We start from the raw sequence: 121896 nt of genomic DNA, 5'->3' as shown, positions 1-121896 counted from the left end.
GGCCGGGATATCTGAAGCTGCAGCAGTGCACCAGTCCTCTTCTTAGTTGGACAGACTTTACCGAGATTAACTCAATGTCCTCTCAAAAAACAAATGAACTACACAAACTAGATGCGTTAGTGACTAGAGTCACTGCTGAATGTTCTTAGATCCATGCTGGTTAAGTTTTGATTTCTGAATAAACTGCTACTAGGGTCACCAGTTGAGCATAACTGTTGACCTCAGTGAGAGTGATGACCTCTGGTAAGGCTTACCTGTTAATTGAAAACCATTCCAAGTGATGACTTCATGAAGCTGGTTAAATATTGCTGATAGTGTGTAAAGCTGTCAGTGGCTACTTCAAGGAACTGTAATAAGGCACCAGCTTGGGGGTTGAATGCTAAAAACTATTTCCTCCAGTGGTTACAGGTTGGCTCTAAAAGCGAGTCTATCCTCATAGACCCCCGTGGGCACATTATAAAGTAGGAGCTAAGAAATGTTAAACAACCGTTACTTTTACGGAAATCACTACAACAGAGAAAACCAAGAATTGTAGGAGGTTGAACAAGGGAGAATTTTTCTGTTACTGTCCGTCTGAGAGACGCGCATGAGGAAATGCATTTTGAACCAATCAGCTGTTGCGATTTTGGTCACTGCACTGCGTTACATTTCTGGGAAGGTGCAAGTGGGTACTCTGCACATACAACTTAGATGTGATGCAAAAACACAAATATCCAGACTGGAGGAGAGGTGTAGGATTTACAACAATTTTGATACAACATTGTAACATACTGTACCAAATTACAGGGCCAGAACTAAATATAGGTGTGAAAGCAACCTTAGTGACTGACTCACCCAGGGCAGAATAGTCCACTTATTTGTCTTTGAAAAGTCATGAGTTTCTTACACATTACATTTTGGGTCACTGTCAGTCATCTTTGCTTCATTTGGCTGAATCTGTATCCCTATAGATATCCCTATACACTTCAGAATTCATCTGGCTGCTTCTGCTTTCTAACATATCATTGTGCCAATGGAAGCCATGCCTGTTCATGCCGTTACACTGCCTCTACAATTTTATTTTTCTTTCTCAGATGTCTGCTTCAAATCATGAGCTGTTCCAAGGCTTGTCAATATGTGTGGTCAGTGGTCAGACTCTCCCATCATCAATACAAGATCTTGGTGAAAAAAGAATGGATGGAAATAAATCTGGTGGCATTGTAGAAGCTTATTGACACAATGCAACAGCAAATGTATGCTGTAATCAAAGCTAAAGGTGGTCCAACGAAGCATTAGAGTGTGTAATCTTTTATTTTGGTGGCGACTTTTTTTGGCCAGGCAGTGTGTTTTGCCATGGATGCTGAGATCATTCAATGTTGGCCCACTGTGGACTGCAAGTCTTTTTAAGTTGCTCAGCTCACCAGTGTGTTTGTCTTTACTCAGAATGTACCACACTGTGGAATTGGCCTCTCCTCCTAATGTTGCTGACATCTTTCTAATCGATTTGTTTTTGCAGCCTATGGCTCACTGGAATTGAGCACTCCACTGAAAGTGTGTTGTAGGTTCACAGCAACAATTTGTGACAATACAAATGTCACACTTGAAAACAACTCCATCTGGTTAACTGAATAAGGAATGTCCCATTCATGTCCCTCAGCTTTTGAGTCAACTCTCAAATGACCTTTTGTCCCTTAAAAGGAGGGAGCTACAAATGCAAGAGTGGCAATTCCTAAACCTTTCCTCAAATTTGGATTTGAATATGCTTTGGTAAACGGATAAAATACACTATCTCACAAAAGTGAGTACACCCCTCACATTTTTGTAAATATTTTATTATATCTCTTCATGGGACAACACTGAAGATATGACACTTATACCTCAGGCAGCAGAAACACGTGGAGGAGAAAGAACAGGAACCATCATGGAAGAACACACCCCTGCATGGGTAACTGGTAGCAGATAACAGAAGTGACTGATATAAAAAAAAAGAAAAGAAAAACTACTTGTGGCTGGAAAAGGCTGGACTGAAAGAAAACACAGAGGCACTAATCATGTCAGCACAAGAACAGACTCGAAGTACCAGATCAGTAGAAGCCAATGTGCAGACATATGCAGCATATAACAGTAGGGTGTAAGACGCATAGTTCCAGTTTAACATCATTAACTGTAGACATAACGCTGAACGGGTTCCCTCTGAAGTATTCCAAGCTGGATTTTGTCAAAGAAATGCAACATATCACGTGACTGAATGGAATTGAGCTCCTTAACCCTAACTGACAACAACTGAGACTGAAAACACACATCATAGTGTTTACCTTGTGAAATAAATAAATGATTCAAACAATTTTCTTGTCTAAGTTGGTTTTGCTCATCAACTAGACATTGGTTAAGACCTTTACAGTTTGTACGTTCATAGTCTACTTAGTATTAAAGTCTAATATGAATGTGTGGTCACTGAAGATTTCCATTTAAATATGAGTTTGCCCAATTTGAAGTGTGTGCCGTTGTAGTCCATATTCTGCAGGCCAAGTGCAGAGACTTCTGGATAGCACGTTTGCAATAACAAATTCCTCATATTTGTGTAACTCTTCCTACATCCTGCATGCCCACACCTGTCAAATTCCCCGTTTGCACCACTCTGTTGTAAATCTGTACATTTGTAGTCTGGGATGAGCTCAGCCTGATTGTGACATCTTCAGGTCATTTTAGTCAACCTTATTCAAATGCAGTTGTCTCACAGTATGTCTGGTGCAACAAGTAAGATTGGGTAAAATAAATAAAGTTGCTTTGCCTTGCTTTGTTTTTTCTATCGCCCTCCTATGCACTGCACCGTACTGTCCAGTAGAGGTCAGTGTGAGCCAGTGTGTTTTAGAAGTCTCCCCTGCTCACTTACGCTTAACCACAAAAGAGAGTGGTCAATCAAACTACTACTTCTGGCGATGACTGCGTTTCCTGCTTGGCAAGACCTCCAGATGAACAGAACTTGATCCAACACGCCAGCACCTGAACACGTCTCTCTGGCAGCTTATATTGGACGTTTCCCCCTTGAAGGCTGGCAACCCGGACCAAAGGCTACGGTCTTTCGGCTGTTTAGCCAGAGGATGCTAGTAAACGGCTCCTGACAGGCTACTGTAGGTGTTTGGCACTGCCATGCCAAAACCTGGATGAACCGAGGCACTCGCTGAAAGCAGGTAAAACACTCTTACAAGTCGTCGCTTTTGCTGGCTTCTTTACATGCTCGGGTTACGGTGCCATGCTAACATGTTAATAAGCTACAGCTAACATTGTATATCCCAATACGTTGTAGCCGGCGGAGCTAATGCTAGCTATTAGGCTACTATTTCCAACAGCTTAAGCGTTGTTGTTTTTAGACAGCTGGCTAATTTAAAAACTTCCGGGTCCCCATTTGCGACGGGCTGAGTCACGTTAGGAGCCCTAACATCTGAACTTACAAATGTGACCTTACGCTAGCTAGCAATTTAACAGTCGCCGGAAGTCTCCCCTAGCACCTGTCATGCTCGCATTAAGTCTCTCCTTGTGAGCTGTAAACATCAGCATCCAGAGGTAAAGCCAAAGGATGTCAAATTGAATGTTTTAAAAGAAATTTGCATTATCTGGCGAACACGTTTAAATACTATATTATCAGTCGTTTCAAATTGCCAGGCACTGACATGCATTTCAATAGTTGGTCAACACAGAATTGCTTCTTTTCCTCTTGCGTTTTGTTAGCTACGTGCTGAATGACCGAGATATAAAATGTTTTATTTGTTTATTACTAAATGTCATTCTGATTTCGTGTATTTCAAGATTCCCTGACAGATGCTGTTATTGTCAGCCACCTGTTTGATCTAAATCTGGGTTATTTTTCACATACATATTATAGTAGTGTAGCAGCTAGACCGTATAACATTTGATGTTAGAATTATATGTGTTGCCTTGTCTTCAGTTCACCACTGAGTGTTGTTGAAAATGTGCCCATAAGGCTCATTGCCTTTTTATTGACATTTCCTGGTTTTGTGTTAAAGTCCGCTTCAGTTTTCTGACTGGGACTCTGCTCTGTGCTTGTTTCAGTTACATTCACACCAGGCTATGTGACTGGAGATCCTACTCTGATCAGATGAAGTTATTTACAGGTCAGAGGTGACTGGATAGCTTCTTATTTGCCCCTCGTATTCAGGTTCATGCTACTGGATAATGTAGAAGAATGGTATTCTTGTTCATGCTGCATCACGTGTATAACCCTGAGAAGTGTGTGAAGTGATGATCCCATTCCCACTGTGAGTCCTCCTGAAAGCTATCTATTGATCCTTCCTCTCTTATCTGACCTCCCCTGTCAACTGAGCAGTATGCTGGGTTTTGTCACCTTCCTACTTCCTTTACCCAGTCAATCTTCAGTCTGTGGCTTTAACAGCTGACTGAAACTGAATGTGTCAAACTGGAAACTATATCCAAAAGGGATTTCTAGGATTTCAGCGTTTGTTTCAGCAATAAGTAAACCATCGGAATCATTTTTGTCCAACCTAATGCACATTTTCCTGTGCCATGTAAACTGTCCATTTATGAAAGTGGAGCAAAAAAAAAAAATAGATTCCACCTTGACCTTTGTGAGTGAACATAATAGGCATCATAAAAAGTCATTTTGTAGCAAAACCAATATACTGGATAGCAGGTGTACTGAGCTGATAGTGGAGTGTAACCTACTTGTGGTAGATTTGTACAATGTTCACATTATTTGTGGTTCTTACTCTAACAGGCCAGACCATCACATTTTAAAATATGTCTTAACCGTGCGAGTTAGAACATTGGTTTGGTATCAGATAAACTGATTAGATGCTCATTTAAAAGACAGTTCATTGATTAAGGATATCTCCCTGTGCTGTGGGAAATTCTAATAGGGATTTTCACAATCTACTGACAATGTATCAACCAAATGATTTATGGAATAATCAAGCAAATATGTCTAAATGTTTAATTAGTTTTTGATCTGTCACTGTAGTAATAGAGTGCTTTGGTTTCAGCCCTGCTGTGATCTGGATATAATATCAGGGTAGCTGAACTTTAATCTCCTTATTCGTAGATGTTTGTTCTGCGGCTGCTGCTGGAGTAATTTCCTTTCAGCCTCAGGAAAAGATATCAGCTGAATGACTGTTAGCTCAAGTGTGTGATGTAGCTGTGTGTGTCAGGGCCTGAGGGGATGGACATTCCTCTGCGTCCCTGAATACACTGTTTGCTTCAAGCCTGTGAGGTCACGAGGACCACGAGGATCACGTGACTAATTCCTCAGTTTCATCCCCGCTGAGCCTCCTGACATGGGGCTGCGCGGTGGGGATACTAGTGCCTCTGCTCTGTTGGTTCCCAGCTTTTGCGTTCTAAATCTGAGGGAGGATGAAGTTTATATCTGAACGGGGCAATGAGGTGAGTAGACGAGCTGTCACATAAAGAGATTAAACTTTTGGATGGTCATTTTGGTTTGGAGTAGGAGTCAGATTCTGTTTAGGCTTCCAGAGCACTGAGATCGTAACAACAGACAAGATCTCAAATCTTTTTACTGATACAAACATAAAACCTAAGTACATTCAGAAAGACATAGTTTCCACAGTATGTCATTATTCTTGGTTTTATTTGTAGTATGGTTTGATGAGTTGTTAGGAGACCCATTTGCTTAATATCTTCTTGATAGTTGAATAAAGGGTTGTAGTTTTTAAATGTATGTATGTGGTGTTTCTTGAACAAGGTTTGTTGGCTGATAACATTAGAAGTAATGGTTAATGTGTTAAAGTCGGTCATTATTTCATATTCGAAATAAAACATAACATTATTATTAATATTTATTATTATTAAAAAATATGATGTGTATTTTAGTGGTTTAGTCCCATCCACCAACATGGAGGGGTGGAGCTCTACATGCTTTGGCTTCACTTTTGAGAAGCTGTTCCACTGCCATCCATCTTTATTGACAGTCTCTGTTTGGGACATGACCCATAATGAAGAGTCAGGCTACGCCAGACTAACCATGAGGTTCCCATTTGTGATTTTGATTCAGAGTCTCAGCAGCTATTGGATTATCATGAAATTTGGTTCAGATTTTCCTGTTCTGCTCAGAATAACATTTGTCATCCTTCTTCATCTAGAGTTCATTTGGACACTTCAACATTGATTTTAACCTGCACACATAGCTAACAATGAAAGTGCCAACCAATAAAATCATCTCCTCATTCTGTCCACCCTTTGTCAAATCAGTCAAATCCATTTATATATTTTCCAGAGCAGCAAGGCGGGCACTGCTAGACTCTAAGCAGATAATTCTACTGGAATTTCTTTTTGCCTTAAATGATCACCGCTGAGTATTGTATTCACTGATAGAAAGTCTAAAAGAGGAACACTTAGTTACTTATAAGAAAGGTTTATCTCTGTAAGTGTGAACAAAAATCAAGTAGTCATAGCATGACTAGTTATTAAACACTGGGGTCCTACCTTCAAATGAAGGGAAGTTAATAAACTAAAGGAAGATAGACATATTTAACGGTTTAGAAACATGAACAGCAAAAGGTGTTGACCCGGCCTCACTAGCTCCCCCAACCCATAGGACCCAAAGGCTCCCACTAACAACATTCTGTTGCCAGACACCACAGGACACCCTCAGAAGGACCATGTCCATTCTCTGATGAGTCACAACTGTTTTGGAGGCACAAGGGAGACCTACACAATATTAGGAAGGTGGTCATAATGTTATGCCTGATCAGTGTTTATAGCTTCTATGAAGCTTCAGTACACTGAAGCACAGACAAATGAGACAGACACTGTCTCATTTGTCTGTGATCAACATCAAAGTTGAATCAAGACGCTGTTAAGGCGGTGTCCTGCCCTGTTGTCATTTTTAATATCATGTCAAAGCATCTGCCTCTCCTGGGTTTGAGAAGACTGTTCTTCTTGTGGGCTATTAATCCTGATCATAACCGGATGTTTGAATCGTCTGAGCACCACTTGGAAGCGCCTTGGTGTATCATCTGTATCTGAACACCTGTGTTCCTTGCAAGTTTTAAGTCTCTAAAAAGAGCTTTTTGATTTATCTAGTAACATGACTTTTCCTTGCTATTTCAGATTAGAAGAGAACTTTATTATCTACCTGACTGGACATTTGTTTTAACTTAGAATCACCATTAAATATCAAATAAAGTAAGAAAACAAAAAACAAAGCACACTGTCAGTGTATAACTGTAATTTACATTACTTTTTTATGATTGCATTTGCTCAAAGATCATTGGGCTACCTGTAGCACACCTCTTCCAGGAAGCCCACAACAAGAACATGCTCAGGCTGGCCAGATATATTTCCACTGACATCTCACATGTTCTACACAGAGAATATCAGCTACTGCCCTCAAACAGGCGCTTTAGAGTTCCCTCTTTCAACCGCAACAGACTTAGATACTCCTTCATACATCAATCAATCCTTTTGTTAAACCAGCAACATTAAGACTTAGTGCAATACCTATCCATGGATGTAATGCCTTCAAGTGTTGAAATGGAATGCTTGTTACTGTCATTTGGGGCTATGTCTCGTGTTTGTCTGCTGATACTGTTATGTGTGGCTAAGTCTCATGTTTTGTCCGCTGATGCTTTATGTCCTACATGTATGTCCACGTGTCGGTCCAGTGAAACTATATGTCTTACATGTATGTATTGTTTATTAGCCTTAAATGAGCTGCCCAGGGATGCAAAAAGAATTTCAGCACAAACTGACAAATAAAGTTGTATCGTATCGTATCGTATGTATGAATATACAACCACATTTTTCTGTTTTCTAGCCATCTAGCTGCTTTTTTTGTACCACAGATGTGCTGAGGTTTTAGAGTTCGTGCTTTAGGCCACTGACAGATCTATATTTCCATTCTCAAGCAGAGAAACCACACTTTTTCCAACTTTTCCAAATTTCAGAAGCATTGCCGGATCAGGAAGTAGAAGACAAAAACGCCTGTGTTCATTATAAGAGGCAAAAGGGCAAAGTTTTACTTCGCTGATCGACACAACATATGTTTTCCCGGTCAAGCATTGAAGCACCAACAAATTGCTAGAAAGAATGAAAGGATGTGCAAAAGCTATTTCCATTAAAAAAAATCACAGAGGTTCATTTTATGAGACAAAAAAAGCATTCAGTCCTGAAGGATAGGCATTAACATATTTGGTGAGTGGCATAAACCGGCTCATAGCTGGAGAAAAAAAAATACACACAGTATCAGTATTATTAGTGTCAGTGGTGAATGGAGATGTGGATCCAAGTAGAGAGAAAGACAGACTGGTCAGAGCTGGCCTACGTGATTTCTTTGTGGAAGCCAAAGCAGGTGCCCTCATAAGTCTAACAGCCCTCCCTGGCTGCACACTCCTGTAGGAGAAAAACCAATTCATGGCCAGTTCATACACTATATTACCAAAAGTATTCGCTCACCTGCCTTTACTCATTCTATGAACTGAAGTGCCATCCCATTCCTAACTCATAGAATTCAATATGATGTCGGTCCACCTTTTGCAGCTATTACAGCTTCAACTCTTCTGGGAAGACTGTCCACAAGGTTGAGGAGAGTGTTTATAGGAATTTTTGACCATTCTTCCAAAAGCGCATTGGTGAGGTCACACACTGATGTTGGTCGAGAAGGCCTGGCTCTCAGTCTCCGCTCTAATTCATCCCAAAGGTGTTCTATCGGGTTCAGGTCAGGACTCTGTGCAGGCCAGTCAAGTTCATCCACACCAGACTCTGTCATCCACGTCTTTATGGACCTTGCTTTGTGCACTGGTGCACAGTCATGTTGGAAGAGGAAGGGGCCCGCTCCAAACTGTTCCCACAAGGTTGGGAGCATGGAATTGTCCAAAATGTTTTGGTATCCTGAAGCATTCAATGTTCCTTTCACTGGAACTAAGGGGCCAAGCCCAGCTCCTGAAAAACAACCCCATACCATAATTCCTCCTCCACCAAATTTCACAGTTGGCACAATGCAATCTGAAATGTACCGTTCTCCTGGCAACCTCCAAACCCAGACTCGTCCATCAGATTGGCAGATGGAAAAGCGTGATTCATCACTCCAGAGAACGCGTCTCCACTGCTCTAGAGGCCAGTGGCGGCGTGCTTTACACCATTGCATCCGACGCCTTGCATTGCACTTGGTGATGTGTGGCTTGGCTGCAGCTGCTCGGCCATGGAAACCCATTCCATGAAGCTCTCTGCGTACTGTACTTGGGCTAATCTGAAGGTCACATGAAGTTTGTAGCTCTGTAGCAATTGACTGTGCAGAAAGTCGGCGACCTCTTTGCACTATGCGCTTCAGCATCCGCTGACCCCTCTCCGTCACTTTACGTGGCCTACCACTTCGTGGCTGAGTTGCTGTTTTTCCCAAACGCTTCCATTTTGTTATAATAGAGCTGACAGTTGACTGTGGAATATTTAGGAGCGAGGAAATTTCACGACTGGATTTGTTGCACAAGTGGCATCCTATGACAGTTCCACGCTGGAATTCACTGAGCTCCTGAGAGCGGCCCATTCTTTCACAAATGTCTTGTTTCACAGTCTGCATGCCTGAGTGCTTGAATTTATACACCTGGGGCCAGGCCAAGTGATTAGAACACCTGATTCTGATCATTTGAATGGGTGAGCGAATACTTTTGGTAATATAGTGTACTTTCTGTGCATGTACGTCTGCAAGGGTCTGTGTGACGTTAATTTCCACTCCTGTCTTATTCCCCGAAGGTCTGTGTGTCCGCAGAGGTCCACCTCCAAGCGCCTTACTGCTGTGCAGTAGTTCTCACTCTTCAGTTTGCAAAATCTATTTATTGTCCCATGCACTTGCCTAAAGAAGATGAATTTAAGGCTGTGGCTCCAGAACTGTCGAATGGTCTATCTTTAACCCTTGGTTTGTCAATTCTGTGTCAAAAACACTTATTGACACTGCTACAGGCCCAACTGTACCTTGGTGCTGTACTTTATTTTGGAAACAATCACAAAGCAGAACATCTGTGTCCATTGTGAGGAGGAATGACCTGTTTACATGGCATACAGACGCATATCCTACTTGTAGTAGGAATGGAATCACGCAGTCGATGCCCTGTTGTAGTTTTATTCTGCCATGCTATTCATTATACATCATGTTTTTTCCTCTGCAGAATCCAGACTTCCAGCTCCTTATGGCTGTATATGATGAGAACATCCTGAAGAATCCTTTTTACTTGGCACTTGAGAAGCAGAGGCCGGACCTCTGCAAACACGTGGCAGAGCTCCACGGAATTGTAAGTCACTCAAGTTATGTAGTAAATGAATAGCTTATCTCTTGAAGCTGGCTGAGAGAATGCCAAGAGTGTGGATACTTTGAAGAATCTGAAATATAAAACATATTCTCTTTTGTTTAACACTTGTCACTGCCACACTACGTAATTCCATATGTGACCCTTCAGAGTTTTGATGTCTTCAGCATCAGAAGAATTTTCTACAAATGAAACAGAAATGTTATACTTTAGTATTTGTTTATTCAGGAAAATGGCTTTGGTGGGGACAACAGTCCAAAGTAGAATTGTTTGGTTTAAATGAGAGGCATCATGTTTGGAGATGATGAACACTGCATTCCAGGATCAGAACCTCATCCTGTCTGTGAAACATGGAGGTGGTAATGTCCTTGTTTGGGCCCATTTTCCTGCATCTGGGCCAAGACGACTTGCCTTCATTGATGTACCAATGAATTCTGAACTGAATTATACCAGTGAATTCTAAAAGAACATGTCAGGACATCTGTCTGTGAGTTGAGTCTAAAGAGAAACTTGGTCATGCAGTAAGACAAGACTCCAAGTTGTTCTACAAAAGAATGGTTAAAGAATAACAAAATAATTTTTTGGGAAATGGGAATTTGAAATAGCCAAGTCAACGTCCTGACCTTTATCCAACAGAAATGTTGGAAGGACCTGAAGCAAACAGTTCATGTGAGGAAACCCATCAACATCTCAGAACTGAAGTGGTTCTGTACTGAGGAATGAGCTAAAATTCCTCCAAGCAGCTGTAGACGGCTGATCAGCAGTTACTGAAATGTTTAGTTGCTGTTCTTGCTGCACAAGGGGGTCACACCAGATACTGAAAACAAGGCTTCACTTACTTTGGTGCCTCATAGATATGATATTTTTGAATAAATAAATGCACAGGTATAAGATTTCTATTAAGGTTGTTTGTGTTCTTTTTGTCTACTTCCAGGACTTGTGTGAAAATCTGTGGATGTTTTGAATCATTTTTGCGCAGAAAATTCTGAAAGGTGCAAAAACCTTTGGAAGTTCACACTACACTGTGAACGAACCAAAGCAAAACTGATCTCTGTATCAACCATAACACTTTAGTGTTATTTTAAGAACTCATTGAAACTTTTTTCACACCATTTGCCTGCCATCAGTTTTAAGTGTTGCTAAGAGTGTCATGCGGTGGCAGAGGTGAGCTGCTACATTATTTCTTCATTAAGTGCTCTTAGCGCTGTTGTGGTAACATCATAGCTGTGGCATAAACACAGTTTCAAACCTGGACTTATGGCAGCTTCAGTGGTGTTCTCCCTAAACATTTGATGTTTGTGTTTGTTTTTTTGTGGCCAAGCCTGTAAGTTATGTGCACCATGCCACTGCATAACCAAAATGTTCAGCTTAATGTATGAAGTTTCATTACATTCACCTTCCATGAACAAAGAACACAGTAAACTGCTCCTGTAAGTCCCATTTTAAAAATGACTGCTAACTTCAAAAGCCAAAATTGCACGATATGCACTGAATGGTATCGTAGAAATGTAGTGAAATAAATGAGAAAACACTGCAAAGACCAAATACAGCAGCACAATCAAAACCTGGAACATTGCAGGTGTGAACAGACTATCTAACAGTTTCCCTTCCACCCATCGCTTCCTCTTGTCTGATTGAAGGCATGTTGATTATTAAACCTGCCGCTTTCATTGCTAAAAAAAAAAAAGACAACAAAACAGGATATTAGGCTCTGAATGTCTTTACACGCTGTAGACTCCTCAGGGAATTTAGCAGAAGTCCTTCCCACTGTGTGCTGGATCAGATGACCACTGTTAAAATATTTTAAATCAGGAGACAAGGGAAAAAGCTAAGCTGCATTTTCAGATAAAGCTACGTGTTTAACTCTTCCTGTCTTAACGGTCGTTTTTGGGTTTAGCCGTCTCTTAGCTCCTTCCTTTGTATCACCCCACACTCTCACTGCTGCTTGGAAACAGATTTAATGCCGGAGATTTGCCAGGGTTTTAGAGGGAGTGACGAATTAATGTTGCTCTCTGCTTAGTCCAGTGAAACGGCCTAACAGAAAGTGCAAACACAATGAAGTCGACTAATATCAAACGACTGCATAATGACTCAAGAAGCCTGTAACGGCAGATGAGGACCAGATATCTGAGCGCAGGCCAACAGCTCTGACTCACCAGGACTCTTCTGGAAACTCATATGACCTATGTGGCATCAAAACAGCAGCAGAGCACAACAGCTCTAATGCAATTAGATGTGTTTTCCTTTTAGATGCGGACTCTTTCAAATAAATCATTCGATATAATTGCCTTCATATGAACAGAAACTAAACTAGTCAAATTTCATAACAAGAAATTTTTTTTTAACAAATACATACAAACAAACAATCAGTCCTTAAACCAAAAGCTGTAAAGTAGCTGTAAAGCTGTATAGAAGTTCTTGTATTTAACTGAATCCCCGCCTCTTGCCCGATGACAGCAGACTACAGTAGAGCTGAGGAGTGGATTACAGTGGATTGAGCTACTTTCACTTCTTCCTAACTCCACAGATTTGAAAACTTTCCGAACTTACAGTATTCTAGCTCCAGTGGCACTGTCCCAAGTGACAACACTTGCGAATCAGACTTCCCTGTCTGCAAATCCTAACTTCTTTTATTTCACATAATGGTAGTACTTTCCGAAACTGATATAGATGACGAAGCTCCTTTTAGAGGGCATGCTGACTTAAATGTTGAGTTTTAAAGGTTATTTTTGACATTGCCCAATTGCTGGAATTGTTATAAACTCTATACACTCAGTGATTGTCAAAGAATGATAAATTACCATCCTCCTACCACTGTTCTGTTTTTACGACTCATTTGCTCCACTACTCATTTTTCAGTTTCAGTATTTCTACCTAACCACAGTAGTTTAGTGGCAGAATAAAACTTCCTTACACCAGGCTCAGTCACTATTTGATGTTTCTGTTAATCCGCTGACATCAGTTTCAGTTCATGCTGGTCAGTTTAAGTCTGTGTTTTGTGATTATAAAAATCATCATCTTCCCTTAAATGTACTATCTCACGTTACGTAAACCCTGCAGGTTCTGGTGCCTTGCTGTGGAAGTTTGACCGCCAGCAGCTACTCAGACTCTCATTTTGACAGCTATGTCCTACAACCTGTGGAGGAGGGATACAAGACTGTTGATGGAAAGGTTAGTCTTCTGTCCCCTAACTGTTTCACCTACTAAATATCGTCTCCATCAGAGGCACATTCAATATATTCTTCAAATATATACATTTTACTGATATAGCGTCAATAACAGTACAAATTGTCTCAAGACGCTTTACATTATTAGTAAATCAAAACCCTTTAAAACGCATGAAATGTTCCTTCATTGACTCCTTCCTTCAATATTTATTCATATTTGACTAACTTTACTTAAACACAGAGGTGTGTTTTTGTTGTTGAAAATTAGAGTTTATACGTCTTTGTCCTGCTAACCTTTAAAGTGGCCTTTGTCTTTGTGTGTGTTGCAGGAGGTCAGGATCCAGGACAGGCAGGTCCTGCTGGGATCCGGCTCGCCGACTCCAACGTCGGTCCCCATCCTGTTTGAGGAAACCTTCTACAATGACCAGGAGCAAAGCTACAGCATCCTGTGCATCTCCAGGCCTGTGGAGGTGGATCCAAGGCTGGCAGAGGTCAGCCCGCCACCCCCTTACTGTCTGAAGAGTCTGGAGGATGTCAGGGAGTTCCTGGGTCGCCATGCCCAGAAACTGGACAAGTTCATCCATAGCTTTTGTCAGGCATTCAAGGAACAGGAGAGGAAGGGACTTCGTCACCACATAGTAGGATCAACTCATACTCTTAAGTTTATATTGCCATAATTTAATTCCAGTGTTCTTGTTCTTAATCTATAGACTTGGACTGTCATAATTGTGGGATAACAGTGCAGGAATGACTTGGAATTTATTTTAAGTTTATTTAAAAAAAGACTGAGTTATTGTAATGAGTTATTACAGAAGTCCTTCCCTGCAGTACTGAAAGCTCTCCTGTTTTCTCCTCCCTCAGGACTTAGTGAGCGGTCTTTACACTAAATGTCTTCAGTGTCTGCTAAGAGAGTCTCGTCTGGTGAGTAGAAACCAACCAGCAGGACGCCCTTTTAGTCTGGCTGAGTTTAGACTAATGAGATTAGATGAAATAACCCTTTATTTACAACACAGGGTGTAAGGTATGAGATTGAAAGTTGGCCACTTGACCCGCATCCCACAGCTCATTCAGTAGTTGTTGTGAATACATTGATAATACTATAAAAGATTTGAGATCTGTTTTGATGGCACATGTAGGACCAACAGCATATTAGGTAGGGGGGCTGGAATGCTTTGCCTCGTATATATTGATTAAAAAGTTTCTGAGGTTAAGCCAGAGAAGATCTCAAAGCAGTTGTCCCTTAATGAAGAGTTTAGGTGATACTGGTCAACTGGTGTATAGTCTCTAAATGTTAGACGACATATTTACCAGGCATTTGAGTTGAGGTGGTTCCACATCATTCATACATCACATCAAATGTTGAATCTTTGTGAAAACAACTGAAATAAATCCATCTGTGGTGACATCTTTTTGACGCACCAGTAAGACTTCTGTCTTCAGAAGAGAAACGAAGGAGCACCAGAATAACCAGTCCTACTAAATGCCAAGCTAGCTACAAGCTTAGCAGCCTGGCTATGAGACATTCCTGTCTCTGTAGCCTCTTAAGTTTGGTGGAATTCACATGATGTCATGTCGTCAAGCCAATATTAAATCAATTCAATTCAATTCAAGATGGACTAAAGATGAAAGTCAAAATCCATTTCCTGAACTTCCTAATAAGTTCAAATGTACAAAGGAGATAGAGATAAAACAAGAACATATTTCATATTGGTAACTGTGTTTCCCTTTTGATTTTCTAAACACAGAGCATCTAATCTAATTTGAGTTATCTCAGTTTTTATGTTTAATACAGACTCAGTGACTGTGATTGCGATTACATGCTAAGGATTTTAGACTTGCGATCAATCGTGTAGGTTGTTCTTTTTGATCATTGTTTTGCTGCAGGGTTCAACCATGGCTATTTTTAAGCTTTCTCAAGGTTTTTATTCAATATTTGCTGTTATTTGATGGATTAATGGCTATGAAGTGCTTTTCTATCTCTCGTCTGAACATATTTCCTGACCGCATTGAATGTCCCAATATTGTTTGGCGCACTGAAGGCGCTTTAGTTGGTTGACTTGGTTGGTTTAGGGTCCCTCCCTAACAAGATGTGTACCTGCTGTACTTGATGTACAGTAGAAGTCTTATGTTAGTTCTGGAGGCTTTCTGTCTTCAAGACTTGACTAACTTCCGCAATATTCATTCAATAGCTATGATCCTTGCAGATTCTTTTGTCAGTCAAACCATCCTCCTCTCAGTGTGTGAGGTCAATGTACGCATGTTGGGTGAGAAATGACCATTGGTTGTGACCTTTATGAGTGCACCATACAGAGAGGTTTTCTTCAAATTCCATTTTTATTTTTTTTCCTGGTGACATAATTTATCCGAATGGCAAGCTTAAATAAGGAAGGACACACACAAAATGCATTTTTATGCATCACATAGTGGTGGATGATTAAAAAAAATAATAAATCACCAATTTTATGCCAATGAAAATATAAGATTTTTAGGGAGTGAAATATTTATCTTGAGTGGTTGTTGTGATTGTTGTTGCTAATTTGACTTGCCTGGGTAATTAAACAACACAAACATCTTGTGTGGTCAAAATCTGGACAAATAAATGGAAGTCATATGGATTTGTTCCTCATCATGTGCAGCTGTTTAAATGATAATTTGGTTTTATTTTATTCTGGCATGCAGCGTTTCCTATCATTGTGGCTCAATGATTCATGCATGATTTTGCACTCTGCTGTAGGGAGGACTTGCTGAAAACAGTCTGTAAATAGCCACTTTTGCCGTCATAGCATTCAACTGTTTTCCATAAGGTCAGACTCTCACATCTAAGTGTTGTAGTGACCTCCATCTGAATAACGTCACTGCCCTCCAATCAAAAGTTCACTTGTGTTTTTAGCTCTTCAGTTATCCCATCAGAAGATTCCAAATAACACTCACAGTTGGTATCCAGGCTGTGTGAAAAAATATTAGCTGTAAGCTTGAGAGCAAGGAGGAGAATGACTTTCTTCCTTTGCTTTGTGTCAGAGATCACTCTGTTGTCGTACTAGTCTGGAGGTGAAACAAGATGAACACACTATCACCGTCTTGGTGCGGACTTATAGATTAGCTTTTCTGTTTGTTCATAAACTGGTCTGGACTGATCTGTTTTGGAAAAATTTAAACAGATCCTTGTGAAATTGAACTGAACTAAATTGTACTTGTTCATAAGCTCAGCTATCTTGATCAAATTCATATATAACCAAAGTCAGTTGTGGTCAATGTGTCGTTTATTGTGCTGGATTCAATAAGCAGTTGTTTTGTTGCTCTATTTAAGAATATTTTATTTTTTGCATTGTTTGGTAAAGCTATGATGAGTAATCAACCCTGTCACTTCTGCTATACAATATGTGAGATCCCAGTTATTAAAAATGGTAATTAAAAGTGGCTTAGTGTTATGTAAAAATCACGTTGTTACTTTGGGGTGTAAACTCAAGTTGCTCACACTGGTGGCCATCCTTTATGCTGTTTGCAAATCTCTACAAAGCAGGTGAAAGTCCATAGTCAGCATTACTTATACAGACACAATGGCCATTAGTCATATTGATGGGAAATACATGTGGTTGACATAAACCAGAATTACCTTTTAACATCACAAGTAGTACAGTAAGCTGCTGATATTTGAGTCCACATGGATCACTCAGAAAACTGAGACTTTATGTCCAGACAGACAAACAGACATACAAACTTGTATGGCTATAAAAGAGATTTTTGGTTTTTATGGATGTATAGTAAGAGTAAAATCTCAAACAGCTTGTTTGAATAAAATCTGTTCCAGCATGACAAATAACTCTCAAAACGCATGGCCTTCAAATGCTGTGTCCTTGTGTGAGCTGGGACACAAAGAATGTACCTAGTCGTGAGACCACTAGACACCAGACTGTTTTATTAGGCCCTCTGGAGCCTAATGAGATTAGTATGATATATGATGTCTGTCAGAGATTTTTTTTTTCAGCCAGGGCCGCCGTTATCTCCGATCAATTTTCTACTTATTCACAGTAAAAGAAGAAGATGCACCACATGCTGTACCGTGACTAATGCGTTTCTGTGCATTTACTGGTCTTATTATAGTTGTGCTTATACTGATGTCATTTTTCTACAGAAGCATCTGGCAAAGCAGGAGCTTCAGATGACTCTTCTCAAACAGGCAGTGGAGGTAACTTACTTAGTGTTTCTTTTGATCTAGTTTCTGTAAAGAAGCATGCGTTTTTATGGATTAACGTTTTTTTCTAAAAGCTCATTCCATAAAACCTGACCTACAAACAAAAGTACATACACCTTTTTGGTAAACACACTTGATTACATGATCTGTAGATAGAATAGAATACAATGATCATTAGTTCCATCTCCATCTCTGTAAAAGAAAGTTTGCAGCATTTTTAGATGAATAATTCATTTGTGGCCAGTGTGACCTACTGATTGAAAGCCACCAAATAGAATCCTTTGTGTCGTCACATTTAAATAACCTTTAACATCAGTATTGCCTGTTCATTTTTGGAACTTGTTTTCTTTTGTTTTTCTTTTTCTCTTCCCAGATGTACGTTCATCATGGTATCCATGATTTAATCTTTAACTTGGTGGGGACACTTGAAGCCAGCCAGGTAGGTCTGAGCTGTCACTGCTCATCAACGCATCAAATACTCCAAAAATGGAGAAACTGATCTCTGCAGATGACACTATGCCAGAAGCTCCAGTGGATACTGAGAACATTTTGTAGAACATTCAGTAATCATTGTTTTAATGATCAAAGTTTTCTTCAGTCCAGGGATGACTGATTGTGTTCCTTCTCAAAAAAACAATGGCCAAGGTGTAGGTGTAGCTACAAGTCAGCAAGTCGGTTAGAAGCAGACCGATATGACAGTGCAGAATATCAAAGAATGCAAACATAAAGTACCTCCTGGGATGGATTAAAGGAGATCGGAAGAGTTTTCTTGACATTCATTCATTTTTCTAATTCATTGCTGTTGCAGTGATGAAAATATCACTGACATGATTCAACAACAGCTGTGTCACAGAGCTTCTCTCATATCTCTCGTGCTGCTTGTCAATAGGATGCTGCCTTCAACAAAACCACCCGGAGCCTGCAGGAGCTGCAGCAGAAAGATCTGGGAGTCAAACCTGAGTTCAGGTCTGTTCAAATTTTTTTCATTTATCATACAGAAACATACTGTAGTCACAAAAGGAAACGTACTTCCTACATCTGTCAATATGGGATCCTGATCTGAGTCTATTACTATACAACTGCTATTCTTTCTCAATGTGTCTCCTGACTTCTGACATACTGACACTTGTTCTCTGTGCTGCTGCTGTTATGTTTCCGTAGCATAAACTTGTCTCGGGCAAAGAGGGAGCTGAGTCAGCTCAACCAGCAAACGTCCCCCCTCCTCAAACTCCTCTGCCTGCGCCGAGTTGCCCTGACCGCCACCCAGACCCCCAGACGCACTGGTACATACTGTGTGTGTGTGTGTGTGTGTGTGTGTGTGTGTGTGGGTGTGTGTGTGTGTGTGTGTGTGTGTGTGTGTGTGTGTGTGTGTGTGTGTGTTTGAATTTGAATTTGAATTTGAATTTGAATTTGAATTCAGTCACCAGTCAGTTAAATCTCACCGTTTTCCAACTCTGAGTTTCATCCCAGGATCAGAACAATGATACTCAAGATGCTGAAATTATGAAGCCTCACTTTTTACCAGTATTTAGCACTCGTATTAGTCAGCCAGTACTTAAAAATGATTGATGACTGCTAATATTGCTCATTTGTGGGCAACAAAAGAGGAAAGAAAACTGTGCTTTGAAAACCTTTAAGTTTAGTCCCTCAAACTTGGACTCATACTCTTTCTTCTGTTATTGTTATCAGGAACACTGCCTTGTTGAATGTGTAATCGGGAGAAAATAAGAATTCACAAGCAGTGTCCGTTATGTTTTGTACAGTCAGAGTGAGTCCGTCAGTCACATCTCCGCACAGGCACACTGAACTCTGCGCGATCTCGAGCGTCCTCTCCCTGTGTGTAATTAGATCAGCGCACAGGACAGTACCTGCTCTGTTAGCCTCTAATGTGTTTGTCAAGTTTGCTTTGGAAATCCAAGCTTATTGGCTCACAACAGCCCTGCAGAGTGGTACGATGCACACCTAATTTATGTTTGTCAAGAGGCCAATTTGCTCATTCGGGTTAGACAGAGGGAGAGTGTCCAGTAGCATCAGGACAACTTGGCAGGATGAGATCGGGATAGCGCAGTGAAAAATGACGATGTGCTATTTTTGTGAGTTTCTCCAGTTGTGTTGTCAGTGACTGAATATCTGTCTTCCTTCGCAGTCAGTATAGATGCTGTGAGTGCAGATGATCTCCTCTCTGTCATCCTCTATCTGCTGGTGAAGACCGAAATCCCCAACTGGTGAGAAAGACCTTTGAAATAAAATAGTGATTGGAATGAAATAGTTTATTTAAAATGAAAGTGAGACTGATTTAAACAAGACACAATTAAAAACTAAATTCATTCTCTTATCACTTAGTCCTGATCTGCTATGGAGGCTGTAGTGGAAATGTCTGTGGAAAATAACAAATCGGGACACTCTGGTCTTTCTGTGTGTTTAATGCAGCATCTAAACCAAGCATACTATACTATACTATAATATAGTTTAAAGCAGCATCTAAACAATGTGTAAACAAACAAATGTATTGTGGTGACCTCACAAAGCCAGTTAATATAGGTACAATACAGATAATCTGCCGGTGGTGGAGGTAATTTTAGTTCAGTCATTATTATTTTGTAATCTTAAGCTGCTGAGGGCATACCATGATCTGGATTTACTGAATGCATGTGAGTAACAGTGCTGGAGGAAATGTTTTCTAGTTACATAAGAGCTTGATTCTTGTTGTTTGTGGTCAGGATGGCCAACCTGAGCTACATCAGGAACTTCTGCTTCAGCCACTCCAGTAAAGACGAGCTCAGCTACTGTCTGAGCACGTTCGAGGCGGCAGTGGAGTACATCAACCTGGGGAAGCTGCAGGACACGCACTCTGTGAGACATGATCACACACCAATGGGAAAGTCACTGTTTCCCTGTGCCCAACATCATCTGCATCTTATGTTTTTTTTTTGTTTTTTTTCTGACCCCTCAGGGTTCAGGGGAGCTGAATGACAAGGCACTGTTCAAGGAGAGGATGAGTCTGCTGGTTCAGAGCTCTGCCATGCCCATCCACTGTCTGTTTGAGGTGAGCTGCAGCACTCGAACAGAATCTATCTTTCCCCACTATGGGATAAATTAAAGGATTATATCTTTTCACAATTGCTCTGTTTGTTACTGTTTTTTTAGTAATCTGCGAAGCGCTTTGTACCACACTAACCTTTATCAAAGGTGTTGTGTAAATTAAGGCAATTGACTGATTGTAGGGTTCCTAAATTCTCTACCCTTTTTGTGTTTGTATTAGCACATAGCAAATGGAAACGAAGCCGAGGTGGAACGTCTGCTGAGTGAGGGAGAGGGCGACGAGGATGTCAGGATGTGTCACCCCCTTTGCTCCTGTGACCTCTGTGATCTCCAGCTGTCCGGGTCAGTGTCCAGACACTCAGGCACACAGAGAGGAAATCCAAGTTTTAATAAAGCAGCTTTAAGAGTCACCCTTACATGGTGTGTACACAGCAAACATCCACATTGATTCTACTTCACGTACAGTATGTGTGACCAGAAGGTTAACTTCTTCTCCCCAATACACCCTCCTCTAGGAGGGTGCGCAAGATGCACCACACTTTGGGAATCCCTGGAGTAGAGGACATGTGCTCATCCCCATATTCCCCTAGCAGCCTAGGTCTATTGCAGCATAACTAAGGGATGGTTTAGTCCAGCCCTAATTAGAAACTTGATCAAAAAGGAAAGTCTTAAGCCTGACCTTAAAAGTAGAGAGGTTTGCCTCCTGAACCCAAACTGGGAGCTGGTTACTCAGGAGAGGAGCCTGATAGCTGAAGGCTCTACCTCCCATTCTACTTTTTGAAATTCTAGGAACCACAAGTAGGCCTGCACACACATTTATTGCATAAATATAAAATAGAAATCTTTATTTATCTTTAATTTATTCCTAAGCCTTGTTGTAGCAGCCAGTGCAGATGGGAAGACACCGTTGTTGGGAAGGTAGTGTCTCAAAACTTTTTTTTGTGTCCGGGAGATCTTTGGAACTCAACTCTGTGGAGATAGTGGAGATGGTTGAAGACCTGAAGCAAGCCGCCTCCCTGGTTAACTGCTGTGATGTCCTTGCAACAAGTTTAGAGAGCTTTAAATATGTCTGCATGCAAGAATCAGATAGACCATGACATGGCAAGGGTGGCCCAGTGCAGCATGAGGGATGGCATGAAACACTCCTCTAATTGTACTATTACAGTGATCTAACATATTCTCCTCTCTGGTCAGGATGTATTTGGAGTTTATAGATGGGATTAGCTTTGTTAAATACAAAGAGGACAAGTTGAGGTCAGTCTTACCAGACAGAAAGGCCCCAGTCAGCTAAAGTCTTTGTTTTCCCATCAGTAGTTGAAGTCTAGTGTGTTGCTTTTTGAACGCATGTTGCAGAGAAATGTGCACCACAAAGGTGCAGAAAATCTGCTTCTGCAGAGACGTGCAAGCATTCTAGCATGTTTCTTTTGTCTTCTACTATATGTACTGTTATTAGAAAAATGTGGTGATGGAAGTGGCAAGTATCTATTCTGCTGTTCACATGTCTTCTTTAGTGAGTTCCTGTTACTGTAGCGAAACAATGTATTTATACATCAAACAAGACATATCACTGCTCCCAAACATACTGAGCCAGCCGTCTTGGAGCTTTTAACATTATGTAGTCAGTATGCCGTAAATCTAACAAAACATAACTCTTGAAAATAAATAAATAACTCTGGACCATGTTAGAAATTTGACTGCTGAAGAGCAAAAGTAGAGTTATCCTGCGGACAGAATGTTTAAAAGTTTATTTGAAAAAGAAACAAAGCTGCCATGTTTTTGTTTTTTGTTCTTAGAAACCCTCTGACTACTAGTACTTTTCTTACTCAACATAATTTCCCCTATTCTTCGGCGTCTCTTGCTGCAAAGCTGTAAATCAGGAACAAAAAGCAGTTTGGGCTTTCACTTCCCACTTGGATACCCCCTTCTACATCCCCAGCCACCACCTGTAGCACACCACACAGACACACACACATGCACACACACAAAGGGTGTTTATGTGCATAGTGTAACGATCATTAATACCACTGTCCATTGGACATAAACTAAAGGAAGTTTGTGCAGTGGGACACAGGTGACTAGAGTCACATTTACATGTAAATACTTGACTTCACTCTGAGATTCCTGTGAACATGGTGTGAGTTCACAGAATTTTTGGACCTTGAGCAACGTTTGAAGACAGCATGGACAGAGTTTGGTGTCAACTTTTACAAAGACAACCAAGAACTAATGTCCATGAATTTTAAGGGTAAAATTTTATGGATGAACAGGCGATCCATCATCCTTTGTAAAAATTGGGCAACAAATTCCGCTCTTTGTCGCTGACCACAAATTACAAACAAAATATAGTTTTTATAAGGTAGTAAAATAAGGTATTGTACGTAGGAAATGGTGCAGAAAATGCTAACATACCTGACCAGTTCTTCCAGAAACCACCGCCCCACAGTTTTGGACCTAATTTATTACTGTACTTAAGATCAGTGTTTAGTGATCTGATTTTACTCCGCTTTGTTTACAGCCATTAATTAAAACTCTGGTCTGGTTGTTGGCTTCATGTTTCAGGCGGTTGAATGATCCATCCATCGTCACGCCGTTCTCCAGAGATGACAGGGGTTACACTCCACTGCATGCTGCTGCTCTCTGTGGTGAGCAGTCCCCTGTCACACAGGGGATTAAAATGTCATTTCGTTTTATGTTGCGAGCCATAATTTATATTTCAGAGGAGTGATAATCCGACCTATGTTTTTTTTGTTTTTATTTATTTATTTTTGTGTCAGGCCAAGCCCAGCTGATCGATGTTCTAGTTCATAAAGGGGCTCCGGTAAATGCCACCGACTACCACGCCCTCACACCACTGCACCTGGCGTGCCAACGTGGATACCAGGGGGTCGCGGTGAGCATGCGCGTCTCACAGCAGCTCGGTTTTGTTTGTGTATATACTTTAAATGCAGGTCTTTTTGTCTCATTTCCACATCTTTGCATTTCCTCCGTGTTTAAAGCCATCTTGATAAATTTAATGTATTGTCCCCTAACACAGCACCACATCCTTCACTTCAGTGAGTCACATCCAGAGATCAGCTTTGCCTTTTTCAATGATAGCAGTGATAATTACCATAAATGAAACTCAGTACTTCCTCCAGTACTTTCACATTAGAAGTCTTGTTCCATACATGCATACAGTATGGAGCTTTTATTGTGAAAGATTTGCAGTTTTGTTAACAGCTGCTTAATAACAATGAAATTGAAACCAAATAAGAAACTACAAGAAATGGAACCAGCAGACTGATGAGACTGGCGTGACTCACTGACGTAATTGTGTAGATGAACATTTTACAAAATTTATAATGTGAGCAATTGTAGCAGAGTACATGTAATGCCACCTGTTGGCTCCTGGCTTTGAATATTGAATTTTCTGTTAGACATTATAATACATATGACTGAAAAATAATGTATCAAATAAAACTGAAATTAAGAAAGGTTAATAGAGCACATTAATGTAGCATCTATCGTCTATAACCACTTACACTGTAGAAAGTGGCAGGGGGCTGGAGCCTATCCCAGCTGGCACTGGGCGAGCAATGAGCCAATCACTCACATTCACCCCTACAGCCAATTCATTTAACCTGTGACTGTGGGAGGAAGCCCAAACATGACATAAAACAAACAGTATGTATGTACTGTATGATCATTAAAGAAGTATTATGTGTACGATCTGTGTAGGATTAAAACAGTCTTAAAAAGTCTTAATGTTAGCTGAGTGGTCTGCGCATACATGAACTTGAATTTAAGATGAAGGGTAAATAAAGGTCATAATACTGTATAGCAATATTATGCAATTTCAGTGTGCTCCCTTCTCTCTGTTTTTAGCTGCTGCTGCTACACTACAAGGCCAACACAGATGCTCAAGACAACAACGGCAACACACCACTGCACCTTGCCTGCATGTACGGACATGAGGATGTACGTCAGTCATTGACCTCTGTCTTTATTACAGCCCCTTTTTCAGCTTAGATCACAAAGTGCATGCATTTTCAGATACCTTGATTACCTTCCTCTAGTGTTAACGCTGTGTGACGTGTGTGTGTCAGTGTGTCAAGGCCTTGGTGTACTACGATCTCCAGACGTGCCGCCTGGACCTGCAGAACGACAAAGGCGACACAGCGCTGCACATGGCGGCCCGCTGGGGTTACGAGGCGATCCTGCAGGTGCTGCTGGAGAACGGAGCGAGCACTTACATCCTCAACAAGAACAAAGAATCAGCACTGCAGTGTGCGCTCAACTCCAAGGTTAGCAACACACACACAGCTGAGAGATGGAGAGGAACTGCAACAAGATGTTCAGTAGGTCCCGTAATGAACTGTCAGTTCAGTGTTGTGCCTAAAAAAAGTTTTCACTTTGTTGGACAGTGCCTTCCTCAATTTTCAACACTATGCTCTATACTTAGACAGACTCTGGTTTCTTAAAGACTTAAGAAAGGCCTGTTTACATCTGTCTGGACTGTATTAGCACTTTGTGGTAAAGAGACAGGATGCAAAAAGAGTGGAAGCAGCGTAATTTGAGGAAGCTTTCTAACACTAAATGTTTGACTGATTAATCACCAGTATTGCTACATTAACACAATAGGGCAGTTTGAAAATGTATACTTCTGTACTGCACTTTTCTGACCATGTTGAGGTTGACATGGAACTGGTTTCATATCTTTCAACTTGTTCTGTTAACATTTCATTCTATCTTCTGCTTTATTCATTGTCAAAACAAAATGCTCTTTGTAAAATGCACTAGGCAGTCTTAATCCCTCTCAAACAGCGCCCTGAATAATGTAAAAAGATAAAGAATGCACCACTTGTGAATACAGTAGAGGTTTCCCTAATTTCCTCATGAAATGAATATGAAAACTGTATTCAGTTTCTGACAAAAGATTGTCTTAAATCTTACACACCGAACCTTTTGATACAAGCTTCTTATCACAAATCTTCATCTTCATCTTCTGTAACCGCTTGTCCTGTGAAGGGTCGCGGGGGGACTGGAGCCTATCCCAGCTGTCATTGGCCGAGAGACGGGGTACACCCTGGATGATAATAATAATAATAATAATCAATTTTATTTGTATTGCACTTTACATTTAAAGCAATCTCAAAGTGCTACAGGGCAAACAGTTTAAAAATAATGTAAATTAAATAATCCAGGGTCAAAAATTTAAAATTAAGGTTAAAAAATAAAAATAGAAGAAAGAAAAAAATACAATTTAGTTGTAGGCTTTTTTAAAAAGATATGCAGGGCCTGATCACAAATCATTACATGGAAAAAACTGATGTTATTTTCATGTGCCATAGCTCTGGAGTGTAGCTAATCTGCTCAGCAGCCATAGTTTCCAGGAACTGACGGTTCCTGGATGTGTTTGATTGGCCTGGTCGTGGGAACTGGGCTGACTGATCCTCTTAGGCAGACTTCATCCTGCAGAGAACTGACCTCAAGCTGCATGGTCTGGTTCTGACCTCAGATCCACATTATTCCAGCTTTTGCCTCTTTATGCTGGCTCCCATTACCTCTAAAGAAGATTTTACTGATTTAAGGTCCTTCATTGCCTCTCTCATAGCTGAATTTCTGTCCTTGTTGTTACCATCCCCACTTTACATAATTTGGAATGCTTGTCCAGATGCAAAGCAGGAAACTGGAGGTAAAGCATGTGCATTGATGTCCTGAGGCTCTGACATCATCTGACTAAGGAAATGAGCTTGGCTGACTCAGTCATTTTAAATCTTCACTAAAAGCTACTTTTGGCTCCAAACAGATGTTTCAGTGACCTCCTTAAAAACACTCCCTTTGTTATTTACCTGAGCAAAAGCAGAAAACAACAAATCATCTCAGGTATATGTTCAAACACGTATATTTTTTTTATTTGGCTGCAGATCCTCATGTTGTTGCAGTCCAATCAGAATGGCCGTCAGCGCAGCGGCAGCGGAGTTGATGTGAGTCTTGTCTACAACCGTGTGTTTATCAGAAAGTACTCCAACATTACAACAAGTGTGTCCCTTAAGATGAGATAATTACCTTTTAGGAAATTAGGGACTAGTTGAAAGTAGTTCTAGTGAAAACTAGATTGTTTCATTACATTGTGTTTTACAGTAGCCTGAAAGCCAGACCAACTTCCAAAGTTCAAATAGTTTTGACAGGCTGTATGTGATAGTGGACAGAAGAGTAAAAGCCATGTAGCGTAACACACCTTATAATAGAAATGAAGTGTTACCAGACTCATATTCCAGAAAAAAAATATGTTAGATACACTGCAGTCAGGAATCTGTCCTCTAATTATTACAATATGCAAGATCATTTCCCTTCTTAAAAATTTCCAGCTTTGTTTTTTGGATATAATTCAGATATTTCTTCTTTAGTATAGGAGGTACCACCATTTCTTTATATAGATTCCACTAAACCAAAGTGTTTATTTGTAAAAGAAAGCGGTTTTTATATTTGTGGTTAATTTAGAATCAGGGGGATTTGTATATATATATATGCATTACAGCCTTCATTTGTCTTTGCTCTCTCTCTCTCTCTCCTCTTCCTCTCAGTCTCCCAGTCACTCTCCTCTAGCCTCAGACAGCAGCAGCCGCCGCTCCTCCTTCTCCAGCACGTCCTCTCTGGGGTCAGAGGCCAAACCAGAGGGAGAACGAGTCAGACACAGAGAGGTGAACTATAGCAAGACACACCGGGGAGCTGACCACAGTGTGAAAAAACTTCTCACTGATTGCTTCCCACATTAGAATCAGTTCTAAATCGCAACTCAAAAAGCACAGCATCAACACTGCATTAGTAGTAGGTCTTTGTCGTTCAGTAATTAACGAAAGCAGAAGTGGTTACTTGTACTACAGAAGAAGCTGCTGTTGTTCCATGTCCTTTGATGCTGTCTGTTTGTTTGATTGACAGGTGGAGAAGCTGCTGCGAGCCGTGGCAGACGGTGATGTAGAGATGGTAAGTTCAATAAGCAGCGCCTGAACACCTTGTTTTTTTAGAAGCTGAAATGTTTGTCTGCACAGCAGTCACTTGTGTTTGTGTCTTAGGTGCGCTACCTGTTAGAGTGGATGGATGAGGAAGAGGAGGAAGAAGCAGAAATTCGGCCTGATGTTGTGCTATGCCATCCACTGTGTCAATGTCCAAACTGCGCTCCCACTCAGAAGGTGTGACAGCCACTCAGACAACAACTAAATTTAAAGTGTTCACACTCCAGAAATAGGAGACCACGTTTAATAATCTATCTGATGTGTGTCCTGCAGCTGTCGGGGCTGCAGCCCGGAACTCTTGGTGTTAACAGCTGTAACGCTGACGGTTTCACACCACTTCATGTCGCCGCCCTGCATGGCCACTCAGCGCTGGTCGCCCTACTGATCCGCCACGGGGCCAACGTCAATGCCCGCACCAACCAAAACGCCACACCACTTCACCTGGCCAGCCAGAACTGCCACGTCCAGGTAGGAGCAAAGTGGTCCAGGAAACTTAAGATCAATATACATGTCCTGTTCAGGAACTAGTTCCAGACATACAATGCAGAGTGGCATCCTTAATCAACAATCAAAAAAATAAATAAAACATAACAATGAATTAAAAAAATTGTAAATAAAGGTGTAACATGCAACACATTTAAAATGAATAAAGTAACTGTAAAAAGTGTATCAAAAACACAAACTCCAAGAAAAAAACATAGCTGTCATACACATCATAAATATGCATCATAGCACCGTAGGACTTATTATGTCTAGTTTTGACACTTGCATAAAAACAGAGGAAGGTAAATATTGTATGCTGGGGAGTACAGAGATTTATGGATGCAGAACCTTATTAAATATTTTGTTAGCTTTGTTTTCATTGACCAGTAAAGCTGTTCTGTTAACAGTTGTTACAGAAGTTGAGATTGACATCACCATACTGTATACCTGAGTTTATATCGCAGTACAATACTGCGAAATACATTACATTAAAAGACTCTTTCTAGAATGCCTGTTTTTAGTAGTCAACTAACTACAGACTACATTAAAATGATATTTGAAATGACAGCACACAAAACAGGTTTATCCTGTTTATTGTTGGACTCCTCCTCCCTCCCAGATAGCTAATTCATTGTTTAAACTGACAGTGCTGTGTTACTCTGCAGTGTCACACTAGTGCCAAAGACAAAATGCCCACAGTGACACGTTATGCAGAAGTGGGTCAGCAACAATCCTGGTGCCTCTGCAGAAAGGAAGTCTGCATGTTGCTTTTGCCTGGTTTACTTGCACCACCCTGTGGTCAAAAATCAGATCTGCAGTTCAGAGACGAAAAGGATGATTCCCTATATATCCTCACTACATTTATTTTTGTTATTTTTTCTTCATATCAAAACCAACACTATCTAATTAAGAAGCACTGTGTGTTTCAAGGCTGATGTGTTTTATTCTCTTTTTTACCACTAAGCTACATCCTGAAAATAGTTTTTGTTGGTGGTTTGATCACCAGGACATGGAGTACTGGTGTTTTAATGTTGTGTGAATGGTTGTGTCGCTGTTACACAAGTGGAGAGTACCAAGAGGTAATAAAGTGCCATATTAATACAAGACCATTTACCATTGCATGATGAGGTGACTCTGTCTGTGTGTGTACACGATTGCATGTATAGGTGGTGAGATTTCTTCTGGAATGCAACGCCAAACTGAATAAGAAGGATCACTATGGAAACACACCGCTGATCAATGCCTGTCTCTGTGGAAACCTGGAAACAGCAAACATCCTATTACAGGTACGTACACACTCTGCCAGTGAGGAAGCAGCCTGTGTGCGATATCAGGTCGCTAACATTACTAATGGAAACATGAATGTGTGTGCAGAGTGATGCGTTGGTGAACGCAGCGAACCTTCAGGGAAACACAGCTCTCCATGAGGCAGTGCGGAGTGGACACCAGGGACTGGTGGAGCTGCTGCTGAAGGGCGGAGCCTCGGTCGGCCTCAGGAACAAGAGGCAGAGGACGCCGTTGGACTGCGCCTATGAACTGGGTGGCAAGGTGATACTACACACACACTACAGAGACAGAAGACTGGCACATGCTGGGCTTGACGTTTTGGATTGAGGCAGTTATTTAAATTGTGAATATCTTATTTGTGTCTATTTTAGAGCATGTTGCAAAAGATTTAGCCACCAAACGTTAAGTGAATAATTATATCGGTTAACTTACAAACTGCTTTAAAGCAAAAGATATTCCATCAAAATCACCTTTAAAACTACACCTGCTCCACAGTCCACTTGCAAGTAGGTTGAGCAGATATGTTGGTGGACTTGCTACGGCTTGTCTGTAGATCAGTTGGTCTCTGTGTCTTTTGTCTCCATGTAAATCCATGATGATGAGATCGGTGCTTTATGAAGGTCAGACCAAAAGAGTATGATTAAGACTATGGCTGCATGCTTGGTCTCGTTGTGTTGTTGCAGATTTGATTTGGGACTCCGATGTTTCGTCGATGATATAGAATGATGAAGATGGATAATAATCTAAAAAAAGCTTTTAAAAAGATGCTTAAAACTTTTTCACATTGCTGTATGTTGAGTGTAGACTCTAGAGTAAAGTTAGTCCTGATCTTTTTGAATGCTGGTGACCCTCCTATACTGTACATCAGCATGAAATGTCAGGATCTAAAATCTTATATTAAATGAGCTATCGGGCAATACAGAACAAAGCAGGGATAAAATCTGAAAAAGAATTTGAGCAGTAACAGATATTTTCATGTTTTCTTCTGCAGAACACTGAAATCCTGAGAGCCCTGCAGAAAGCATCTGGGCTTTCTCCTGATGCTGAACCAATCAAACTCCTCTCTGTTCCCAAAGGAGCTCTGGGTATATAATATAATATAATTATTATTAGCTCATGTCCACACCGCAAATCGTCTTTTAATGTTTTCAACCTTTAAGAGAAAGTGTCATTTATTTTGAGCTTCGGAACTGTTTTCACATTTAAAATTGCAGCTTCGTTTGAATCGTTCCAAGCTATTATCAGATGTTTTGTCAGAGCACCATGACAGTCCCTTGAATTTATAGCAAATCTAGTCAAATTAGGATCATGTATGACATCCAGTAATCTTTTGCCGGCCTGTAACTGGGATTGTATGTGTCTTGTGGCTGCTACAGCTCATTCGTTTGTGCAGCGTTTGAGACTACAGGATCACTCTAACAGCAGGAGACAGAAGGTGGCCCAGTCCATCAGCAGGTAGACTGTGAACAATATCTGCCCCTTAGATAAACAATTCACAAAATAAAGTAATAATTCAAAAATGACAGAGGTGATTTAATCTGGACGTGCTTTGATTCAGGATGCAGCAGAGGAAGAAAGGTTCCTCTGGTCTTACCCCCAGGAGTTCACCAACCCTCAACCAGGTACACACATCCTTACTTCTGTTTGGTGTTGTAGACTGATAGTCCCTATAAGCCTACATTTGACTCCGATTTAACATCTAATTGACTATTATTGTCATTTCTGTATATCATATAAATTGTTTTCAATTACAGACTTAAATGCACTTGTATTTTATTTGTTTAATGTTTATTTTTTATAGGGGAAGTAGCCGATACATTAGTCTTCACAACAGTAATAATAATAGTAGCCAACAATGAACTGTTAATGAACATAAAAGACATCATATTCTTTCATTGTGAATTAATATATTGGAAATCTTTCTCCGCGAATAAATACAGAAAACGAATTGAGACCTGACGGAATACTGAAATGTGCAATGTTTTGTTGTTTCTTAACTGAAAATGTTACTTTCAATGTTTAGATAACTAAAGAAAATGTTATATTGAAAGAGAAATACAGTTTCATTGTCAGTTTCAATAATGCCCCCCCCCCCCCAAAAAAAAATGCAATGTCCTTCAGAATGTTACTTGATAGCAGAGCTACTTTATACTTACAGAAACAATGTTTCATAACACATATGCTTATATACAATTCCCAAGGCGAGGTTACTTGAGTCCTGAATATAAAGAATCTTTATTGCCCATATGTTTGCACACAGGAGATTTAACCCCTGCATTTACTAACCCATCTCTTCCGAACTGTATATAAATATGGACAATGCATACCCACTTCCTTGCATTGGCCGAGCTGGTGCTGGTTTCCCGGGAATACGGGCAGCGCCATCTTGCAAGTTTGGAGCCAGGGTCTGCGCAGTACAGTCCGAGAGTGGAGCCACGCAGAGCCGCATTATCGTTTACCCGTCCACACTGTGATTATTTTAGTGGTAGTGATTTTTTTAATTTAAATTTGAAACTGTTTGGGGCTGGCTTAGGCTCCAGCCCTCCCGTGGCCCTTCACAGGACAAGCAGTTATAGAAGATAAGTGAGAGTTTGGTTTGAATCAGGGTTCATTACTTGTATTGCAACCAGCCACCAGGGGGCGATCAAGATATGTTTATGTCTTCCATCTCAATATACAACATGATATTTTCTCTGGCAGCACGCTCCTCCTAACTTTTTTTTACCTGACTAGATGAAGCTAGCTCATTGAGTAACGTAATAACCTCACCCCCCAAACTTAATTTTAGTCCTCTGACTTTATGCTGACTTTTCTCTGCAGGTGAATCCAGAAAGGCGGAGGTTGAGGCGAGGGGAGACGCTGGAGGTCAGCAGCCCCTCAGGAAGCCTTGATGCCGTACCCAGGCTACAAGAGCGGCCCCTGCTCCGCTCTCACACCCTAGACTGTGGAGTCCACACGACAGAGTCTTCACACACTCCCAACATGTCTAAATACATTTCAAAAGAGTGTGATCCGGGAGATGACACACACACTCCCAAAACAACTGTCGACACTTTGCCTGCAGGTCTTCAGACGTGCAGCGATGCTGATGATACTCAACCTGACACCAGTGAACCACATTCCACTGATGTTTCTTACTGCAGCACAGGTAGTGAGACCTCACCATCTCCACCCTCTAATGTATTGTCACAAGATGACACCTCAGCTGACTCCCCTCCCACACACATCCCGGACAATAACTCTCCTCTGGATCATGCCAACGAACTGTCCGACATCCATAGTCAGAGTGTCCGGCCTGTAAACCTAAATTTAGATGAGTCATCTGAAAGCTGGACTCTGCCTCAAACTGAAGCTGAATCCATGCAGTCAGAGGGCAGGGACGAAGACTCCTGCACCACCTGCCCCTCTCCCACCTCCCTGTCTGACCTACATCCACTGATCCAGACTGATGGAGGCAGTCCAGGAAAAACCGAGCAAATAGCAGAACCGAGCAAAGGGTTTAATCAGTGAGGCTGCGACTGAAATGGAGATGTGGTCAGTCCTAGAGCAATTAGGAATTATTAGGCAAAAGGATAACAGAAACTAGATGTTTGCCCAAAGGAAAAAAAGGAAGGACATGATTTTTGATCATATGTTATTGATTCTAACCACCTGAACTAATTCATGTGATTAAAAAAAAATAAAAAATTAATCTAATTTGTGGGGTTGATTCACCCAACTTACAAAATTATATGTTTTATCACTTGTTGCTGTTCTGGTTTTATTTGACCAGGTTTTGAGATTACTGTCTCTTAGTTTTCTGCCTCCATTCCATTGCAGTAGAGGTGAAGGGAATTTAGTTTGTGGTTCCAATGAGAGAGTGAAATACAATTTAAAATATTCAGTTTTAGTGATGGATCGACAAGTTTGAAGATCTGTCAGGCACCAAAACACTACAGAGAGGGTCACAGGATTATTGCAACTCAGTTATTTTATCCACCCCACCATCTCAACCACAGCGATGTAAATAGTAGAATTACATTATTTGTTTTACAGAACAGGAAGGTCTGCTTGCACATGTTCAGTTTGTTTGATGACTTACTTTGCAGTCCTGCTTTACCAGCTCAGTGTTGACACACATAAGAAGCTGCATTTTTTTTTCTTGGACTGCTCCTGTACAGTCCACCAACCTCACCAACAACACTTTTTCACAGAAACTATTTCTTAATTTTTTTTCTAGTTTAAAAAAACACTGATCACAGTGGGAACTGGCATCAAGCAACCAAGACCCTGTTTCTCAAAAGATATGTCACTTCAGTGGAGGCAGGAATCTGAAATATCTCAAAACCTGAGTGAATGAAATCAAAACTTTTGTGTGAGAACAGACTCTTGAAACAGACATAGTACTTTCCTGTCTATCTTATATGACCAATACAATCAAACAAATGAATACAGATGAGCCACTAGGTCATGATTACATCCAGTCTCAGCTCCAGAGGTTTGTCTAGCAAATATGTGGGAAAAAATAGATTCTGACCTCTGAAGATGTCTTTGGTCTGCTCGGTTATCACCTCCTCTTCTCACCCGACTTTGAAGCACTTTCTCCTTCTAGCCTTCACGTAAAGAAAAAGGGATGCAAATGGACTTTGTTACTGCATGGATGTCATTGCTTTAGTCTCGCATTAGGCCTCTAGACTGTTAGTCTGACTAGAGCACCAAACTTTATTTGAAAACACATTGTTTGTTACTTGAATACTAAATGTTAGTTTGGCTTATTTCTTAAACTTTGATTCACGCTTTGGTTGGTTTTCTCTTATCTCCTGTTTAACACCATGCCGCTCCCCCTTATTGTTTTATTAGAAAGATGTGATTTTATTTATGATAGCAGTGTGCTGTGAGTTCAGAGAGGTTCAGCTTCTCCTGAATGTTAGAATGTATGTTCTGCACACATGTAGAGCAGGATAAAGGATTACACAGATGGCTCTGCATGCTAAGGCCAATCAATTAGTTTTGTATTTTACAGTTTTTCAAATCATACCAAAGGATATCTGATGGATTTCCTTCCATTTAGCCACGGATTGTAGAGACTTGCAGCAATTCACGTCACCTTTATTTACTACTGTATACGGCAGCACACAGGTTAGAGAATATAAAATGAAAATACAGATATATTGTCCTCAAAGAAGTCATTTGTGGTGCATTCAAGAACACAGAAAAATAACATACCAGAAAAAACTGTTGTGTTAAAAAAATAAAACCATACTGTATATCAGAAATCAAACCAGTAATATCTTGGACTGAAACTGTCCGGCTCAGTTTTTGTCTTATATGATGTTATTAACACAGCCATATCAAGTTTTTATAAAATTCTACCATCCATATAAATGATTCCACCAAACAGAGCTTAAATTATTGGTTCATGATGTGAATTAGCCCAAATGCAACCACTGACCACCAGCTAATGAAGTTTTTGAATTAGGAATGCAGTATTTTTATTACACCCTATTATGCATATCGGCTTTCAGGCTTTTAGTCATCAGAAAATGTCACATTTGGCAAAGTGTGAATGGGCTTTGCTGTTTTATTTATTTATTTTTATTTTTTGGGACATTTTATAAACCGAATAATTAATTGATAAAGCAAGAATGCAAATGACAGATTAAACCATTCATGTTCGTTTTGTTGCAGCTTAAGATAAAAAAAAGTGTTGTAAAATGAGTTTGTTCCAAGACACACCGTAAGGACATTAGACAGTTGTATAAAAGTATGATTATTTCACACGTTTTTGCACAAATGTGTCATATCCTGATATAAAATAACCCAATAAAGGTTGGACATTCGTATTTAAATCATTTGATATTGATGGTTTGACCAACTTTAGGCCTGTCTCAAGTCTCTGTAACAGGAATGTTTTGCAGTGTACTGAATTTGTATAAAGCAGGTGGGTGCTTCTAAGTACTGTATATCAATCTACAAACTGATGATATGATTTGAAAACTACTCAGAAGTAATGTTAACATACAGTAGTAAATGAGATAAACATGCAGAACTATTAGATTTGACTTTCAACATTGAGATGTTGAGAGAGCTATATGCCAACAAAATATAACAGCTAACGTACTGTATAACCCTCACAATCAGTGTTACTGTTCCCAATGATGTCACATGTTCGTTTCACCTAGTTCACTTGTTAGAATGTATGTATGTATGTATGTGTGTACTATGGCAGTCAGTTTTAGTGAGGGTGAAGCTGAAGCTGACCTTGATACCCTGTTTACTGTCTTTGTGTCCTCTGTACTCTGCTGTCTTTGGTACATAAAACACAGGCGCAACCTCTTTCTGTTTTATTGTGTCTAATTTAAACTTCAAACCATACCAGAAGTCAAATATTGATTTTTTTTTTTTTTTTTTACCACTGTTTTTATTTACATGTTTGAATGTTTAAAAAATGATGCGAATGTGCCTTATTTAATTTACACCCAAGTAACCGATAATAAACATTTGATTCTGACAAATAATGTTTCTTATCAGTGGTATTCATTTTAATTAACACTGAACATTCAGACCGCCGTCACTTTTCAAGTATTCAGAGAAGCTCTTTTGTCTGTGCCGTTTTTAAACAAAACGGGCACTGAACTATACCTGAGTCTCATTCCCCCATAACAAAACTGGTCTGGCCCAGTGATGGGTCACACAACCCACTTGCCCTTGGCCCACATACATGAATGAATTGCGGTCTTTTAGCAGCCCAAATCTGGCATCCAACATGTGGGCCACATAAGGCCCATAATTCAGCCAAACTGTACAACCAGAGCTGGCCCTAATCTGGCCCTATGTTGGACCAAACCATTTTCAGAAGTGGTTCCTGATATCAGACTTAATTCAACCTTAACTCAGACACTTAATTTATGTGCCATATTTGATCCAAATAAAAAAAAAAAAAAATCAACAAGTACAGTATTATAAGCAAATGTTTCGTTATTTTTTTAAATCAACACACACAGTACACACAGTACACACTGACTGGAAACTGTAATCCCAGATGTGCATGTATTTTTGCAACTCACAGATATGTAATATCCTAATTTTTCTGAATACACAAATACACAAGTATAATATTTACCTTTAAATGACAGTGTATATAAGTCACATTACAAAGTGGTCAACAAAATCCAGTTTATAGCATTACTCAAATAAACCATTAAAACCCCATCATGTCACATCAGAACAGGCGTTAGAGAGTCCATTATGGACCTAGAGTTGACGTGAACATTTTAAGAGAACTGTTTATAGTTTGTGGTACATCTGAATCTACAGACGTCTGGCTGCCGTTGGCCTTTTACGCGGACACTAACCCTGTCTGACAGTGATAAATAAATCACTCCAAACACTGACAGCGTCTCATGGTGGTGATGGTGGGCTGAACCCGGGGGGACTTCCTTCCAAAACAAGGAAAGAGGAAGTTATCTGAACGGCTAGCTGTAGCACATGATTTGATATGACAACATCTCACCAGATACTGATTTTCTGCCGTTTTCTAAGGGTGAGTCATTTTATTTACCGAGAAGCTGCTATAGTAATAATAATGGTTGTTAATACTTTTATTTTTATCCTGCCAGTTGGAATAATTATCCAACCGGCCGAGACGGAGTCGTCTTTTAGCATTTATTATTATGGGTCTAGGCTCGGTCTGTCTACCAAGCGGCGAACGTTTAAAACAACGAGAAAGAAATCTAAGCTAAACATGTACCCGCTACATGAGCTAGCTGTTAGCTAGCGTTAGCTTACTCCCATCTAGCTAGATAGCGATATGACCATTCGCTCAAAATAAGATAGCTTCCGGGAGTCTAGTGGAAGTTCAGGAAAATCGTTTTTTTAGTATTGTTTGAATCCTGCTGAAACCCAAAAGCCTTTAACATTTGTATCCTGTAATTTTGTAAATCGGGAAATCTTTATTCTATACACCACTGTGTTCAGACTCCATCAGTATGCATTACGCCAGGTGGAGTGACTTTACCACGAAAACACCTTGCTTGTTTAGTGAGATGTTATGTACATATATGTATATATTTACTTTTCTGGTCTTTGCTTGTAAGAAGAGAGAGCTGACACACCTGTTTCACCATCCTGACCTAATAATGTCTTGACTACAGGGCTGTTAGACAGTGTAACCTTCGTCTGTGCTGTCTGCAGCAATGTGACCAAGAGAGAAAAGGGATCTTGTGAGTTCATGGAGCAGCTGGAGGAGAGGAGCTAGTGTTGTGAACTAGAGGCTCTTTCAAGTAAGTATGCAGTATGCATTATCCTAACTGACTGCATTCAAGCTGGATGTTTGAGATGTATCGCTTCTGAGGTGCTATGATACAGTGCTGCTGCTTCTGGTATTACATTAAGGGTTTTTATTATGTTTCATATTCTCTTATTCATCATGTGACACTTCAATATTCTGCTGGGAAACATTTGGACCTGGCATTCGTGTGGATGTTACTTAGACATGTAGCACACACCTAGACCAGACCAGGCACCCCCACCCCACAGCAATGACACTCCTTGATGGCAGCAGCCATCCCCAGCAGGATGCAGCCTGACACAGACACACACACAAAAGCAGTTTAGGAACAACTAAAAAAAAACATGAAGAACAGCACAAGGTGTTGACCTGGCCTCCGAATTCACTAGATCCCAAACTGATCAAGTATCTGTGGGATGATCCACAGAGGGCCCTCCCCTCAACCCAAAATTGCAGATTTTGGTGTTTGGCTGTGTTCAGAATCAGAGTATCTTCAACCTTGTGAAATAGTACATGTCTGTCTTTGTCTGAAGCGACTAAATCTCAGCTTTCCTTGTAGGAAATGGTTGCTTGCTACTACAGAGATTCACAAAGAGTTTACAGGATCTCATTGTTGAAAGAACGAATGAATAAATCAATTGGTGTGAGTGTGAATGGTTGTTTGTCTCCCTGTGTTAGTCGTGTGATAGACTGGAGACCTGTCCGGGGTGTAAACCACCTCTTGCTCATCATCAGCTGGGATAGCTTCTGTGACCCTATTAAGAATAAGCAGCAACAGATAATGCATGGACATATAACAAACTGGTCAACAGATGGGTCCCTCCATATGAGCTAGGTTCTGCTCAAGGTTTCTTCCTGTTAAAAGGGAGTTTTTCCTTGCCACCGTCGCCTTCAGGCTTGCTCTGGGGGTTTCAGGCCGGGTTTTGTAAAGCATCTTGAGACGATTTGTATTGTTATTGACCCTATATAAATAAAATTGAATTGAATTGAATTGAATTGAATACTAGTTGAGTTGCTAATCTATTAGTAACTAGTTTATTTCTATTAACAACTAGTTTATTTGCTAATAGAATTACATTATAAACAGAATAAAGACTTTGAAGACATTGTAGTGGAAAGTCTTCCATATTTTTTGTAAAGTAATTTGACAAAAATTATTGATTTACAACATGCAGCAATAACAGTGTCTGCAAAGAATGTGTATAATGATGCCGCTTCAACAAGTGCTATTCTAAAAAGAATAATATTATGTGGGGAATTTATAGGGCGCTGTAATCCAGATCCATAACTTTGGTTTTTGAAAGGCCTGTTAGTGAAACCTCACTTTAACCTGCCCCTCCTTCTCGGTCCATCATTAGGGCAGAATGTCCTCAAGCCACCGTCAGAGGGATGTGGAGCAGCAACGTCCCCTGCTGGACGGGACAGAAGAGGTGGTGGAGAACAGATCCCGCAGCGAGGCCGAGCAGCTCTGGTTCATTCAGGACTGCTGTGGAATAGTGTGTGCCTTCATCACCTGGTTCCTTGTATTCTACGCCGACTTTGTGGTCACCTTCGTCATGCTGCTGCCTTCCAGGAGCTTCTGGTACGCTGTGGTCAATGGGGTGGTCTTCAACAGCCTGGCTGTGCTGGCGCTGACCTCCCACATCCGCACCATGCTGACTGATCCGGTGAGAGATTGGGTGGGAGACCCATAGGATTTGATAAAAAAATAGTCACATTCACAGTATCGTAATGTTGACTGAACACAAAAGTTGCGTATCTTGTAGTTCAGATTTATTCTGTTGAAACATTCCTGTTTTAGTGGGGACATAACAATCAGGTTTGGGTAAAGAAGGCGAGATGTCTTCATTACCTTTGGTGTCTCTCATCTGACTTTTAATTTTCCTAAATGTTGGTTAAATTTATATTTATACACAATACAGTTTATCAATTTCTGATATTATTTAATATTAACTGGAAGAACGTGACACCACATCTCTTTTCAGGGGATCGTTTATACTAACAGTGTGTTTTTTTCTGGATGAATGAGGCAAACTCTGCTGAAGGTAACACTCCCCTGTTGAGTGTAGGAGGTCTTTAATGTGACTCAGGACACACTGCGCTCGCACTGCCAAAGGAGTGCGGACACGTGCGACCCAGACCACCTCCAAATGTAGTCAGAGATGGGCTCTCACAAATGTGATCTCAGTGTGTCCTGGGGGTGTCCACACCTGTCTTTTTTACCTGATCGGATCACCCAAAATTAGGTCTGAATAGACTCTCTTTTTGAGCTGTTAGGATACGGATGCATTCAGATTGTCCGGGAGTATCCCAAAGTAATGCCTAAGGACTCAATTAATTTTGGTTTAATTGGTTAAGCCATCTGATGGTATACATTCTCTCACTCTATACTCTTTTTTTTTTTTTCCTTTGCTCCTCTGCTCAGGGAGCAGTCCCTAAAGGAAACGCCACTAAAAAGCACGTGCAGAGTCTGCAGCTGAAGCCGGGCGAGGTCATCTACAAATGTCCAAAATGCTGTAGCATCAAACCTGAGAGGGCTCATCACTGCAGGTCAGTGGATTGTAGTATGACATCACCATTCCCTCTGGGATTTATAGATGTACCCAGAGAGTAGGTCATTCTGCCATCCTCTAAATCCTCTGCTTCTACAGTATCTGTAAGCGCTGCATCCGTAAGATGGACCACCACTGTCCATGGGTCAACAACTGTGTCGGAGAGAAAAACCAGCGCTTCTTTGTCCTCTTCACTGTAAGTCTATTTACCGTGTCCACTTTCAGTCTTACATAGTGTATGTTCCTCGAAGGACAATCAGACGAATACTAGATATTTTAGAAAACTTGAGACTAGTCTTCTCTCTTGGCTAGAGAGACAGTCATGCAGGTCATGGTATATCCAAAGAACAAAGCTGAAACAAGGGCAAATTGACTTGTAAGTTTTCTTGAATATGTGTCACCACTCATCCAAGTAGCTCAGTTCTAAAAGTAGCTGCTAAGGAGGAGAATTAACAGTAAAGGTGGAGAGTTAGGTGAGTGTGCAGAGCTATTCATTTGCACTATGTAATTCTTTGTGTCATTTTCATTTTATCCATTTTATCCACTCATGACCTCTGGGAACCAGGCAGTCTGCTGAATGAGGAAGCAACCAAGGGTGACGAATCTGTGTGTGTATAGAATAGACTGTTGTACTGTTGCAGTATTTTTATTAACAGAGCTTTTAGAGCGTATATGTTGCAACATGATCTACTTTTAAGGGACTGACAATGTTTGCCAAAGAAGGTAAACTTTTAGTTTTCATTCAAATGAAGAGTCACAAAAAACATATTATTTTTATAAACAAGTGTCAGATCATTAAATGTGGATAAATCTGCCACTGAAAATAGTCCATTAGAAGTGCTACATTATCTTCTGTCTCCTTTCTTTCTGAGCTTCTTTTAAAAAATATAATTGTGAGCCATCCTTTTAAAATGTACGGTTCAGTAGGAACCAGCCATGTTTGAACTGAGCAACAGACAAGTAGGGAAGTGATTATAAGGGAAGTAATTTACTCTGGTTCCTCAGAGCTAGTACAACAGTATATTATACAGTTTGCTTTTGGCAAAGTTGCAGTCAACATGCATGCATGAATTTGCTTTATCGTGAGAGAATCCACTAATTGTGGTGATTTGATTCACAGCTTTTCAGTTATAAATGCTTCTTTAGATGGCTAGCCCTCCAGGACATTCCTAGTGTTGCTTTTTTTTAGTGAGCGGCTGTGTAGTAATCCTCTAGATGTTCATTGTTTCAGCTGCACAACATTAGCACGCTGGCACATTTATTAATGAGAGAAAACATGCACAGTAACCTTAGCCAGCTATTTACAGTCTACCAACTAAACGTTCTTTCACACATCCCAGTGAATATGACTCATTTAGCTCCATACAATGCTGAAACTGGTGAAAAATAACTGCTTGTAACACAGAATATTGGACACATTACTCATTTGTTTTTTTAAGGAAAAGAGCAGGAAACCTTTGTGCTTTACTCCTTTTGAACTGGACCTTCAGGGAATGCTTTCATAAGTTAAAAAAGTCTTTTCTCTCGTGTACGTGAAACGACACATGACTCTTCCCACACTCATTCAAAAATAATATCTGATATTTTCAACATGTAACTGCCCAAAAGAAAAGACCTAATTTTCAGAAACTCCTGTCTCACATGTGGGCCAGTAGTCTATTTGCTGATCCTGTTAGACCCTGTAGACCCTGACATGCTAAAAGACCAGCAGAGTTGATTAGCTCCAGCACATTTTCTTCTATCCACAGATGTACATCGCTATAATCTCCGGCCACGCTCTGGCTCTCTGTGGTTACCAGTTTGTCACCTGCATCCGAGTCCAGTGGAGAGGTGAGAGTTAAACTCACAACAGCAGCCTTTTACTCTGTTTTTTCACTAATCAGCTTTTGCCCATCCCTTATAATGTTCGTCTTTCCTAAGAGTAACTCTTTATCTTTGTCCAGAGTGCAGTGATTTCTCTCCTCCAGTGACAATGATGCTGATGATCTTCCTCTGCATGGAAAGTCTCCTCTTCCTCACCTTCACAGCTGTTATGTTCAGCACTCAGCTCCACTCCATCTGCAGCGATGAGACGGTGAGGACAGAGACCTGTGCTCTGTGTATCTTTCTGGATTGTGAATATGTGTATACAGAGATGTGTTTTGTCTAGAGAAAAGAATGATAGCATCTAATGCTACAAACAGAAGTCTGGCTGCAAGACTTTTCTTTTTTTGTTCAGAATCAGATTTTCCCTTTCGTTATAGTCAGCGCAGAGAGTGACGCCTCAGTGAGCAGTGAAAGAGATGTCTTTGTTAGATGTGAATTCTTTTTTTCAGCTTTGTCATGTTGTTTTGACTCAACTGTCTCCTCAGCATCAGAAACTCTTAGGGACAAATACAGCTAACTCACGCTTCTTAAGCTCTTGCAGCCAGCCTGGCCTTTGTAGCTGCACGTCTCTATAACTGGCTCTGTAACTGGACCAAAACCACAGAGCCAGATAGAGCAGTAAGGCTGTCTGTTTCTGAGATGCAAAATTCTAAAGAGGTTGTGTGTCTGTCTGTTAGGAGATCGAGCGTCTGAAAAACGAGAAGCCGACATGGGAGCGTCGGACTCGCTGGGTGGGGCTGAGGTCGGTGTTTGGAGGTCAGCCATCACTGCTGTGGATCAGCCCCTTTGCTGGACTCAAGCTGCCAACCTTGTTCCCCAAACGCAAATTGAAGGGCGGGGCAGAGTTCTCTGTCTGACGCTGTGTCACACAAAGCCCTGCTGTCGGATGGAAACCAAACCATGCTGGGTTTGTGGAGCATCGGCTCTTTTGCCGTTTCTTTTTAGCTGGAGCCAGTCAGATTCTGATCTTCCTGATCTTCCACAGGAGAGCACCGTCCATACTGGGAGGAAAAAACATCATGACGGTCAGACTTGAAGACTGAATGGGTTGTAAATTTGCTCATTAAGATGCTGGATCTTCTTAGAGCAGTTACTAAGAAATAAAACTCTTGACAAATAATCATGTCAAATAGCTGGGAACCATTCTGTAAGAGAAATCATTTTGAATGGCAAAGTGGTGCTTTATAAAAATATTTTCTGTTGAGTTTAAATTCCATAATGACTATCCGTTTAAGAAAGTGTACTGGAAGTATTTTTAACACCATTTTTTGTCCTTCCTTATAAACAACACTATTCCACTATTTCACACCTTCCTTGAAATCAGACTTTTTTTCTACCTTTTCTGTTTTCCTCACAACATAGGACACGTTGGGACATGTATCTAAGTTCTTCAAACTTCTGTGAGTCCAGACTGTATTATTTTAGTGTTTTACCTCATTGCCACAATCACATAAAAACTTCGCCATCGCATGTGACGCTTTCTAGCCACATTAGCAGTTAGAGGACTCTGAATGGTGTCGTGCAGAATAGTCTAGTATTCAACATTCCAGCATCTTGTTCACTACTTTGGTTTGGACCGACATGGCTGGACCGGTTTTGGATGGGTTGCCAAAAAATCAGGATGACTTTGCTGGTCCGCTCAGTTTTAATGTATCCAAACCTTCGTGACCAAATACATACAGATCTAATATACTTTGTACTCAGTGCAAATGAGGGAGTGCCTACATGCTGAAGTAGACTCTATAGGCACGTTCGACTTCATGCAGATCTGTGCAGATCTGACTTGACGTGATGCATGCTGGGTTGAACAAGTTCATTTTAACCAATCATATTCGAGGTCTATGAGCATAACAACCCAGCATGCATCACGTCAAGTCAGATCTGCACAGATCTGCATGAAGTCGAACACGCCTTATGGTAGCATGCTGTGTTAGCACTGAGCTCAAAGGACCACTGCACATCCTTCACTGAGATGTTGGCATGCTGTATACGCTGATCAAGCATAACACTATGACTAATATTGTGTAGGTCTCCCTTGTGCCTCCAAAACAGTTGTGACTCATCAGATAATGGACATGGGCCTTCTGAGGGTGTCCTGTGGTGTCTGGCAACAGGATGTTATTAGTGGGACCTTTGGGTCCTATGGGTTGAGGGGAGGGGCCTCTGTGGATCATCCCACAGATACTTGATCAGTTTGGGATCTAGTGAATTTGGAGGCCAGGTCAACACCTTGTGTTGTTCTTCATGTTTTTTTTTAGTTGTTCCTAAATCGTTTTTCTGTGTGTGCCCGTGTCAGGCTGCATCTGCTGGGCATGGCTGCTGCCTTCAAGGAGTGTCATTGCTATGGGGTGGGGGTGCCTGGTCTGGTCTAGGTGGGTGCTACATGTCTAAGTAACATCCACATGAATGCCAGGTCCAGAAGTTTCAAAGCAGAACATTAAATTGTCACAAGATGGTCAATGTAATTTAATTCTCCTGTCAGTGTATAATGTTATGCCTGATTGGTGTATATATATAAATCTATATATACTTTGTGTGTGGGGACTTATTTTTCCATCATTACTGAAATGAGTGCAGTAGGTTTGCGCTACCTTTTGCGCTAAAAAGCTTTTGACACTAGAAAGAGTTCTGAGGAACAGACTTGTCAGTGAATGTATTTCAGTTTCATTGAATTGTTTTATATGTATTTTTTTTTTTTCCCCACGCTTCAAACGTTTAATAAACCAGGTTCATCTCTACCTCTTGAAAAACGTCTCAGCTTCCGTTTCATGTACTATGAACTTGGATAACACCTGTCCAGGTCACATAGTTTACTGTGGAGGTTATTTATCTCTCAAAGATGAAAAGTTTAGATTTGAAAGGCTGACCTTTTGTCTCGCACCACCACAGTAACAAACTGTACATTTTCACTCAGCTGAAGACTAAGAATCACTGAATTCTATGAGTTCTTTTCTGTTGTGACGTGTGATGTCTTGTGCAACACAATTTCAGGCGGAATCCAATTTCTTGATTTAACTAAAGCAACCAGTGTATGTCATTAGACTAAATCCAGGTTATTTTACTTCTGATTACTGGTCTAGTTTGGTCACACAGCTTCTCTTGTTCTTCAGACTCACAGGCTTTTCTGGTATTCCTTCATTCAGTCATTTTGCAGGGTGGACAGTTCTCTCTCTCTATCTGTGTTGACTCCACATCTGCTAGTTTTCCCACTGATGGAGACAAGTTAATCATTTCTGATCCGTCCGAGCTGCCACACAGACTCTATCTCCACCTTTCATTTAGAGAAAACATTTCCAATTTTTACATCATGTACAGGATTCCCTGCTTGTTTCTTGCCTTTGTGTTTTGGGGCTCAGTTTGTGGTGGGCCCCAGACAAAACCCCACCCCGATTTAACAGACCAGGAGCTGTTCTGGGGGGCTGACCAGTACGACTTCGCTGTGATACTTCGTGCTGTTGGAATGGAATGTTTCTGGCACTTTGCTCACCGCGGAGAGATGTTTTACCTGAACTTCATGGTAAGAAGAAACGAGTTCATGAGCAGAAGTATTGTTACTTTAAAGCTTAAAGTATTAATGTGGGTGACTGAACTTTGTGGTAAGCAAATTAGTGTAGAGATAAAACTCTTTCAAAGTTCAGCAGGTTCTCTCCTTAAGAAAAAAATTAATTTCTCTGAAGACGCTTTACAAAATCCGATCTGGTCTGTAACCCCCAGAGCAAGCCGTAGGTGACGGTGGCAAGGGAAAAAACTCTCTTTTAACAGGAAGAAACCCTGAGCAAAATCCAGCTCATATGGAGGGACCCATCTGCCTGATGTCAGCCAGATGGAGACAGAAAAGAGAGAAGAGAACAGCAGGAGGAACGAGATAAACTAGAGGGACACACAGCAGTTAACATACTAAACAGTAGTAGCACAGAATACATGGCTAGCAATAGAGAAGAAATTAGTTAAGGGAAGACAGACGACAGGAGCTCAGTGCCAGAGAAAAGAAATTAGAGGACAGGAGCTCGGTGCAAGAGAGAAGAGAGTAGAAGACATGTGCTTAGTGCAACGTCCCCCAGCAGCCTAGACCCATAGCAGCATAACTAAAGGATGGTTCTGTCCAGCCCTAACAGCAGCAATTTCAAAATGGCATTGGAGGTGTTGCTTAAATGTATGTCTGTGTATTGAATGTTTATCAAAAATCCAACTATTCTTACAAACATGAATGTGCTTTCTACATTTCAGGACCTTAACACAACTTTGCATTTTTTGATTTTTTGATATTCTGGTAGAAATTTGATCCAAAATTAGTTGCAGTAGATAAACGGTCAGGGGATCACAATGATCAGTAGTCAAGTTTCAACAGCAACAGTAAAGAGCTTGAAAAAAATTGTGAAATCCCACCAAACAGAGCACAGAAGTCACATTATTTACATTATTTTGGTTTTACTTGTGAGGATATATGCTGTGGTAGTGGAGGCTTTGTATCTTGGGCACTGTACAGGAGCGCTTTTCTGCCTGTACCCAGCTGGCCTTAGGCAGATGGGTCCCTCCATATGAGCTGGGTTCTGCTCAAGGTTTCTTCCTGTTAAAAGGGAGTTTTTCCTTGCCACCTTCGCCTTCAGACTTGCTCTGGGGGTTTCAGGCCGGGTTTTCTAAAGCGCCTTGAGACGATTTGTTTTGTTATTGACGCTATATAAATAAAATTGAACTGAATTGAATTGTACTGTGAGAGAGCTGACAGGATTCAGGTTTGTAATGACAACCTGTCATCTCAACAAAAAATGACTGATTCTTGCAGTGTAGGAAAAGTAGTAAAACCTCTGTCTGTTTGTAGGTCCAGTGGGTGACAGGAGTCGGCCAAGACAGACACCTGACTGTCAGCGTCAACGCTCCCAGCGGTCTGCTACTGTCCACTCTCGATGATGCAAAGGGACAGATCAACTTTGAGGCCTCGGAAACAGGTAACTGTTTGTCGGTCTGCTACCAGCATCAACTCCTTGTACTTATCTTTTCCACTAAATGAGAATTTAGTTTAATTTAGAACTGGGAACAGTAAGCTGCCGACTTTTACACAAGACCATTCTTACAACTACACAAATACAGTCAGTGCTTTTGCAATTTTTAAAAAACCTAAGGTTTAAAAGTGGCCGTCTACAGTAACGTGTGTTCTTCCATTATCAGCTGCTACATTATTTACTTTTTCCATCAGACATTTAGCTTGAAAATTACCACCCATTACCTTTACTGGGCAATTTAATAGTTAAAACTGTGTGTATACATGAAGAAGAATAAATTGCCACTGTTTAAATAAGTGTCTAACATCAAACCTAGGAAATACAATCTAAAGTGGCCAGTTTTTAGTGCCTGTGTTCATACCTGACCTCACAATACGTCTTCACATGCGTATCAGCTAGCTCTCCAGATCCAATCTCAGTTTTGTGCTCTGGATACAAATGCAGTAAACACCAAGATCGTTTGGGGTGCATTAGAATATTTTAACAGCGTCTGTCTCTGATGGATCAAACCAGTTAATGATTTGTGAACTTTTGGAGGTCATCATCATGGACTAAAAACCAAAGACAACTTGGCCTCTGCTGCTTTGATTTTGACCATTTGTTTTCTTTTAAATAATTCAACTGAACACAGCGGAAACCCCCTGGCACCCCAGTGACAGAAAAGTCTACTGATTTCACTTGTCATGAAAGGAGCTGATGCTTTCTGAAGGGACAATTTAGGACCCAGCACCTAGCGTCTCTAATGTTGTTGCACTTTACTGTAATTCAGCATTTTAAAATTGTGGTGGCCGCTGCTTTCACACTGCAGACCGTAGAATGTTTGTTAATTTTGCTAACTTTTGCAAAATGTTGACACATGGTATGGTTCCTTTTATAACGTGAAAAAGTCACATCAAAAAAGGCTCATGAACTTCCAGTATGAGCTTTTTAAAAGAGGGGGTGCACTCATGGTGCATGAGTACTAACTGAGCTGAGGTAAAGGTCATGATTTATTGTGGTATTGTTGGTCTTGCTTTATTTATTCATACATTTTTGTTGTAAGAAGTGCAGTCACATTTGCAGCAGACATATCTCAACTGTTCAGAGGAGACTGCGTGAATCACACGTTTGTGGTGGAAGTACTGCAAATAAACCACTGCCGAATGGAGAAGAAGAAGGAGAAAGGTGTAAATGTAATATGAGTTCATGTCAACACTTCACCAGCATGACTACTAGAATGTTCTGCAGTGACCATGACATTCCATGTGGTCTGAGCTCAGTGGGTAAATATCATTTAGCAAACAGCTGCACCCGATGACTGGGCCTCCACAACCACCGACCTAAACCCTGCTGAGATGATTTGTGAGGAGATGGGCTGCAGACTGAAGAAAAAGCAGCCAACAAGTTCTCAGTATATGTGGGAACTCCTTCAAGGAGGAAGGAAGCTACTTTGAAGTTTTGCTTTCCATACTGCATAAATCACATGTTATCCTATAGTTTTTGATTTGCACTACGTAATAAGGATAAAAGCTTGAATCAGTAGGTGTGTCCAAACTTTTGACTGGTACCGTAAGTCCTGATTTTCTGTGTTATACCCTTCCAGGCTTCTATCAGATGTGTTTCAACAACTTCCACAATCGCTTCAGCACCATGCAGGTCTTCCTTAGCTTCGGTGTTTACTATGACAACCAAGACCCATCTAAGAGCAAGGAGGAGGAGAAGAAGAAGAAGGAGGAAATCGACAAAGAACTGAACAACACACTGAGCATCATAGAGGTGCACGTTGTTTCCTGTTATGGTAGTTGAAGGATGTAGTAGTACTAGTAGTTGAGGCTGCAGTAAAGTGCTACCATCTATAACAACAGCAGTTCATATAGTGAAAGAAGTACTGCTTGTTGTAATGGTTATTAGTAGTTGTTGAAAACCCAAGTCACACATTCATATATAACAGTACTGCTAAAGATGTGATCGTATTTTAATTGACTGTCTGTTCTGCCATGGCAGGATTCTGCCCTTAAAGTGGAGGATTACGTCTTCCACATGTTCCGCTACTACAGCTTCAGCCGGATGCAGAAGAGCGCAGACTACTACCTCCTGGCGTCCAACTCGCAGTACATCACCTGGTGGTCGACGGCCCTCAGCCTCCTCATCGTCACATCTGGGTACCTGCAGCTCCGCTTCCTCAAAAGCCTCTTTGTAAGCAAGACCTGCACCGAGGATGAGAAGCCCCGATGCTGACAGGATGCTTAGAAACAGGCCGGAATCAAAGCTGAAACCAACAGAAAAACAGTTTACACATCGAAATCTTTTATTATCCTTTCAGAAATTTCATTTAATAACACAGAGCTCCTTAACAACATCACCAGCTAACATATTAATACACAGATATGCATAGTCAGTGCACATTTACAAAGAATATGTTCAACCCTGTTCCCCACCTCAAACTAATCAGAATACAATGTTTTGCAAGCTCATTAAACCATGCATTTAATTGAAAATATTGCAATTATAACACATTGCTGTCACTGTACTTTTACTTTATTGTTTTTGATATACACTATGTACTAATTTAGACTGTGCAACACCACACAACTAATTCATTAAGTGAAAGCAGGTCAGTAACATGCCTGGTCCCAGAGAGGTCAAGTCTTTCAAAAGAAAAGAAGGAGTTCACAGTTTGTATTTCATCAGTTATGGAGCATAACACGATTAAAATATAAGAAGAGAATCCAGAGACGTGTGTGTGTGTGTGCAGGGGACAGCCAGAAAACCAGTCCAGAATGACTGCATTCTTCATGCTACAATAAAAACAGACATGATTCTAAAAACCATTGTCCATGAACAAATTTCTCATTGCATCCTTGTAGTATACACAGGTTTTGGAGTAATGTGTTGTCATCCACATGACGATTTTTTTTCTTAAGACAATGTCAAAGCCCATTCTGCATGTATTACAACAGCACGGCTCCTCAATAAAAGAGACCAGGTGCTAAACACTTTATTTTGTCTCCTTTGTTTCCAAAAGTGAAGGTGAAACATCTTGTTGGTATGAAATACAAAAAGAATATTTATCAGAAAACAACTGGATGTCACAATTTGATAGGTTGTCTTTGGAAATTTTCAGCTGAATTAAGGGTATATGTAAATCACTGCGTTAGATTTTTATTTATAGATTTTACTTCTTTTTTTTTTACAGCTTTTTTGGAAACTGAGTTGTATGATTAATACATTCATCAACTGTTGAAAAAAAGTCCAGTCAATGGATTACCTAAAGTTTAAGTTGTATGATTCAATATCTAAAACTTGTCATGACTATTGGCGTACATACAGTATGTTCAGATAAGTTAATGGGGCTACAGTATACAGTACACATTGTAAGTTGCCTAATGCTGTTATACGCTCTTCAATACCGATTGGTCACTCAAGAACTTCAAAATAGCTGATAATAAGGTTCTAATACTGTAAACCAAATCTTTAGCCTTATGATGGTGAAATGTCAAGTATTGTTCAAATTTTAACATGGATGCGAGAACATTTGATCCTCTTTGGAACTGCATTTACAAATAAAGGCCTAGCCCTAACAACACTGGAAGGAAAAATAACCTTTTCAGTCAATACTGAACAAAAATAGTAAATAAGATGTATCTTCTTGTCTGTGTTTTGTATGACTGTCCAGCAGTCTCTGACGTCAACTTGCTACTTTTGCTGCATCATGTTTGAGAGTTGTCTCGTATCAGCAGGATATGATTCAAATCTGACCTGAACTGAACTTTTTTCTGGTGTGCTGAGGATCATAATCCTGCTGAAAGTTCAGCTTCCAGCATGTCAGACAGATGGGTTGACATCAGGGTGCAGGGTCCATTGAATGAATTACTGCAGACTGCCCGGTCCACAGCTGTTCTCTCTGCTGGTCAGTTTTCACATCGCCAAATGCCAAATCATAGTGTGGACTTTTCTCCAGCTCAGACACAGCTCCATCACACCCATTAAGACATTTTTATTAGCTTTTTTTATTATTATTATTTCTGTGTGAAATTATCTAAATTCTAGGCCAGTGGCATTATTATGCACATGGGTGCTTCCTGTAGAGATATATAGATTGCTACCTCTAATCTTTGAAGGAACCTGCAAAATATAACAACAGATAGCCTACTAACAATGAATAAACATTTTATTGTTCATCCAACTGCAGTATCAGAGACTGACTGACAGGAATCTCAGTCCAAATGAAAGTTGACAAGCCTGGTCGTTATAAATACATGATTTATAACACACTGTAATATTATAGGCTATATTTTAATAGTATCTTTACATTTTATAAATGCCGAATAGAGTTTGTGTTTCATTAAGATGTTTTCAGCGTTATTGCTGTCATGAAACCTGCTGAGAATTTCTATTTGCATCATTATGAATTGTACGCCCTTGTGGTTAATAATTCTCCTCAGCATGATATCTGTGAATCAACAGAAGAAAGCAGAAGGCTTCCCCTCAGTGAATGCAGACTGTAGCCATGCTGCTGAGCGCTCTGCTAATACTGCTGAGCTCTCAGGGTGTCTGGTCCAGAAAGTCTGAGCCTTTCCTCAGTGAGGGGGATGCAGGTTTATTCAGGGGATCAGACAAATATGACTTTGCCATTGAGATTCCTGCCGCATACATGGAGTGTTTCTGGCACTTCGCCCACCAGAGTGGAAGCTTCTACTTGACGTACATGGTGAGAAGTCTTCATGTAATTCTGTAGGGTTGGGTTTCATCCTGTCTGCTTAGATAGATATGTTGGTAATTTGGTGAACAGTTATTAAATGAACCACCTAGGAAATGTCTTTTTGTCCCTTCGGTCGTGGGGCTTATCACACTGACCTTCAAGGTGATCCAGTCTGACTTCCAAACACGTGACTGTTACCTGTGCCTTATCATATATAATATGTGCTTACTTTATGTACAGCTAAAGATGAATCTTTCTGTTTGTCAAGACTTTCTTAAAGTATATCTGGAGTGGTTGTATTCATCACTTAATGTAGTGTATTATAATTTTTTTTAAAGAAATGCTGTGTATGTTGTTTAGAAATTACCGAGATATACACTAAAATAAAATGATTTACATTCAAATTTTATTTGAGAAATAAGTAAAACCAAGGATGAAGCCAGAGAAAGTGTGCATGAGTTTTATATACTTGTGTTATGTTTAATGTTTAAGTACAGGTAGATTGTTTCAGTAACTGGGTGTGTTTATCAGATCATTTATCAGTGGGTTTGCCGGTAAAATATGAGCCCAATCAATTATTTCATCAAAATAAGAAATAATGTTCGAAGCCATGCTAGGCCATGGGTGAGAAAGTGGGAGTGGAACAAAAGATGGAACAGATGTGTTGCCAGAGGAAAAGCTACTGAAATAAAAAGCTGCTTACACACACAGCAGTTTCTATGCATATCACATTTAGACTCATCATACTAAAGTCCAGGTCTATCACAGGCCTCGTTCAGACCTAACAGTTTCTGGGCAATCTGATCACAAGCGGCCTGCCTTTAGTGAGTGTATTCACATCTGGCATTAAAATGCATCGTCACGTGTGTCCTCAACCAGCACTTGAGATCTGATCTCAGTTTTGCACTCTGTATGCAAATAAACACCTACATCATTTAGAGTGCATATAGTATTGTTCACAGCTGTGGTGTCTAACTGATCTGTAGCACTACACCTGCACAAAGCTCGGATTAGAAATGAAACTTCCATAAACACTGTAATTCCATCGCTCTGAGGTAGTGTTAACTGATGATTGCGGAGACTCAACCTCCTCTATGTTAGTGGATGGAACTTACACACGTCACACATCAAAAGTTTTTTTTTTCCAAGGATGGTTTTTCTCAATTTAGGTAGTTAATATAACACTGATGCATGTTTGTCCATTTTTCTGATGGACTAACTAAAGTTTCACTTTAGTTAGTTATTTGACACTATAGAAACAGGTTGTGACATCATGATGACTACCAGTTGCTGTGCCAACCACTTTGTAAAGCGGTCCCATAGGACCGGGAGAGTAGGAATAAATAAATAAATAAATAAATACAGTGTATAATCCAACATTTCTTTGTAACTGGTGGAGGTAGAGCAGAGCGCAGTATTAAACAAAAACGCAAGTGAGTCTGTCGTTAGTGTGGGTGGGTCATCAATAACGTGGCTCTATGTGGCTCCAAACTCGCAAGATGACACCACCTGGATCCCCGGGAAAATAGCATCAGTTTGGCCATTGCAAAGGAGTGGTGACGCATTGTCCATATTTCTATACAGTCTATGTCTATAGTCTGGACTATTTAGAAGTCATTGCATTTAAATTAGTTAGATTTACTTTAAAGGTAAGTGGTGTTACAGAATGTATGTGTGATATATAAACACTATTAAATGAAATGCAAATTTCCCCACTGTTGGATAAATAAAGGATTCTCCTAAAAATGATTATCTTATTACCCCCCAGCCATCTGGTTCCTATTAAACATGTAGGGTAAACATGTAGGGTAAGTTTTTAATCTAACAGGAGGAAACAATGAAACAATGCATGGAGTAGGAGGAGGCTGTATGTGGTGTATGTGTAATTGGAAGATTAAGGTAGGTGTGGGTTTGATACACACAAAACTGTTCATTGGATAAATTGATACTGGTTTTAGCCTTAATCCCAGACATGAGCTTGTCTTAGCAGGAGTTTATTTTATTTTTAACATTTGCCCATTAAAGTATCGTGTACATGAACACAGGTACAGTGGATAAAAGGGATGGCCAGCGACCACAGGCTGTTTGTGACCATTAATTCACCACAAGGCACCCTCCTAGCGTCAATGAATGAAGTCACTGGTCAAATGAACTTCCAGACCGAGGTGACAGGTAGGATCATCAAAACACCACTGAGTCTGTAAAAAAATAAATCAAAATCAAAATCAGATAACTGCAGTTTCCCTCTCCTCTCACAGGTTTTTACAGAATGTGTTTTGGGAACCGCAACAACCAGTTTGGAGGCATCAGGGTCTTTCTGAACTTTGGCGTCATCTATGAAGGTCTGGAGGAGTCAAAGGGAGAGATGGAGGAGAGAGAGAAGGTCCTCAACAGCACTTTGGCTGATATTGAGGTATTCACTTTGAGTCTCAGAAGATATGCTTTAGGAAATTAGGCTGTATGTGATTCTAAATCCAACACCCTTCTACATTTAATCAATATGAGATCACAGGTATCTTCGTAGACATCCTGCTTATTCTCCTAAAATCTTCCTTCTGTTAGCCAGAGAAACAAACACTGCATAACTACTCAAGTGACAACACCGTACAATAAACTAACTAATAAACATATCATGTCTGCTTTAGGACAGTGTACAGAAGCTCCAGAATCAGATCTTCCACATCTGGAGACACTACAACATTGCCCGCATGAGGAAAGGGAAGGATCACTATCTCCTCCAGTCCAACCTCAACTACGTCAACTGGTGGTCAGCAACCCAAAGCCTTCTTATCCTCATGTGTGGATACCTGCAGCTCTTCGTCCTCAAAAGGTTCTTCCGCACAGACCACAGCAGGCCAAGATGCTGACTCCAGCTCATCATAATTTCCACTCTGATTTATTTTATTTTTTTTCACTTTATTCAATTTAATTCAGTATTTTTTCTTGGCTTACGTGTTTCACACCAGACATCTTGCCACTGTAGGTTAAACACATGTCCATATTTTAAATATCTATATTCAAGATGTTTAATTGTCATATGCTCCTGTCTCATTGATGGCAGTAGTGTGAAGAGGTTGTGTTGTTGGTGTGTGCTTTCTTTGGTGATGTTGTGAGCTCCCCTGATAACCCTGGTTGTGTAAATGTCCTGCAGTGATGAGAAGGCTTGTCCATAAATCAGTTGTTCTGCAACATTTGAAAGCTTTCACCCTCTCCATCTCTGTTTCACCGATGTATAATGGGAGGTGTTGTTTCTTCTTCCTCCTCCTCGGATCAGAAATCATCTCCTTGGTCTTTTCTGCATTTAAGGAGAGATTGTTCTTGATACCAGGCCACCAGAACTGCCACGTCTCTTCATCTAGCGACCTGCTGTATTTGTGACAGTGTTGTGTAATACTAATCTTAACAGGACAGATAGGCATGTGAAAATTTTGCCATAATGTTGGATTCTTCTTGAGTAACAATATTCAAGGTGAATCCAATGTGTTGATGTCTTTTTGTGTCTATTGATTACTGGTGACCCTAAATCAGTCTATTGCTCCATGTACCAATACAGTCACAGCCTAAGTCAATACCACTAGACAATGCCTTCGTATATGTATTTTGAAAAGACACAGTGACAAAAATATCCAAAGAAATCCTTCTCGCTTTGTTATCCTATTTCCACATACATTTTTATTTTACAGTAGGGTGCTATTTTCAGTCAACTCCTGTTATTATATATTTTGACTCTAATTGACCAGGTTTAGAAAGAGTCCTCAGAAATGGTGGGGCAGTGACAAAGAGGATGCAGGATGTTGAAAGGCAGACAAAATGAACAGGACCAAGACAAGAATCATGGTCATCATCAACAAAGAAAGTAGGCTTTATGTCGAGCCATCTTTGATCCGTCTCTCTTTCTAGATTTAGTTTGAGTGATTCTTTTAATTGAAAGGTAATTTTAATTTAACCTGTACTGTAAAATACATGTAGATATAGAGATATAGAGATATAGAGACAGAGATAGATAGAGTTAGATAGCAATAGATAGGTATTCTTTTTTTTTCATTTATTGTTTTACCCTCTTTCTGGGTGTTTGTTTATCATTTATCTCCCACCAGTTCACCAGTCAGACACACATCCCCAACCCATAATGGACATTGGCTAAAGACGGGAAAACTGGGTGGAGGATCTATGAATGACTTTAACTTCACAGTCATGGCTTTTGGTTCTATTTTGAGTTTATGTAAGAAATACATTCTTTTGACCCGGTGATACTCAGGCAATTCAGCTGAGGGGAGTATTATGATAATGTTGGGATCTGAACCTGGTGGTGCATAATCAGGTAACCACATGGCTGCTTTTGTCTTGGGAACAAAGGAGCCCTGGAAAAACCCCAGTATCCCACAATCCTCTAGGTGTGAAAACTGACCAAGCAGTTCACTGGCTGACAGTGGCATGTGACCTCTGAGGTCATCAGGTCATATAAAATGCACCGTTTGGCCTTTGTCCTCTCTCTTACTCTCTTATTCTCTTACCTCTTCTCCTCCACTCCACACCTCCCCGGTGGAGACCCCCAGCTGCTAAGCTGCAGCTGGGCGCCAGGTAGTCTGCTAACAAAGAGCAACTACTTGCAGGCCTGTTCTCCATACAGCAGCGAAGCGAGTTCCTGCTGAGGAATCTACACCAGCTCTTTAGCCAACAAACCAAAGGTTTTGCAGGCTAAACTCCCAAACAACAGGAGCCACACGGCTAGTTAGCACCGAGCTGCTAACAAGCCACTTCAAAGGACTTCAAGGAGCGGCCAGTTTCCCTCCATTTGCCACCAGGAAAACACAGCAAGGACTTCAACTTTTCCCGGTTTGGCTTTCCATCAGGAACTGCCAGCTAAAGGAGCAACACACCAGAAATTGACTTTCCACCAAATCTGGTAGTATGACCTGGGCATAGTTAAGCTAAGCAAAGCATAGAACTTAAACTTTGATTGAATGTGATATTTGTGTTTATTGAGTTGTTTATAGTATAGTGGTTTGATGTTAGTTTAGATTATGCAACACATAGACTCAGGGTCTTGCATGCTTAACTAACCACTCTTCCTCTAACCTGGCACCTCATAAAACCCTTATCACATTCCACATATCTACTGGGCAGCACATGGTCTGAGTGCCCCCACTCAGCAGCCATTGTTTCCTTTGTGTTCAAGACCTCAAGGCCCCAGCGGCCATCTTGACACGCCCACAACCGGCGGCCATCTTGACACGCCCACAACCGGCGGCCATTTTGGCTCACACACAACCAGCGGCCATTTTGGCTCACACACACACACACACACACACACACACACACCTGTATTGAGTACACTGTAGTTAGCTTGTATGTTTACTTTTATTCTTGTTAATAAATGTCTTTTAAACATACCTGTCTGTTTAATATTGCACAAGAGTGAATGTTGCCAACCTCTACACTGTCAAGAACTCCAAATTCCTTCAACTGTAACTAGTTGTTAACATGGTAATTTTGGTTATAGTTATTAAGTTAATTATTAATCCGAACTCCAAATTGACAATTTAGTATAATTTATGAGACTGTTTTGATTAATTGGCTATCTTTTCCCTTCCTAGAAGGGTGGTGCCCCGAGGTGATCTAGTAATTCAGATCCAATTATTTAATAATAAATAATTATTTTTGATAATTATTAATTATTCATGATAGCCAAACCCCAATACTGAGTGCCTTAGTACCAGGCCCAACAAATGATGCCCCGTGTGAGGCAGAGTACTGTTGGCAATTATTCATAATTGTGCAATATTAATTTCAGCATAATTTTGGCCAAAGCCAAAAATATTTTTGAACAACTTTTAGACTTGCCAGAAGTCTTAATGTTCAATCCGACTAGTCTACCACAGGATTAGATGTCCAGTTGTACTTACAAACAGGTGCAGTGTGGTGATAATTTATGAAATTCATAAATTGATAAATTATTAATAATTCGTTATTAATAACTACCGTTTTAGGTCCCATAGTGCTACATTAAGAGTTGCTTTTGCTGCTAGCTAATTCAAGTTGAACCTACTTTTCGTAGTAAGAATTTCTGCATTCGAATACCACGTATTCATGCAATCCAGTCAAGCTGTTTCCTGTTAATTTAAGTGCTCCCTTGTTGAATTAAACCACAGCGTGCCACCGGCCCTGTGTGAAAGAACTTGACCGGCTGTTACTGCCATGCATTTCAGCCTAAGTAAGATAAGGAGTCTGAGATAGAGCCACAGTGTGCTACCAGCCCTGTGAAATATAAGTTATATACTTAGCTGCCACTAACACGTGTTACAGCCCAAGTTAACTTTGAGAATCACGTCTCTAACTGTTACTGCCCTGCATTTCAGTTATTGTATGTTGAGTTTTGGTGAGTAAATTTGCATTTACTGTTACCAAATTGGTTGTGCCCACTAGAGCCACTAGATGGTGCCATAGCTACCTTTCTAGCCTTAGAAGCTACATAGCTACTTAGCATAGCATTGCTAACCCCATTGCTTTGTTGTTGTTGTTTTTGACACCTTACCTCTATCCCACATAACAATGGAGAACCCCTGTGTAGAGCAATTAATTTCTTCCCTTGCACAGAGCCTAAACCCAGGCTACCCTGAATTCATTAACAAGTTGAATTTCAGTGAGTGCAGGGATGAGATAGATTCTCTACTGAAGGACAGGTGTGATGCACAGACTGCATCCAAAGGCCCATTGTTAAGATGTTTGCTTCTGAACTTCCACAGGCAATCCAGCCTTGCCTCTCAGAGCAAAGCAGCCTTAGAAAAGGAGGTAGAGTCCCTTAAAGCGCAAACGGCTTGTCTCCTCCATGAGGTACAAATGGCCAATAAGAAAGCTATGCGCTACTTAGCAGACCTGCACTCAGCAGAGTCCGATCTTTGTGCACACAAAGAAGAACTGCTAAGGCTTAAATCGGGGTGTCTCTCCCCACCGCCGTCATTAAGCCAATGTGATTCTGGTTACTCCGATTCACACTCCTCCTGTAGTGAAAGGTTAACGTCCCCTACAGTTAGAAAATGGGAACAATTTCCAGCTGACCCTAAGTTGCTGGGAATGGAGTCAGGTCCTCAACCTCCTCTGAGAGACCGAGGTAACAATTACCTGACATCCCATCTCTCTGATATAGACCGTGAAGAGATGTGTAGTTTATCCTCCAGAAGATATTCTGCCCAATCTTCTTTTCAGTCTGTGATGCATGAGACTTCCATCCGTGCCCATCTCTCCAAAGGGGGGACTACAACACCACAGGTTTGCCCAGCCCCCGCCTTTCCACCAGAGGTAACTGTTGCACGTGATGCACCTGCCCGGACACCACAGTGTCACCGCTTTAAAGTGCTTGAGTTCCTTGCTAAGGACATTGAACATTTTGATCCAGACAGTTGTGATCATAACGTTGACAATTACGTTAGGGATTTAGACCACGCCCTAATTGATTTGCCCCATGCAACCCAAAGGGAGAAGGTTAAACTTGTATGGAAAACAAGCTCTAAAGCTGTCCATAAGTTTATCCAGTCACAACCTCCCACAGTCAGAGATGACTACACAGAGCTCCGTCAAGCACTACTAGAAGAATTCTCTTCTACTGCTGATGAGATTGACTCAATGGTTGCAGCCCTCCAAATTAAACATACCCGTCATGAGCATCCTAGAGATTATTACAAACGTTTGAGACATGTGTACTTTCAGGGCAACAATGCACCAGGCTTAGAAGAGAACTCCACCTTCAAGTCTTTATTCTTGCAGAACCTTCACCCATGTGTGCGCACTCACGTTGTACTCATGACACGCCAAGGTGACCCCTCGATGCAGGACATCAGGAAGATGACACAGGTGGCTTGGGAAACTGTTGTCACTTCCAAAATAAGAGGGAAGACAGTTGAGCCCTCCAGCTCAACCACCAAGGCATCATCCCGGTCTACCACCTTTAAACATCACCCTCACAACAGACCAAAGGGGGGTGATAAAGGGCCACACAGGGACACTGAGCGTAGCCGCCATGTCCGCCAGCTTCCCCGAGATAGGCATTCACACAGTCGGAGCTGTAGAAAGCCTTACTCCGAAATTATGGCCCAGCAGTATGATCAACCAATAGACTGCTCAGATGATGATCGCAGCATCTCTGAGTGCAGTTTAGATGATCATAATTCAGCAGACAGTGATGCCTCCGAATACCTCTTTGCCTCCGGCTACACGGAGCGTTACAGCCCTGAGCCACTAGTTCATAAAAACTTAAGGCAACACAAATTCAGAGTTCCTTCCTCAAGGAAATAATAACACAGTCCATCCCTGTACTGCCAGTATGTAGGAAGTACTTTACTTTCTTTGCAGTTAAGTAGGCAAACTTGTTGATTTGTTAGCAACAGCAGCAAACTCCATAGTTTTCAACTCACTAATAGTCACACCTGCCACTATTAGCTGAGAAAAGCCTAAATTCTGATTGGACCCAGACCCACTGTCTAACTTTGCAATTACACCTGAACCAACTCCTTGGTAGTATGTTGCAATTTATACATGTCCTTATCCAACAAAAGTTTTAGGACACATTCAGACAATGATACAGCCATTGACAACCAAGATTTTAAAATGTGATGACATCCTTCCGCAGCAACATCTGCATGAAGGACAAAATTGTTATTTCTGTTAAGATCAGACCGAGTACTGCATTGAATAATAATTATTCTAATAGGATCCAATGAGTAAACCACAAAACTCTTGGACATTTGGAAATGGTTTTATCATTGTAGGTGCCACTCTCTTTCTGCATCTTACCCTAACAATTTACATCACTGACATTCTTCTCTTTCTCACTAACACTGTTAGTAAATGTCAATGTGCTTATGTGTATTTCAGTTTTTCACCTGATGATTTTGTTTTGCTTAGCTAAGATAGTTAGCGTTTACCACAGCCCAGTTGGTTAACAGACTGCCCAGATGTCATTACCATGAATGAACTTTTCCAACTTGGATTATACACGGACACTTGTGCTCTCACGACCACGCATCGAGCAAGATCGTGAGACCAAAGGGGGGAATGTTGGGATCTGAACCTGGTGGTGCATAATCAGGTAACCACATGGCTGCTTTTGTCTTGGGAACAAAGGAGCCCTGGAAAAACCCCAGTATCCCACAATCCTCTAGGTGTGAAAACTGACCAAGCAGTTCACTGGCTGACAGTGGCATGTGACCTCTGAGGTCATCAGGTCATATAAAATGCACCGTTTGGCCTTTGTCCTCTCTCTTACTCTCTTATTCTCTTACCTCTTCTCCTCCACTCCACACCTCCCCGGTGGAGACCCCCAGCTGCTAAGCTGCAGCTGGGCGCCAGGTAGTCTGCTAACAAAGAGCAACTACTTGCAGGCCTGTTCTCCATACAGCAGCGAAGCGAGTTCCTGCTGAGGAATCTACACCAGCTCTTTAGCCAACAAACCAAAGGTTTTGCAGGCTAAACTCCCAAACAACAGGAGCCACACGGCTAGTTAGCACCGAGCTGCTAACAAGCCACTTCAAAGGACTTCAAGGAGCGGCCAGTTTCCCTCCATTTGCCACCAGGAAAACACAGCAAGGACTTCAACTTTTCCCGGTTTGGCTTTCCATCAGGAACTGCCAGCTAAAGGAGCAACACACCAGAAATTGACTTTCCACCAAATCTGGTAGTATGACCTGGGCATAGTTAAGCTAAGCAAAGCATAGAACTTAAACTTTGATTGAATGTGATATTTGTGTTTATTGAGTTGTTTATAGTATAGTGGTTTGATGTTAGTTTAGATTATGCAACACATAGACTCAGGGTCTTGCATGCTTAACTAACCACTCTTCCTCTAACCTGGCACCTCATAAAACCCTTATCACATTCCACATATCTACTGGGCAGCACATGGTCTGAGTGCCCCCACTCAGCAGCCATTGTTTCCTTTGTGTTCAAGACCTCAAGGCCCCAGCGGCCATCTTGACACGCCCACAACCGGCGGCCATCTTGACACGCCCACAACCGGCGGCCATTTTGGCTCACACACAACCAGCGGCCATTTTGGCTCACACACACACACACACACACACACACACACACCTGTATTGAGTACACTGTAGTTAGCTTGTATGTTTACTTTTATTCTTGTTAATAAATGTCTTTTAAACATACCTGTCTGTTTAATATTGCACAAGAGTGAATGTTGCCAACCTCTACACTGTCAAGAACTCCAAATTCCTTCAACTGTAACTAGTTGTTAACATGGTAATTTTGGTTATAGTTATTAAGTTAATTATTAATCCGAACTCCAAATTGACAATTTAGTATAATTTATGAGACTGTTTTGATTAATTGGCTATCTTTTCCCTTCCTAGAAGGGTGGTGCCCCGAGGTGATCTAGTAATTCAGATCCAATTATTTAATAATAAATAATTATTTTTGATAATTATTAATTATTCATGATAGCCAAACCCCAATACTGAGTGCCTTAGTACCAGGCCCAACAATAATAATAATAATGGGGTTCTGTATAAAGGTGGAAGGATGACTTCTCCAGGATGGTTGATGGAGGCAATGGGAATCTAGAAATCAGTGCTCCTCCAATGCTGTGTTGAGGTCTGCCTTCAGTGCAACATCACTATCATTCAAATGTAACAACTTATAACGTCATTTAATGCAAACCTCAAATCAAAATAGGTTATTAAAAGCTGTTTTTATAGTAATGATAGTCTTGCCTTGGTCAGGATGGACAGACAGAACTTTGGGATGTCAGCTTTGCAAGCCTCTCTCAGCACTGGGTTCAACCTTTCGTCTGGACACACACAGTTTCACTTGGTCATGGCACACCATTCTTATACACTGTACTTTACTAGTGTAAAGTCAGAGTTCACTGTCAGGCAATGTCAGATGATAGGCTGTGGACCTCCATGTGTGTATCTGTACCTCTGCTCTGGATGATCTGTCTCTTGGTGATCATCTGTTCTGCATTAAGGATCCATCAGCTCACTGGTCTTGTTCTGTTTCAGACAATGAAGGTGAATGCGCTTCCCCCTGACTCTCTGCAGAACCGCTAAACCAGTGGTGGGCCATGCATTTTCCACCTAGGCATTCAGTGCCCTGCAACCTTATTCAAAACACCTCGTAATACGATCGCAGACTGTCCTCCTCCGCAGAACGACCACAGTTGTCGTTTTGCATGCACCCAAATTACGACTCACTGTTACGTTTGAGGGTGACACTAGCCGCGCTAGTGACCTCTAGCGGCATTGCAAATAATCAGGCTAAAAGCTGTTTTAATTCCCGCTCCAGAGCTGTTAACCGGCCGCTCTCCTGAGGTGAGCGGCCGGTCAACCTGAGAAAATGAGACGATTAACTTACTGGCAGGTTTTTAGAGGTTTACCACCGGCTGGTTAAATTCTTTTTGGAAGATAAATACCGTAAATTCCGGACTATAAACCGCTACTTTTGTCACTTTGGACCCTGCGGCTTATACAACGGCGGATGGATTTTTACAGCTAACGGTCACCAGGGGCGCACTATCATGTCATAGACGATGACACGAGGATTAAGAACTGACTTTTCTGGTATAGTAGACTGGTTATTTTGATACAGTAAACGGCCGTGTTACTGCACCTTTACTGCTGTGTTGGCTGCTTTCGAAAAAGATGCTGGTTATTTTGTTGAGCAGCCAGGTTACTGCACTTTTGCTGCCGTGTTACAGGCAAGCACTTTTAAAAACGAATTAAATTTAGCCATTTAACGTTATTGCCTCGTCAAGCGTAAGCTTTGTTTTTTGTTATACTGCACTACTACGGTACTATGACTGCAGGAAGTGCGCTAGGAGCGCACCGTTGTATTATTTGTGCACTGCACGAATGCTGTTTGTAATGTCAAAGATGTGAAAGTTTGATCGATCGATTGATTTTTTGTTTGATTGATCGAAAGATTTATGTTTGTCAAATGTAAATAAATGGGACGCTTTGCGTTTCCAAACAGTCATTTCTGTCCCGACAATCCCCTCTGTGGTAGAAGAAACCCTTACGGTAATTACACCAGCGGTTTATAGTCGGGTGCGGCTTATAGTCGGGTGCGGCTTATATATGGCACAATCTGTAGTTTCCCCAAAATTTAGATGGTGCGGCTTATATTCAGGTGCGCCTTATAGTCCGGAAAATACGGTATTGGTCTCATTGTTGCATACTACATACTATTTTGGCCAAATCAGTACGTACTAGCAGTATTTTATGCGGTTTCGAAAACAGCTGACTGGAGTCTTGGGGTTACGGCATCATATGACCTTTGAGCTTCGTAACCAATCAAAATTTGCTGCAGCAGGCATTTCTGGAGATGCGGCACGCACTTCTGGAGTTGCGGCAGCCATATCTGGAGATACGGTGGGCACTTCTGAAGATGCAGCAGGCACTTCTGAAGATGAGGCGGGCACTGCTGGAGATGTGGCAGCCATATCTGGATATAGACTACGGCAGCCACCTCTGGAGAGCCGGCAAGCATGTCTGGAGATGTGGCACGCACGTCTGGAGATGTGGCAGCCATATCTGGAGATACGGCAGCCACCTCTGGGAGCCGGTGGGAGCTACGACACGAATCCCTGGAGCTGCATCCGGTACTGTGAGAGCTGTGGCTGGCATCTCGGCAGCTGTGGGGGACAGTTTAGGCGATGTGGCAAGTGATGCAGGTTTGGTTGCTTGTCTGTTTGGCGCCATCAAATCGAAGGTGATTTTAACCGCTGCCTTCTTGTCCTTCTGTTTTCCGAGTCCCCTTTTCTTCTGCACCTCCTGTGCGGGGGGTTTTGTCTGCCCCGTCTGGAGCGGTGGAAAGTCAAAGATGTCGAAACAACATTAAAACATGCTAGCTAGCTAGCGGACTTTTCAAAAAAATTACTTTTGGATAGTTGTTTTAATTAAATGTTAGCTCTTATAACATTCATTTTATCCCCCATAGTAATTCTACATAGTATACTAGACGGCTAAACAACATTAAAACGCGCTGACAACATGTTATATTGTTCTCAAATGTTAATTAAACACATTTGCTGTACTTACTATGATGTATCGATGTCGCGGATTAATGCTCTCCTGTTACCGGAGGAGCGCTAATGCAAGAAACGTTCCCATGAGTCGTATTCTAGGGCATGTACAAACAACCTATGTGGTCGTATGAGTTGGAGGGCTTGTTGCACGATTGTTATGACACCACTGCTATAGAAACTATCAACAACATACAGACACAATAAAATAGGACGTTGGATCTCATATAGCAAGATGAATGCGATAACTAAAGCACGAAACTCATTTAAAAAATTCAAAAAGTGTCTTCTCACTCTCCGCAGCCACCTCTACACTACAGCTGCGCACCAGCGCCACATACATCAAATCCAGCAGAAGCATCAATGTCGACCCAATAAAATGGCAAAAATATACATAAAAGATGTAATTATAATTCATTTTACTCACCAGAACTTAAAAAAACATTTAGAGTTCTCCTCAGAGCCAGTCAACCAAGGGTAGTTGCTGTCCTGAAAGTGTCCCCGTCTGGGTCAGCTAGCTCCAGGATTGAGTGGCCTTTCCTCACAATATCCAGCTTTTCCTTCAAAGTGACAATGTCTTTCTAAGAAGATCTCCAATCAGATCGATAGCCTCTCCTCCATCATGGGTTCAAAAATAGCTTTCAAAACATTAACGGGGATGATTTGTTTGAGCAGCTCGCAACACATGAACCGCTAGCTTGGCTACAACGGAGAGGCTCTCTGACCCTTTAATCAGAGGACGTGAAAACACTGACACTGAAGGCCTAAGAAAATGGACTTGAAATGTGAGTATAGCAAGAATAATTAAGGTGATGGTGGTTCATTATGCACCATGAGTCAGGCTCTTAGTTGGGGATATGTTTTATTTATTTTGATACAGAAAACTCAATATATCTCAAACTCACAAATTTATAGTTTGTAACTGTAAAAATATATGATACTTCACCACACCACAATATAATACACTTCTGATTCTGTTAATACCAATACCACTCTTGTCTAACATTCAGTTAGACAGTTTGATTTCGAACCAGAAAACTCTTGTCATGTTTTGAGGGGGTGTGTGTACTTTTGAGAAAATGTGTCGTAGCAATTATGAAAATGAGTGTTTTAAAGAGGTCGGTAGAGTGCTTCTGGAAATTGGAATTAATTTAAACTGGGATTTAAATGAATTAGTATGATCCTAAACAGGGCCTCTGGGTAGTGGAAAAGTACAAAAAATAATCCCTTTACCAAATACCAAAACATTTTGTCACTACTCGTACCAGAAGATGACTATCCAGGCTTTCTGTGTCAAATGATATGGTATACTCCAGAGATTTCAGTTGAGAAACAATGACTGCTAGGATAATAACCAGACAAAAATGGATTTTCTACATTTGGCAGAAGATAGTTTGGAATAAAAGAGGGTCTGTGTGTTATCATGACTAAAATTAGGTTTACAGAAAGAAAGAGACAAAAAATCTCTCCAAACCAAGGCACTCGTTGGTAAGCCCTTTTGTTCTATGCCATGAACAAGGCATGATTGCTACTGGTGGGCAGTTATTCATTTTAACCTAAGGAGTGCCTTGGTGTGGATATATTGGATTTTTTTTTTCTCTTTTTGTTTCTATAGATTTTCTTTTATTGACACCAAAGCTCACGCTTTTCAAACAGTTATATTCTTTACACTTTAATGAATGAACAAAACCTTTAAAGGTCAAATCAAATGAAAAATCAGGGAATAGAGTAGAGACTCACCCTCTGTCCCTGCTCCACAGAGCGATAGGCAAGGCGGTACAGGCAGGAGAAGATGGCACCCAGCGGCATCATCTCACTAATCTCATTCCAGCCGTGAGTGTGGCAGAGTCGGGACGCGTCACCCTGACATTTTTCATGCAGGATTGGATCCAACGTGGATAACAACACAGAGAGTAATGCAGATAACTGACTGGATCTGCCAAATTGACGCACATATCTCTCAGTTTTAACTTGAGGGTGTTCACATCCAGATGGAAGGAAGGGTAGGATTTACAACATTTAAATTCGCAGCTTCTTATTTTCAGGGACTCAAAGGTGGTTTCATGGACAGGTGTGGAATATTCCGTCACTATTTCTTCATCAGTTACACAGGGTCTGGACATTCTGGAGATTTTCAGAAGTGTGGTATTTATCTACTTTTGGAAACTTGGTGTGAACTCAGAACATAAAGTCTCATAACATTAAGACTCTTAAGATTCTAAGACAGGAACAATATGTATGGACAAATGAACAGTTTGGTATATCCTGAGAACACAAAAAGTCCTGGACATCCACAGTGGTGATGATCTCAGGATCCTTCTTCATGGTAAAGATTACTCTCCAGGAGTCTCTCTGGGAACATTATGAGACTTCATGGCATCCCAAGAGCAAATACAGAGGGGTCAGCACAAGATGCAAACCATTTATACCGTCATTACTTTCCATGATGCGGTAGTGCCTCACCTGCCTCCCCTGACCACACTTCCCTAATTGCAACATGCCCTCTGTTCAGCGGTACACATCCACAGGCATTCACAACATCAGCAACAACTCAAGACTACCATCTTTCTTAAAGGGTCAGCGCTATCTTTCTAAACGTAGCCACAAGACGAGGAAGGCTAGGACAAAGCAGTTCTAGAACAGATCAACCTCTTATAGAGTGACAAGAAAAAAGTATGGAGTAGTAAGCTTTAAACGACTTGTGATCAAAAGCATACATCATATCTGCAAAACACAGTGGAGGCAGTGTGATGCTTGGGAATGCAAGGCTTCCAATGACACTATGTCACTAGTGTAATCAGATTCAGCCAAATCAAGCACAGATGACTGGACGGAGCTTCCCAGATAAACGATGACTTAAAACATACTGTGAATGCATCCCAGGAGCATTTTAAGGTAAAGAAGTGAATTATTCTGCAATGGCAATGTCAGTTACTTAATCTCAACCCAAGTGAAAATGCATTTGACTCGCTTAACACAACTCTAAATGTAGAAAGGGGATTTACCTCCAGTCTCTGGCAATAAAGCACTGCAGCTCCACCAGCCTGTGTTCACAGTCTTCGTGTGCAGATGTTCCATTCGACATGACAGAATCCTGCAGGATCAACAACATAAATATATTCACATCCAACAGACAATGCAGACCAAGGCCTGGGCTACAAGGCAGGGTTGTAGCTGAATGAGGTAACTTTAGGTTTAACCTTGGATTTTCACTTCACTTCTTATTTGGGTGTATCATCATCATAGCTTACTCTGTAAAACTAACCAGCTTCACGTAAGGTTTGAGATAAAAGACAAACATTCATACACAATCCTGTGGGGTACACCACATCAAAGTTTGACTGTGATGGAGATTTTGTCATAGTTTTGAGTTTTGAAAGTTTTCGGTGACCCCGTTTGGTTTTCCTTGTGTTTCTTGAAACTTTATTTTGTAAGTTTCTTGTCTTGTTTTACTTCCTGTATTTTCCCCACATGGTCTGATTGGTTTGTCCTTATGTGCTCCTCTCCTCATTGGTTTCACCTGTGTCTCATTAGCCCCTCTGCCCATGTGTGTATATAACCGTGGCTTTCCCTTTGTTCATTGTCAAGTTGTTTGCGATGTTACCTGTTTGTCCTGCTGTTCATTTTCTCATATTCCTGAGTTCTTGTCTTTGTTTTCACCTGTTTTTGTAGTTGTGTTTTTGGATACCCTGACATCCTTGTAGGCTGCAGTAGCCTGGTCGTTACCATCCTACGTTTCCGCCTGAAATTTGATTTCGGTCTGGCACGGAGTCTGGCCAAATTGCACTTTTGCGGTTCGCGTGTAACCGCGCCAATCAGCGAACAGTTGAGTGATGACGTGGAACTCGCATGCCGAGTTGCTTGTAGTCCAGCGAAGCTTGTAGTTCAACAGCATAGCAACAATGGCGACGGAGGAAGAGACGCTAGAAGCCATCCGCGAAGTTGTCTCAACTCTCGAGAGCATCACGGAATTAAAACCAGAACAAGAGGCTTGTCTTGTCAATTTTATAAATGGCAAGGACGTCGTAGCTCTCCTTCCAACTGGATTTGGGAAAAGTTTGATTTATCTAACTGGAAGCGGAAGTGGTAAGCGTAAGAGCCTGAACTCCGGCGCACAATATACGTCATTACCAAACGTTGCTGATTGGTTAAGGGAACTCCAATGATTTTAAACCTCAAAATAAGCATCCGCCCATTACGGAGACAGATTCCTATTACATTGGGCCAGACTAACGTGCCAGACCGAAATCAAATTTCGGGCGGAAATGTAGGATGGTAACGACCAGGCTAAGGCTGCAGCGCCTTAAGTTCTGATTTTTTAGTTTGTATTAAAGTCAGCTTGTTGTCTGCTCCTGCCTCCCCTTAGTATCTTGCATTTGAGTCCTCCCTCCCTTGCTACTATACATGACAGATATGCAATCTGTCTGATGTAGTCCATTTAGTCAGCCCATTGAATGAAAGGTCTGAACGTTTTCATTGTGCTGTAAGAAAAATCCACATCACTGATACATGAATAGACAGAAGATGCAAAAACATCATATACCAGAAAAAAATAAATGAATAAATCACTGACCGTGTCAGGACAGTGCATGTAATACACAACGTGAAGATGAATCATGTGGGTTTGCAGGCTGTCTGGATGACACACTCTCAGGTCTCATTAAGTGCCAGCTAGACGTGATAGTCAGCTCCGGGGTCGGCTTCCTGCATCAATGGCTGGAGCTATACCCAAAAAGCATTTAAAAAAGGAAACTGGACTTGTAGAGTTTTTGAGAAGACGTTTCACCACTCATCCGAGTCATACTTCTGTTCTAGAGGACTGGTGGGAAGTTTGAGGTTTAAATAAGAAATTCTGTGGGTAACCCATCAGAAACTTGCTTGTTTGTGTTAACAACCAGAAACTGGTGCCTTTTTAAACACTTTTTGGCTATACCATGACCTGGGTGTCTGAGAACCTTCACAGACGTCTGGAGCTATAGGCAGAAATCAACAAGATGCACTAAAGAACTTAACATGACCACACTACACAAGCTAGAAACTACCTTTTAGTGCTGGGAGAGATGCTGGGAAAATGACAGTAGAAAGAATTTATTGAGGCTGTGGTAAAATGCTACATAATGCTGAGGGTTGTCATTATTCAGAAATAACATGTTTTCATTTGCTCTTAATTCGTCTTAAAATGTCTTTTCAGTATACCGACTGCTGAACATAAACAGCTAGGCATGTACAGAGGCTCAGATATGGCAGAGTGACCACTGAAGCGTGCAAAAAAAAAATCAAATCACTGGACCAAAAAGCTCACATGCTCATGACATTTAAAGGAAACTCCCTGTTTCCACCAACTAATTCCACTTCATGCTGATAGTACACAACCTCAGGAGCTCACCCAGGAAATATCAGGCCATTCTGATGTGGAATTTCAAGATAAAAGCCCCATAAATTCTCTAATATTTTGCTGCTTTCTACATGATTTTAAATAGAAATTAAAATAGAACTCCCTGTTTCCACAAACTAATTCCACTTCACCCTGATAGTACACAACCACAGGATGTCACCCAGGAAATATCAGGCTATTCTGATGTGGAATGTCAGAATAAATGCACATTAAATTGATCTATATTTAATCAAAAGCTCTTCCTTTTTTTCAATAAGAAACTGTGATATTGTTTTATATACAGTGAATTTACAACAACAGCTGTAAGAATGATTTTCAAAACTAAATTTTGATGAAAAAAAGAAATAACAATAATAATAATAATGAAAAGTGATTGCGAATGTGCAGCAAATGACAAATCTAGACATAAAACAAAAAGTAGAACAGTTCAAAATCTTACAAAAGATTCTTAATTTAAGGGCACAGGGGGCAATTCCAGCTATCTGCCCTGGCCCTTTCCAGGTCACTGCTGTCCATTCCCAGGCACTGTTCATGGAACCATCTTTCACACGTCACACTGGATCTATAGTACGCTCTCCCCCACAGGTCCAGCCTTGTTGCAGTCAATATCACCTATCGAGCCCCCGTCACAAACTCAGCCCACTTCTGCTTACTTAATGTAAGATCTCTCTCCAACAAGTCTTTTATTTGCCAGGATTTTATTGCAACACGCTATATTGATTTTTTTTTCTCATCACTGAGTCATGGCTAAATCCTGATGACTGTGCCCCCCTCATTGAATCGTCTCCCCCTGACTACTCATTTTTCCACCAGCCTAGGGTGACAGGCAGAGGAGGGGGCTCGCTGTTATCCATAAAAGTGCGTTCAACTGCCCCCCCATCTCACTGGGCTCCTTCTCCAGCTTTGAGTGTCTCAGCTTCTTTTTAAAGAACGAACTGCCAATTTTATGTGTCTTAATCTACAGCCCCCCCCCCAAATACACTGCTGTTTTTTTACAGGAATTTTTGGATCTTTTGTCTCTCATTATGTCACAATACGACAGAGTTCTGATTTTAGGGGATTTTAATATTCACCTCTGCTGTCCATCTGCCTCCTCGTTCACCTCCGATTTTATCACTCTTATAAACTCTTTTAATTTGACTCGATCTGTAAAGCGACCAAGCCATGTTAAAGGACACACCCCCACGGGTTCTGTCTGGATGATGTTTTTCTGACTGACTTTGTGGCCTCTGATTACAACGCAGTTCTCTTCCAGATCCCTCACCTCTCTCCAGTCCATAAACCCACCTCCTACGTACATCCGCTCTCGCCCCCTTAGCTCACTCTCTGCTCCAACCTTCTGCCATGCCTTTTCTTCAATGTGTGGTAACCATCTACAACCCCCTCTCTCTGTAGATTACTCCTGCACTACTATTATAGATTCTATTGCACCCGTAAGATATAAAAAGAAGACTCCCTCTTCATGCCCATGGTTGAGTGAAGATCTCAAGCTTTTAAAGAGACAGTGCAGGAAGGCAGAGCGGAAATGGAAACAGGACAAGCACAGTGGCTTAAAGGTCTCATGTCCTCGTACCAGCGTGCTGTCAAAGTGGCTAGAAACTCATACTTCGCGAACTTGATTGCCAGTCAGGGCCATAATCCCAGGGTACTTTTTAAAACCATTTATTCTGTGACTCGACCTGCACCCAGCCAGTTCCCTGATCCCTCCCCAGAGATATGTGAGGAATTTCTTCATCATTTTGTAAATAAGGTTGTACAGATCTGAGAGCAGTTTGGCACTGTTTTTAGAGAAGCTGATATAACAAGGCTATAACGACTCTTCCCTCGACAGATTATGTCATCAATTAAGCAGTTAAAAGGTCTGGAGTTGATTCCAGGTGTGGTGTTTGCATTTGGAAGCTGTTGCTGTGAACACACAACATGTGGTCAAAGGAGCTCTCAATGGAGGTGAAACAGACCACCCTGAGACTGAAAAAAAAAGAAGAAACGCCATCAGAGAGATAGCAGAAATGTTAGGAGTAGCCAAATCAACAGTTTGGTACATTCTGAGAAAAAAAGAGTGCACTGGTGAGCTTGGGAACTGGATGTCCATGGAAGACAACAGTGGTGGACGATCGCAGAATCCTTTCCATGGTGAAGAAAAACCCCTTCACAACATACACTCAAGTGAAGAACACTGTCCAGGAAGTAGAGTGAATACAAGGGATTCACCACAAGGTGCAAACCATTAATCAGCCTCAAAAATAGAAAGGCCAGAATTGACTTTGCCAAAAAACACCTGAAGAAGCCAGCCCAGTTCTGGAACAGCATTCTTTGGACAGATGAGACTAAGATCAACCTGTACCAGAATGATGGGAAGAAAAAAGGTTGGAGAAGAATTGGAACAGCTCATGATCCAAAGCACACCACATCTTCTGTAAAACATGGTGGAGGCAGTGTGATGGCACGGGCATGCATGGCTTCCAATGGCACTGGGTCACTTGTGTTTATTGATGATGTGACAAAAGACAGAAGCAGCCGGATGAATTCTGAAGTGTATAGGGATATACTTTCTGCTCAGATTCAGCCAAATGCAGCAAAGTTGATTGGACGGCGCTTCACAGTACAGATGGACAATGATCCAAAACCTACCGCAAAAGCAACCCAGGAGTTTTTTAAAGCAAAGAAGTGAAGAATATACTGCAATGGCCGAGTCAATCACTAGATCTCAACCCAATCGAGCATGCATTTCACTTGCTCAAGACAAAACTTTAAGGCAGAAAGACCAACAAACAAGCAACAATTGAAGACAGCTGCAGTAAAGGCCTGGCAAAGCATCACAAAGGAGGAAACCCAGCGTTTGGTGATGTCCCTGGGTTCCAGACTTCAGGCAATCATTGCCTGCAAAGGATTCTCAACAAAATATTGAAAAGTAACATTTTACTTAGGGTTATGTTTATTTGTCCAATTACTTTTGAGTCCCTGAAATGAGGAGCGTTTGTATAAAAATAGCTACAATTCCTACATGTTTAATCATATATTTTTGTTCAACCCCTTGAATTAAACCTTAAAGTCTGCACTTCAATTCCGTTGCAGTTGTTTCATTTCAAATCCAATGTGGTGACATGCAGAGCCCAAATCATGAAGATTGTGTCACTGTCCAAATATTTCTGGGCCTAACTGTACCTCCACTGTCCTTTAACTAATTTTAACGAAATCTCCTTGTCCTCTCTGGAGCGCCGAGTTACAGCATCGAGATCTTTCACCTGCATCTCAGACTGTTTGCCCACCTGATTTTTAAAATATTTGTTTCAGACGGTTGGTCCCATTGAGCCATTGTTAACCTATCTCTGTCAACTGGCACTTTTCCATCCTGTTTTAAACATGCCCTGGTCTATCCACTTTTAAAAAGGCCCACTTTGGACGCCTCAGTTTTAAACAATTTTAGACCGATCTCCAAGTTGCCATTTTTATCAAAGGTTTTAGAAAAAGTCATCTCTACACAGCTGATTGCCTTTTTACATAATAATGACTTGTTTGAAAAGTTCCAATCAGGCTTTCGCTCACAGCACAGTACTGAGACTGCTCTTATTAAGGTCACAAATGACCTGTTGCTTGCAGCTGACTCGGGGCTCTGTTCTATTTTTAATTTTACTTGACCTCAGCTCAGCCTTTGATACGGTGGACCATGATATTTTAATTAGCCATCTGGAACACTTTATTGGCATTGGTGGCGTGGCACTTGACTGGTTCAAGTCCTATTTATCAAACAGGTCCTTCTCTGTGACTCTTGGTGATGCCTGTTCCTCTCATGCTCCCCTGTCTTGTGGGATCCCCCAGGGGTATATTTTGGGGCCAATGCTTTTTTCTATTTACATGCTACCCCTGGGGAGAATTATTCAAAGGAAACAACCTGAACTTTCATTTATATGTGGATGACACCCAGTTATATGTTCCACTAAAACCTGGCTCTTCAGATGTTTCCCACTCATGCCTGACAGATATAAAAACATGAATGTCCAACAACTTTCTCCAGCTAAATGAATCAAAAACAGAGGTCATCCTTTTCACTCCATCTAGCTCCAGCACCTGTATTCCCGACAGTCTCCCCTCTACCCTTTGTATCCAGAAAGAGGCTCGCAACCTTGGTGTCATTTTAGACTCAGAGCTATCATTTGACTCACAGGTAACCAAGGTAGTAAAATCCTGTTTTGGGCAGCTGAGACAGCTAGCAAGAATCCGTTCTTTCCTCTCTTCCGCCGACTTGGAGAAGGTTGTCCGTGCTTTTATATCTTCAAGACTTGACTACTGTAATGCTCTGTACGCTGGGATCAGCAAGGGAAACATCCGTAGACTGCAACTCATTCAAAATGCAGCTGCCAGGCTTTTAACAGGTACTAAGAGAAGTGACCACATATCTCCAACCCTCGCCACTCTCCACTGGCTGCCCGCGAGTTTTAGAATTGATTTTAAGATTTTACTACTTGTTTTCAGGCTCCTGCCTACATCCTTGAGCTGCTTTTACCATACAAGCTTGACCGCTGCCTGAGATCCGCCGGCGCAGCCTTGCTTACGGTCCCGAGGTCCCGTCTTGTCCGGGCCTTTGCTGTCCGTGCTCCACAGCTGTGGAACTCAGGCAGACGAGCTCAGTGGCTTCTTTTAAATCTCTTCTTAAAACTCACTTTTATCGATTGGCCTTCTCTTAATTTTGTTTTATTATTGTTGTATGATTACTTTGTTGTGGGTGGGTGATTTTAAATTTTAAGTCCAATTTTATTTCTCTTGGTGGTTTTATTATGATGTTGCCAGGAAATTGTATTTGACCTGTTTTATTTCTGTTGTTGTTGTACAGCACCTTGTAACTTGTTTTTGAAAGGTGCCATATAAATAAAGTTATTATTATTATTATTATTATTATTATATAATAAGGGGAAATCATAGATGATCATGAAAGTTATGTCAGTAGTGGTATCTAAAATTTTTGATGTGTAACTATGCAATCTGTTCTCATGTTTAATGACTGTTAAGCCACAAAACTCAGACATCCCAGCATCAACAGAAGCTAATAAAAAATGTGTATAATCTGACATCCAGTCTTCCACACTCACCTGTAGCTGTCAAAAGTTTCACAGTATGCATTTTTGTAACCTGTATGTGTTTAACTGCATACTTTGTGACCAGTGTTCCTGTGAACTTATGATCCTGGCCTTCTCTTTGGATGGTTTTTCATTTGTGTTAAGCCTGTTTTAGGAATAATTTATCTTTCTTTCTTTTTAAAATAAAAAAAAGTTTTCCTTCAAACCTGAAGCTTTTAGTATCTCCAGTCCAGACCCATATTTCTTCTTTCCTTTGCCATTTCCTTTCTTTCTTGTTGTAATATGTATAATATTACTTCCAGTTACCTAACTGGTGTACCTCTGGCCTAGGTTTCGGTCGGTTTATGTACACCCCACTAGCCCTACTATGTGTTCACCGCCCTACCTATCCCTTTATGATCCCACCCCCAGTTTTTCGTTTGTAACTAGTCTCATCCTCCCTCTGGCAATGCTGCCCTAACCAGCAAATCCTTCAGATTGCGATTTTTTCTAAATGCTGAGAGTACCCGGTATTGTTTTAATTGATGTGCAGCAAGTGAGCTAGTGTTGAAATTCCTTTTTATTCTCCGATGTCCTGCCACCGTGGCCAAGGAGAATCAGAATCAGAATCAGAATCAGCATACTTTATTAATCCTTCAAGGAAATTGTTTTGTTGCTGTTGCTCCCATAAAGTGACAGTTGCTAGTTAACAGAGCAAATACAATAGAATAGAATAGAATTAAAATAAAATAAAATAAAAGTTGTACAAAAGTACAACAAGGAGTAGGTAGAAATTAACGGCAAGATGATTTTCCCTCCCTCGGTTATCCCTGGATTTAGTGTGTGAGTAGCTGGTTGTTCCTTCAAGGTATCCCCTTTGTATCTTCCTCAGGAAACTTCTAGAGTGTTCTCTTTTCTTTAAAGCCCTAAATAACATGTCTATGGCCTGGTCCCTGTCTTCCGTCCTTGTGCAGATCCGGTTCCGAATCTCAAATGTGAACGAACAATGCCTTTGAAGGTGTGAGGTGTGTGAAAGCTGTCCTTGTGCAGTAATGCATCTGCATGCATGGGTTTGAAGTGTACTTTTATATCCAGTTGTCCAGTCTACCCCAAATCCAGTCCCTTAAATGTAACTGCGTCCACAAACGTGACTTCCGAATCTTTCGTGGGTTTTAATGTGATTGATGGGTGATGAGGGTCGAGAGTGTTCATTAAAGTGTCAAAATCGGCCCTACTGTGTGTCCAGATGCCCCATATGTTCTCCAAGTACCTGTAATACACCAGTGGTAATTTGTGACATTTTTCAAACGCTGTGTGCTCCCATTCCCCCATGTAGATGTTTGCGTATGCAGGTGAAAACCGTTTCCCCATTGCCGTTCCTTTGATCTCCAAAAAAGTTTGTCCGTTGAATTGGAAATCGTTCCGTGTAAGGTTCAAGTGTAGCAAAGCCAAGAGTTGTTCATCTGGACGGGCGTTATCTGGGTATTTCTTCAGTATATCACGGACTGCAGTAATACCTATTTCTGTGTCAATGTTTGTATTTAAACTTTCTACGTCCACCGTGAACAGGAGACATTGTTCCCTCAGGGTCAGTGTTTTTAGTCATCGTACAAAGTCCACTGTGTCCTTAATACTGTCATGTTTTGTTGAGAGTGGGCCCACGTGGTGGGTTATAAATTCCACAGAACCATATGACTCACTACTGCAGTCTGAGACTATTGCTCTTCCTGGTGGAATTTTGTAAGGTACTGTTCATGAGTGGCTAGGTTTGTGGACCTTTGGAAGCAGGTAGAATTGTCGTGCCCTTTGAGATAAAATGAAACTTCTGTCTTACCAAGTCCTGCAGAATTTGCCGGAATTTTATGTCAGTATCCAAATATATTGGTTTCGGCAAAAGTCTATAATATCCCTCATCCCAGAGTTGTCTCATGGCTTCGTAAACATAGTCTTTTTTATCCATGATCACTATGGTTGAACCTTTGCCTGCCGGCTTAATTACTATATTTGCCATCCGCCCCAAATCCCTCAGTGCTTCATTTTCCTCCTCTGTCAGATTGGGGTGCATATGCTACATATGCTTAGGATGATAGCTGGTTTTATGGAGGAGTGTGTGTCTGTCCATTTCTTTGAAATATACGTTTGTAGCCAGTGATTTAGACTGGTCGCCCGAGTCACTGAAGAAGACCCTGGTATCGAGGAACTCAACTGTAAAGGTTTGTAAATTATGTTTCAATTAGATTTTCGGATGATGAGTGTTGAGAATGTTAACAAATTCCAGGAAATTGCCTTCTGTATTTTCCCAGAGGTCAAGATGTCGTCAGGTACCGGAAATACAGGAGGGGTTTGATGGGTTGTGACGGTTTTAAGGGCAACTATTTTATTTTATTTTATTTGTGGGGTGCCAGTCAGGACTCAGCCTGATGATTTAAAAAGTTTTAGGTAAACCAACACAAAGGATGCATAAGGATGCATGGTTTCCATGAGTCACCACGGCAACCGGCGACGCCAGATGAGGGAGACATTTTTAACAGCTCGTTACAGGGTGTGATTTGGAATACTGTTTCCTCCCAATGGGCCAGGTAGATGTCTGCATAGGAGGGGGAATACTTGCGGCCCATTGCACATCCGCACAGCTAGAGGTAGTGTTTATTGTTAAATTGGAAGTCATTCCTGGTGGGTGTAATGTGAAGTAACTGATTAAGATTTGCCCATCTGGTCTGGCTGGGTCTGGATATTTATTGTAAGTCGAATGGCAGCTAGGCCTAATGGAGACTCAATGTTAGTGTATAATGAGTCAATATCTATGGAGGAGTGTGTGGCTGGGTACCTGTAGGTTTTGTATTTTGTTTACAAATTCATATGTGTCCTTTATGCAACTTGGATGGAGTTTGGAAAGAGGATTGAGGAAGGAGTCTATGTATTCTGTAATATTGTATGTTTCTGATCCACAGCCACTATAGCAGATAGAAGAGGCCAGGGTAATATACCTAACCTGTGTTTGTGTTTCTAATTGTAATGAGTGTGTAAGTGGTTTATATTAAGTGGTGTTGTTCAACTGTCTGTTTGCTTCTAAGATGTAATTATTTCTATCTTGTAAAACTATTTGGCCCCCTTTGACTGCTGGTTTAATAACTATGTGTTTACGGTTTCCTAATTCCTGAGTATGCGTTTTTGTTCATGACTAATATTATGTTTCTTATGTGGACGGGGTCGCCAATGTGTGAGTGCCTGATTATTTTTATTGATTAATTGTGTGATTTTGGGTGAAAGTGTGTTGGTGTGTGGTTCCCAATGGGACGGCCCCGTGAACGGCACAGGCTCCCGCCTCTGGCTCCCCTGAAAAAAAATAAATCCATTATTTTTAGCCTCCTGTGAAGGGTGTGGAGGCCCCCCCTGAGCTCCAGTCGGGTGGGAGGGTTGGTTGTGGGAATGAATGTGAGACCTTTTTCCATTATATCCAGCTGTGTGGGTGTGAGGGAGAAAATGGTACACAGATTTGTAATATTAGAATTATAGGGAGTTGTATTGTTACACTGATCCCCCGTTACCAATTGTTGCTTCCAGTACCTGAACAACATCTCGGCTGTCTCTTTTCTATCCAGTGGATGAGGTCTGTGCCTGTTTGGAAAAGAAGTGGGTTGAGTTCTGCAAGAAAAGTGTATTTGGAGGTCATTGTGTCATTGAGTCTCGTGAGTAGCGCCTTCTTACGCTGGTCCAGTTTGTTGGAACGGTATGTATATGGTTGCATTTGGAAATGTAGTCTGTCCCGTCTTCACCATATGCTGTAACTGTTTTTGCATGGTGGAGAATTCATGTTCAGAAAGGCAACTGTTGAGGCCTACAGAGAGGATGACATGTTTGGACTGTGGACATGGGGAGAGTTTTTTCAAAATGGCTGCTATGTGGTGAGAAGTGGCTCCAGGGTAACCTCCAGCGACCAGTCTTGTAGTTTCCTACATATACATGGATGTCTGTGTGGTCTCGTCTGACCTGGGGGCCCAGGTGTCACCGCAGGAACCCTGTTTGAGTTTGAGGTGGATGTCTCAGATGTTCGGGGTGAGTTCAGCTTTTTGCTTTTCGTTTTTCCCGTCATCATCATCGTTTTGTGTTTCACCTCAGTGACTGATGTTTTTCTACAGGGTCCTGCGGCCGACAACTCTGGCTCCCTCTGCTGTTGTTGTAGTGGGGTGGAAGCTGTGGGTGAGAGGGATGAGATGGTGTTACTACAAGGCAGGCAGTGCCACATTGCTGATAGTCTGAGTGTGATTTGCCCTTTTCTTGTTGCTGAGTGAAGGGGGAGGGGAGGAGGAGACAGCAGAGGGGCAAGTAAGGGGAGGACCAGCTGGCTGCAGGAGTGTTGGGAGAGCTGAGATGGTGGAGGGACCTCCTCTGTTCGGGGACTCTTGGTGAGTAGCTCCCTCAGTGTGTCGACGGAGGACGGCATGAGCTTCCTCTTATATCTAGCTCTCCCCCACTGGATAGGTTTGTCAAAAGATGACCGGGTGAAAGGTGGGATCTCCTCCAGCTCCACGGAGATGAATGTGTCATAGTGCTCCCTGAGAATGAGCATGTTATTGTGCATCCAGGTGTTTGTATTGTGTTGGACCTTGTTAAGTGTGTTATTGTTGGGTGAGGAGGGTTTGATGAAAAATGTTAGTCTGTAGACTTCTTTCTTGTGTGTTCCATAGCCAATTGGTGGAGGTTAGAGGGTTAAAACTAACATGTATTGGTAGCCAAGAAATCTTTTTATTACTAATAAAGTCCAGTTCAGTTATTATTTGGGTTAGGTTTGGGGACAAGGAAGTAACCTTACTCCTAAAGAGAAGGCTACTTATGCGCAGGCACAGGTTGTATCTTCTACAAGTTAGACCCGGGTTGTTAAATTGGCTCCTTTTTCTCTAAATACCGTATATACCCGAATATAAGACGACCCTGAATATAAGACGACCCCCCATTTTCCATACTTATTTTAGGGAAAAAAGAGATTTTTGTGGAAAAAAAAACTGAAAATAATTTTATTTGAAAATTCTAGTGATAATTCATTCATTACATATTTGGATTAATTTGTCACAAAATAAAGTGCACTCTGTCAATGAGTTCAGAAATTAATGAATGAGTGACAAAAATGAATAACCTTTTCACAAAAATGCAATAATTATGTAGGCCTATGTATGTATGTAATTGTGGTAGGCTACTGTGAAGATAGATAGAAAATAACCATCTGCTTTTAATCAAACACATCTGACATTAAAGTCTTGAAACGAACCAAACTGTGGGGTTGCAATAAGAACAGCAGTGCAAATGGGCCTTTAAACCATGCCTATTCCTCACAGAGATCCCCTGCCTCGCTATGCTCACTCTCACTGTCATCACTATCATGATGCTCCACGAGCCCCTCCCACAGAATGTCATCCTCGCTCCCATCAAGGGTATTTGATATGCAGCATTTCTTAAATCCATGAATGATGCTCTCCTGGCTTATGGCATCCCATGCTTGGATGATCCAAGTACAGAGCTGATGCACTGCTGGCTTCTGAAGTTTTCCAGTAGGCGTCAGTGAGTGATCGCCTGACAGGAGCCACTCAGTGTACCTCTTGCGCAGATTATCCTTGAATGGCTTGTTGACGACTACATCCAAAACCTGTAGCTGGCTTGTCATCCCCCCCGGTATGATCACTAGATCGCCGTTCATTTTCCGCAACTGAGTTTTGACGGGCTCCGTCAAGTGTCAGCGGAATGCATCCAAAACGAGCATATTTCTCTTCTTATGAAGCGCACCGCGGCGCCTGCCCCACACTACCTTAAGCCAGTCCACCACCAGGTCAGTGTCCATCCAGCCCTTTTCCTGGGCACGTACGATAATGCCAGCTGGCATCGACTCCTTTGGCATAGTCTTGCGTTTCAAAATCACATATGGGGGGAGTTTGGTCCCATCAGCGAGACACGCCAACATTACAGTGATTCGGTTTTTTTCATTTCCAGTAGATCGAACAATTACTGATTTGTCCCCTTTCTTGGCAACAGTGACAGATGTTGGCATGTGTTTGATCAGCATTCCCTATCTGATCCATGGGGTATGAGGGAGTTTTCCTCAGTTTAAGCACATATCGCTGAAAAGACAGCAACTTCTCTTCGAAGTCTGAGGGCAGGCGCTGGGCCAGACTTGTTCTACGATGCAGTGTCAGCCCTTTGCGCCGCGTCATTCGTGTACACCACCCAGTGCTAGCTTTGAATTCATTTGTCAGTATGTTCAGCTCCTTGGCTATCTCCAGAGCCCTCAGCCAAATGATTTCTCTTGTGATTGGCATCGCATCCCGACGTTTTTCTATCACATATAGATTCTATTATCAAGTTCTGCAAACTTGCCACTTTGAGGTCCACGGAAAGCTTTCCTTTGGCTGTTGGCATTTTTCAGTCGTTCTTTTTGCGCTCGCCACCTCTGAACGTTGCATTCTGTGACTCCAAATTTTTTGGCAGCTTTGCAATTATTAGATGATTCCGCCTCATTCACGACCATAAGTTTAAAGTTGGCGTCATAACTGTTTCGAACGTGTTGGTTTATTTGACCAACTTTTGAAGCGCTTTTCTCAAGATGATCTGACCTCTCCATAGCGGCACTTTACTGTTTATTTAATTCATAACACTGTCACTAATTAGCCTATCGTGTTGGCGCCCTCTACTGTTTCCCCCTGCTTTCTCCCTTTCCCCCGTGATTTTGTCTATATCGCGAATATAAGACAACCCCCCCATTTTTCAGCCTATTTTTAGGACAAAAACCTCGTCTTATATTCGGGTATATACGGTAAATAAAAAATAAAAAAGCGTTTTTTTAAAAAAAAAAATTTAAATAATTTAAACATATTAATCAAAATAACAAAAACAAATACCAAATTATATTCAATATAGGGACCCTCGGGAAGAGTCAAGCACAACAGCAAACTTATTATGAGTTTATGCCAATTCATTAGAGGGTTATTTTAAATCAGTCACGGTCAGATATAGAGTTCCAACTATCGGGTATGGTCAGGCATAGGGTTTCCAGTATCGGTTAAGGTTAGGTGTAAAGTTCAAAGTGTCGGTTAGGGTTAGGCATAAGGTTCCAAATGGTTAGGGTTAGAAAAAATGGAAACAGGGTAAGGAAGTCAAAATGTACCCAAATCACAATTAAAAAATATTTAATAAAAATTGAATAAATAAATAAATAAATAACAATTAACTTGAAATAAATTAAATCATGTGGTTTTAAATACCCTATTTCCAAAGTTATCCCCATCTAGCTGAAAATATTGTACCCCACCTCTCGCTCTGATCATCCTCAACCTGCAAGTGACTGGTAGGGAGAATATTAGGCGAATAAATTATACAAAATTCCATAAATCAAGAAGAAAATAAGACAATACATAAAACAATTCATGCAAATTAGGTATTAATAAACAAGTCAAATTCATATGAAAGGACAAACAAATGCTTCGAAAAGTAATTAAGTGCTATATAAAATCTGAAAAATAATTCTATTAAGTGCTCAAACACTGCAAACTCGTGCAAAAAGTTGTAAAAACAAGCAATATAATATAAATACAATACAAAACAAGATCCTAAATTCTCAATTCTCATTGCAATGTTGACACTGAATGGCATAAACCACATTTTTTTCGTTTGGTGAAATTCTGTTTGGAATGGGTTGACCTCTTCCTGAAGGTCCACTAAAAATAAAAGGTACATAACGCAACCAAAAAGGATTACTGTTCGACTCCTTTTTATCCAATTTTGTATGAACCAGAGTATCTTTTAGGTTCTTATTTTTCCTGTAGGCTGTTATCATCCGAAATAGTGAATTGCACTTTTCTTGTGCTTGTTGGAAATTCGTTTTCAAAATAGAAGTAAATTTCCCCAAATGAGTGGGGGGCTCCCCTCCTCTCGTCTATACTCCTTATTGTCATTAAAGATCTTTAAAACCTCTACTTTGATACCTCTAAGGAAACGTTTGGAATATCTCCTGCCCGCCAGAGCCTTGAACAAAATCCCCGTCGCCTCCTCTACATCATCTGGGTAAGCACAAATTCTATGAAATCGAATAAGTTGTGATTTAATAAGACCTTTGAAAGTATGCTGGGGATGATAGCTATTTTTATGCAATAGTGCATGCCTGTCGGTAGGTTTAAAAAATACTTTTGTTGCCAAGCCTTTCTCTGTATTGCCAAAAGAAGGGGTAAAGAAGACTATCGTATCCAAAAACTCTATTTTTTCTTTTTGAAGATTGTATTTAAGTTTTATATTAGGATGGTGAGAATTTAAAACTGAGAACAAGAGTTTGAAAGAGTCCTCCGTACCTGCCCACAACCCAAAGATATCGTCCAAGTACCTTAAATATAATAATGGAAGTTGATTACATTTAGAAAAAAACGATCTCTCCCATTCAGCCATATAGATATCAGCATAAGCAGGGGAATATTTTCGACCCATAGCACAGCCACAGAATTGTAAGAAATATTTGCCATTAAATTCAAAGTCGTTGCGGGTTAGTGTGATTTCTAATAGCTCAAGGAGCAGCTCATCTGGTATATCTGTTCTAGGCGACCTCTGTAAGGCTGATTTCAAAGCTGTAAGACCATTTTTCCTGTTGCTAAATACCCCTACCTGTTGTGATGACTTTCATTTCTGGTGAAATTGCATTGTGGCGTTGGGTTGGAGAAGTAAGCGCATCTCTAATGAGATCAACCACGAACAAGATTCCTGCGCGATCTAATCTGTAGCGTTTAATTAATTCACTGTCATCCAGTGTTCGGAGAATATCTCTCCTGCCTCTTCTTTCCGCCATTTTGTTCTCTGCTTAAGAAACTCCTAAAGCCCAAGTTATGCTTCCGCGTTGACACAGCGCGAGGGGGCGTACGGACCTATTACGTCCTTGCGGACCCCTGTACGTCTTACGCAAGGGCCAGACGTGCACCTCCCAAAAATCCTCGACGCGCGTCGAGGCGACGCAACAGCAACGCAGCAGCAACGCAGCAGCAACGCAGCGGCAACGCAGCGGCATTGGCTGTGATTGGTCCGCTAACTACATCCGCTGGAGACCGCTTTTCCGGTTTCCACTCATAAACACCGCCATTTTTAAAATTTCCTCTGCTTGAATAATTTGGAGCTCCAACGCCAGTCTCTCTGTCTCGGTGTCCATCGTTCACTGTGACTACGACAAAAGCAGGAAGGTAAATAACTATACGAGGCGAGATACGTCACAAGAGTCTCGGTCGGTCGGTCACAAAAAATCATAGCGCCCTCTACCGGTGTGGCATTGAATTGCATTTCGACACGTAAACCCCACGCAGAACCATCACGGTCTCACGACTGCGTCCAAGCAACTGCGTGGCCATTGCGTGATCACTACGCGGAAGCATAATCCAGGCTTAAGGCTCTTAAAAGTCCTCCTCCCTGCTCTTAACAGATCTCACCTTAGGAGCACTCTTAAGAGCTAAAATTCTTTAGGAATACCTTTTATCTTTACTAGGATCTACTCTTAACTTTGAGGGGAAATTCTTAGAAAACGTCATGATTCTAAGAATTTTCTTAGAATTTGGCCACTAGGAGCAACTCTTTGCGCTAAGAATCTTTAGGAATACGGGCCCAGGTTGATTGTGAGTGATGCTGTTGACTGTCGTTGGCCGTAGAATTCTCTTATAGTTTTCACTATAATTTCAGAGCATTGTTTAAAAGGGAAATTGAAAATGCCTGAGCAGATGACTGGAATGGCAACTGAGTGAAATATGTGCTGTTTGACTACTTGTAAAATGGTCCACACAGCCTGTCTTAGTTCCTTGTCTGCAGAGAAAACCATAGCTTTTGATGGATTGTGAGGCAGACGTGGGCCCACTGCATGGATGATTTTATCGCACAGTAGTTTGCTAGCACTTGTAACAATTGCGTCATCAGTTTTCAATGTACCGAACTGTGAAATGTGTTGGTTACTCTCATCCTGAATGTCTGGGCCTCCAGCTTTACACAGGGATTGTTCAAGACCACCAGAATGTTGCAGGTTGACATTGGCAGTGTTGACAACAGCATCTACTGGAAAACTGGTGATGTCTGCTATCCATACAGGCTTCCAAGTTTTCAGATAAATGATATGAAAGTCTTTTGTGCTGATCCTGTGTGTTTTTACATTTTGACGATGCTCCCTTTGTTCCTCACCAATGACCCCACATGCTTCTGGCTGTGCATCCAAACCACTGACATGGTTCCCCTGAAGGGATGATGTTGGCTCAAGACAACTGCTGTCAGTCTTTGTTCCAAGGGCAGTGTCATTCACTGGGGTCAACCTATGACAGTATGGATATGATATATTATTCATGAAATAATGAAGTAGCACATGTGATGATAAATTATGTATTTGAAATAATTAACGCAGAAAAAGATGCCTTTCTATGTTATGTATACAATGAATTGTTAGTGTTTTTAGAAAATGTTTTGAAATTTTCATTTAGTTTCCTGTATCAGAATTGTTGAAGTAATTATTATTATGTTTAAATCAGAAAGCGTACCGTTACTTTAGTTTTTCCTCAAACTGGCTATTCTACTTATTCCATTTTAAATATAATTAATCATATTCAAGATTTATTTCGAAGGGATTCAACAGTTAACTGTAAATGTTCAAGTTATGATAGCATGAGGGTTATGTTATACCGTCTCCGTTGATGTTCTGAAGGTGAATGGCTTTTTGATTTGTGTGACTCAGCGACCCTTCTTTTTCTGCTTGCACTCCTTCCAGTTTTCTTCTTCCCCTTGGAACGTCTGCATAAAAAAGTTTTATGAAGCAGTTATTACACAAACATAATGCTTTGCTGAACACTATAGGGTGACAATTTTTCGGGACTCCCGCGGGTCACGGTATTCCCACAGGAGTCCCGCGGTATGGGAGTCAATTTCACTGTTGGTAACGTGATAGGGACGGGATAGAGCAAATAATCAACGGAGTGGGCGGGAGCGGGACGGAGCCGGAGCCGGAGATTAAATTAAAAAATGACACTGCAATGTGGTGAGTGCACCCAAAGATTGTGAGGCATTTCGTTTTAGAAAAGAGAACCAATTACAACCCACAATACGTTTGTTGTTGTTTGGTAGCCTATCAGAGCAAGACAAAGCAACTGCCCTGTTCACAAGTCAGTCAGCTTCAGCGACTACACACAGCAAAATGGATTCTGGAAATCGGTTACAGGCGAAAGTGTCATCAAAGGACCCCTCAATTCAGTTTCAGGAGCTGTCCGGGAAGTCGGGAAGTTTAAAAGCGTGTAGCTTAATAGTTTGGTTAGTCAGACGAGTTGAGTCCATTCATGACGTGGAATGCAGTCTTATAAAGCTAACTAGACAATCTTTGATATGGTATACTATTTTAAAAATCAGCGACAGAGGAGACAACAGAGGTAAGATACTAATCCAGACTCAAATACGTTGGAATCGCTGCGCTTCGCATAGTGGAGAAGATCTCCGTTAGGATTACCGTAATGAAATCGCCTAGGCCTGCAGGTAAGGTATGTATAGCCTAAATTTCCAAGGCAACCTCAGTGATTTGACCGCGATTAACCAAACATGCTACAGGGGGGCAAGTTGGGCAACGGAGTCTGATAACTTTAGACAACAACATATGGAGCGGGACGGGATTTGGGAGTCTTTCTCTCGGGATTTTGCCAGACAGGATTTTTTATTTTTTATAATTTTTTTTTGGGGGGGGGGGGGCAGTCACGTGATCGGGATATGACTGGAGTATTTTTGTGGGCTCGGGATGGGATGGGAGCGACAAGTGATTCCCGTGTCACCCTCTACTGAACATGTATGCTTTAAGAAATACAAAGACTGAATATCATAATAAAAACATGTATTAGTCACATATTTCATTACATAAAAGGTCTACTATGAGCTTCTATTGGTGAATCTTTAAGAAATAAACACACATTCTTGTACTGTTAAGACCATTTCCTTTAACAAACAAAAACAAAAAAAGATTATGAGAAAGACAATTGATTTGGATATTTGATCATTTTAGAGTATTATTTTTAACTCAATGTCCACCTGCCCATACTATTTGTCATTTTCCGTTTAGTCTTGTGACAAATTTTCAAAAAAAACAAGAAAAAAAAAACATTCTTATTGTATGGCATAATTAATTTTTAATAATTGTCAGACATTTTTTAGATACGCTCTTTTGCTGTCTTCATATTCCTTAAGAAGAGCTGTGTGGACTGTTCAGTATTGAACCACAAAGTCGTCCAGTCTTGTGAGTCTGCCTGACCTGAAACGAATGTTTAAAATCCCACTGGCTCTTCTCCATGATCCCGTGTCCTGTTGTCCTCAATAACGTTCTAACAAAGCACAAATCAAATATTAAGATTAGTGCAATTAGTAATCAGTCAAGCACAATGAGAACTGATTACAAAAACAATCTATTGTGGTGAAGATATTTGAATTACTTGTCTTTTAATCTTTCGGAGAGCATTGTATTTTTTGTGTACTCTTCATATGTCCAAGGTCACCTTTGTATAAAAATACAAGAGATTTTGCATTGGCAGATGACAAATACAATATGTTGCCAAGTTAGTTCACAGCGTCATGGCTTCCCAAACTTGAAAAAGGAAGGACTTGACCAAACTCAATCTTCAGTTTATTTGACCAATAAACAAGTACACTGTAAAAACGACAACTCAAAATTGTTCACCTTACTAAGATTTTTGCATTCACTGACAGTAAAATTGCTAATTGGAACTTGAACTGTCTTTTGTAAGCCACTTGAACTCACTTTCAGAAGTTTCTGATAAAAAGTTCATCTTATTTGACAAATTGAGTTGACTTCATTCTGAAGTTGTAGTTGACACCCAAATAGAGTGAGGTCAACTTATCTGCGCATGCTCATTTGAAATTTGTCATGGCAACTGGCTGCAACGGGGTTTCCAAGGATTCTCCCAGGTGCTCTCTTGAAAGTTTGAAAGTGTGCGTCCGCCATTTTGATACGCTGCCAGCCGTAACTTTCCCGGACGGGTAAGAAAGAAAAACTTTCCTTCTAACGGGTAAGCTAGTCATATGAATATCTAAATGCATTTTGTATTTGTATTAGATTTCATTGCGGGAAACAAAATCGATAAATCATTACCAGGCCAGGCGTTTATGGCAATACAATTGCCCCCACAAGCTAGCTTTTGGTTTTAGCTAATCGGTTAGAAGCTAGCTTATTTTGAGGAGCTAAGCTCAATATAATTATTGTCCACATATTAATTGAAAGATTTGTGTTGCCGTTATGTTTTTAACTCTCGATGAACGATGTAATTTCTTTATGTACGTCTGCTTTGCTCAATGACATGAAACCGAAGCACCGGCGGTGTTTAGTTTACATTGCTGATGGTGACCATGCACTGCAACCAAGGTAGTTTAGGGTAGAACTAACGTGCTAAAACTATGATGTAAAATTTCAGTTTGATATGGTAGTTAAGTAGATAGATATAGCTTATAGCATGCGATCTTTGTGTGTTGTAGCCCTGAAGCTCAACAGTATTAACGTGAACGGTTGCGATGTGTGTCACTGTGTTAATTTTCTCCTCGTATTTCTGTCCTAGGTTTTCTATGAAGTGTTGATTCTGCAGCTTTGCCAGCGCCAGTCAAGAGCGTCTGCTCAGACACCATCGGCTCAGGCACGGAAGAGGAGCTTACTGGCCGTGCGTTTACAGTGACTGTGTATGTAGGGTTAGAGTTAACCCTAACCCTAACCCTAACCCCACCTTATATTTTGTTTAAGTTGTTTTGATGTTAGACCACCTTATATTTTGTTTAAGTTGTTTTGATTTCCCCAACTTCTTGTCATGTACCTTTTGCTCTGGACACAAGTGCTTTATTTGATTTAAAAACAAATGTTATGTGTAGCTGTTAAATTACTGTCAAGAGAGACAGTATTGATTGTTCGGTAGAAGTTTCACCACTACTGTTATAGCCTGCTTTTTGCTGCAATTTTGGCTCATTTCAAATAAACATGTAAAATGATCTGGTTCACTGTCAGTGGATGATTTAATGTGGGGGGTAATTTAAACTCAAAATAGTAAGTTATTACAGGGGATGGTAATCTGAACTCAAAATAGTAAGTTTTTACAGACTTGAAAGTTCCAGCACTTGAATTTAAAAAACTTAGTTGGCAGAACTTGAAAAACGCAGCTGACACAACTTAATAATTGTTGTTCTTCAAAACGTAAAAAAATAAGTTAATGCCTTCAACTCAAAAATTCAGTTGCCTTGAAAATTCGAGTTGAACTAACTTTTTCTTTTTTACAGTGTATGGTGAAAACGCTTTAAACACAAGAATAAAACAAATGTAAATAAAATTCTGCATTTTCTATCGACCAAGGTAAGTATATTTAATTTCAAACATTTCTAACCATTTACTTTTAAATTTAAACCTGTTTTTACCTTATGTTGTAACCTAAATTATTTTATACAGATTTTAGACGTGGCATGTATTTCTATCACAATTTTGACTAAATACTAATTTTTGAACTAAAATGAAATCAAGCATTTTAAACAGATTTTAACAACCGTTTTAAAACAGAAATACTCTTACTTTTCATCTACTATTTTCTATTCTTAAACACGATTTTAAGCAACCTAATTGGGCCATAATTTGATTTACAATTTAAACAAATATTTTATGGTAAATAAGGTAGGTAACCCAAAGAAAGAAATAAGAGCAAATTGTACATCTTAACAGTTTAATTGTGAGGGCCCCAGGCCTGGGTTCGATGTGTCGGCGTGCGATGTACTGTTGGTGTGTTTATTTGTTGCAGGTTTGAAGCAGTGCATTAGGCTGACAAGGAGCACCTGGCCAGCATTTCCGGTTAGGCCTATATAACCCCGCCTTCCCAGATGCCAGCTCTCCTCCTCCTCTGCACTCTCCCTTTGGCACCATACCAGCGTGCTAGTCTTTTGTTTGAGTTATCTTATTTTGCACTAACAACATGCACCACACATTGACCAACACACCCATACATTCACCTACACCACTGATACTGAGTTCCACATCCCATCCAATTTGAGTATTTACTTTAATAAATGTTACTTTGTTATACTTAACTTGAGTGTGCAACTCCTGTTTTGTTGCAGCCAACGAGCCGGTCGTAACATTAATATCTAAATAAATGTTAAGCCAATTGCAATGACAACTGCTACCTTTAAACTGAACTTATATCGTATAAACAATGTTAATCTCTCCCATCGACAGTACAATTAATTTTCCCCAATACATAGACCACAATACAGTCAGAGATTACATTTCAGAGTCCAGTGATGAGACATGAGCTTACTGGTAGCCCTTTTGATTTCAGTTCTCATCCCATGCGCTGATTAATTTGTGAAGTGCTTCTTTAGCTCTGTTTCTGCTGTCCTCTGTCACCTTGCACCCAGCCACGTGTGTTGCTGATTAGTCTAATTTCACTCACCTGCTGATCAGCACGCCCGCTGTTATGTGCACGCAGCACACACTCACTCAGCCACATCTTCAGGCAGATCGCCACAACAATACGTAGGCATGTGTTTCAATTTAATATGACTAATCTAGCATTATTCCAGTCCAAAATCCAGCACAGGGAAGAAGACACTTGGTGATATGATCAACAAAGTCTTTAGTGTAGTACAGATTGGGATCACCATACTTTTCCTGTGGTGCTTTGGAAACAACTTCCCTGTAATGTTTACCAAAGAGGTTGCTTCCTTTGATGTCCTAGAGATAATAGAGAAAGTGTAATCAATGATTCGTCTAATTTTGCCAATTCAAAGAAGCCAAAGATCACAGAAGTTCACCCATCACCCTTTAAAGACAAATTAAGCACTTCTTTAAGCTTCTTCTCACTTATTGTCTTACCTCCCAATCATCCGTTTGTTTTTTTCTATCATCTCAAACTTGATTTGTTTGCTTTCCTTAGCATTTACTTCCAAGTCTTCTCCATTCTCTTTGGACTTCACAGTGTCATCCCGCTGAACTCTTCCATTTTGAAGCCACAACTGCAGGTTGTTGAAATGTTTCTCCACATTTGCCCCACTGGATGGACATGAAAAGTTAACTGCTGCACTTTGCACCATGTCATGATTCTAGATCATCTAAACTTGTAGCGGTTGCAAAGAGCCCAATAATGTGCATCGCCAGATAGTAGTGGTTTGGAGCACTAAGGAAAGCAAACAAATCAAGTTTCAAAGTTTAAATGAATCACTGTAAATATTACAATTATCACATTTTAATGTACACTATTTTGTAAGAGATTCAACTGTCACTATATGTGGAGTCTAAACAACAATACGTTGTGTATAATAAGAAAAAAATAACTGATATGCTTACTATTTCCTGCAGATGTCTTTCACATTTTTAATGATGTGGCTCAGGCAGCAATGGAGAATGGGCACCTCAACATCTGCCTTCACAGCCTTTCTGGTGGCAGTGTTGAAGTAGTGATTAATAGTGTCATGGATGTTTGTCTTTGCAAAACATATTGCCTGCATTAAAACCATTGAGCATCTCCATCACACATGAGCATTATGGGGGCCCGCATGCCTTTACATCCATAGAACCTTGCTACATCTGTTTGCTTCTGAATGCTTCTAGGAAATATGTGACTGAAGCTGTTGTGTGGTCACAGGTAAAATATGTGGCAACAGGGAGTGGAGAACTGTTTTTATGTGGATTTCTGACCACAAGTTTTTTTTTTTTTAATACTGCCTGTTGCATCAAGGTACACAATGTCTTCGTGACATCTTTCTTGATAGATCTGAATGCATTTCATGGACCAGAGCAACACACCGTTTGGGTGCAAAAAAAAAAAAAAAAACTTTCTACAGCACTACATCAGGAGCATTTCTTCTCTTCTGCAGCATTATTTGAAGACTCAGAATCTCATTATTGTGTTCACGAGTTCTCCGATGTAATTCACTTCAAATGTTTTTAAGAACCTTAGGAGTAGGAGCCTCATCTCGGCAGCCAGATTCCATGACATCCTCCTCAAGCCTGTTGTTTAATTTTTCCAAGATACATGCTCGAGGTAACTGTGTTTGTAAAAGTTTTCCTAATTTAAGTCCATCAGCTCGCACAGGCCGTCTCTGTAATTCAGTTAGATTGTGAATTGTTGTTCCGCCTTGAAATTCCACTTTTGCCTTTAAATCTTGCTCGCTATCCAACATGATTGTAATGGGAGTCCTCAAACTTGTGGTATCCAAAGCACCAAAACGCAGGGCTTGCTGTATTTGATCCCAGGGTCTTGAGTCGGTGCCTTTTAAATGCAAATGAACAATATGGATGTATGGTTCTGAGTATTTTGAAATCGTATTTGTCCACTGCAGTCCCTTGAAACCCCTTTTTTCTCTCTTTTTTTTTTCTTCTCTTTTTTTTTTTTTTTATTGTGTCCCAGTCTGTGTGATTGATGAAGTAGTATGTTGGCTTCATAGGGAGTGGATCTTGATGGTTTCATCATCATCTGAAGAGTTGCATAAGCCTATTTTGAGTTGACTCATACAAACTTAAGTTTGCTCCAAGTTTTGTCTTTTTTAGCAAGGAAAATGTTGTTCATATTCTACATGTGAATACATAAATACATTAGTTTTAATTCAACAAAATGTGGATAATCAAATATATGTGACATATTACAGATATACAATTTAAATTCAATAGTGTACTCGAAACAGCTTTGTAATCAGCTAGGTAATATTTAATTACAATTAAATTTACTGTTTTCATTAAGATATGTGTATAAAGGCACGGAGTCAAGTATTTCTTCACATCTGTACTTTAAACTGCCCACGAGCAATTGGATCGCCCAGGACTACACCAGGTCTGAATAGGGCACTGAACACACTCTCCCAAGGGTCGAGAACTTCCCAGGAAAACTCTGACTAGATAAGGTTTATTGTGCCTGCATAGTCAATACATCATCAACATAATTTAATGCAGATCACACACAAATAACTTACTTGATCAGATGATTTGAGCCCATGAGTCTTGGAGTCACTTTCACTGTCCCAACTTCGTGTCTATGATGGGGATGGTTGTGGCTGGTGCTTTGAAAGTAAGACATACCACGTTAAGCATTTAATGTTATAAGCTGTTAAACTCAAGGGATAAAAATACAAACACTTTTAACTGACTTGCTGTGGTGATTTGAGCTCATGACTCTCAAGTCATGGTCACTGTCCCAGCTGTACAGTGAGTTGTGTTCAAAATAATAGCAGTCTCACATCACTAGCACGATAAATCACTGTTTTTGTTAGAATTTCAACTTCTACACTGCAAGTAAGTTTATAGAAGGTTTAGTAAAGGTATAGAAAACCAACAGGCATGACATGCATGTTGCCGATTCTGTGAAACTGAATCATTTACTGAAAGGGGCGTGTTCAAAAAAAAAAAAGCAGTGCCGAGTTCAATTAGTGAGGTCATTGATTATGTGAAAAAAATAGGTGTTAAACAGGTGGCCCTTATTTAAGGATCAACTCAACTGACGCTGCATATGCTGGCTGTGCATTTGTCCTTGAAAAATCAATCAACAATCAGACGACGTCTATGTGAAGCCAAGCTACCAGCAAGAAGCCCCCGCAAAGTCCCATTGTTAAAAAAAAAATAAATAAATACATGTGCTGAAGCGGTTACAATTTGCCAAAGAACACATTGACTGGCCTAAAAAGAAATGGCGTAATATTTTGTGGACTGATGAGAGTAGGATTGTTATTTTTGGGAAACAGAGACAGAAACAGAGACACACAACTGTCATGGAATGATAAAATAATATGTAAAACATAAAATATATAATAAAATGTATTAAAGAAATTATTTATACTAATAATTATATATTATCTATAAGTACATTAAAGAACATTATCACGAAAATAAAATATAATAAAAAATAAGACACAAATTAATTAATAAAATTAAACTAATTAGCCAAAAAATATAATAAAAGGAAATTGAGGCATTGAAAATAAAAGATTGAATATGTACACCAAACCACAATTAGATGTAAATGCCCTCCAATCTCCACCCCCACACACCCTCCTTGCCTCCTGTTGGCTGGCAAAGCCAAAGCCAATTGAGATCAATTGACAAAGGCCAAGACATTTAAGCGAGGGAGAGGGACACAAAGAGACAAAGAGAAAGAGAGATAGAGTGAGACATTCCAACATGGCATGCCCATTCATTGACAACCCAGTGAATGAAGAGGCCCGGATAATTCAACGGGCCTTCCGACCACCACCAGCACCAAGGGTCTTCCAGGACAGGACCAACCCGTTGACCCACACAGATGCGTACCTGTGGGAGAGGTACCGGTTCAGCAGGCAAAGCATTGTGTATTTATGCAGTTTGCTTGAACCACACATTATGAGGGTCACTCGCCGCAGCCAGTCTCTGACCACTGTGCAGTCAGTCTGTATTGCACTGCGGTTCTTTGCCAGCGGTACATTTCTCTACAGTGTTGGTGATGCTGAGAAGTTAAGCAAGGCAACTGTTTGCAGAGAGGTAACAATTATATGTCCTCTATTCATTTGTGATTATTTCCAGCATCGCCACATATTATGCAAAGGAGCTGAGATGATCACATGGGGGTGTCCATGATGTCATATTGTCATAGGCCATGACTAATTGGAAACAGAGACAGATGGCAATGAAGTCATATATTTATTTGAATAAAGTAATTTCCATAGTTATCTTTCATATTTATACATTAAAGGGGAACTCCGGCGCAAAATGAACCTGGGGTTAATAACACATGTGTACCGAGTTCGACCGTTCTCTGGTATTTGTTTTCATGCATTTGTTTTGTTAGTCAAATGTGACCAGTTTTCCGCTATTTAGCGTATAACGCTAGCCTTCGGGGCACACCGACACATAAAAAGAAATCGCTATTTCTATACCACTAACAAGGCTCACAATATCACCACACTTACACGGTAGCATAACTAGGGTCTCTACATGTAAACCGAAGCATTGAGAACTTTGCAAGTATACAGGCAGTTTATTAAAAAAGGAATACAGTACCGTTCGCATCCGGCTCGCTTATCCAGGCGGGCGCCATCTTGGGGAAACTGAACTCTCTTCGTTCAGTGCTTCTATGCTCTCAGTGCTTTCTTCCGGCAACAGACAGTTCAGGTACACATGTGTTATTAACCCCAGGTTCATTTTGCGCCGGAGTTCCCCTTTAAACATGACACAGAGCAAACACATTACAGGTAAGAGCAGTCTACCTGGCCCTGAAGCAGTTCCTTAATATCTACATCACCTTCCCTGGCCATCATGACCCACAGCAGATCAAGGAGACATTCTATGCAATTGCAGGTTTGTGACATTCAAATGCATTTGATGGAAAGTGGAAAGTGGCCCACAGGTTGATGATGTTGTACCTTCATTTTTCCCACATAGGCTTCCCCAATGTCCTTGGCTGCATTGATTGCAGCCATGTGAGAATTGTGGCCCCATCCGTACCAGTGGACAGAGATTATGTGGACCGGAGAAATCACCACAGTCTGAATGTACAGGTATGTAGCCTACTACTGAAGCCACGATTGTCCCAACAGTAGTCTCAAGCATAACTGATTGTTACCCTACATGCTGACAGATGATCTGCGATGCCAATTATTTAATCACAAACATCGAGGCAAAATGGCCTGGGGCGGTACATGATGCCAGAATCTTCAGGGCAAGCTCAGTGGCACAGAGGCTTGCTCAAAGTAAGAGAATATCTCAAAATTAACATTCATTATGTTTCAATGTGTCATGTCACGTACTGTACATGACATCCATTCCTTTCTCACCCTGCAGGGGAGTTTGAAGGTATCCTCCTTGGAGACAGGGGTTATCCCTGTCTTCCTTACCTTTTAATGCCATACAGCGATCCAGGGACTGAGGCAGAGGAGGCCTTTAACGGTGCCCTCAATTCCACCAGGGCACGAATTGAGATGGTTTTTGGCCAACTAAAGTCCAGGTTCAGCCTCATATTCAGATAATAGCCTTCAAACTACAATACTGCCCAGACAACCCTACAGTTTCAAATGTCTTTTTGCTCCAATACCTACAGGTTCCAGTGTCTGAAATACCTGAGGGTTGCTCCAGAACGTGCCTGCGATATCACGGTGGCCTGTGCCATCCTCCATAATATCGCAACCATCCGCAGGGAGTGGTTCCTGGACGTCACACTGGAGGAGAGATGGGAGGACCCCAATCCCATGCCGGAGGACATGGATGGGAGGGCCGTGAGGGACCTCTATAGGGACGCACATTTTGCTTAATTTGAAGAGCTCCATTCTTAAATCCATTTTTAGAATTTTTCTTTTTTCTACAATTTACTGCAGGTGATATCAATCAAAACCAAAGTTCAGTGTCTCTGACCAAGGAAATATGACATAACAAAATAGGTAGATGTTCGTCTGTGTCTGAAAGTAACCGGCCTCTTCCACCCAACACCAGCATTTGGTTGGTGGTGGGTGGTTGGCATTTGCTATTTAGGCATGAACTGAAGTGCTTTGGGTGCTAGATAGAGCCATACAAGTGTTAATGTCACTAAATGAAATTAATATTTTTCCACACAATTGAGACAGGACATAGTAGACATGTTGAAACATTTGAATGCTATGTTGGTGGGTCACGCAGGTCAGGCTGTGGAGACCGAACGGAACATTAAATACACTAAGAACAATGACCTTTTGCTGTGCATTTGGATTCATACTTACATCCTTTTCCATCTTCCTGATCTCAAGTTTTATCTTCTTAATCTGTAGCCTCTTATACTCCGTTGCATGGAGGAGATACCACTTATAAATTGCACGGATGTCCTATGATGACTTAATGTGTCAGTGCAACCAACTATGCAGTTAATGGTGGGTAAAAGGGAACGGCTACTCACTTCACTTCGTCCAGCAGATGTAGTCCTCTTGCCAGCTGGGGAAGACCTAGGTACCTGCAGGAGGGTGTGTGGTACATTATTAAGGTATGATTTTAACATTTCAAACACAACCAGTACATTAATGATTAGGCTTACATCTTGGAGCTCACTGTCTCGACCGGTGAGTGTTTCATCATCGCCATAGTCATCATCATGTGGCTGTTGGCTTGGGCCTTCTCCCTGCAAATGGAGAAACAGCAGTTAATGGGGGAGAGGGAGGGGGCTGACTGCATGTAGTGCAATGTTTCAACAGGTTAGGACCTACTGGGTCGACTTTGGTCCCGGCTGCATCCTCAGTGTGTAATTGTGGTGGGTCAAGGAGAATAATTTGATCCCCTGTCACTATCAGACACACAGGTGCATAGTTAGTTATCGATTAAGGAGGGGCTGTCACTAGAATAGGGGCAGTGATTGACAATACCTTCAACATATGGGGATCTCTGGGGCCACAGGGTTGGAGGAGCTCCCCCCCTCGATCCCAACTATCTTGGGCCCCTTATTTATCCCAAGGGCCAGAATCTCAGCTGGTGTGAGCTCCTCCGGCGGCGGTCCCCCACCAGTAGCCATGGATGTAGTCTGCTTTCTGGTGGCTGCAAGATATGTATATATTCATAGCTGCGCATCTATTTTGACTGATACATTTCACATTACATTATGGAGCACTTACCATTGCTAAGAATGTTCTTATATTTGATTTTGACCTGGTGGCCGGTCCTCCTCTGGCTACTGACATTGCTTTTGTTGAGACATAACCGTGAGGGACACATACCATGTCTGCCCTATAGCACATTTCATACATAGAGGCAATTTAAAGAGATTATCATTCTTTTGATGTAACAAGGGTTAGGCCCTCTGATTGATAGGAGATAGATGATTTGCTGTCACCTGCATTCACTTACTGTAATAGGGGTCCTCATCTCCATTGAATTGCTTGATTTGCTAAATGATTCTAGATAAATAATAACTTTATTTTTTTACAATCAATAGATCTGTCATATGATTATTTCCTATAGAATGATAACCAACATTGCATTTCTTAATGTAATAATCTACCATCAATTGTATGATAAATGTGATGAGTCATGTAAAATACTTTGATTAAATGTAGCCTATCATTATCAAAAATGTAGGCAAGGCAACTTTATATAGCACATTTTAGCACAAGGTGATTCAAAGTGCTTTACATAAAATAAAATGAAAATACAACAATTCAACATATAGCATCTGGGACAAAATACAGAAGTAGCACAAATACAGCATGTAAAAATGACAGGCTTAAATGAAAATGATATAAATTCTATACAATTAAACAGAGCAATTGGCCATGCAGGAAATAAATTAAAGCTATCCCATTGATTTGCATAACAATCAGTTGATAAATGTGATGAATATCACTTTCTAACATTACTACTAGGGCTGCCAAATGATAAAATATGGAGAATTTCACATAAATTGCAGTGAAACAATAATGCTATTTTAATTATGTTCATATGAATGTTACTTATTAGGGCTGTCTTTTTGTTCTTTGGGGATTTTCCTTTTAATTTTAGGGATTTGGTTGCATTAATAGGTCCACATAATTGATTAGTTTAAAACAAAAACCATCAAGAAATCAATTGGTAGATTATTGTCTACATATATTTTATCCCTTTGATGGGGGATTTATATAACATGATGATGCTGAAATACTTCATTTTCTTTGTCACTTACGCATTCAGCCTGTCGGCAATATTCTGCCACACCACATCCCTCGCTTTATTGATTGCCGCGGTATTGCCCTTCTTTCGGATTATGTGGCTGTAATCCTCATATACCTCCATGAGGAGGGTTAGCTCCGATGCAGAGAACATTTCTGCACGCTTTCCCTTGCTTTTCGGCACTCGACTATAATGGGCTTTTTATTTTCCCTGTGGGCGTGCACAAGTTGAGACTTAACAGGTGAGGCTTGACTAAGCGTCAGGTGGAGCCAGCTGATTTCACTTGATGGAACGACTTGGAGCTAGATTGGGAAGTGGAGCTTAGTCAAGCAATTCTTAGCTACGTTGATGGAATACCTCCCAGAGGAATTGTGGAACGTAATACAATTGTCCTGGGCTGCAATACCTGTTGACCGGTGCCAGAAGTTGGTCGACTCCATGTACCACAGATGTGAAGAAGTTATCAGAAACCGTGGTTATGCAACTAAATATTAGTTTATGATTCTCAGGAAAGTTGAATCTTCAAGCATCTTAGTTTATACAGTACATTTGAGTTTGTAAAGAAAGATGTCAACACTGCTATTTTTTTGAACATTATATTTCTTGACTTTCTGTAAAATATTATCAAATTCAATTACTTTTTCCAATTTTCTTGCTTTGAAATAGATTGTGCAGTGTCCCCAATGCATTTGTGTTCATTAAAATACAATTTATTTGAAGAATTTTGAGGTTTACTCACCTTTTTAAACACACTGCTATTATTATGAACATAACTGTATGTTGGTGATGGAGACGGTTGTGTCAAGACGGGGTGGTGGAGGTTGGAGATTAGGACCCAAATGCAATACGTTGGAGGCGGAAGTAGGCAAAAAAGGTTTTTAATTAACAAAAAAAAAAAAAAAAGACAAAGCTAACAAAACCAAGAGCGCTGCTGATGATGCAGGATAAATCAGAACAAGACATGAAAAACTATGGCATGGAAAATGTGAAAAACTATGGCATGAAACATGGCAGACAAACAGTATGACACAACAAGGAACAAAGGGGAAAGCAGGGCTATATATATATATATATATATATATATATATATATATATATATATATAGACACACACGGAACAGAGGGGTAATGAGACACAGGTGAAGCAAATCAACAAGACAAGGTGAAACCAATGACCTAATCAAAAGGAAAAAAGACATGGAGTAACACGAACAGGAAATCCAGCACTTAACAAAAAACAGAACAGAAAAACTAAACACTAACCATGACTTTGAAAAACCAAGAACTTAACAAAACACAATAAACAGAAACCATGACATAACCCCCTCCTTAAGGGAGGGATCCTAGACATCCCTACAAAACCAAAATCTCAAACAAAAGTCCGAACTCGACAGGGCAGGTGGAGGGGGCACGGCAGGAGTTATCCTGGGCGACCGGGAGGCTGCGCAGGCCCGAGAGTTCAGGGGGGCAGCCGGGTGGCCGGGCAGACTGGACAAACCGCTCAGGAGCCGGAGCGGGGACAGGAGCAGAAGCCGGGGTCCGAGCCACCTCGGGAACATGAACCAGAGCGGAGGCGCTCCTCGGAGCCGGAACAGGAGCAGGAAGCGAGCGGCTCCTCGGAGCAGGAAGCGAGCAGATCCTCGGAGCCGGAACAGGAAGCGAGCATGAGCCGACCCTCGGGGCCGGTACAGGAGCAGGAGCAAGGCATGAGCCGACCCTCGGGGCCGGTACGGGAGCAGGAGCAAGGCATGAGCCGACCCTCGGGGCCGGTACGGGAGCAGGAGCAAGGCATGAGCCGACCCTCGGGGCCGGTACGGGAGCAGGAACAGAGGCAGGAGTGGCTCGCTGGAAGCTAGCTGGACGGTGGCCAGCAGACCGGGGAGACGCTACCAAGTGGCCGGCGGAATGGGACTCCAGAAGTTGCCGGCCAGCAGGCCTGCCTCCTTGGCGTCCACGAGGACCTAACCTCCCCGTTGGGGCCCTTATGGCCAAGCGAGTTCCTTCGAAAAGAGGCTAGAACTCCGGCCTGAGCCAAAGTCTGTGGTGCCTGATTTGCTCCCAATTGCATAAAATAAATTGTGTCTTCTCCTCCTCTTCAAAAGGAAGAAAGTCTGCTGGGTCCATACGTGGTCGTGTCATTCTGTCAAGACGCGGTGGTGGAAGTTGGAGATTACGACCTAAATGCTGTACTTTGGAGGCGGGAGTAGGAGAAAAAAAGGTTTTTAATTAACAAAAAAAAGACAAAGCTAACAAAACCAAGAGCGCTGCTGATGATGCAGGATACCCAAAAAAAAACTAACACTAACCAAAAAACTATGAAAAAATCAGAACAAGACATGAAAAACTATGACATGAAACATGGCAGACAAACAGTATGACACGACAAGGAACAAAGGGGAAAGCAGGGCTATACATACACACAAGAGGAACAGAGGGGTGACGAGACACAGGTGAAGCAAATCAACAAGACAAGGTGAAACCAATGAGCTAATCCAAAGGAAAAAAGACAACACGAACAGGAAATCCAGAACTTAACAAAATAAAACAGGAAACAGAAACCATGACAGAAAACATGACAGGTTGTGGCTGATGCTTTTGAAGGAAGATATGCAACATTTATCACTTATTGTTATATGCTGCCAAATGCAAGATATGTGTTTGCAGCAATAACTCCGTTGTTCTGGTGACTTGTGAACTTGCTGTGGTGTCAAGTTCTGCACCTCTAGTGGAGACGGGGACGGTTGTGGCTGCTGCTTTAAAAGTAAGATATCCAACATTCAAGAATAACGGGCTGCAAAATCCAAGAGATAATAATAATAATAATAATAATAATAATAATAATACATTTTATTGTTCTTCTCATTTTTAAGGTCACAGTACAAGTAAAACAGGGTTTAAAATATATAACAGACATCAAAAGCAATTAACAAACTACAAGTATGACACTAAAAGATACGATAAAAGGATAAAAGATTTGGTTTAAAAAAATAAAATAAAAAAAAATAAAAATCTGGAGAGAGTGACAGTCAGGGAGGGTATGCTTGCAGAAAAAGGTGGGTTTTGAGATGGGATTTGAAAATAGCCAATGTGTCAATGTTGCGGATGTTGGGAGGAAGGGAATTCCAGAAGCGGGGGGCGGAACGGCTGAAGGCTCTGGACTCCATGGTGGTCATGCGGGCAGGAGGGATGGTGAGGCTGATGGATGATGATGATCTAAGAGTTTGGCTGGGTGTGTTGATGTGGAGAAGTTCTGTCAGGTAAGGAGGGGCGAGGTTGTGGAGGGCTTTGAATGTTAAGAGCAGGATTTTATCCACCTTATTCCTGGGGGCGCTGATGTAGAAACGATTATGGGCGCAACTTCCGGTGACAGACCGGAAGTAGCAGTGAGCCATTGGTTGCTAGCGGTTGCTAGCGGTTTTCGTTTCCTGTAGCGGTTTATTTGGAAATTTACTGGTCTTTACTGTTATTTACTAAACGATTATCAGCTCCCGCAGCATTTAAAAATGTTCTTGCGCAGCTCGGGAACATGTTGCGCTGTTCGCGGTTGTACTAATAACCAGGCGAAGTTGAATCTGTGGCTACAAGAGCAGTGTTTTGAACATGCACCCGGACGAAGAGGGAATGTTGTTGTGAGAGTCGGTACAGCTTCCACCGCCTACCGAGGGATGAGGAACTCAGAAGGATGTGGCTGAAACAACTCAACTTGGAAAAAAAACAATAAAAAAACACCGAAAACATTGTACGTGTGCTCGTTTCATTTTGTTGACAAAAAGCCCACGGAGAGCCCGTACCCTACTTGTGGTTGTGAGAGACCACTGGGTGCTAAAGAGGACTGACAGCAGTGTCACGAGAATAACAGTGTATAATATATACAGTAATAGTCAAAGGTTTGGACACACCCTCTCATTTAATGTTTTTTCTTTATTTTCATGACAATTTACATTGTAGATTCTCACTGAAGACGTCAAAACTATGAATGAACACATGGAATTATGTAGTAAACAAAAAAGTGTTTAATAACTCTAAATATGATTCATATTTTAGATTCTTCAAAATAGCCACCCTTTGCTTTGATCACTGCTTTTCACACTCTTGGCATTCTCTTGATGAGCTTCATGAAGTTGTCACCTGAAATGGTTTTCCAACAGTCTTGAAGGAGTTCCCAGAGATGCTGAGCACTTGTTGGCCCTTTTGCCTTCACTCTGCGCTCCATCTCATCCCAAACCATCTCCATTGGGTTTAGGTCAGGTGACTGTGGAGGCCAGGTCATCTGGTGCAGCACTCCATCACTCTCCTTCTTGGTCAAATAGCCCTTACACAGCCTGGAGGTCTGTGTGGGGTCATTGTCCTGTGTCCTGGTTCAGTGTGCCTTCAGTTTTGAATAAATCCCCAACAGTGTCACCAGCAAAGCCCCCCACACCATCACACCTCCTCCTCCATGCTTCACGAATGTAACCATGCATGTAGAGACCATCCGCTCACCTTTTCTGCGTCGCACAAAGACACGTTGGTTGGAACCAAAGATCTCAAATTTGGACTCATCAGACCAAAGCACAGATTTGGTCTAATGTCCATTCCTTGTGTTTCTTGACCCAAACAAATCTCTTCTGCTTGTTGCTTTTCCTTAGTAGTGGTTTTCTAGCAGCTATTTGACCATAAAGGCCTGATTGGTGCAGTCTCCTCTGAACAGTTGATGTAGAGATGTGTCTGCTACTAGAACTCTGTGTGCCATTGATCTGGGCTCTAATCTGAGGTGATGTTAACTTGTGATTTCTGAGGCTGATGAACTTATCCTCAGCAGCAGAGGTGACTCTTGGTCTTCCTTTCCTGGGGCGGTCCTCATGTGAGCCAGTTTCGTCGTAGCGCTTGATGATTTTTGCAAATGCACTTGGGGACACAGTCAAAGTTTTTGCAATTTTCTGGACTGACTGACCTTCAGTTCTTAAAGTAATGATGGACTGTCGTTTCTCTTGACTTAGAATTCATACCAATCAGGTAACAGTTGTCAAATAGGACTGTCAGCTGTGTACCAACCTGACTTCTGTACAACACAACTGATGGTCCCAACCCCATTAAAGAGGCAAGAAATTCCACAAATGAACCCTGACAAGGCACACCTGTGAAGTGAAAACCATTTCAGGTGACTACATCATGAAGCTCATTGGGTTTGCAGCGCTGTCAACAAAGCAAAGGGTGGCTACTTTGAGGAATCTAAAATATGAATCATATTTAGTTATTTCACACTTTGTTTACTACATAATTCCATACATGTTCATTCATAGTTTTGACGTCTTCAGTAAGAATCTACAATGTAAACAATCGTGAAAATAAAGAAAAACCATTAAATGAGAGGGTGTGTCCGAACTTTTGACTGGTAGTGTAATATTTTGTTTAATAATAGAATAATTCCACTTTCTCTGTGCATCACTGCATGGTGTCCCTGTCTTTCCCTGTCTCACAGCATTCTCAACCTAAATTGAAAATAAATTAAAGATTCATTCGTTCATTCATATCTATTCATTCCATTCATAGATTAAACACATTACATGATTATATAAGTAACACCATCAATGAAAAGGAGCAGGAAGAAGAAAACTTATGATACCTGCCCCTTAAAAATAGTTTTAATTACATTTAATTGACTACAAAAATAATCGTTTGTTGCAGTCCTACATTAAAAGCAATGAAAATTATCATTAAAACTACCAGAACAATAAACATATACCTTCCAAAGAATGGTAGCAGCCTGGCTGCAAGCTCTGCCGATGATGACACTAATACCAAGGCTCGGTGATGAGTTGGCCTCTACGTCTGCTTTAAGGTAAATAAGATTGTGTCCCACGCCACGATCTCTTTTAACAAAACGCGTCCAACCTTATTACTGTGCAGGTACTGATGCGCCTCAGAGCTTTTTAGATTATGCCTCCCCGTCCGAAGCGGCACAGTTAAAGTAGCTAATTACGCCACTGTATGTTATTTTAGGCCACTTCTTCATGTTATCCTCCCACACCTCTATATTATCAGGCAGCGGGATTGTAATGTCGTCTTGTTTGAGCTGGTGTTCCCACATGATTTACGTGTCGAAGTAGTCAGAGAAAGTGGATTCGCGCTGACAGCTAGCATGTAAAAATACCGCTTCCGGTCCGTACCGGAAGTCTCGCCCATAATTCACGCAAGGGCTCATGGGAGCTAGGAATAAGGTGGATAGGTGATGCAGTGTGTGATGGGAAGCCAGTGAAGCTGTTGGAGAACAGGGGTGATGTGATAAGAAGAAGGGGTCCTGGTGATAATCCGGGCAGCAGCATTTTGTACAAGCTGTAGTTTACGGAGGGACTTGAGGGGGAGACCAGTGAGAAGTGAGTTGCAGTAATCCAGGCGGGAGGTGACGAGGGAATGGACAAGGATGGCGGTGTGGACCAGGAGAAGATTGCTGGAGGTCGGCTGGCCGATGGTCAACAGGCCAGGGAACCACCACCGCATGGCTAGCAGACCGTTGCAGCAGAGGCTGCCGGCCTGCAGGCCTGCCTCCATGGCGACCATGAGGGCCTGACCTTCCTGTTGGGGACCTCATGGCCAAACGTGTGCCCGAAAACAAGGGCAAAAATTTGGGCATGAGCCATGGTTTGTACTCCAGCTTTTGTTGAAAATAATAAGTCAGTACTCGCCTCTTATCTACGGAGCCCCCCAGGGGACACGGGGAAAAAAAAATGATGTGTGAAAAAAAAAAAAAAAGGACGGACATTGCGAGATCTCGCAAAAGTTTCTCAGGATCTCGCAAAACTTTCTCGGGATCTCGCAAAACTTTCTCGAGATCCCAAGAAACTTTTGCGAGATCCCAAGAAACAAAGTATTCTGGACCAGACCGGTTTCATTGACGAAAGAAGAGGAGCAATGGAGGACAACTTGGAGAGCCTCTTGAATTCAAGAGAGGTCCCAAAAGAGGACATAAGTCGAATGAAGAGAGACAAGGTGGGCATAGTAATAGGCTAATATTATATAATAATTCATTCATATACATTAAAAATTAATTAATTAATGTAGCAAAGCAGACCCCGAGTCAGTGACAGGGTATAAGCTAGGGCTAATGTTTAAGATAATGGTCGCGCTCATTACTTCCCTGCTCTAACCAGTATGTATGTATATATATATATATATATACACATATATTGTATGTACAGTCTATGATAGACTGTATACAAAAAGGCTCTAATGTTAGTCCTACGACCATAACGTTGTGTCGTTAGGCTGGTACAATGAAATACAACGAAACTGTATCGTGACTACCAGGTTTATCACTTGAATACAAATACGAAAAAGAAAATAATGCGTGTAGTGTGTCACGTTTTGTGATGTCTTAAACAGCTAGGTTTTCATCTTGCTTGTCCTAGTGATGAATAAGCTTTGCATAGCATAGATTTTAGCGTAGCTTATTTTTTATTAATAACCTAGTGTTTGTCAGACCTAAACAAAACAAAAAATACATCAACACATTTCTGCAGCAGAATAAATACATGTGCTGTCACTTGCAGGGGTGTTCATTTACTATTAAACTCGAAACTGCACCCAATTAAATAAAAAAAAACTAGATTTCTGTTTGAAATGGATGTAATGGACTTGAAGTAGGCCAGCTTTCTATCTAGTCAGGGGGCCAAAACTGATATTAAAACTTTGTCGGACACTTTTTGGTACAAGCATACAACCTATCCAATATTAATATTTAACCCCTCAACGTGTGTTCTAGGCAGGTTGTCAGCTTAGAAAATGATTTTTTGTCCATTTTAACACTATATTCTCAAAAGTGGTAAAAGCGGATTTTTTTCCCCCAAAGTGCTTCCATTCTCTTCCATGTTACCTACTGTAATTTTGGGCAAATGTGCAATATAATCCAACCTATGTGCAAGAATGATAATTAAAAAATAATAATCAATAAATACCGCAAGGGTATCACACCACAAGGGGCACTGTTGTGTCAGCACAGCTGTGATTTGGCATGAGGCAGTAGATCCAGAGAAGATGATCACAGCAGGGTTCAACAGTCTGAACAAAACTTTATAAAGGAGTGAATCACACAACAGATCTTGGTCTATTTGTCTACACAAACATTTACCTATGTATATATATATATATAATATAGCACAGGACACTAGATCCCTATTTGGACTGACACATGATGGAGAAGATGATGAAGACAACCACAAAGACTGCCGTCCATCAAGACTCAGAAGGGATAATGATGATGTCATTCAACTTGTAGACTTCCAGAGATACCATATCTTCCAGCTGGAGAATATGTATGAGTTGGTGTCTTTGACAACCGGTGATGTTGCTTCAGAAGATATACTGAATGACCTAACACATGCTGCAGAGGCTGGGAAACAAATGGTAACTGAGCTGGTGAAAAAAAGAATGAGCACAATGAACACAAACTTCCATAACAGCCTCACTAAGAGAAAACTCAAAACATTCTCAAATCTTGTGTGTGAAGCCTGACAGGGATATTTTCCGTCGCATCATTGTATCAATGGACAGTGGCAGAGAGGTTAACATAGATGGGCTTCTCCAAGAGGAACTGTGCGCAGTCCCCCTTTCACTTGCCACAACAGAGTCAGTGCTCAGACCTACTAGCAAAGTGACTTAGCCACCATACTACAAGCTGGTGCAGAAGAGACCGGGCTAAGTCCATCTCTTGTGAGAACATGCACTATCATTGATGGGATGGCTTTAGTAAGAGCAATAGGAAAACCTCAAAATGCATCAACCTTTGAGGATTATGCTGACATTTTCATACAGAAAGTGACTGGCAATCTACATGGGAACATTACTAGAGTGGATCTAGTCTTTGATCAGTACCTACAGAACTCCATAAAGGGTGGAACAAGAGAAAAACGCAGCACCACGCAGCGAAAAATTCGCACCATTGTAAGTAATGATGTAAAGATGCCAGCTAACTGGAATAGCTTCATTGAAATGCACGAAAACAAGGCCAACCTGACACAATTCCTTTCTATTGAACTTGAAAGGCATGTCATTCAGTATGGTCTTGAAATTGTAAGAAGTGGGGGATTTGATGATGCTGAAAAAGTGGCAACGGCAGCTGGGATAGATGTTTCCCACCTTCGGGCTGCACATGAAGAAGCAGATACCCGCATATTGCTACATGCTGTCGATGCCACAACCAAAGGGTATGAGAGGCTCATCATTCAGTGCAGAGACACAGATGTACTGTTGTTGCTTCTTGTGTTTGCACACCTGCTGAGCCCAGAAATTTGGATGAAAGCAGGACCTGCCCAGAAACCACGCTACATTAAAGTGCATGACATTAAAATGTCAAATGATATTCTGGATGGTCTGTTGGCTTTTCATGCCATTACTGGATGTGACACTACCAGTCAGTTCACTGGAATAGGAAAAAGGACGGCGTGGAAAGTGTTCCAGCAGTGCCCTCATCTTCTCCACAACTTTGGTGAGGATGAAGTACAAAGTCCAGCTGTTCTATCCTCAGCAGAACAGTTTGTCTGCAAACTGTATGATCCAAAAACAACCAGCACTTCAATCCATGATGTTCGCTGTGCCCTGTTTCAGAAAGTGAAAGCCAATGTGGATACTTTGCCACCAACTCAGGATGCCTTGTCTCTGCATCTCATGAGGGCCCACTATCAAACAAAGGTTTGGAAACAGTCACTAGTGACCCATCCACAGTTGCCCTCACCAACCAGTTGTGGTTGGCACATGAAGGATGGAATGCCTGTCCCCCAGCTTTTGACCAAAGAACCTGTACTGGCCAGGTGCTTGGAGCTGAAAATATGTGGATGCAAGGAAAGTGGAAGTCAGTGCAGTACCAGGCAGTGTCAATGTCGAAAAGGTGGAATATTTTGCAGTGGGGCATGTGAGTGTGCCTGTGCAGCTTGGTGCAAGAATACTCAGGTACTCACATCATTATTATTGAGTTTTGCCACATTATATACAACTATATTGTTTCAGATTATTTGGCATGATATTGTTTTTCCTGTTTTGTAGATTATATTTATATTATGCCCTTGGATGCATGCGTGCATGTTTTGTATTGGGAAGCTATTCATTATCAAAACAGTAAACTTTTCTTTTGTGTCCCTGACCAGGACTCAGACTGAGCACATGGACATGGTCCCTGGGTGCCTTCTGTTGGCTACATTTCCGCCTTGACATTAAAGTATGACTTGTGCAGCCTTGCACTGTCTCCACCTACAATCTTTAAACTTGGCTTGACTCATTCCCATAGATAGGGGTACTGATTGATAGAGATTGTTATGTTTCCAAGCTGATATTCTATTTGAAAACTGGTTCTCTTTAGGCGGAGATTGTTTTTTTTTCATGTTCTAGTTCTGTTGTCTCTTACACTGTACAATAAATGTTCATTCTGACACTTCAGCAGACATCCCATCAGTGTTAGCTTTCATTTGATACCATTTTTATGTATATGGGCCTTGTGGTTGTGGAGATATTCAACATTTATTGTTGGCATGTCGTGTTGAGCAGGAAACCAAAAAAGTGGCCTAAAATTGCTTGTACAAGTCACAAAAAAAAAAATCAGCTTGACAACCACCCTAATATCCTACCTATGGGTGTCTTCTAACTAAAAAAATAGGGTGACAGCTTGTACCAAAACATGTCCGCAAAAGTCTTAACGGAAGCCCTTTTCAGAATTGGCCCCCTGACTAATCTAGCATCTCGGTGTATCTCTTTCTGTTCTTACTGTAATACCAGCTATGTCCAGGTGCATTGAAACACTGCAGTGACACTGTTTTGAAAGGGGAGGGTTATGGCTTTGGATCTGTGTGTGTGTGTGTGTGTGTGCACTTACATTTATCACTTGGGGGGGTCCCACGACAGGGAGCACATCAACAGTGGGGGGCCCAAAACCGGTGTGGGGCCCAAAATGGTGGGCACACTTCATCCTTCCTCACAGAGGAAGAATGCCAGGCAAAAAAGTTTTCAGAGATTGAAAGCCTTTATATTTGAATTTGAGTGGCAGAACCAATGTTTGTGGTAAGCATGTAAAGATAGATGTATTGTATAGATAACAGAAATTCTAAGTTAACCCTGAAACAAACTTTTAATAGTTGATGGATGAACTAAAGCAAAATACTCTCGGAAAATTCTTTAAAAAAATATCTCTTCCAATAAATCTCTTTAAAATTATAACACTATTACAATTTTTCTTATACTTTTCAGCCTTGATGCATCTAAAGAAGATGGATCTCTTGGACGATTGGTTAATGACAACCATAAAAACCCAAATTGCAAAATGGCCTTGGCACAGGAAGGTTAGTTGGTTAAATTAAGCATGGATATTATTTTATTTTTTTTGACAAATTAAAGTGTGTAAAAATGTGCCATCTTGTACAAGCAAATTTTGTATTTCTCCAATATTCATGTTTACAGTATTACTCTGCGTGTATCTATGGAAATGCATGTGATCTTTGATCTATGTGATGTGATTTAACATCAGTTCTTGTTCAATTGAAATCAAGGTGAAAGACCCTCAGACTCCTGCAGCTGCAGTTGAGACAGAGACCAGTCTTGGACATCAGATGTTCCACGAGGAACCAAAACCAGAAGAGACTACCACACAGGTAAAAGAACATTGTAGACACAGTCATCACAAATATCTGTGGTGACTTGTATGTGATGTTGTTCTACTACCAAAATGGCCCACCAATGTTCACATAGCTTTGGGTGGAGTGATGAAGGCCAGTTTATTTCACACACACACGCATGTTTCCAGTCATGTAATAATAATAATAATAATAATAAATTTTATTTATAACGCACTTTACATCAAAGCAATGACCTCAAAGTGCTACCATGCACATAAAACAACATAAAGACTTTAAAACTAGCATAAAAGAATAAAAAAGAGAGACATTAAAAATAGCAGTTTTAGCCATAGGCTTTTATAAAAAGATGAGTCTTAAGGCCTTTTTTAAAAGAGTCCACAGTCTGTGGTGCCCTTAGATGCACAGGAAGAGTATTCCACAGGCTGGGTGCAGCTGAACAGAAGGCGCGGTCGCCCATGGTTCGAAGCCTTGTCCTTGGAGGCTGGAGGAGGTTGGCCTGTCCAGTGCGGAGATGGCGTGAGGAGGAAAGGGGGGTGATGAGTTGTTTGAGGTAACCGGGGGCAGTGCCATGGAGGCACTGGTGGGTCAGAAGGGAAACTTTGAATTCAATCCTGTACTGGACAGGAAGCCAGTGGAGGGATTTGAGGATGGGTGTGATGTGGTGGTACTTCCGCACCCCCATCAGGATCCTGGCAGCACAGTTCTGGATGTACTGCAACTGCTTGATGTTCTTGCCTGGGATCCCGATGAGGAGTGCGTTGCAGTAGTCCAGCCTGGAGGAGACAAAGGCATGGACAAGTTTTTCGGCATCACGGAGAGTGAGTATGGGGCGGAGTTTTGCAATATTCCTGAGGTGAAAGAAGGAGGTTTTGCAAAGGTTAATGTGAGCCTCAAAAGTCAGGTGAGGGTCCATACTGACACCGAGGCTTGTGACTGAGGATGAGAGGTGGATGTCATGGCTGGAGAAGGTGATGCTGGTGATGGTGGATGACCGGGTCTGGTGTGGAGTGCCAACAAGAATGGCTTCCGTTTTTGAACTGTTAAGTTGCAGGAAGTTAGCCGTCATCCACGCCTTTATCTCCTCCAGGCAGGTGGAAAGTGTGGAAAGGGCTGCAGAGGGGTTTGGGTTGGTTTTGATGTAACGTTGGGTGTCATCAGCGTAGCAATGGAAAGCTATTCCATGCTGGCTGATGACATGACCAAGGGGGAGCATGTAGAGCGTGAAGAGGGTGGGGCCAAGGACTGATCCTTGAGGGACACCACAGGTGACAGAGTGTGTGTCCGATTTAGCACCACCCAGGGATACATACTCTGTTCTTTCGGTGAGATATGATGTGAACCAGGCCAGGGTAGTGTCAGAGAGTCCAATGGAGGAGGCTGCGGTGAGGTCAAGAAGGATGAGAAGTGATGGAGAGCCAGCATCAGCCGTCATCAGTAGGTCATTTGTGACCCTGACCAGGGCAGTTTCTGTACTGTGGCCAGAGCGAAAACCAGACTGGAATTTCTCATAAAGACTGTTAGTTATGAGGTGGTTGTGGAGTTGGGCAGAAACTACCTTTTCCAACACCTTTGACAGGAAAGGGAGGTTGGAGATGGGGCGGTAGTTGGCAGGTACTTCGGGGTCAAGGCTGTGCTTTTTGAGTATTGGCTTAATGACAGCAGTTTTCAGAGACGTGGGGACATGGCCGGATCGGAGGGACTGATTGATGATTTTGGTGATCATGGGACTTATTGCAGAGGAGTGACTTTTTATCAGGGCTGAGGGAAATGGGTCCAGGTCACAGGTGGAGGGCTTCATCTTCCTTAGGAGGTCCTCAATCTCATGCTGAGTGATGTCCGTAAAACAGCAGAGGAGCTGGGTGGTCCCAGATTGAGGGTCAGTGGAAGTAACTGAGGGGGGAGAGGGGCTAGGGAGAAGAGGGGGCGGGGGCGGGGGCGGGGCAGCAGATACAGCGGGGGGGCTGGAGGGCATGGGGACGGGGGGGGGGGGGGCTGGAGAGACAGGAGCGGATGTTTTGAACTTTCATTTTAAAAAAGGAGATGAAGCTGTTACACCGCTCCTGCGTGTTATCTGAGTATAGGGGGGTCTGAGGTTTAAGGAGATGATTTATGGTTGAAAAAAGTTGCTTGGAGTTACCAGGGCTATTGTTGATTATGTGGGAGTAGAACCGGGACCGTGTGTCACTGAGGGACTTGCTGTAGGCCTTCTGATGTTCCCGGTAGGCTAGCTTGTGAACAGCAAGTCCTGAATCCTTGAAACGCCGTTCAAGGACACGTCCTGCTCTCTTCTGTAAACGCAGCTCCCTGGAGTACCAGGGGGCTGAGCGTGTGAAGGTAACGGTTCTGGACTTGAGTGGGGCATGACGGTCCAGAAGGGTGCTGAGTGATGAATTGTAGAGATCCACAGATTCAGTGACTGAAAGTGGGTTGGCAGCAGAGAGATGACGGAGGTCAGTAGTCAGGGTGACTGGGTTGATGTTCTTAAGGTTCCTGAAACTGATTTGTCTGCTGGGCTTACTGAGGGGGGACAGGGTGGGTAGCTCCATTGAGATGGCCTTATGGTCGGACACGCCCAGATCATGCACCGAGAGATTGCTGATGGTGGTGGAGTTGGTGATCAGCAAATCAAGAGTGTGGCCTTTGGAGTGTGTTGGGACATTGACGTGTTGGGTGGGGTTGAGACTGTCAAGAAGATTAGTGAATTCAGCTACAGAGTAGGAAGGGGGGTCGTTAACATGGATATGAAAATCACCGAGTATGATGATATTCCCTGGGGTTGTGCAGAGTGTGGTGAGGAGATCATGTATCTCGGGAATAAAAGCTGAGTTCGGTTTGGGGGGCCGGTAAATCAGCAACATTGTGGTGGAAAGTGGCGGTTTGCATTTGAATGCAAGGCATTCAAATGAGGAGAGGACCGGCAGAGACAGGAGGGACAACTCAAAGTCTACCCGGTGCACAACGGTGCGGGCCCTGCTGAGGTAAGTGTAGCCAGGAGGACAGGCTTCATTCAGACTAGAGTAGACTTCAGGTTGTTGCCAGGTTTCAACTATGCACATGAAGTGTATCTGCTCGTTGATGATGTGGTCATGAATAAAAGATGCCTTGTTATTGAGGGATTTTGCATTTAAGAGTTCAATTTTAACAGGGGGTGCTGGGTTGGTGGCAGCGGAGTGTCTCTGTAGGGGCCGGAGTAGGCTGTAATCCACTCCACGTTTTCTGTCCTGCTTGGAATGAAATAGCCTCTTGGTGGCAGTGCACTGATGACGTGTCAGTTGTGCGACGGGCGTCCAGATGGAAGGAATGCACTGCTCAGGCTGCTGGTGGTAAACGAAGCTTCTGCGTGTACTCCGGTGGACATAACGGGGGCGGCGCAGAAGTCTGAGTTCATTTATGATGGAGATGTTAAGTCCAGGAGTGATTGCAGCGTTTAGTTTGTGGAGTTGTTAGGAGGAATAGCTGAACGCCATGCCAACCAAGGGCGGATGCCGCCTAGCCTCCGGACTCAACCAGGAATAGCACTACTGTACGATAACAAAATATTGGTGAAATGAGTGTCGCGGCAGATAATGCGTTATTTAGAGGCTGCATTAAGGTGCCCCAGTCACTCCCACTACATGGATATACGTTGGTCTAATTATCTCCTGAACGACTGCAAATTACGTTAGTAAGCTATATGGGTGACTAAACGATCGTATTTTATGTAGGGCTGAAACGATTCCTCGAGTAATTCGAGTACCTCGATTACAAAAAGTGGTCCGAGGATTTTTTTCTGCCTCGAGGAATCGTCAATTTAATTGTGGTTCAAGCGGCCGCACGGACTACTTTCAATGTGGCACAACGTGCTTACGTCACCTACGCAAGGGAAGGCCGGGGAAGAAAGGAGGAGGAGGAGGAAGCGGACGTACAGGTGTTTGACTGAGGGAGCGGGAAAATGGCAGAGGCGAGGAGAAATAGCGACGATGAAACAGAAGAAAAAGGCGATAAAAAAAGACAGAAAATGTCGAAAGTGTGGGAGCATTTCCGACTGAAAAGAAAGGAGAACACCGTGACGTGCATTAGTTGTAACACGGCCCTTGCATACCACAACAGCACGTCTTCTATGTTGCAGCATCTCCGCAGAAAACACCCGGACTCGAGCGGAGGACCGGAGACAAGGTAATATTAACGTAGCAAATCAGTGTGATCAACGTTAATGTATTTTACGAACATAAACGCCAGCCTTGCAGAGGGCTAGGTTTTTGTTAATTATGACTGACTACTGTCAAGTTTGTGGTTAGTTTATTACGAGCGTGACGACATGACTTCATAGAGGGTTGATTTAAAATTTAAAAGGACAGCGCTGATAAGTCTAGATGGAAATAAAAACATAACAAAGTTAATTAAGCAGTTTTAAAATTTAGTCAACTACTAAGTAGCTGGTCACTGGTCACAGTGTGCCTCACTCTATTGATTAGGCTATGTGTGTGGTTATTGTGTTCCAATACAGTAGTTGTCTTAATTGTGGACACTGCAAAAACTCAAAATCTTTAAAAAAAAAAAAAGTATTCCTAGTCAGCTGGTGTAAATTCATAAATGCACAGCCATGAACCTACTGTATTAAGTCATTTAGTCATAGTAATATCATTTAACTAATTATTATTTCTCTTCTTTTTTCCAGTAAATCATCACAGTCTCGGATGGACAAATTTATCTGTAAAGCACCATTCTGTGGCCCTGAGCAAGCAGCTGAGCTAACAAAGAGCATTTTAAACATGTTAGTCAAAGACATGCGCCCACTGAGTATGGTAGAGGACAGTGGTTTTAAAGCAATGGTTGCAACTTTCCATCCGAAGTACGAGCTTCCATCAAGAACATTCTTCACAAAAGAGATGGAGAAAAAGTACGAGGATGTCAAAGCGAAGATGAAGCAGGCGCTGCAAGAGACTGAGTGCATTGCACTCACCACTGATATCTGGACGAGCATTGCAACAGAGGCTTATATGGGGGTGACATGCCATTACATAGGGGAGAATTGGCGCATGGTGTCCCACTGCCTGACAACGATGCCCCTTGAGGAGAGACACACAGCTGCAAATATTGCACAATGGATTGAGGAGGTGATAACAAAATTTGACATCCCAGTGAAGAAAATCAAGGCTGTCGTCCACGACAACGGCGCTAATGTTGTAGCAGCAGCAAAGATTTTGCAAGAAAGGCACGGATGGGCATCAGTGCGTTGTGCCGGGCACACCCTCAACTTAGTTGTGCAAAGCTCTCTGAAGATCCATCAAGCTATCTCCAAATGTGTTGCGGCTGCGAGATGCCTTGTCGAACACTTTAAAAAAAGTGAATTGGCGAGCACGAAGTTGAAGGACAAGCAAAAACAAATGGGTGCTAATGAGAATATGCTGGTACAAGATGTCTGTACCCGTTGGAACAGCACGTACGCCATGTTGTCCAGGCTACAAGAACAGAGGTGGCCAGTGACAGCCACACTCTCTGACCCTGCAGTGACCCAGAGAGGGAAACACTATCTGGACCTGAAACCTGAACAATGGAACCTGATTGAAGAGCTGAACCAGGTCCTTGAACCCTTTGAATCAGCCACAGTGTTCTTGAGTGGACAACAATATGTCACACTGTCTGCACTTCCACATCTTGTGTGCAAACTTAAGCAGAACATAGAGGAGCCAGAACTTGAGACTGCACCTGTGAGGTCGTTCCAAACTCATGCAGCAGAGCAGATAACAGTACGATGGGAAGGACTAACTGAGTTTACTCCTGAATCTCCAAACATCACCCTGCTTGCTGCTGCTCTAGATCCCAGGTTCCGAAAAATGAAGTTCTTGCCTGCTGATGAAGTATTCAAGATCCAAAACACAGTGCGAGCCATGGCTTTTGCTGCCAGCCAGCAAGTGAGGAAGCCCACTGCAAGTAACCATGGAGCATCCAGCACAGCACAGGACTCCCCACCAGCAGCAAAGGCCAAGGGGGCTACGTCATTCCTCGACTCAGACTCCACCACAAGTGACGAAGAACAAGATGAGGAGCAGCAGTTAAATGATTCTGTACAGCAGGAGGTAACTAAATTATTTTTTACATTTGGCTATTAATATGAGATGAGATACATCAGCAGGACTCATTACAGTGCAGTTATTTATAATGAAGTGTTTGTGTGTGTGTGTGTCTTATTCCATAGGTCTTGATGTACTTCGGAGAACGGCCCCTATCCAAGAGGGAGAACCCACTGTCTTGGTGGGAAAACAATGCAGCGCGGTATCCACATTTGGCACAACTGGCGAAGACTCTGCTGTGCGTTCCGGCAACATCTACACCTTCAGAGCGCCTGTTCTCCGCCGCAGGCAACATTGCCTCTAAGAAGAGGGCAAGCCTCAGCCCTGACCATGTTGATATGCTTACCTTCTTACATTGCAATAAAGAGCTCCTTTAAAGGTTTGCTCACACACTCACACACACACACAAGATGAGAGAGAGAGAGAAATAAGAGGGTGGCTGTTGCCTTGATATGGACTTACTTGTTCCAAGTTCCTGTTTTTGTCTCCCCTCCTATATGCCAAAATAGCATCTTGTGTTTTACAGTTGTTATGTACATGTTATGCACAACATGAAGGCTTATTTTGCCTTCTTTCTTTTTTATAAATGCCTTATGTTTTTGATAACTTGAAAGTAATGTAATTTTATTTATTTTTGATATATTGAAAGTAATTTAATTGTATTTATTTTGATATATTGAAAGTAATTTTATTTTATTTATTTTTGATATCTTGAAAGTAATTTAATTTAATTTATTTTTATTTGTGTTTTATTTATTCTTATTTATGTTAGCAGTTGCCTCTTTGGTAATGTTTCAAGACCAGAAAATACTTGCTTGTGAATTTAAGAAATAAAAACAGTTGATTCTAAAAAAGGAAACCAATTGGTCATTCATTAAGTGAAATATGTTATTTTCTCTTGTGTATTCATAATTGCTCTTTAACGAAGCAAAAATACGTTTTATCCGATTACTCGATTAATCGATGTAATTTTCAGTAGAGTACTCGATTACTAAAATATTCGATAGCTGCAGCCCTAATTTTATGCCAGAAATAAGGTCCAGGTTGTAAAAAAACGTAGTTCCCCTTTAAGTTTGTGGTGTGAGGACGGGGACTTTATTTTGCGGGCAACTTCTCATTTTTTGTATGAACAATTGAACATGAAGTTACCGTTTTACCAGCTATAGGCTATATGTGCATTCTCTCAGTTATAATTTAAGCCACTGGTGTTGTGCCGAGTTGTGCCTGCCAGCTGACAACTGCATGCACCTTGTGGGAGTGCACAACGGTATAGAGCCGTAGCGCCGGGCTTGGACTATATGTACTCTGGCCGGGTCTGATCGTGTCTTAATTTTCATGTCATTTTCAGCACAGTGTGTTTGTTGTGGCTACAATTCATTTCGCAGTACGTGCAATATGCTCGTGTCTGACTGGAAACTCTAGCGGAACCAATGTTAACGGTCAGACAGGGACCTCACAGATTTATTTTTACGCTAAAAAATGCGAGTATTTGTTCACTATGTAATGTGAGCAATTGAATATTTAAGTTACTGAAAATGCCCATCCCTAGTTTTTAGTCAAATTTTTTGTCTAACATTAACAGTATGTCTTTCTTAAAATACTCCCATGGACGAAAGCACAGAAAGTGATAGCAGTGTGGAATTAACCCTGAAAGAGAAAAAAAAAAGAACGAAGGTGCATCTAGTGAGAGCATAAGAAAGTCTTCCAGTCAGAGCAAGTTTAAGCCCAGGGAGAGTGGAAGCGAGTCCTCCAGGCAGAGAAGGAGCAAGTCATCCAGTCAGAGCAAGTTAAAGCCCAGGGAGAGTGGAAGTGAGTCCAACAGGCAGAGAAGAAGCAAGTCTGAAAGTCAGAAGACAAGTGAGTCTTCCAGTCAGAGCCAGCTTGATTTTAGCCACAAGAGACCCTTTGAAACAAATTATGACCCCACACATAAATTTCCAAATAGCAGAGTCGATGGGAATGAAAATAAAATAAAAGCAACATATTCTAAAAAGGATGCGAGTGTTTCAATGCCTCTGGAAGAAGAGCAGTCTATCTATGTCAGTCCAGTTATAAAGAAGGAGGATGGATCTAGAAGCTATAACAAGAAACATTTCTGCTTTTATTGCAGAAAGTTTGTCCAGAAAATGTCACGACACTTGTGGCGTAAACACCAAGATGAAACAGATGTTGCAAAAGCACTCAGTTTGCCAAAAAATTCAAAAGAAAGGAGACTGCAGTTGGACTACATACGCAATAAGGGGAACTTTGAGCACAACAGTGATGTTTTGGAGACACAAAAAGGTAAGCTCATCCCATGGAAGCAACCACAGAAAAAAATCTGTAGGACAGAAATTTGCACATTGTATTCACTGCTATGGCTTGTTCTCAAGAAGAGCAATGTGGCGGCATTTTCAGGTGTGCAGCTTCAAACCTGAGAGTACTAAACCAGGTAAAACTAGAGTTCAAGCTTTATGTGCTTTCGCTGAGCCTGCTCCACCTGGATTTAATGATGCTCAGTGTTTCCCACACATAGACGAATCTGTGGCGGTTCGCCACAGATTCAACTCCGACCGCCACAGATTCAACACCGACCAAAAAAAAAACCGACCGTCACATATTGCGTTTCGTTATTCTTTTTTTACGCTATTTAAAACACGCAGCGTATTCGTTCAGCTGCATTTCCTTTCCCTGCTCTCTCTTCGTCTCACTCATGCGTCTCTCTCTCTCACACACACACACACACAGCTCCTCCCCTCCGTGCACACCACAGAAACACTGATGCTTATTGGAAGTTCTTAAGCATTATGAACCAAGACATGATTGCAGTTGCTATTAAAGAAGACCACTGCCTTCTAGAGTATGGTTACAGACTGTTCAAGAAGAATGAGAAGACAGTCAGTCAACACCAGTATATAAGGCAAAAACTGAGAGAGCTTGGCAGGCTGTTATTGGAAGCAAGAAAAATTACAAATGTGAAGACTATCCAAGAACTCATAAAGCCTGAACAGTACAGTCGGGTTGTCACTGCTGCAAAGAGCCTATCTGGATTCAGTGAGCAAACTGACAAATACCAATGTCCGTCTCTTGCTCGCAAGGTTGGACACAGCTTGCATTCTTTGGCCATGTTTATCAAGTCCGAAGGCCTGTAAAAGAAAGATAAACAAGCTACTCAGGATGCTGAGGAGTTTGCCTAGCTTTATCAGGAAAGTTGGAGATTTGACATTGCCAGCCAAGCCTTAACTCAACTTGATCAGGCCAAATGGAATGCTCCTCAACTCTTACCTTTCACACAAGATATCCAAAAGCTACATTGTCATCTAGCTGATGTAACCCCAGTTGGATATTGACGGACAAATAATTGGGTGTTGTAGTACAATAGGACGGGGCCTGAGTTCGTCTGGAGATGGCGCAACCTGTAATGACTGTAATAAAAAATAATTTTGCGGTGCCTCCAATAACACTTAAGAAGTAAACACAAAATTTGGTACTTCCCCTTAATAATAATCCTTCACTTCAACCTGTTTTATATTTATCCAGAACGTATCAGCATTTCAACTTCAACACAAGCTTTAGTTGACACAAAAAAATTTATTACCCAGTTACGAATTGGATCGGTAAATTAGATAACTAGTTCTCTGTTGACCTTTAAGTATGCATTGATAACAGTAGTCAAAACTCTCATTTAATGCTTCCAAAGATTTGATACACGATTGACCAATGATGAACCCACTGAGAGAATGTAACATCAAAGTGACCAGGTCAACTCAAGTGTCCACAGCCCACACTCACACACACATTCACACGGGGCTATTAAATGTAAATGAAAATAAAAAACGTTGCAGGCCCGGTCGAAGCTTGTGAGCGTGGAGGCCGGAAACGAATGGCCGTTTCACTGGGTTTAACCAGCACAAACAAAAAAGCACGTGCAACAGGTTAATGGTGTACTCACGAGTCCAGCAACAGTCGGAGATGAAGAAGGGGAAAGGGGCAAAAGGCAAGAAGCAGTTTCGGCGGCAAGGGAACAGAGCGTGCAGCAACACCGTGCGGGGAACCACGTTCAAGTACAGCAGCTACGGTCTCTCTCCACGGTCCAGGGCTCTCCCGGTCCCCACTCTCTCCCTCTTATGGCAAATGTCCGGTCCTGAATCACACAATTCCTCTTAGTAACTAAGCTAGAGGCTTATTCATGGCGAAAAACCCACAGTGTGTTGTAAACAAATTAGCAATTGCTGACTGCAATGCAGAATTAACCATGTGAAAGTCTATGAGCAGGCTAAGCTAAAGGCTAGCAGCGATTAGCAATTTAGCTCGTCTCTAACACATTACAATTACACAACAGCACTGAGTACATTAAAACACATGAATTTACCTCTGGCAGCTTCTCAGAGTTCTCACACATAAACCACAGGACGACTCTCCGTCAGTCTTGGAAGTTAGGAGTGTTTTACTTTAAAGTTTACAGCTATCCAACTCGGACGCCGATAAAACAGACTCTGCTGTCGCTAACTTAGCTGCGGCACGCCAGTGGTACTAAGCACCTCCCACCTGAACAAGGTGAGGACAGGATTGGCTCTACAGACATACAATGATGGGAGAAACCAAAGAAATGCTTCACTACCCCTACAAACAAACGTGATCTTTCAAAATAACACCACTCTCCGACTTTAACGGTACATAAAAGGACTGTTTTTTCCAACATTTTATAATCCAACAATTTTTAAACATATTTACACTTCATGAACTGTTATTTATTAACAACATAAACATTTTAATGTCTGTATATAAATGAATGAAATTAAAGACTGCATTGCTACACTGAGAAACACAGGGCCGGATTAACCATTAGGGCAACTGGGCACTTGCCCAGGGGCACAGGACCAGTAAGGGGCCCTGGGCATGGTTCGAATTACGGGGGGTATTGGGGGGGTCTGACTCCCCTAGATGAGACTTAGACCCCCCCAAAGTAGATGAAAATAATAGTTTGGGGGGTACTGAAAATTTTTTAATAAAATATAATGTTGGCCTTTCCAAAATTGTATGTATTTAAATGCAGTATTACCATCACATCAATTCAGGAAATAATCTAATGAAATACGATTTTCAAACCCTCACCCCCATTGGGATGTACCATTTCTCAGTACGTTCAGTTGTTTGCTATGGTTCTTCACTAGCTGTCAAACGTACGTAGCCTACTGGGTGCGGGCGCAGGCGCTGGTGTGTGCGAAATTAAGAGTAAGTGGCTGAATCAACTTTAAACTCTGCCTATGGTTTTGACTACCATGTATATCATCATGCGTTGTATTTTGTGGTAAATGAATACTGACGAACTAAAACAAATGCACAGTGTGCAGGCT

The 121896-nt window shown here is 41.4% G+C and overlaps 3 protein-coding genes across 5 annotated transcripts; all 3 read left to right on the top strand.

Moving 5' to 3' along the window:
* Positions 1 to 1720: 1720 nt before the first annotated feature.
* On the top strand, positions 1721 to 35919 carry ankrd27 (ankyrin repeat domain 27 (VPS9 domain)). 3 transcript variants are annotated; one of them, XM_084555997.1, is made up of 28 exons: positions 1721 to 3170; positions 10131 to 10253; positions 13329 to 13439; positions 13765 to 14073; positions 14297 to 14356; positions 17568 to 17621; positions 18001 to 18066; positions 18517 to 18593; positions 18789 to 18910; positions 19774 to 19852; positions 20348 to 20480; positions 20581 to 20673; positions 20890 to 21011; positions 23229 to 23311; positions 23444 to 23559; positions 24534 to 24626; positions 24755 to 25006; positions 26576 to 26635; positions 27236 to 27352; positions 27591 to 27635; positions 27725 to 27841; positions 27938 to 28132; positions 29314 to 29433; positions 29522 to 29695; positions 30426 to 30519; positions 30811 to 30889; positions 30993 to 31056; positions 32255 to 35919. In XM_084555997.1, exons 2-28 carry the CDS (start codon positions 10152 to 10154, stop codon positions 32942 to 32944), a joined length of 3627 nt encoding a protein of 1208 aa, XP_084412123.1. In that variant the 5' UTR covers positions 1721 to 3170; positions 10131 to 10151; the 3' UTR covers positions 32945 to 35919. The 3 variants fall into 3 exon arrangements, with proteins under 3 accessions (XP_084412123.1, XP_084412122.1, XP_084412121.1); XM_084555996.1 differs by lacking the exon at positions 1721 to 3170 and having other exon boundaries at positions 9999 to 10253; positions 24755 to 24952; XM_084555995.1 differs by lacking the exon at positions 1721 to 3170 and having other exon boundaries at positions 9999 to 10253.
* Positions 35920 to 36529: 610 nt separating this feature from the next.
* On the top strand, positions 36530 to 44864 carry LOC311496083 (palmitoyltransferase ZDHHC7-like). Its single transcript, XM_084555825.1, has 8 exons — positions 36530 to 36956; positions 37567 to 37695; positions 39062 to 39370; positions 40129 to 40253; positions 40355 to 40451; positions 42004 to 42085; positions 42199 to 42329; positions 42799 to 44864. Exons 3-8 carry the CDS (start codon positions 39068 to 39070, stop codon positions 42976 to 42978), a joined length of 918 nt encoding a protein of 305 aa, XP_084411951.1. The 5' UTR covers positions 36530 to 36956; positions 37567 to 37695; positions 39062 to 39067; the 3' UTR covers positions 42979 to 44864.
* A 291-nt stretch (positions 44865 to 45155) lies between these two features.
* Positions 45156 to 54669, top strand: tmed6 (transmembrane p24 trafficking protein 6; the record flags this gene model as incomplete). The annotated part of the gene is made up of 8 exons (XM_084555915.1): positions 45156 to 45638; positions 46941 to 47067; positions 48704 to 48876; positions 49105 to 49325; positions 51664 to 51811; positions 53848 to 53974; positions 54061 to 54215; positions 54448 to 54669. Exons 1-8 carry the CDS (start codon positions 45429 to 45431, stop codon positions 54667 to 54669), a joined length of 1383 nt encoding a protein of 460 aa, XP_084412041.1. The 5' UTR covers positions 45156 to 45428.
* Positions 54670 to 121896: the final 67227 nt, after the last annotated feature.

The sequence above is a fragment of the Chelon labrosus genome (assembly GCF_963514085.1).
Source record: "Chelon labrosus genome assembly, chromosome: 11".
Classification (NCBI taxonomy): domain Eukaryota; kingdom Metazoa; phylum Chordata; class Actinopteri; order Mugiliformes; family Mugilidae; genus Chelon; species Chelon labrosus.
This window is presented reverse-complemented; position numbering and strand designations above follow the sequence as displayed.

What these genes read in the sequence shown, in the direction of transcription:
- LOC311496083 (XM_084555825.1), top strand. Translation starts at nt 39,068, where the DNA reads ATGTCCTCAAGCCACCGTCAGAGGGATGTGGAGCAGCAACGTCCCCTG. An exon ending in GAGAGGGCTCATCACTGCAG is followed by an intron (nt 40,254 to 40,354) that starts GTCAGTGGATTG and finishes CTGCTTCTACAG; the next exon opens with TATCTGTAAGCGCTGCATCC. An exon ending in CCATCTGCAGCGATGAGACG is followed by an intron (nt 42,330 to 42,798) that starts GTGAGGACAGAG and finishes TCTGTCTGTTAG; the next exon opens with GAGATCGAGCGTCTGAAAAA.
- ankrd27 (XM_084555995.1), top strand. Translation starts at nt 10,068, where the DNA reads ATGCCCTGTTGTAGTTTTATTCTGCCATGCTATTCATTATACATCATG. An exon ending in GCATGTACGGACATGAGGAT is followed by an intron (nt 24,627 to 24,754) that starts GTACGTCAGTCA and finishes TGTGTGTGTCAG; the next exon opens with TGTGTCAAGGCCTTGGTGTA. An exon ending in AACGAGTCAGACACAGAGAG is followed by an intron (nt 27,353 to 27,590) that starts GTGAACTATAGC and finishes TTTGATTGACAG; the next exon opens with GTGGAGAAGCTGCTGCGAGC.